This window comes from Raphanus sativus, chromosome 7 (genome assembly GCF_000801105.2).
Source record: "Raphanus sativus cultivar WK10039 chromosome 7, ASM80110v3, whole genome shotgun sequence".
Lineage (NCBI taxonomy): Eukaryota > Viridiplantae > Streptophyta > Magnoliopsida > Brassicales > Brassicaceae > Raphanus > Raphanus sativus.
This window is the reverse complement of record NC_079517.1, coordinates 19,413,090-19,551,924: the sequence shown is the minus strand read 5'-3', so window position 1 is coordinate 19,551,924 and position 138,835 is coordinate 19,413,090. Positions and strand designations below refer to the sequence as shown.

General features: G+C 35.4%; 18 protein-coding genes, 2 long non-coding RNA genes and 1 pseudogene across 42 annotated transcripts; 8 read left to right on the top strand and 13 right to left on the bottom strand.

The window, feature by feature from the left end:
* Positions 1-18,224: 18,224 nt before the first annotated feature.
* LOC108814331 (probable LRR receptor-like serine/threonine-protein kinase At1g63430) lies at positions 18,225-21,889 on the top strand. Its single transcript, XM_018586878.2, has 12 exons — positions 18,225-18,633; positions 18,812-18,950; positions 19,049-19,120; positions 19,201-19,344; positions 19,453-19,584; positions 19,673-19,795; positions 19,872-19,936; positions 20,153-20,556; positions 20,635-20,767; positions 20,862-21,019; positions 21,092-21,286; positions 21,397-21,889. Exons 1-12 carry the CDS (start codon positions 18,558-18,560, stop codon positions 21,694-21,696), a joined length of 1,941 nt encoding a protein of 646 aa, XP_018442380.1. The 5' UTR covers positions 18,225-18,557; the 3' UTR covers positions 21,697-21,889.
* Positions 21,890-29,727: 7,838 nt separating this feature from the next.
* LOC108814332 (probable LRR receptor-like serine/threonine-protein kinase At1g63430) lies at positions 29,728-31,443 on the top strand (annotated as a pseudogene).
* Positions 31,444-32,488: 1,045 nt separating this feature from the next.
* On the top strand, positions 32,489-34,149 carry LOC108816337 (uncharacterized). 6 transcript variants are annotated; one of them, XR_001943841.2, is made up of 6 exons: positions 32,489-32,644; positions 32,748-32,840; positions 32,940-33,015; positions 33,106-33,250; positions 33,326-33,405; positions 33,973-34,149. It is a non-coding gene; the product is annotated as an uncharacterized LOC108816337 (long non-coding RNA). The 6 variants fall into 6 exon arrangements; XR_001943839.2 differs by having other exon boundaries at positions 32,748-32,879; XR_008936430.1 differs by having other exon boundaries at positions 32,492-32,840; positions 33,118-33,250.
* Positions 34,150-37,080: 2,931 nt separating this feature from the next.
* LOC108816264 (uncharacterized) lies at positions 37,081-38,788 on the top strand. Of its 8 annotated transcripts, none has more exons than XR_008936706.1 (5): positions 37,081-37,233; positions 37,337-37,429; positions 37,529-37,839; positions 37,915-37,994; positions 38,562-38,788. XR_008936706.1 is itself a non-coding variant. In XM_018588839.2 (5 exons), exons 2-5 carry the CDS (start codon positions 37,337-37,339, stop codon positions 38,580-38,582), a joined length of 366 nt encoding a protein of 121 aa, XP_018444341.1. In that variant the 5' UTR covers positions 37,092-37,233; the 3' UTR covers positions 38,583-38,788. The 8 variants fall into 8 exon arrangements, 3 of the variants coding, with proteins under 3 accessions (XP_056846689.1, XP_018444341.1, XP_056846690.1); XR_008936708.1 differs by having other exon boundaries at positions 37,092-37,429; positions 37,529-37,592; positions 37,707-37,839; XM_018588839.2 differs by having other exon boundaries at positions 37,092-37,233; positions 37,337-37,468; positions 37,707-37,839.
* Positions 38,789-43,618: 4,830 nt separating this feature from the next.
* LOC130497993 (RNA-binding NOB1-like protein) lies at positions 43,619-46,048 on the bottom strand. Its single transcript, XM_056991312.1, has 5 exons — positions 45,674-46,048; positions 44,498-45,503; positions 44,203-44,371; positions 43,975-44,094; positions 43,619-43,888 (listed from the first exon to the last, which is right to left on the bottom strand). Exons 1-5 carry the CDS (start codon positions 45,990-45,992, stop codon positions 43,736-43,738), a joined length of 1,767 nt encoding a protein of 588 aa, XP_056847292.1. The 5' UTR covers positions 45,993-46,048; the 3' UTR covers positions 43,619-43,735.
* Positions 46,049-46,139: 91 nt separating this feature from the next.
* Positions 46,140-47,800, bottom strand: LOC108817902 (glutathione S-transferase T1). The gene is made up of 7 exons (XM_018590732.2): positions 47,644-47,800; positions 47,453-47,526; positions 47,176-47,236; positions 47,033-47,086; positions 46,884-46,963; positions 46,554-46,759; positions 46,140-46,486 (listed from the first exon to the last, which is right to left on the bottom strand). Exons 1-7 carry the CDS (start codon positions 47,706-47,708, stop codon positions 46,301-46,303), a joined length of 726 nt encoding a protein of 241 aa, XP_018446234.1. The 5' UTR covers positions 47,709-47,800; the 3' UTR covers positions 46,140-46,300.
* Positions 47,801-50,105: 2,305 nt separating this feature from the next.
* On the bottom strand, positions 50,106-50,708 carry LOC108815665 (uncharacterized). The gene has a single exon (XM_056991415.1). It carries the CDS (start codon positions 50,706-50,708, stop codon positions 50,106-50,108), a length of 603 nt encoding a protein of 200 aa, XP_056847395.1.
* A 3,913-nt stretch (positions 50,709-54,621) lies between these two features.
* Positions 54,622-55,533, bottom strand: LOC108815664 (uncharacterized). The gene has a single exon (XM_018588196.1). It carries the CDS (start codon positions 55,531-55,533, stop codon positions 54,622-54,624), a length of 912 nt encoding a protein of 303 aa, XP_018443698.1.
* A 1,371-nt stretch (positions 55,534-56,904) lies between these two features.
* Positions 56,905-58,710, bottom strand: LOC108816875 (probable xyloglucan galactosyltransferase GT20). Its single transcript, XM_018589436.1, has 2 exons — positions 58,341-58,710; positions 56,905-58,247 (listed from the first exon to the last, which is right to left on the bottom strand). The coding sequence occupies exons 1-2, from the start codon at positions 58,708-58,710 to the stop codon at positions 56,905-56,907; spliced, it is 1,713 nt and encodes a 570-aa protein (XP_018444938.1).
* Positions 58,711-63,725: 5,015 nt separating this feature from the next.
* On the top strand, positions 63,726-65,433 carry LOC130494572 (uncharacterized). 8 transcript variants are annotated; one of them, XR_008937032.1, is made up of 5 exons: positions 63,726-63,878; positions 63,982-64,074; positions 64,174-64,484; positions 64,560-64,639; positions 65,207-65,433. XR_008937032.1 is itself a non-coding variant. In XM_056991309.1 (5 exons), the coding sequence occupies exons 2-5, from the start codon at positions 63,982-63,984 to the stop codon at positions 65,225-65,227; spliced, it is 366 nt and encodes a 121-aa protein (XP_056847289.1). In that variant the 5' UTR covers positions 63,737-63,878; the 3' UTR covers positions 65,228-65,433. The 8 variants fall into 8 exon arrangements, 3 of the variants coding, with proteins under 3 accessions (XP_056847290.1, XP_056847289.1, XP_056847291.1); XR_008937034.1 differs by having other exon boundaries at positions 63,737-64,074; positions 64,174-64,237; positions 64,352-64,484; XM_056991309.1 differs by having other exon boundaries at positions 63,737-63,878; positions 63,982-64,113; positions 64,352-64,484.
* Positions 65,434-70,189: 4,756 nt separating this feature from the next.
* LOC108817901 (RNA-binding NOB1-like protein) lies at positions 70,190-72,627 on the bottom strand. The gene is made up of 5 exons (XM_018590731.2): positions 72,226-72,627; positions 71,096-72,095; positions 70,800-70,968; positions 70,580-70,699; positions 70,190-70,493 (listed from the first exon to the last, which is right to left on the bottom strand). The coding sequence occupies exons 1-5, from the start codon at positions 72,542-72,544 to the stop codon at positions 70,341-70,343; spliced, it is 1,761 nt and encodes a 586-aa protein (XP_018446233.2). The 5' UTR covers positions 72,545-72,627; the 3' UTR covers positions 70,190-70,340.
* Positions 72,628-72,685: 58 nt separating this feature from the next.
* LOC130497992 (glutathione S-transferase T1-like) lies at positions 72,686-74,346 on the bottom strand. Its single transcript, XM_056991308.1, has 7 exons — positions 74,192-74,346; positions 74,000-74,073; positions 73,740-73,800; positions 73,597-73,650; positions 73,425-73,504; positions 73,104-73,309; positions 72,686-73,038 (listed from the first exon to the last, which is right to left on the bottom strand). Exons 1-7 carry the CDS (start codon positions 74,254-74,256, stop codon positions 72,853-72,855), a joined length of 726 nt encoding a protein of 241 aa, XP_056847288.1. The 5' UTR covers positions 74,257-74,346; the 3' UTR covers positions 72,686-72,852.
* Positions 74,347-75,099: 753 nt separating this feature from the next.
* On the bottom strand, positions 75,100-76,872 carry LOC130497658 (probable xyloglucan galactosyltransferase GT20). The gene is made up of 2 exons (XM_056990638.1): positions 76,530-76,872; positions 75,100-76,448 (listed from the first exon to the last, which is right to left on the bottom strand). Exons 1-2 carry the CDS (start codon positions 76,870-76,872, stop codon positions 75,100-75,102), a joined length of 1,692 nt encoding a protein of 563 aa, XP_056846618.1.
* A 3,523-nt stretch (positions 76,873-80,395) lies between these two features.
* LOC130497562 (uncharacterized) lies at positions 80,396-83,015 on the bottom strand. Its single transcript, XR_008936540.1, has 3 exons — positions 81,167-83,015; positions 80,782-81,081; positions 80,396-80,657 (listed from the first exon to the last, which is right to left on the bottom strand). It is a non-coding gene; the product is annotated as an uncharacterized LOC130497562 (long non-coding RNA).
* A 1,858-nt stretch (positions 83,016-84,873) lies between these two features.
* LOC108815663 (uncharacterized) lies at positions 84,874-88,105 on the top strand. The gene is made up of 6 exons (XM_018588195.2): positions 84,874-85,737; positions 85,818-86,467; positions 86,557-86,626; positions 86,798-87,247; positions 87,345-87,603; positions 87,675-88,105. The coding sequence occupies exons 1-6, from the start codon at positions 84,874-84,876 to the stop codon at positions 88,103-88,105; spliced, it is 2,724 nt and encodes a 907-aa protein (XP_018443697.2).
* Positions 88,106-88,815: 710 nt separating this feature from the next.
* On the top strand, positions 88,816-89,352 carry LOC108815661 (uncharacterized protein At4g04775-like). Its single transcript, XM_018588194.2, has 2 exons — positions 88,816-88,977; positions 89,068-89,352. Exons 1-2 carry the CDS (start codon positions 88,816-88,818, stop codon positions 89,350-89,352), a joined length of 447 nt encoding a protein of 148 aa, XP_018443696.2.
* Positions 89,353-89,535: 183 nt separating this feature from the next.
* On the bottom strand, positions 89,536-91,919 carry LOC108815660 (uncharacterized). The gene is made up of 2 exons (XM_018588193.1): positions 89,933-91,919; positions 89,536-89,852 (listed from the first exon to the last, which is right to left on the bottom strand). The coding sequence occupies exons 1-2, from the start codon at positions 91,917-91,919 to the stop codon at positions 89,536-89,538; spliced, it is 2,304 nt and encodes a 767-aa protein (XP_018443695.1).
* Positions 91,920-97,930: 6,011 nt separating this feature from the next.
* LOC108818477 (ubiquitin-conjugating enzyme E2 4-like) lies at positions 97,931-99,915 on the bottom strand. The gene is made up of 6 exons (XM_018591461.2): positions 99,548-99,915; positions 99,390-99,469; positions 99,133-99,247; positions 99,004-99,056; positions 98,774-98,902; positions 97,931-98,266 (listed from the first exon to the last, which is right to left on the bottom strand). Exons 1-6 carry the CDS (start codon positions 99,589-99,591, stop codon positions 98,133-98,135), a joined length of 555 nt encoding a protein of 184 aa, XP_018446963.1. The 5' UTR covers positions 99,592-99,915; the 3' UTR covers positions 97,931-98,132.
* A 6,604-nt stretch (positions 99,916-106,519) lies between these two features.
* LOC108818476 (probable E3 ubiquitin-protein ligase RHB1A) lies at positions 106,520-108,257 on the bottom strand. 4 transcript variants are annotated; one of them, XM_056990803.1, is made up of 6 exons: positions 108,142-108,257; positions 107,543-107,665; positions 107,270-107,450; positions 107,045-107,200; positions 106,848-106,957; positions 106,520-106,764 (listed from the first exon to the last, which is right to left on the bottom strand). In XM_056990803.1, exons 2-6 carry the CDS (start codon positions 107,606-107,608, stop codon positions 106,735-106,737), a joined length of 543 nt encoding a protein of 180 aa, XP_056846783.1. In that variant the 5' UTR covers positions 107,609-107,665; positions 108,142-108,257; the 3' UTR covers positions 106,520-106,734. The 4 variants fall into 4 exon arrangements, with proteins under 4 accessions (XP_056846783.1, XP_018446959.1, XP_018446960.1 ...); XM_018591457.2 differs by having other exon boundaries at positions 107,045-107,450; XM_018591458.2 differs by having other exon boundaries at positions 107,045-107,450; positions 108,129-108,187.
* A 5,545-nt stretch (positions 108,258-113,802) lies between these two features.
* On the bottom strand, positions 113,803-115,160 carry LOC130497732 (putative F-box protein At3g20030). Its single transcript, XM_056990802.1, has one exon. It carries the CDS (start codon positions 115,123-115,125, stop codon positions 113,920-113,922), a length of 1,206 nt encoding a protein of 401 aa, XP_056846782.1. The 5' UTR covers positions 115,126-115,160; the 3' UTR covers positions 113,803-113,919.
* An 11,023-nt stretch (positions 115,161-126,183) lies between these two features.
* Positions 126,184-130,380, top strand: LOC108815845 (general transcription and DNA repair factor IIH helicase subunit XPB1-like). Its single transcript, XM_018588362.2, has 17 exons — positions 126,184-126,383; positions 126,463-126,506; positions 126,589-126,646; positions 126,717-126,885; positions 126,963-127,185; positions 127,293-127,349; positions 127,479-127,619; positions 127,687-127,767; positions 127,866-127,953; positions 128,030-128,367; positions 128,439-128,708; positions 128,818-128,981; positions 129,062-129,134; positions 129,216-129,329; positions 129,437-129,517; positions 129,595-129,738; positions 129,834-130,380. Exons 1-17 carry the CDS (start codon positions 126,374-126,376, stop codon positions 130,059-130,061), a joined length of 2,283 nt encoding a protein of 760 aa, XP_018443864.2. The 5' UTR covers positions 126,184-126,373; the 3' UTR covers positions 130,062-130,380.
* The last annotated feature ends 8,455 nt before the right edge of the window (positions 130,381-138,835 follow it).

The following is a 138,835-nucleotide window of genomic DNA, read 5'->3' as shown; positions in this document are numbered from 1 at the left end:
TAAAATGTTAATATTGCTAATTTACTATTTAAATGCTGCTATATTTGATAGTTAACTAGTCATAATCATCTCACAAAAATATTAATTTTAACTATTGTATTAGTCATACAAATTGATTAAAAATGCTTAAAATCACAAACACCATTCGTAAACTTCCGCAACCACATTTGCATCCGCTACTTTTATAACATCCATACGCTAACCTTAAAAAAACGAGTCTCTACCTCCAAGATCTATAAATCTACTATATTATAAAGAAAAGGTTACACCATAAGACAATTTTAATTTTATTATTACACAATGAGGTAGTTTATACTACCAAAACAGTTTGTAACTAGTCAGTTTATAACTAATCCGTTGACTAACTAAAACGAGTGTATTAGTAGGAATTAACCTCCACCACACATCTCTCCGCCATCTCAACGGTCCAGATTAATTATGCATTTTTGACAAGATTTATATCTGTCTCTTTCCCCAACCATTGGATTTGCTTTTGTACTTTTTATATCGACGGTTCAGATTAAATGGATTTGATAAAATCACATTCTTTATCTTCTTTTATATTGTTTTTTACTGTTTTTCTAGAGAGATTTTCACTCAAGGTCACTTTATGACTTTTAACTACATGATAAGTCACTTAGTGTTACTAGAGCACTTTAAAGTGGTTGTTTACTTTTTTGTCTCTAACCATAATAAGTTTCTAGTTTCTTCTTTTTTTTTCTTGCTTTTAATTTAAGTTTAAAAAATTGAAATAAAAAACGTGAAAAACATATTTTCATCTCTGTCCTTTAGTTTTTCTTCCTCTGAATATCTATGGTGACTCATTCATCTTCCAGTAGTTCAAAATTATCCAGATTTGAGATTGATTTCTTTAGCTTTTCAAATATTGCTTCTGAAATCAAAATCTCAAAAAATGTGTTGCTTCTTCTCTGCCGCAACAGCACCACCGCGACCAAGCATCATATGTCCTCCGCTTCGTTCTTTGTAACTCACTTTCCTCACCGCCATGAACTCCTCCTCTTCGTTGCTATATGCTCAGATCGACGCAAATCTTCCTCGCGGTGGTTTTCATGCTCGGGATCGAGAGACCCAGTAGCCAATTTCGTATTTTCACATTTAGTCCTCCTATCTGTATCTCTTCTGTTTTGACCCCATAGTTTATAAATGTACAAAATTAACCTTTTGAATTTGCAACGAAACTTTTATTTGTGTTCTCCAACCCTCAGTTTTATGAAATTATGTATGCAAATGTAATATTAACATCTAAATGCAAATTGAAATGATAAGAAAGCTAAAAGAGATGCAAAAACACTTAAATAATGATATATCAGTGATTTACAAAGGATCAGAAGAATGGCACTTAAAATGCATACAAAATGGCTTAAATAAACAAGATATATATGCTTAAACTCATTACAATGAAGAGATATCAAAATACAAAGTTGATGGATAAGTTTTGATTTTCTTCTGCACGGTGTTGTAGTTATATCCCATATTAACATATTAAATATCCACGTGTACATATGTGTTCATGTACACCTATTCAGTAATAACTTCATATATGTCATTCGACAAAATTTACCAATATTGTTTAATATCAGCCCTATATATGATGTTTCGTGTATATTTATTTATATGTACTTGATCAAATATACTAAATATAGAACGAACGTACATGTACAACACATAATCAAATATACACAAAATATACAACTATACACAAATACAACAATGTACATGTACACTTACTATCCACATGTACAATTACTTATATATATAACATTTATTTCTACCGTAAACATGTACAAACTACAATGTTTCAGAGAAAAACATGTACATTAGTTCAATTGTATATTATACAAATACTGATATGATTTTAATGATTTAGAATATTTTGTTTTAGTTAATCTAAATCATTTTAAGTTTCATTTTGGTGTGTATGTTGCATATATTATATAGTCTATATATTCATCATTTGCATTTGTTAGGGTCTAAAATGTACAACTGAAATTTTGGAGCAAGATCAAGAAAACATTTATGTACAATGGAAAGTTTATGGGCAAACGTGAAAACCATTTAAGATAATGAGGACCATTTGTGCAAATTATTAAGATGTTTGAAATGCAGAATCTGAAATTCTGGGACTGATTTGAAAGATTCTTTTTGCAAATTGAAAAGTTTGGGACGGATTTGTAAATAACCAGAGGCTATGAGGACTAATTGTGCAAATAATTTAAAATCCACCATTTGAGGATCTTTCCAGCTTCTCAATCTGAAGATGGCCGCAACGGGGAGAAGCGACAACTCCAGAGCTTGGGGACAGGCGGTCACGACGAAGAAAGCTCGCCAAGGATGACCCCATACGGTGGGTCCAAATAAGTGCTCTCTGCCAGAGTGAACCCATCATGATTCTCGTTGGAAGAAGGCTGACTTTAAATCACCAGATTTAATGGCTTAGATAAAAGCTTTGTGGTATCCTCTGATGTTTTTGTGAATATTTTTTTAATTGATTTGTAATTTTGTGTGTTTGTTTAAACATCACATTGATCGATGTAGTTTTATTTTGCAGTTATAATCAAACTAGAATAGTTGAAGTAAATGAACTTTATGGTGAATTAAGTTAGGAAAAGTGTGCAAGGAGTAAGAAGTGACTTATTGTACAATATATAAGTCAAAAGTGACTTATAGTGTAAATGTTTCGTTTTTCTATAAAACCAAAAGCTTAATCGCCTTTGATTGCATTTTCCTCGGATTACTGCCGTTAAAAAAGAGGTTTGTGTTTCTAACACCCACTTAACCTAATCAATTATCCATTAACCTAATTTCTTTCCTTATCATTCACCAGACAAACAAAAAGCAATCCAACTCGATGAGAATCCTCAACTTTTCTCAACAACTAACCATCCTATAAAGCCTAACTTCAACTCTTTTCGACCCCCTTCAACCGTTTCCTTGAAAATTCACAGTTTTTCCTTATTTGACAAAGATGAACTCCTACAAGACATGCCCCATCTACCATCCTAACGAGAACAGCCCCCTTCATTCTGCAGACCTATGTTCTTTTACCGAACGTTCAAAAACCAACCGAGTCTCCATTCAAGACCAAACTCTTTCATGCGGAATAAGATGCTTGAACAAATGTTCAAGGAAGACCTTGACAATATCCATGATACTTGGTTACTTGACGATGAAGAGGAGACTGCAACTGAAGAATCACAACTTCAAGACATTTCATCCTTCCCGGTTTGAGGGTACGAACACGACTTTGGGAGCCTTTTTTAGAGGAAACACTTGGTGGGTCAGATGCAGCTGAAATTATGGCGGGATTCATGTCCCAAAAATAGCCCCCGAAACCTACGAGTGCACCACAGGCGATCCTTTGCCCATACTGTTTGTTAGTCCGGCGAAGATGAAACATATTAGAAGAAATACCTTGATTTCCTCGGTGTCAATCAGAAGAAATGTCCACCTGTACACACCAGATCCATGTCTACACGTACACCAAGAGAAGACCCGAACACGCCATACTCACGTGTACACCCTGGATCATTGTCCACACGTACACCCAGGAGAGTACCATCTACACCAGATTATCGTGTACACCATGGATCATCGTCCATTCGTACACCAAGAGGAGACCCGTACACGCGTACTCCGGCAACAGCGCACGGTTTCACTCACCAACCTGCTCCTGCTACACCACCAGCACGGCAAACTAGGCCACTAACTAAAATTAGTGATGAGGAACTTGATATGCCCCGCTTTTTGATGACATCTCTTATGAGGTTGAAGATGTACCAGATCTTAACATAGATGATAACAATGGGGAACCACCTACTGTTGGCAAACTATACGCAACCAAACATGACTGTCAAATTGGCTGACTGGAGCTATCAAGTTAAAGGATTTTTTTGGGTATCCTTACGCCGTCGCCTTGGACAACAAAGTTTGTTCCTGCCAAGTCTTCCAAAAACTCAAAATCCCTTGCGGTCATGCATTGCTTGTGGCTGATTCTCTTGGGTTCCCCATGTCCAACTTGTTGGGAGTGCTACAAAACTCAGACATGGAAAGATACATATGCTAGTGTCATCTACCAAAGACGCTCTTTGGTGAGCTCCCAATTCCTCCAGCAATTGCTACTCTCAACTTACAGCCTCCAAATACTTGTCGTCCTACTAGGCGTCCGAAGGATAAGCGAATCGCTTCCACTGGGAAATTTCAGGTTACAATAAAATACTCACTTTCTATTTTTTATCTCCTTATGTCATATTTTTGTTTTTAAAACTCATCTTGTCAAACAAACTGGCAAACAAACTCATTATGTCATATCCACATGAATGGTCTTTTGGACAATACCTTCACCTCATTGACAACTTCTTTTGTTCTTTTTGGATTATCTGCATGTTAAAATTATTCTAAATATGTATTGGCTTTTTGGCAGACACTCAGTTAATTAATAACTAATCATGTTTCTCAGTCCGGATATGTTTATTATTTACGCTATCAAGTTCATGTGTGCACACGTCAAACGTACACCATCACAACCAACTCAACGAAACATGTACACATGTAAACATGTACAATCGAAATATATACACATATACAAAGATTTTTAACTTGCTCTGTTCCAACATTATTTGCTAATATGTACACATCATTTTTTGTTCTGCCTTTAATCATTTATTTACCGATCATGGTGGTAACGTACATATTCTTTGCTATTATGTACATTTGTCCTCGGATTAAATACACACGCAACAATACTCTCGCTCATCATCATGCACACATGTATAGAACTCCCTTCGTGGTAACATGTAATGCTCATCATCATCATGCACACATGTATACAACTACATCTTCCAGGGTCCCGAAAAAACAGAAGTCTATAGTTGTGGTCTATATCCACAGGAATGGTCTTTGGATAGCGCCTTCACCTCACTAACAGCTTCTTGTGTTCCTTTTTCGGTTTTATGCATGATAAAATTATTCTAAGCATGTATTGGCTGTTTGGCAGACGCTCAATTTATTAACTACTCATGTTTCACAGACTGCGTGTGTTCATTATTTACACTATGAAATTTATGTGCACCATCACAACCAACTCAACGAAACATGTACACATGTTCAATCTAAACATGTACACAAGTTTTTTTTCTTGCTCGATTCCAACATTCTTAGCTAATATGCATCACTTTTCATTCTACCTTTAATCATTTTATTTACCGATCAGGGTGCTAACATGTACACATGTACACAACAACATCTTACCTTAATATACATAAACATACAAAAATACCACAGCAAAATAGGGCGACATGCCTTTCAAAACATACACTGTTTTTTTCCACGCACCATTAACGCAAATATAGAGGTACAACCAAACTCCCGTACAGATCAATCACATACTCGCTACAAGAAAACATACACATTACAACTACCATATTTGTTGTTATTTCATTGTAAATTGTATTTACGAAAAACTAACTTTGAAAACTAAATAGTCGTAAAACTTTGGTCGTAATGCACATTTCGATGTAAAATCGTTGTTGTAAATCTTACGACGAACAATATTTGTCGTAAAATCGAAACAGCATCGGTCGTCGTAAAATCGTACTTATTTTACGAGGAATGGCATCGTCGTAGTATATTCCTAAAGTTTTGAAGTAAATAAGTAGTTGACTAGATGTAAAGTTTATGACTACTTTACATCAATAACTTGTTAAGTAGTCGTAAATATTTACGTCTACTTTACGTCGAAAGAGTTGTTTCTTCCTCGTAAACTTTACGTCAAAATAACAACCATTGTTTTAGTTTTAATCTAATTAATCCCGAAAATATTATAAAACTAAATTTAAATTATGAAATAAAAAATTAAAATTATGAAATTAAAGAATGCATAAAAAAGTCATAATGTTATTATACATAAAAAAGCTAGAGAAAATCAAATGTTATAACATAAAATTAAAAAAAAAACTAGGGAAGCATGTCTTAGAAAAAGTCTCGGACGTTGGTTCGCTCTGAGGAGCCGCCTGATAAACCGGCAGAGGAAAGGCGGGAGGAATCTGAGGAGGACGAGTAGTGGGTCCTCTTGTCTGAGATTCAAGAACAAATTCTGGAGCCGTAGATGGACCCAAAAGAAGAAAAACATACAGGATCTCCTATCCTAAATGTCTGACTATAATGTGGTGCACCATACTTTGTACGAGCCATCTAATTTAAAAAAATAAATAAATCAGAAAAAGTAATAAATTAAAATTACCTATCTATCACAACCTAAACTTTTTAAATTCAAGTTTTATCTATATCATAAAAACCTAAAATATTAAAATTGCAAACCTAAACTAACCACTAATCTAATGACCTAAACTAACCTAAAAACTAAACCAGAAAAAAACAAAGAAAAAGAAACAAACCTGATCGGTAGAGAGAGGAGGTTGAGAGGAAGAGGCCGCGAATGAAGGGAGTGAGGCGAGTTCATATATATATTATATATATATATATATAGAATATATTTAATCGTAAATATGTTGTAAATTTACAAAGAATTGCCAAGATCCCGTGTTTTTACGATGAATTACCGAGATCCCGCGTTTCTCTTGTACGTCGACATTACGACGAATACGCTTTACATCGCATTTACGACGAATACTGTTTACAACACCGAATTAAAGATATCCCGTGTTTTTGGTTTACATCGTCTTTACGAAGAATCTGGTTTACATCTAATTAAAGACATCATGTGTTTTTAGTTTACATCATCTTTACGACGAATCCGGTTTATATCGATTTAAAGACATCCTGTGTTTTTTGCTTTACATTTTTTTTTATGATGAATATGGTTTATATCGAATTAAAGACATCCCGTGTTTTTGGTTTGCGTCGATCTTACACCAACTCCATGCTGAATCTCTAAACTTCAAATCCCTAAACCTCAAACCATATACTTCTTCCCTTCTACTTCAAACATCCTATACTCTTTGGGACTAATTGGTGACCAAGGAATGAAAGAGAATATTGCAATCCTTATTATTCCTAATTTGTTTTACCATTTATAAGGAATAGTTTTTCCTTTCTATTCCTTCTCGTTCCTTTTATTCTAGAGGAATATAAAACAAATTTTTTCCTCGCCAAAATTGATAAGGAATGATCTTCTTTTTCATTCCTATAATTCTATTCGTCTGCGTTTTTTTCCTACTCATTTCTAATATTTCTACGATGGTCAGCGGTTAGACCCTTTTTCTTTTTCTTCTATCATCTTAAACTTCTTTTCTCATTTTTTAAAAACATCTCATACTTCTTATATTTTCTTCTAAAATCTCAAAACCTCAAAACACCCAAGCACATCTTTAAATTAATTTTTATATAAATTTAAAAGTTAGAATTAAATAAGATTTGTTTTTAAAAAGACATGCATTATTATTACTTTCATAAAAACACAAATAGTATACATCATTCAGCTTCATCATTCGAGTTGTCATCGCTACATTGTTCATCACTCTCATAAAACTCGTCTTCATTTCTTTCATAAGGAAGATATTCATAATCAAGGTTTTGCGAGTCAATAAGAAAGATGTCTTCGGTTGGTTGATCTGGTACCTCGACTGTATCGACACACGAATCTTGTTGTAAAGGGGGATCGTCTCCACCAATAATCCGACCTTGAGGTGTAACTTTGATGGCAGTCAAATTTGAAAGGCTCAAATTTGTTGTATCTTTGTTCAGAATGTACATCAACATGCAACTCCAAATTTGTTTAGCCGAACACATCTATTGACGATGGGATCAAATCAATCACATTTGAAGAGAAAAACATTTCAGCTTCAGTAGCCCGGTAAATTCCACTTCGATTATCTCTTGCAAGATCCCGTAGAATATGTTTCACCTTTCACACATATTCCGTAGTTCTTTGTCGCCCGATGTCTTCCATACTCGTAAGTATGAAAAGTAAAACCTCGTGTGAGATACATGGGTGATGTGGTGACCTTTGCAAGCGGACCTTGAACTAATTCGAGAAACCATGTAGGATAATATGGATTGTCATAATAAACCTATAAAAAAAATAACACAGAACATTTTTAACACATTTACAATTACACAATTTACAGATTTTTAACATCTAATTTACAACTATTGTACACCTATTTTATAACGGAAATAATTTGGTATCCAATGAATACGTGTTTTAACCAACCACTTAATCGAGAAGTTTTTAAACCGATGTAAAAGCTTATCGTCGTAAATTCGTCATTCTTATACAACTACTTTACAACGTCAAAGGTTTTCTTCCATATGTAGACGTAAATTTACGTCGATTTTACGACGTAATATATTATTCTGCTTTACGACGAAACAATTTGTTGACGTAAAGATGATGTTAACTTGTCGTAGTTTTATGACACCATATTTTCATCGCTAAAAGTCGTAGTAACTCTAATGTTTTCTTGTAGCGACTATTTCTGGAATATGTCCACCAAATCATCGGTCAACCCTTCTACTGTTGGATTCTGATTCTGATTTGCATATATTTCCATACACACCACCCTCAATCACCACTCCGTTCATTTACGTACACACCACCCAACCTTTCCACTACAAACGGGACTAGCTGATTCTCTCCAACTACTGCCGCGGGGCATATCTTTTTTGCTATGTATGGTATCGTGGTCACCAATGACTCCATCAAAACATTTACTTCTTCCACTATCTTCAGGAGTGGATTTGGATTCAATACCAAAATACTTCAATCAATCATGCTAGGAATAGGTTTACATAATTATGGTTCATCTTATACACATGCCAACCCAGTGGCAACCTCCCCAAATCATAGGGGCGTACAATGTGTCTACATCCGCACCGCACTTATGTCCCTCCTTCATAAGGTACTTAGTTATTTTTACATCTCATGCCCCCACGCGATTTCACCCTTGCCGCCTTAAAAGATCGGACATTTCCTTGCACATGTGTTGTGAACCATGGTGATACAAACATTGCTCTGTTAAGATGAACCATTGGGCCGTGCCTTCACTCATTGAATTCCATCAGCACAGATATATGCTGCCCAGCAATCCACACAAAACAAAAAATTAACCACACACTTTTACATCATACAGTTTCTATCATAAGCGATCTCTACTGTTTTTTTCGCATACCGTACTAGAGACCCATTTGCATGGTGTTGCTAAGTCCAAAAAGAACTCGTTGTCAAGATCAAAACCCCCCCGCATTCAGATGCATCTAACCACCAACACCACCACTTAATAAACAGTCTTCCAACTCGCTCGGGTTAAAACTTACACAGTATGATTAGCCTGCAAGACCCTCTCAAGAAAACGGAAATCGTTGTCTTTGTAAAATGGCACCATGTCTGAAATATGGTAAGGATCCTTCACCACCAACAAGTCCAACAACTTCTCCTTATGCGCTATTGGTTTATGCATCTACGACTGAATTATAGGTGAATCATTAACATCCATTACACCCTTCTCGTCCCGAGTCTGCACTGCTTTTTCATATGTCTGGTCGTCACCAGACCCAATCTCGTCCTCACCATCACCTTCCACAGGCCACAAGGTCACCAAATCAACAAAGTAAATAGAACTGAGCTATCACATGTTAAGGCGTTGAAGGAGAGTTTTGAAAATTGATGTAAAGAATCTTAGGTAATTTTCTAATTGTAAAGCGTTAGTAAGAGGCAAACTAAAAATTGTTTGTTCTTGATTTTATGATCGTATAGTAGGTTTACAATTTGAAGATATAAATAGTTTTGTAATTCAGGTAGACCAAGTTTGATTTTGCAATGTTACTAATTGTTTGATGAAATATCTGAAAGAGTTGAATTTGTTTTAATATTAAAATTTTTACTGCCTTATTTAGAATATGGGAGCTTCCAAAGTTTAGTGTTGGTAGCACTGGATATTGCGTGAATAATAGTATATGTCAAATTGGATATATTGGATGGGTTGTGTAAACCATTGAATGCAAAATGGAGGCATTGTTCACATCTTAAGCAGATGAGTTTGTGGATGGACTATATAGACAGAAGTTGTGGTACAAGCTTCTGTTTGAGGGCCACAAGGGTAAAAAAGAAACTGAGTCATGCGGAGGTGCTGATTTTGGGAGGATGTATGAATTGGGCAAGTGGACAGGAATTGTTAATTTTTCCCTAGTGAACACATATGATCATCCTGAGAAAGAGGAGCTTTATGAACCTCGCGAAAAGAGATCCGATTAGAAAGAAATGTGAATGGCTTTGTTGATGAAGGAGAAGATTTCGACTACCATAACACTCATCCAAATTATGATAGTGAGGAAGATGAGGAAATAATGAGATTTAAACAAGGCAGTGGTCACCTAGAGCTAGGGAAATTGTTTGACAAAATAAAATATTTCAAAACGCATTAGTAGATGTAATCGGGTTTGGTTTGGTTTGGTTTATTCGGGTCTAAATTTTTTTAACTAAAGACAGTCAAAATTAGTTTGGTTTGTATTCGGTTTTAGTTTGGTTTGGTTTGTGTTCGGTTCAGTTTTTTTGTGTTGTTCAGTTCAACCAAATTATTTTTTAAAGTTTTATTCTAATTTGGCTACAAAATATAATTTATAAAAATCAAACAAATCATAACAGGACACTAAATCATTATTTTTCATATTTAAGCGTAAAGCCAACATCAATGTAGAAAAATATAATTTAGTATTTTTATATTATAATCTTTGAAATTAATATAAGTATCATAGGTAATTTCAATTTTAATGTTAATGTATGACATCCATATTCTTCTATTTTGTTTTTAGTTGCGTTTATATATATATATATATATATATATTTAAATATTTAAATTATATGAGTAAATATCTTAAATCTTAATATTAATAATATATTCATATGTATAGTTAATTTAAACTGAAAATTCAACTTCAAGCAAATACCTATGATAGTTTTAGGAAGACAACCGAGAAAACCTAGACAGTTCAGGATGTTAACTCAATGCCTAATTTGGTAATGGTTATGACTTTCTGATTAAGTTCTCGAGATCCAAGCATCTTCCCTCCTGAAATCATAAGGTCATTATTTAGGTTTGGTTACAAATCTATTTGATTCATTTGTAACAATTCATTTATTTTTATTTTGAAATTTATATAAATTATCCTTAAATGTACTTATTTGATTTAAAAACCATTAGATTTATGAAAGATTTATAAATTTAAAAAAGATTTATAAATCTACTAAAATACTTGAATTTTAACTTCTACTTAATGTCTAGAATGTAGTAGAGGCGTAATGTGGTTGGTTAGAGTTTCTCTCCTCTCCTTAGAGAAAAACAACTCTCTCTTTCCTTTCTTTTTTTATCACATCTAAATCTTCCATAGGAAAGAAGATATATGTTTATTTTTTATGTAATATATCATCTTCAATATTATTGATCGATCTTTTGTTTTCCGCTCGCGGATCTTCTATTTGGCATGACGAGATTTTTATTGTGTTTCAACATAAATCGAAGCTGTTCTTTATGGTTTTATTTTTCTATCTCTGATTCAAGTTGTATAATAAAATACAGTTTTAGTCCAGACCAATTTTTCTTCCCTTCTCTTTGCTTATTATTATTCTGATCAATCCTTCAATTTTTTTTTTGAATTTGCTAGTCAAACTCTACCATTTTTTTGAGATAGGAATTAATCTTCGCTCCTCTGACAAGTGAAGTCTTGTTGAAAATGGAGGATGGAGATGATAGATGAAACGATGATGAGTTAGCACAGATTCAAAATAGTTGGAGTCTTCAAGATGTTCAGACTTTGCCAAACCTTCTCACAAGGTTCCGCTTCTAGTGATTCGAAGAAGAACTTTTATGGGTTATCAACGATTAAGAGATTGAGAAACAACAAGACCGGTGGTGATCTGTCTGACATGTTGCTGGAGACGGCATCAGTTCTCTCGTCTTGGTTCCTGAATAGTCGACGGCCTAGCAGAGCAACACATGGTCATCATGCGTAAATTCTTATCTTCAATTTGGCATATGTGGCAATATTTTTGCATCGACTTAAACTTTATGTTATTTTATAATATGATTTGAAGTTGAATTGATTATATTATGTCTGTTGGGTTTTTGATTTCAATAAAATGAATATGTTGACAAAAAAGAGAGGTATATTATATTTTCATATTAAACAAAAAAAGTTCATTTATTGGAAGTAACTAGTTGTGTTGTAAATGTTTCTACCTTTCATTTATACTAGGGGCGTAGCCCCGCGCAAGCGCGGAGACGTTGACAAGTGCAAGTATTGTTGTAGTTTTAAAACGAAGTCGCATGTGAGGTTAAGGAGGGATGACTATGTGAAGGTGTGTTGTTAGTGTTAAAATCGAACTGTAGTATGAAACGGAAGTAGATGAGTAGACTGTGTAATTCAATTGTATTTTTATCGTAAGTTTGTATACAATTTGTTAACTGGAAAGGTCAGGTGTAATGTATCTAAATTTATGATGATGAGTGTAGGGGCAAAAGAGTTGACGTAGGCCTAGAGAAGCTAGAGTATAATAAGAGAGAGTGTGCTCATGTTTTAATTCAAATGTTGAATCAAGTGCTGTGTGTTTTCTTTTGGCTATGAGCTCCCACCTTCAAACCTCTTTCCCCTATGAGTTCTAGAAAGTTCACTTGTGGACATGTAAAAGAACAAGTTGGGGGGAGTTGATATCTTGCATATTTCCATTGTTTTTTCCATTTATCCATGTGCATTTTGATCATTTAGATTAGGATTTAGCCATGTATAGGTTGCATTTTGCATACATAAGTCCTTATCAGGTATTGGAGTATCACATGAAGTTCTTGGAGACATTTGGGTGCATTTGTGGCTCAAAAGAGGTGATAAAAGTGATCAAGGGACGAGCAGCCCCAGAGTGACCTCCCGGAGTGATCCTGCCTGGTCACTGTGACCGCATGACCTGGAGTGACCTGCTTCCAACGACCCTTCCTGGTCACTCGGCTGCCGACGCCATCCTGGAGTGACCTCTTGGAGTAACCCTGCCTGGTCACTCCGTGTTCCGTTTTAGCTCGAAGTTTAACATTAATCAGGGGCATTTTGGTCATTTGTTATGCACGTTTTACTTTTCTAAAACCTAAGTTTAAGTACTTTGTAAGCCATTGGAGGCTAATCTTTATCTTTTACACTTGGTAAACATAAAAAAAACCTATTGAAGAAGTTCATCTTTTGGATCATTGATTCTTGTGTTCTTATTGTTCTTGTTGATTTCTTATTATTATCTCTTTCATGATTAATCTGAAATCCAATATGGGTTTAAGAGGAATCATGGAGATTAGTGAGTAATCCACCATTGAATTCATGGGTTAGGAAGATTAAGGGTGATTAGGCTAGTTCTAGGATGTTTTAGTGTAGATCAAACCTTATTCCTTTCTAGGAGAGTATTCATAATGCGTCTTCTGAGTTGGCCACTCAAAGGTTGATCTTTAGACATCTCCCACCCACAAGGTGTTCGATGATATGTCTGAGTCAACTCTCCTAAGCTCTTAACACACTTTACCAAAGATATTTGTTGGTAAGGGTGTTAAGATAGCCTATAGACTTGTTATTAATGATTGCTTTTATATTATTCAGCCAAAGACATTTGATGTCTGAAATATGTTAGCAAATGAGCATTCATCTAGACATAGAGTTGTTTAGGATTGTGTCTAAGCTTAAGGTTGATTAGTTTGATTGATCATTGCCATCCTTAGTTCTAAACTTGATTACCCAAGGTCTAAATTCCTATACCCATGTGTTCTCCTTTCTCATAAAAGAAAGTTCATTCATTTACAATTTTATTGTTTTATTATTGCATTCTTAGTTCTTAAATCATCAAATCATCGATTGCACTTAGATTAAGAAAGTACTTGCATTCTTGGTGCTTTAAATCCTTTGGAGTTGGTTCGACATTTCACTCATACTACAACATTTGCTTTAGGAGCCTTGAAAACTCCTAACATCAGTTATCAACGATTAAGAGATTGAGAAACAACAAGACCGGTGGTGATCTGTCTAACATGTTGCTGGAGACGGCATCGGTTCTCTCGTCTTGGTTCCTGAATAGTCGACGGCCTAGCAGAGCAACACATGGTCATCATGCGTAAATTCTTATCTTCAATTTGGTATATGTGGCAATATTTTTGCATCAACTTAAACTTTATGTTATTTTATAATATGATTTGAAGTTGAATTGATTATATTATGTCTGTTGGGTTTTTGGTTTCAATAAAATGAATATATTGACAAAAAGAGAGGTATATTATATTTTTATATTAAACAAAAAAAAGTTCATTTATTGGAAGTAACTAGTTGTGTTGTAAATGTTTCTACCTTTCATTTATACTAGGGGCGTGGAGACGTTGACGAGTGCAAGTATTGTTGTAGTTTTTAAAACGAAGTCGCATGTGAGGTTAGGGAGGGATGACTATGTGAAGGTGTGTTGTTAGTGTTAAAATTGAACTGTAGTATGAAACGGAAGTAGATGAGTAGACTGTGTAATTCAATTGTATTTTTATTGTAAGTTTGTATACAATTTATTAACTGCAAAGGCCAGGTGTAATGTATCAAAATTTATGTTGGGGAAAAAGGTTTAGAAGACCATGGAAGCGAACGTGACGTGAAAAATGGGTTACATTTTGTTTGTGAGTGAGACTAATAATGTTAACGCTTATCAATATTAGTTTTTTTTTAAAGTTGTTCTCCGTAGAGGTGCTTAGCTGCTAGTTCACAGTTGAATAAATAATGATGCAACTCGCATTAAGATCATATTAGTTCACGCTCATCCTACTTATAAAAAAAGAAAGAACAGAGTCTTGATGGAAACCGTGGAAGAAAAAATTCACCAGATTGCTCCATGTAATGCCATGAGAAGTCTCATATGGTAATACTTCCTTTTATTGTCGCTGAGCCGGAAGAACATCTTTCTCTCCAAGTGTCTCTTTGTACTCTGCAAATGCAATGAGTTTCACTAATCAGATCAATCTAAGGTAACAGATTCCAAGTTCAAAAGATATAAGATAACTAATGGTTTACTGTTCCCAATGACTATGATCTCCTGGTCATTATAGTTATCTTTGATGTATTTCAAAACTTTTCTTGATCCATCAGCAGACACTGGATATTTGGCAGTAGCCGGTTGACACATCTCATTGACATATTTGGAACATCTTCCATGTGCTTTCTCTCCAGTGTTGTATTCAACAAGGCTAAACGTAATGCTTCGCTCTATCGACATATTCATTGAAAGCAACTTTTGCAAACTCTAGGAAGTCCTCACTATCAATTTTATAAAATGAGTATACAGATCAATGGTCAGTGCATCGGGCAACATAAAACTTAAGATCTGGATGCTTATCAAAAGAAAAAAAATTATATGATGCTTCTCGATACAATACCTTCGCATCAAGGAGTAGTAGGGTGATCCTATGAATTCACATTGCTTCTTCATGTTGTTCGAGTCCCAAAAACGGAGTGAAGCCGACAAAAAATGAACTGGGACGATCTACAGAGGCGGAGAGGTCGAAGGCTGATTGTGCAACAGCAACATCTGAAGCAAACATTATCGAAGAATCTAGAATCTATTGACGCTTGAGAAAGGAGATTAACATAGCATGGTTGTGAAGATTCATCCAACTCTCTACCCTCTCCAATTTATATATTTGACGTGAAGGAAACTGAGAGGTCGACATAGAATTTGAGTTAAATGAGAATAATATTATTTGCTAAATAAAGAGAAATTCGTTCAACAACACGGAAGATTAAGAATTTGGAGAAGAATGTTTAGTGTTTGTAGAGAAAGTTGAGTAAAGCAAGAGTCAGCTAACGAGAAGAAAAAAAACCTAAAAACGACGAATGATATGAAACCCAGAACGCTGAGTTTAATAAAATAACTGAACATTTTATTTCCAACCGAAATCATACCGCCTGCCTGGTTAAGAAAAATTCGAGAACACAATTTCATAACCAAACCAAGTGGGCCCCAATCATTAAAAAATAGTGATGTGGACACTCTCAAAAGAGAGAAACGTGTCCATTATATATATGATTTATGAGAAATTCTTGGGTCCACCCTTAAGGGTTCACCCAACCAATAGAATTTCGTTATTTCATATTCAGTATCTTTAGAAAAAGAAATAAAATATTGTCAAGTTATATTATATTTTTAAACTAAAAAATAAAAAAAAATAAAAAATAATATTAGTTGCAAACAAATACACGTTTTAAAAATACTTTTAATACCGTCAGCCAAATACTAAACCTTAAACCCTGAATCCTAAACCCTAAACTCTTGGGTAAACTCTAAACCCTTGGTAAATCCAAACAATTGGATAAATTCTAAATCCTAAAGTTTAGGATTTATCCAAAGGTTTAGGGTTTATCCAAAGGATTTAGGGTATAGTATTTAGGGTTTATGGTTTAGTATTTAGTGTTTAAGGTTTAGTGTTTTGCTGACTGTGTTAAAATATTTTTAGAAAAATTCCAAAGATTTATGATTTATCCAGGGGTTTAGAGTTTACCAAATGTTTAGGATTTATGATTTAGGGTTTAGGGTTTAATGTTTCTTGATGATATTTTAAATATAAAATCTTTTTTTTGCAACTAATATTATTTTCTATTTATTTTTTATTTTAAAAATATAATAAAACTTGACAATATTTTGTTTCTTCTTTTAAAGATACTGAATATGAAATAACGAAATTCTATTGGTTGGTGAATCTAAATGTTCACTTTAGAGGTGAACCCAAATATTTTTTTATATTTATAACCATAAAAGTAAATAATATTATTTTATTTAGTTTTAAAAGATAAAATAAAAATGAGATATGATTGTGGAAAACTTCTATTCTAAAGGCACGAAAATATACTATATAAATATTTAAATTTAATTTTACGGCTACACTAAATACAACTACGCCAAAACTAGTTTTACAAACTAAATTATATGGTAAATTTTATATAGTTTACACACAACCAAATCACCCATGTTTTCTACCGTCATCTAAGACGTGTACTACACATTAGTCAAACGATCAATTTAACATATAATAAAAAGGTGCAGATAACTTTCCAAAAAGTGACGAGTTATATATTCTATTTTGTGTGCAATCATACATTACTTCCACTAGAACTTATCTTAAGAATATTGTTTAATAATTGGCTAGAAATCTACCAAATTTAAAGGCATAATTAGAAATAACCATAAGAGCAATCTATTGCAAGGAAATATATTTTTTAGTAATGATAATGATTAGAAAATGAAAAAGAAATGCAGATTAGTTGTAGTAGGCCCCCCTTTTGGATGTGAATCCTAATTTACCTTATTATATTGAATGATTAAAAAATAAATAAAGAAGATAACTAGAAAATGTAATCTTATGCAAGTGTGTATACGCAGATTTATTTGCTAAAATTTTTGTAAACTACATTTTGTTAGTACGTACATTCTAATATATGATAAATATTATAACCAAAATATGATAATAACACAAATACAAATCATAAAATGCAAATTCCATTTATAAATTGAAAGAAAATATAATATATTGGTCTTATTGGTAACAGCTGTAACTTTAAAATTTTTACTATAAAAAAATGTAGACTTTTGGCTTTAGCTTTAAACTTTATTGCTGTAGATTTTATGGAAATCTCAAAAAAATTGATTTGAATATTTGACTTTAGAAAGTATTTACATAGCTGTAGATTATTTCTGGAGCTGTGATTTTTATAAAGTCATTAAATCTTGATTGCTGAGAATTTGGTATTTTAAAAATAAATGATGCTCTGAACAGCATCCACCGCCATTACCAATCACACTTATTATATTTGTAAATTTGATTGGTAGCAGGTCTGAGTCATCATATAATTAAACCATTTTGTCCCTCTCTATCAGGTAATATGATGCATGTTCATACATTTGTCTTGGAAAATAAAATAGACTTTATAATTAAATACATTCATCATTTTTGGCTTCCAGTTTAATATATAAGAAATAAATATAAATAATTTTAGAACTGTACATAGATCTGCAATAATTTAAGCAATAAAGGAATTTTAGTTAAAGTTAAAGAACCTAACAATTCTTTTACAAAAAAAAAGGAGCCTAATAATAATTAAGGGAAAATTATATTCCATCTTTCTTTAAAGAAAAAAACGAAAGATTAAAGCACAAATTCTTACCCCTTCCAGAATAAAACAAAAATACAAAATTGTCATTTGATTCCACAGGTCTCTCTCTGTCTTCTTATTGAGTCTCTGTTACTTGTAAACTTAATTTTTCTCTGATGGGTTTTCGCTAACTGTTAGATACAAAGTATTGTTATTTAAAGTTTCCTTCCTTGTTGTTAAATCTCGTTCTTCTCAGTTACAAAGCATTCTCCAATAAATCTCTTTGTCTTTATTGTTAAAATTTTCATGGGGTCTTTGTGGTGATTACTCAGTGAGAACTTCTGGGTTTTGCTTGCTTCAATGAGCTAAGGAAACTTTGAAAAGGTGGATATATAACAAAAAAAAAAAGAAGAAAAAGAGATTTTTACTTGTTTTCTGCAAGTATGGAGCTTTCTCTTGTGAGTATTGTGCTACTAGGGTTCCTCTTTGTTTCCGGTGACGCATTGGCCTCTAAAGAAGGTACATGATTTCTACATTCTGGAACCTGAGAAAGTCTCATAAGTTTTAGTCTCTATGAACAATGCATGTTTAAACTTTCCTCATTAATTAGTAAGCCCTTTCTCAAAAGAAAAAACGTTTCCTCATTAGTATCTGAGTCTAGGAAGGTTAATTTCTAGTGTTATTGTTTTTGTATCAGTGGAAGCTCTTAGGATACTAAAGGAGGCTATGCATAAGGACCCTTTGCTTGTTATGTCTAATTGGAATGTACCCAATTCTGATCCCTGTGATTGGACCGGCATTAAATGTTCTCTATCTAAGGATCACATTATCAAAATGTAAGAAGCTTTCATCTCTCTCTTCATTCCTCTTTATCTGTTAGTTATTCCTCTTTTATAATGATTTAATATCTATTTCATGCCGTTGATTAATGCAGAAATATATCTGATACGTTGATGAGAGGCTTTCTTGTGCCAGAACTTGGTCATATAACCTACTTGCAAGAACTGTACGGTTTTAATGATGGATAAAATTTTGAATTTTTGAGATGTTTTCTTTTTGTTTCATGTGTGTTGAATGCTTCATTAGGATCCTGCGTGGAAACTTTCTAATGGGGACAATACCAAAAGAAATAGGAAAGTTGAAAAAGCTCAAGATCTTAGACTTGGGAAACAATCATCTAACAGGACCTATTCCAGCAGAGATTGGAAATTTGTCTAACATTATGATAATGTATATTAAAAAGCTTTTAAACTTTTGGAAAATCCTTAAAACGCTTGCAGTCATTTAATTTAATCTGATATAACCATTTTTGTGTGTATTTTGTAATTACATTTACAGAAACCTTCAGTTCAATGGTTTAACTGGAGAGTTACCTCCAGAGATAGGAAACTTGAAGTATCTTAGAAAGCTTCGTATTGAAAGGAACAGGCTTCAAGGAAGTATTCCTGTTGCTACAACAACATCAGAAAAGTGAGTTAGTCTATGATGAACACATTTATATTATTGTCTATGATGAAAATGTTAAATATATGTTGTTTTGTTTTGTCTGAATCATCAGGAATGGTTCAAAGCCAAATGCAAATATCGCTGGTTTGTGCAAGTCTCCTCATTTGAAAGTGGCAGATTTCTCCTACAACTTCTTCAAAGGAAAGATCCCGACTTGTTTGGATTACCTTCCAAGGTAAGATAATCCATTTTATCTGTTTCTTGGATGTACGTTTTTTCATCTGATAAAATATCTCTTTGTTGCGTGGTAGAGAGAGGTTTCAAGGAAACTGCATGGAAACAAAGGACGTTAAGCAGAGGCCTTCCTCAGAATGTGGTTTGTATAAATATAATTTTTACTTTGTTGACAACTATAAAGATAAGCAGATTAGCTCAACTGAAAAAAAAACTCTGGCCATTGTGTCAAAGTTCTCCAGTTTGAATGACCGATATGACAAAACTAATACTACATGTTATGGTTTTGGGTTTGGGAGTTAAAAAATAATAATAATAAGCAGAGGCATTCTTTTTACCTTCCTTTTTTTTTGAATAGCTGCGTTTGTGGCGAGTAAGAAGAAACAGAGACATATGTGGCTTCTAAATTTTGAGATAGTCACAGGATCATCGGTTGGTTTGCTCATTCTAGTTGTGACATTTGCTGCATTACGCTTGTGCAACATAAAGCGCACTCTCATCGTTCCTTGGAAGAAATCTGCAAGTGAAAAGGAGGAGCACTTCACGGTCTACGTTGATTCTGAAATGCTCAAGGATGTTTCAAGATTCACAAGACAAGAGCTAGAAGTGGCATGTGAAGACTTCAGCAATATCATCGACTCTTGTGCAAACAGTCAGGTCTATAAAGGAACGATCGAAGGCGGGACTGAGATTGCGGTGATCTCTCTCTGCTTTAAAGAAGAAGATTGGACTGGATACCTTGATCTTTATTTCCAGAGAGAGGTTCTTCTTCATCTTCTTCTTGTGTCATCACTTGCAAGAAAACATCAGTCAGATCCTCTGACTATTCATTGGTTTCAGGTTGCTGATTTGGCTAGATTAGACCATGAAAACGTGGGGAAGTTACTTGGATACTGCAAAGAGAACAAACCGTTTACAAGAATGCTTGTTTTCGAGTATGCATCAAACGGGACACTATACGAGCATCTCCACTGTAAATATAAATGATCAAACTGTCTTCCTTAGAGCTTTGTTTTCAACAAGAGGTAGAGTTAGCTGATGATATGTTTGTTGCTTTTATGGTGCAGATGGAGAAGGCAGTTTAGTCTCGTGGGCAAAGCGCATGAAGATTGTGATAGGCGTCGCGCGTGGTCTCAGTTACCTTCATACTGAACTAGATCCTCCATTTACATTCTCTGAGGTTAGCTCAAATGCTGTGTATCTCACCGAAGATTTTACTCCCAAGGTAACATTGAAACCTATAACAGTTAGCCACTGCTTTGCTTCTTAAATCATTTCTTTTTGTTCTTCTTTGCAGCTGGTTGATTTTGAATTCTGGAAGACGGTTCTTGTGAGGTCAGAGAAGAACTTGAGGGATATCAGTAGTGATCATGCAGGGATATCAATGGAGCATAGAAATCAGAATTTGAAAGGGAATATCTTCTCATTTGGCTTACTCTTGCTGGAAATTGTGAGTGGAAGGCCTTCTGAAAGAGGCTGCTTGGTTAAATGGGTAAAAAATAGCTTTTCTCTATATAAGTCTATGTTTGTGCTTAAGTTTGAAACATTGCATGTGTAAACCAAACGAGTCCATTGGAACATAATAGTGGGTTTGTGGTGTAGGCAAAGGAGTATGTTGCTGGTGGACCAGAAGTGTTGGTGGATTCAGAGCTGGAGCATTTCAACCAAAAGGAACTTGAGGCGGTATGTGAAGTGGCGAGCCAATGCTTGAACTTGGACCAGAATCATGAAGATGAAGACAGTACTTGTTGTTTAGTTAAAGAGCTTTGTGAGACATTAGACCGTAGAATCTGTTTGTCCATTTCAGCAGGGCTCCTCAGGTCGTCTTCTTTGGCTTGGGCCGAACACGCGCTAGCTTCGCCTTCTAATGAAGATAAAGATGAATATGAAAATAGTAAATAAGCAAGCACTCCAACTCTTAAAATAAATTGGGCCTCTTTTTTTTTGGTTATTGACACTAGTTTGTACGATCGAATACAATTTTTTTTGGTTTTGTCCTTTGTGTGTTGCTAAAATTCAGTCACATCTCTTTACTCTTATCTGTAAAAGATTATGATTTTTTTACCAAAAAATATTCTTATTCTTTTGCTAACTATGCTGAATTCTTTTGCTAACAATGCTGAATTCTACAGTACAATTTTATATATTAATTTTAAAAAAAAATTCTATTAAAAATTTCCATTTGTAAAAGGTTTTTAAGAAATTATAAAGAGAGAGTTGGTTGAATGCCCGAAATAGATGCTAAAACTTTCCAGAAGAGTACCAATTTCGATCCTAACTATTTTAATTGTGTCAAATATGACCCAAACAAATGGTCAATATCAAATAAGAGCTTAACTCAATTATAATTAAAAAAACTACATGTATTTCCTAAAATGTGCCTAAAATCTACATTGACTCTAACAGAAGTAAGTCAATCGTTAACAAGATAAAACGTTGTAGTTTTGGTATATGGTGAAAATACCTATTTTGAATTCAACAATTTCATTCGTGCCAAATACAACCCGAACAAATGTTCAGTGCCAATTACGACATCAACTCAATTATAATTAAAAAAACTCAAACTTCTTAACATGAAGAAGAAACGGAGAAGAAACAGAGACGAAACAGAGAAGAAACAGAGACATACATGAACAGAGCGGTCGTGAAGGAGATAAAGCGACGATTCTCATATTCTATTAGTTATATAGAACATAGCGATGGAGAAGGATATAACACATATTGTTTTCTTCCGTCCCAAACAACCTGAAAGTTTCTTGGGTGTGTCTCACATATAACTTGTTTCCTCTAAAAATGATCATTCTCTTTTCTCTGAATCAATATCTCTTGTAGAAACTGTCCGAACTGATCTAAGTTATCTGTTAATAATCTACTACGTTCCTCCTGCGCTTTCAGTTAACACAAATCGTGAATATATATATATATATATATATATATATATATATATATGTAATCTATTCAAAGAATAAACAGAGTAGAAGCTTTTTCAGACATTCTTCAACCTTGTTTGACAAACAAAGAAGAGGGTAGGTGATGCTATGCGTATAACCAGCACATTCCTTGAAGTTTTTGTTTTGGTTATAAAGCTTCCGCGAAGAAGAAACACAGAAGAAACAGAGATATATATGAACATAGAGGTTCAGAAGGAAAACACAGAAGGAGAATACAGTGGCCTCGAACTTAAGTTTTTTTATTTGCTTTCGGACGATTCTGGTTAATGCAGAAATATACCGAATACGTTGATGAGAGGCTTTCTTGTGCCAGAACTTGGCCATATAACCTACTTGCAAGAACTGTATGGTTTTGATGATGGATAGAATTTTGAATTTTTGAGTTGTTTTCTTTTTATTTCATGTCTGTTGAATGCTTCATTAGGATCCTGCGTGGAAACATTCTAATGGGGACAATACCAAAAAAGATAGGAAAGTTGAAAAAGCTCAAGCTCTTAGACTTGGGAAACAATCATCTAACATGACCGATTCCAGTAGAGATTGGAAATTTGTCTAACATTATGATAATAATGTATATTGAAAAGCTTTTAAACTTTTGGCAAATCCTTAAAACGCTTGCAGTGTCATTTAATTTAATCTGATATCACCATTTTTGTGTGTGTTTTGTAATTACATTTACAGAAACCTTCAGTCCAATGGTTTAACTGGAGAGTTACCTCCAGAGATAGGAAACTTGAAGTATCTTAGAAAGCTTCTTATTGAAAGGGACAAGCTTCAAGGAAGTATTCCTGTTGCTACAACAACATAAGAAAAGTGAGTTTAGTCTATGAGGAACACTTATATATTATTGTCTATGATGAAAATGTTAAGTATATGTTGTTTTGTTTTGTCTGAATCATCAGGAATGGTTTAAAGCCAAGTGCAAATATCTCTGGTTTGTGCAAGTCTCCTCATTTGAAAGTGGCAGATTTCTCCTACAACTTCTTCAAAGGAAAGATCCCGACTTGTTTGGATCACCTTCCAAGGTAAGATAATCCATTTTATCTGTGTCTTGAGTGTACGGTTTTTTTAATCTGATTAAGTATCTCTTTGTTGCGTGGTAGAGAGAGGTTTCAAGGAAACTACATGGAAACAAAGGACGTTAAGCATGTGAAGATTGTATTTGATATCTTAAACTCAATGTACAATAGGAGATTATATACAACGATAGTCTTGGAGAATAAGTTTAGATATTAACTAACATTCCTAAAACAGAGGATTCAGTATATATGATAGTTAAGGAGAGATCTTTGTGGTATCTCTCTTACACGCCCCCTCAAGTTGCAGCGTGGGTGCCACACCAAGCTTGTTCCGTAGTTCCAAGAACCGAGCACGAGTGAGTGGTTTCGTCAATGCATCTGCTAACTGATCACGATTGTTAACGTGTAAGACTGATAGAGCTCCTCGTTGTACTTGTCCACGAACAAAGTGATAGTCAATGGCAATATGCTTCATGTGAGAGTGGAACACCGGATTTGCGCACATAAATGTTTCTCTCATATTGTCACATAACACAATTGGAGCTGACTGCAGTGAAACCCCAAGCTCAGACAGGAGACTGCAAATCCATATTATTTCTGACGTTGCATTTGCAACAGCTCTATACTCCGCTTCCGTAGATGATCTTGCAACACCATTTTGTTTCTTTGCTGACCAGGAAATGGGATGTTGACCGAGGTAGATGACAAACGAGTTTGTAGAGACATAGTCATCACGGTCTCCAACCCTGTCGGCATCTGAATAAGCTCGAAGCGTGAGGGAGTTCTTAGCAGTGTAGAAGATACCGTGTGTTGGAGTACCTGCCAGATAAAGTAGTATTCGCTTGGCAGCCTGCCAGTGTTCTTCAGTTGGCCTGTGCATGAATTGTGAGAGGTGGTTAACCGCATATGCAATGTCGAGGCGGGTGAACTGGAGGTATTGGAGACTTCCTATTAAGCGCTGATACTTTGTAGGATCAGAGAGTGTTGTACCGGAGGTGAGGCTGAGTTTTGGAGAAGATGCCATGGGCGTAGTTACTGGCTTTGCATTCATCATATCGTATTTGTGAAGTAGATCCAGGATGTACTTCCGTTGACATAGATGAAGACCAGTTGATGTGCGATGAGCTTCTATGCCGAGAAAGTAGTTTAGATCCTCTGCATCTTTGACTGAAAATCTCTCTGCAAGAAGAGTTAGGATGCGTTGAATACCAGTGTTGGTGTTGCCAGTCACCAAGATGTCATCGACATAAACAAATAGGTAGATACGATGTCCTCCATAGTGTAAAACAAAGAGCGACGTGTCCGCTAGAGAGTTCTTGAATCCCAAGCTCAGAAGGAAGCTACAGAGCTCCATGTACCATGCTCTCGGAGCCTGTTTGAGCCCATAAACCGCCTTATGCAAACGACAAACATAGTCGGGTCTGTCCGTATCTATAAACCCCGGTGGTTGTTCCATATAAACCTCGTCCGTCAGTGTGCCCTGAAGAAAGGCATTATTGACGTCCAATTGTTTCACAGGCCAAGAGTAGCTGACTGCAATATCAAGAACCATCCTGAGTGTTGTTGACTTGATAGCGGGACTGAAGGTGTCAACATAGTCTCATCCAAACTCTTGCTTGTATCCTTTTGCTACAAGTCTCGATTTTGGGCAGCGATGAGTGCCGTCAGAGTTGAATTTGTTTTTGTATAGCCTGCGACAACCAACAACATTGCTTCCCGGCTTGCGTGGAACAAGACTGAAGGTTCCATTTCGCGCAAAGGCATCCATTTCCATCGACATGGAACCCCGCCATATTTTATCTTTGAGCGCTTGAGTGATGGTGTTTGGTTCAGCCGGTATAGCAGACATCTGAGCCGCAGATTAGTTGTATTTTTGATTTGGTTTCGTGATTTGGTTCTTCCAGCGAGTCATCATCGGGTGATTGTTGATAGGTTCCGGAAGAGGTGGTGGCGGTGATGGTGGAGGTGAAGACGAGGATGAAGACCCCGTAGCAGAAGGTGCCGGAGACTGAGATCCAGTAGAGAACTGTGTGTCAGTCGGAGAAGACGGACCCGACGGAGATGATATGTTTGGAGCCGTGTCAGGAGCTGGCGACATAGAACCTGTTGATAATCTGCACCACCATTATCACCATTAGTAACACTTAAAGTATGTGTTGAAGATGTTACCTGAGCTGACGAGTGAGGTTCCGAGCTCGAGGTTCCCATTTGCTTTACGAGTGGTGGTGGCGAAGGTGGGTAAAAAGGAGGTTGTGGTTGTTGAGGTATAGGTATTGTAGTGGCTATGGGAGAGGAAATAGATGGAGGTTCATTTGGTGGAGTCGGTGTGGGGTTAGGCTTGAGTTTTATTTTGAACGGAAAGATTGACTCATCAAAGCGTACATGTCTGGAGACATAGATACGGCCAGTGTTTGGTTCGAGAAATAGATAGGCGCTCTGAGTAGAAGAGTAGCCAATAAAGACGCAAGGCATGGAGCGATCCTCGAGTTTGTGGTGTGTATATGGCCGTAACCATGGAAAACAGAGACAACCATAGACACGAGTTTTTGTATAGTTTGGCTGACTTCCAAACAGTTTGTGAAAGGGTGAATCCATCTGAAGTACATCAGTCGGGAGACGGTTTATGAGGTAGGTGGCTGTGGCGAAAGCATATGACCAGTAAGACTTGGGCATGGAGGCATGCGTGAGGAGTGTGAGCCCTGTTTCGACCACATGTGATAGACCCAAAATAGTGAGGATGGCTTTGGCCGGATGTTGGATATGATCCGAGAAGGCAATGGCACTTCTGGAACTGAGATGGATTGAAGGGATCGTCAAGAGATGCGGAATGGCTCCTGATATACCCAAGATCTAAGGTTAACCACCTAAGAACAGTTGTAGTGCATTAGCTAACCACCAAATAACACACAAAGATGATTGGCTGACCACCAAATCAACAAGCCGGTTCAAACCGATGAACTAGCTAAAGAAATCTCTCTCTCTTACTTAGAGAATAGAAAAGAAAATAAAACCAAAATGAACTGATTTTATTCATGAATGAGACTACATATTTATAGTACTTTGTAGTCAAAGAAATAAATACATTTGTGGGGAAAACAATGCATAGAAAATGAAAACATTGACTAGAATGTGATAAATGAGTCAAAGTGCGGAAACTGATGAAGTCTGGTCAATGTTGGCGAATTTGAAGAAGACTGGTCAAAGTGAATCTTCAGACACTGTCCAGGTTCATTCTGGTCGTGCTGGTCCATGGTGGGAATGATCGGGATGCACGCCGGACGATCCACACAGTCCGAATTCGCGAGAACTGAAGATCACATGATATGTAAATTGCATAACTTCCACATCTGAACTCCGTTTGATCTGATTCTTCGTCGAGGAGCTCCGTAATTGAGTTGAGCACATTCTCCAAGTGATTTCATGCGTAGAGTCCTTCGGAAGATATGAGTCAAACAATGAACATATATCATTACTGCTTCCCATGAACAAACCATGCATGTCTGTTTTGCCCGGTGTGCTATCCAAGGGTGCATCAAAACCAGCTCCTTCTTCAGTGTCACTTAGCTCATCCAGCTCCATATTAGTGTCACGATCTGATGGAAAAATCTCAGTTGGATCAAGCTGATCGACATGATCTCCATCTTGGACCGTGTCCATGAACCAAAAAGGACGGTGCTTGATATTGGTTCTATCAACATGTTTGTGCTTTCTTTCGGAGATTCCATTGTGTTCGGGTGTGTGAGGTGGTGATGTGAGTTGAGAGATGCCGGCTTCAGACAGTAGATGACGGAGAGCGATGAATTCTCTTCCATTATCTGAGTATAATGTGCCGATTTTGGTGGAGAGAAGTTCTTTACTAGTGCTTTGAAGGCTTTGAATGTCTCCTTGACTTGGAACTTCAGTTTCAAAAGATAGAGCCAGGTATAGCGACTGTAGTGGTCTACTAACACAAGGTAGTATTTGTAATTATCTACGGAGACAATTGGTGAACTCCAAAGATCAGTAAATATGTATTGTAGAGGGCGAGTTGAGGTGATAGAGGTTTGATGAAAGGGAAGTTTATGAGATTTATTGATAGCACAATCTGAGCACAGAGTATTTTGGTTTACAGACTGTTTGTAGGGTAAAGAAAAATTTGAGACAATAGTTTTGAGAATATAAGCAGACAGATGTCCTAGGCGGAAATGCCAATCAGACAGACTTATTTTTGGGGAAGAGGAGGTGAAAAAGGCTTTAAGGGTCGATGGGTTGGCTGGCCACTCATAGAGCTCATCCTTGGTCTTGCCTTGGATTAATGGGACCCCCGAGCTGAGATCCTTCGACTGAAAGTGAGCAGGGAAAAATTCAACAGATACTTTATTAGCATTACATAAGCGATAAACTGATATAAGGTTCTTCTTTATATTTGGTACGCATAGAACATTATTCAGAAATAAGTTTCTTGCAGAGGAAGGACGAGTTATTGAACCGGTGTGCGAGATGGATAGGTCAGAGCCATCGCGGATCATCACTGAGTCGTCACCAAGGTATGGCTGTTGCAGAGACATGTTGTGAAGCTCACTGGTTAGATGATGTGTAGCACCGGAGTCCATGAGCCAAGCAGTTGACGGGTGTTGAGCAGCGACAGCTACATTAGCTCGTGGTTGCCACGGACGAAACTGCATGCCGGGAGCGTTGATTTGTTGTTGCTGCATCTGAGGGCATCGCCTGGCACTGTGACCGAAGGTACTGCAGATTTGACACCGGCCTTGATATCCTTTGGATCCCTTGCTCTCTTGCTTATGCGGGTAGGACTGGTTCTGCTTGTAGTTGTTGTTCCAGCTGGGTCCGCGACTTTGATGTTGTTGTTTGGGGCGCGAGGTAGCCATATTCACTGTCATCGGCACTGGAACAGAGGTGGGGGTGGTGACTGCCAAGAGTTTAGCTTCTTTGTTAATGAGCTTCTCGTGGATCTCTATGATCGAAGGGGTGGTGTCACGTCCTTCTACTTGATCAGTAACAGACTTGTACTCCTCAGGAAGTCCATCAATGATGTACTCAATCTTGTCTTCATGATCCAACGGTTTGCCAAGTAGACCCAGTTGATCAAAGCGAGTCGTCAGGCCCCTCATGTACTCGTCGATGCTCTTGTCTCCCTTTGTGAAGTTCTTCAGTTGGAGACGGAGTTGTTGGATGTGTCCTCGGCTGGGAGTGGCGTAGGTAGCACTCAGAGATTTCCATACTTCGTAGGCAGACTTGGAGCCTGTGACAAGCGCTTGGAGGGAGGGAGAGAGAGTGCCTAGAAGCGCACTGTAGATGAGGCGATCTTGACAACGCCATTTTGTGAAGTCGGGGTTTGGAGCGGCGACTTCGTTGACGGTAATTGTTTCTGCAGGTGCAGGGGTTGTGCCGTCTATGTGACCGGCCAAGTCATAACTATCCAGCAAGGCATGGACTTGAAGGCTCCAAGTCATGTAGTTTGTGGATGTGAGTTTGGTGATGTTGACCATATTAATGTTCAACAGTGGTTTGTTGCCATCGACAATCTCATGAGCAGTGTTAGCAGCCATGGTGGTGAAAGAAGATGCAGGTCGGAGAGAGGAAGAGAAGAGATAAAGGAGATGGCGCTAGGAAAAAAAATTCTAGGGTATCGTTAAGCTCTTGATACCATGTGAAGATTGTATTTGATATCTTAAACTCAATTTACAACAGAAGATTATATACAACGATAGTCTTGGAGACTAAGTTTAGATATTAACTAACATTCCTAAAACATGAGAATTCAGTATATACGATAGTTAAGGAGAGATCTTTATGGTATCTCTCTTACAAAGCAGAGGCCTTCTTCAGAATGTGGTTTGTATAAATATAAGTTTTACTTTGTTCACAACTCTATAAATATAAACACAAGGTAGTATTTGGGTTTGGGACTTAAGAAAATATTAATAATAATAGGCAGAGGTATTCTTTTTACCTTCCCTTTTTTCATTTTTGAATAGCTGCGTTTATGGCAAAGAAGAAGAAACAGAGACATATGTGGCTTCTAAATTTTGAGATAGTTACAGGATCATCGGTTGGTTTGCTCATTCTAGTGGTGACACTCGCTGCATTACGCTTCTGCAACATAAAACGCACTCTCATCGTTCCTTGGAAGAAATCTGCAAGTGAAAAGGAGGAGCACTTCACGGTCTACGTTGATTCTGAAATGCTCAAGGATGTTTCAAGATTCACAAGACAAGAGCTAGTAGTGGCATGTGAAGACTTCAGAATATCATCGACTCTTGTGCAAACAGTCAGGTCTATAAAGGAACGATCGAAGGCGGGGCTGAGATTGCGGTGATCTCTCTCTGCTTTAAAGAAGAAGATTGGACTGGATACCTTGAGCTTTATTTCCAGAGATAGGTTCTTCTTCATCTTCTTCTTGTGTCATCACTTGCAATAAAACATCAGTCAGATCCTCTGACTATTCATTGGTTTCAGGTTGCTGATTTGGCTAGATTAGACCATGAAAACATGGGGAAGTTACTTGGATACTGCAAAGAGAACAATCCGTTTACAAGAATGCTTGTTTTCGAGTATGCATCGAACGGGACACTATACGAGCATCTCCACTGTAAATATAATATGATCAAACTGTCTACCTTAGAGCTTTGTTTTCAACAAGAGGTAGAGAGTTAGCTGATGATATGTTTGTTGCTTTTATGGTGCAGATGGAGAAGGCAGTTTAGTCTCGTGGGCAAAGCGCATGAAGATTCTGATAGGCGTCGCGCGTGGTCTCAAGTACCTTCATACTGAACTAGATCCTCCAATTACATTCTCTGAGGTTAGCTCAAACGCTGTGTATCTCACCGAAGATTTTACTCCCAAGGTAACATTGAAACCTATAACAGTTAGCCACAGCTTTGCTTCTTAAATCACTTCTTTTTGTTCTTCTTTGGAGCTGGTTGATTTTGAATGCTGGAAGACGGTTCTTGTGAGGTCAGAGAAGAACTTGAGGGATATCAGTAGTGATCATGCAGGGATATCAATGGAGCATAGAAATCAGAATTTGAAAGGGAATGTCTTCTCATTTGGCTTACTCTTGCTGAAAATTGTGAGTGGAAGGCCTTCTGAAAGAGGCTGCTTGGTTAAATGGGTAAAGAATAGTTTTTCTCTATATATTATATAGTCTATGTTTGTGCTTAAGTTTTTAAATTTGAAATGTTGCATGTGTAAACCAAACGGGTCCATTGGAACATAATAGTGGGTTTGTGGTGTAGGCAAAGGAGTATGTTGCTGGTGGACCAGAAGTGTTGGTGGATCCAGAGCTGGAGCATTTCAACCAAAAGGAACTGGAGGCGGTATGTGAAGTGGCGAGCCAATGCTTGAACTTGGACCAGAATCATGAGAGTACTTGTTGTTTAGTTAAAGAGCTTTGTGAGACATTAGACCGTAGAATCAGTGTGTCCATTTCAGCAGGGCTCAGGTCGTCTTCTTTGGCTTGGGCCGAACTCGCGCTAGCTTCGCCTTCTAATGAAGATAAAAATGAATATGAAAATAGTAAATAAGCAAGCACTCCAACTCTTAAAATAAATTGGGCCTCTTTTTTTGGTTTTTGACACTAGTTTGTACGATCGAATACCATTTTTTTTTGGTTTTGTCCTTTGTGTGTTGCTAAAATTCAGTCACATCTCTTTACTCTTATCTGTAAAAGATTCTGATTTTTTGACCAAAACATACTCCTATTTTTTTGCTAACAATGCTGAATTCTATAGTACAATTTTATATATTAGTATTTTAAAAAAAATTCTATTAAAAGATTCCTTTTGTAAAAGGTTTTTAAGAAATTATAAAGAGAGAATTGGCTGAATGCCCGAAATAGATGCTAAAACTTTCTGGAAGAGTACCAATTTTGATCCTAACCATTTCAATTGTGCCAAATATGATCCAAACAAATGTTCAGCGTCAAATACGAACTTAATTCAATTATAATTAAAAAATACTTGTACTTCCTAAAACGTGCCTAAAATCTACATTGACTCTAACAGAAATAAGTCAATCGCTAACAAGATAAAATGTTGTAGTTTTGGTATACGGCGAAAATACCAATTTTGACTTCAACAATTTCATTTGTGTCAAATACAGTCCGAACAAATGTTCAGTGCCAATTACGACATCAACTCAATTATAATTAAAAAAATACTCAAACTTCTTAAAATGTGCATAAATCTATAGTGAATCTAACAAAACTTAATCAACCGTTGACATGATAAAACTCTAAAACTCGTGCCATGATACCCCTTTAAAGGGGCATACTAACAACTAGATTAAGTAACTTTTTGAAATATTATTACAAATTTGAAATTATATAAGCTATTGTTCTTCTCCATCTTATCCAATTATAAACTTTGGTGTTCGTTTTTATATATTTTAGTTATTGTGTAATATGTCTAATATGTTGAACAAGATATCTTAGTGAAAGAAAGGTAAAAAGCCTCTGAAAATTTTTGAACAAAATATCACAAATATATAATATTAACTTTGACAAAAAATAAAAATTTCCACTTAAGTTTAAAAATTAAAAATAATTTATATAAGAATTGTAACGACCCAAAACCAATAGTTGGTTTATTTATTTATTTCTTGGACCAAATAATTATTTAAACCGATTATGGGTTAGTTCAATTAATTAATTATATGATTATATACCTAGGTATATAAGTGTATGCAGCATCCTATTCTCTTCTCTTCTTAGCTGCCGTCATTTTCAACTTAACAAAATAGAGCTCAGTCATATTTCTCGTCCTTCACTGTTGATGTCTAATCACCATCTAAAAAGACACATTAAAGTTCAGCAGATACGTTTTGGGAGAACAGAAGAACGGTCAATCAAAACAGAGAATTTCGATTTCAAATTTTGAGGTTATGTTCTACACTCATAGATCTATATTTATCAGAAAGCGGATCATCATTTGGAGTTTTCATCTAATAGTTATGGTTATTTCTTTGGGGCTGTTCGTTGTAGATCGGATCCGCCGACAGTCAATTTCATCGGTGTTTTCCCGTCGATCCAGAAGGAACCAGGAAACGAGCGAGATATCATTGGAAAGCTCTTACTGTCAGATTTCTATATCATCTTTTAGATTCTCAAACCAAGGTAAGGTTAGAGAGTTATGGACATTTTATTCTTGGCGTTAATTCAACTGTTATGTTGCAGAGCCAGTTCCGATCAGTCTCGGTGTAAGGGAAAAACGGTCAACCTAAACGAAATATTTAAATCTGTAAATTTGTCAGTAAGTAGATAATTGTTTTATCTGTCTTCTCCAACAAGCGGATTGTCATTTCGAGTTACTTTCTGAGAGTTATTCTTGGTTTCGTGGGAGGTGTTGGTACAGTCTGCGTTTGCAACCAGTGTGGAGATGAAGCTATTTTGGTTAATCAAATGGTGCCCGATCAGAGTAAACTCGGTGGCTACGGACAAAGGACATATAGGAATACATTATGACCGGAGGGATCAAAACGTTAACGGTCAGATCTTGAGTTATTCATCCGTCTTCTCGAGGGTTCAAGTCTGTTCAAATCTTCATATTTGTTTATTTTCAGAAAGTTCGAGAATTGCTATCTTAGAGGTGTTAAGGTCCATTCGGCGTTTTCTCAAGTTTTCTTCAGAACCCGTGGCAAAGGTGAGGGCTATTCTCGTAATTTCTCGTACACGACTTAGGACCTCGAATAAGTATACTTTATTTCTAATATGTTCCGTCTGTGTGAAATCGAGTCTGTCATTGCTTGTTTAGTTTTAGGTTTTTTGATTAATTTTAGGTTTCTTGATTAAACCTGAACTAGGATGCTAGATGATTCAATATTGATTGCTTCACTTACTGTAAATTCTTAGTTAGAATTGTTTGATACGGATACAGAGACGGACTTCTGTATGCCGGATTGTTTGCGGGGTTACGGACAGCTACAGTCGACCGGTTGGGCCGTAACCTAGTGTGCGTCGATAAATCGTCTATGGGCGGTGTGCCGAGCACTATCTCGGGGTGTGTTGGCCTGTTAGTGGGCAGCGGTGTGTATCTCGCTAGGACCATTGTATGTTCTTTGGGTACTTTAGGTATCGTGTTTGTTACATGTTAGGATTAAATTATATTTATTCGGAGTGCTATGTCCAAGTCAATGAACTTTGGGTTTAGCATCCCATACCTCACTGAGTGACTCCCCTGTTGCTCATCCCTCTTTCTTCCCCATTTCAGGTGAGACAGACGAGTATATGATATTTGGACGGATTGGTGCTATTGGACTTTTTATTCGGATTTTTATTTGGGCTTTGGGTGAGTGGAGTTGTGTATATGGGCTTTTATGTTGTGAGATATTGTTGGTGGCGTGTTATTCTCCGGATATAAGGTGACGGGTGTCACAATTTGGTATCAGAGCAGGGTTCCGTCCCGGTTCCGTCCCGGGATGGCGATTAGGGGATTTGGTTTTCAATGTTTTCAAAAAGTATATATAATAAATAGTAATTATGAAAAGAGATTTTATGGAAATTCTTTTAGACCTACTACGTCCAGTAAATACTAACTCAATTGTCTCTTTTTATGCCGATGAGTAAAATCATCGTCATTCACCCTTCGGATAACAGAGTTCTAGCCAGATGGGTGATGTCAGTTTGTCAGATTGCTCAGAGGTTTATCAATTTCTTCAGTAATTATTTTGAGGTTTTCAAGAGTGGATATGTGACGTTTCAGCCACCACCCATTTTCAAGCCATCGCTCCACGAATTTCTGATGTATGAGTAATGTGATTTGAGGTATGAGCCATTGGCTGGCATGTGGTTTTGTGTACGAGGATGTTGGTTTCTTTGGATGTACGCTTTGTTTGAAACTCGTGGAGATCGCTTTTAGATTGGGGGGTGCGTCTGTTGCGTTGTGTTGATATTGGAGTTACACTTGGCATGTTTGCCATGTTTTGATTATATTGATCGTTTCAGAGTTATGTTAGTGTGGACAGCTGCCACAGGACGTTGGGAGCTATTTTTATTTATTTTAATCACCGAGTTGTACTTGGAGAGGTCAAGTTATTCAGATATTCGTCAGAGATGGAGCTGAGTTTTTACGATGTCATTCTTGAGATGGATTCATCGTCATGACATCAGATGGTGATTATTTTCCTGAAAACAAAAGTTCATATTCCTGGAGCTGAGTAGAGTTTTACTGCATTTATTCTGAAGAGTTATTGGATAGAGGAGAAAATGCATTTTTGTGACCATTTCGATGGTTGAGGATGATGGACAGAATGGGCTGCAGGATTCTCAAGTTATTGCAGAGTATGAGGACATATTTGAGGGCTTAAAAGGGTCATTACTAGCCAGAGGAGATGCTCTTACGATTGAGTTGGAACCATGGACAACACCAATTACACGAGCTCCATACCGTCTAGCACCAGCAATTGGAGGACCTATCTGATAAGGGTTTCAGAAGACCTATTACTTCACCATAAGGAGCATAAGTATTATTTGTGACGAAGAAAGATGAGAGTTTTAGAGTTTGCATCGTCTGCAGAGACTTGAACAAGGATACCATCAGGTTGCTAATTGCTATAGCTGAGGAGCATGTACAGAGGACGGTTTTCCGTATACGCTATGGACATTTTGAGTTTGTGGTGATACCATTTGGGTCGACAAATGAACAGGTAGCATTCAAGAAACTTATGAACGATGTCTTTTGTCAGCACTTGGATAAGTGTGCCATTGCCTTCATCGACGATATCGTGATTTATGCTTTGAGCAGAGAAGAGCATGCGGAGCATTTACAGATTGTGTTGGTTAAGCTGGAGAGCATCAATTAGTTGCTAGCTTGGTAAGTTTTCTTTTGGCTAGAGAAGGAAAACAAAAAAAATTAGATTTTGGATTATGTGGTTTCAGAAGCAGGAGTTACCAAGATTTGGAATATACCACTACGATTTCAGCGCGGCCTACATCTAAGAGTTACATAAATAAGAAGTTATGTTTTTATTGGCCTGGTATGAAGAACAATGTTGCTACAATGTATCGCAGTGTCAAACATGTCAGATGGTTAAGGTTGAGAATCTGGTGCTTAGCGGGTTATTGCATGATCTGCCATTACCATAGTGGAAATGGTATTTGGTGACTATGGATTTGTAATTGTGTTACAAAAAAAAAGCTTCATGTGGAAAGAATCCTATTTAGGTTATTGAGGATACATTCACCAAGTGTGCTCATTTTCTAGCAATTACGAAAACAAATGGAGCTAATCAGTTGGCGGAGATGTACATCAAAGAGATTGTGAGGTTGCATGGAGTTCCTGTTAGCATTGTATCAGATTGGTATACTAAGTTCACATATGCTTCTTGGAGAGCCTTTCTTAAAGCATTTGGGACAAAGGTCCACATGAGTACAGCCTACCAACCACAGACATATGGAAGTTAGGGAGGACTATTCAGACATTGGATGATATGCTCAGAGCTTGCGTTTATATTGGGAAGGAAACTGGGGGGGAAGTATCTACATCTAGCAGAGTTTTCCTACAACAACACCTATCATTCGAGTATGAGATGACACCATATGAGGCATTTTATGGTAGGTCTTGTCATACACCACTTAGTTGGACATAAGTGAGGAAGAGACAAGAGTTAGAACCTTCAATGGTTCTAGAGACGGTATAGCAAATGGACATGCTCAAGGTCGGCTTAAGAAAGCCATGACCGTCACAGAAGTTATGCAGCTAAGCGTTGTAAGGATTTGAAGTTTCTTATCGGCGGTCGAGTAAACTTTAAAATAAGGACAATTCAAGGAGGATCTGAGACTCAAAATTTAACAAGATTAAAGCGAAATATATGGGACCCTATTACATTTTGCAGCAGACTAGAGCAGTTGCTTACAAACTGGATTTATCGGGAGAGTTATCAGACTTTCAAGTCGTGTTTCATCTATTATTTTGAAGATAGTCGTAAGAGAGACAGTGCTCATTTTTCAGTAGCCACCATATGATCTCAAAAGATTGTATGCATCTTGTCAGGCAGTGGAGATCATGGACCGACAAGTGAAAATGGTTCAGGGAATGATGACTATGTTGGTCAAAGTTTATTGGACGATTCAGAACTCTTTTCAGTATGGTAATGGACAGCCGACTCAGGATTTGAATTCAGGGACGAATTCCAATTAAGTGGGGAAGAATTGTAACGACCCAAAACCAATAGTTGGTTTATTTATTTATTTCTTGGACCAAATAATTATTTAAACCGATTATGGGTTAGTTCAATTAATTAATTATATGATTATATACATAGGTATATAAGTGTATGCATCATCCTATTCTCTTCTCTTCTTAGCTGCCGTCATTTTCAACTTAAAAAAATAGAGCTCAGTCATATTTCTCGTCCTTCACTGTTGATATCTAATCACCATCTAAAAAGACACATTAAAGTTCAGCAGATACGTTTTGGGAGAACAGAAGAACGGTCAATCAAAACAGAGAATTTCGATTTCAAATTTTGAGGTTATGTTCTACACTCATAGATCTATATTTATCAGAAAGCGGATCATCATTTGGAGTTTTCATCTAATAGTTATGGTTATTTCTTTGGGGCTGTTCGTTGTAGATGGGATCCGCCAACAGTCAACTTCATCGGTGTTTTCCCGTCGATCCAGAAGGAACCAGGAAACGAGCGAGATATCATTGGAAAGCTCTTACTGTCAGATTTCTATATCATCTTTTAGATTCTCAAACCGAGGTACGGTTAGAGAGTTATGGACGTTTTATTCTTGGCGTTAATTCAACTGTTATGTTGCAGAGCCAGTTCCGATCAGTCTCGGTGTAAGGGAGAAACGATCAATCTAAACGAAAGATTTAAATCTGTAAATTTGTCATTAAGTAGATAATTCTTTTATCTGTCTTCTCCAACAAGCGGATTGTCATTTCGAGTTATTTTCTGAGAGTTATTCTTGGTTTCGTGGGAGGTGTTGGTACAGTCTGCGTTTGCAACCAGTGTGGAGATGAAGCTATTTTGGTTAATCAAATGGTGCCCGATCAGAGTAAACTCGGTGGCTACGGACAAAGGACATATAGGAATACATTATGACCGGAGGGATCAAAACGTTAACGGTCAGATCTTGAGTTATTCATCCGTCTTCTCGAGGGTTCAAGTCTGTTCAAATCTTCATATTTGTTTATTTTCAGAAAGTTCGAGAATTGCTATCTTAGAGGTGTTAAGGTCCATTCGGCGTTTTCTCAAGTTTTCTTCAGAACCCGTGGCAAAGGTGAGGGCTATTCTCGTAATTTCTCGTACACGACTTAGGACCTCGAATAAGTATACTTTATTTCTAATATGTTCCGTCTGTGTGAAATCGAGTCTGTCATTGCTTGTTTAGTTTTAGGTTTTTTGATTAATTTTAGGTTTCTTGATTAAACCTGAACTAGGATGCTAGATGATTCAATATTGATTGCTTCACTTACTGTAAATTCTTAGTTAGAATTGTTTGATACGGATACAGAGACGGACTTCTGTATGCCGGATTGTTTGCGGGGTTACGGACAGCTACAGTCGACCGGTTGGGCCGTAACCTAGTGTGCGTCGATAAATCGTCTACGGGCGGTGTGCCGAGCACTATCTCGGGGTGTGTTGGCCTGTTAGTGGGCAGCGGTGTGTATCTCGCTAGGACCATTGTATGTTCTTTGGGTATTTTAGGTATCGTGTTTGTTACATGTTAGGATTAAATTATATTTATTCGGAGTGCTATGTCCAAGTCAATGAACTTCGGGTTTAGCATCTCATACCTCACTGAGTGACTCCCCTGTTGCTCATCCCTCTTTCTTCCCCATTTCAGGTGAGACAGACGAGTATATGATATTTGGACGGATTGGTGCTATTGGACTTTTTATTCGGATTTTTATTTGGGCTTTGGGTGAGTGGAGTTGTGTATATGGGCTTTTATGTTGTGAGATATTGTTGGTGGCGTGTTATTCTCCGGATATGAGGTGACGGGTGTCACAAGAATATTTTTTAAATAGCTTCAAAGTTTTAAGTATATTTAATATTATATAATTATTAATATTTTATTATTTATATTTAAGTAAAATATAAGTGTATTAAAGATATGATAAGTAAAAAACATGTTAACGTATTTATATAAATTGGAAACAGTTATCACCAAAGTTTTAAATTGGATAAGATGAAGAAGAATATTAGTTTATATAATTTCAAATGTGTAATAATATTTCAAAACGTTATTTTAGTCTAGTTTTTAGTGTGCTCCTTTAGTTGTTGTTCTTATGAAAAGAATTCAGATATGTTCAATACAATTTTTAGTTCAAATATTTAAAATTTGGATGAAAATAATTTATTAGAATTCATTTTCCACTTTTTACATGTGTAGATATTTATCTTTTCGATGTTGAATTGTGAACAGAAGATAAATTTTGAAGTATCAAATATATTTATCCCGATACAAGTCTCATCTAACAGCTAAAAAGGATACATATGTTTTATCCAATGTCCCAAAAGGTCTGATATCTATCTTATTAAAGTTGAAGTACAATTTCGGTGTGTTTGGAAACTTTGATAAGAGTATTAAAAAAATTTGGTGTGTTTGGTTACTTGGATAGCATTTATAAAGAATAAGTTTGTTTGGAAACTTGAATTATAGTTAAAGAAATTGTTTGGAAACTTGAATTGTATCTATCTTATTAAAACAGAAACATTCTGTTGGACCTAACATTTATTTTGTAAGTTTTTAAATTAAATACACATTTATACTTTATAGTTAAACCCACATTAAATCACTAATGTTCCTTTCTTTATACTATTATCCATGTTTCCAAACAATATACTTATTTCTTTATACTACTATCAATGTTTCCAAACAATATATTTTATATACTACTATCAATGTTTTCAAACAATACAATAATTAATCTTAGTTATTTTATATCCATCATTTTCTATTTAAAATTTTGTAGAAACGTCATAATTTTAGAAATTACAAAATAATGAATTTTAAAATTTGGATTATAAGATTACAAATTATGAAACTGTTACAATTTCAATCAAATTAGATTACATATCGGTCATCCATCAGTTCAATCGATTAGTTTCGGGTTTTAGTGACTTTTTAATATGAATATTTTAAAAAACTAAATTGAATTGTTAGATCTCCGGATTAACCGGTATAATCACAATCGGGTTGAATTTAAAAACACTGATTTAAATACAAAAATATTTTAAATACACACTCTTTAAAAGTTAACAAAATATATGTTAAGTTATTAGTGAAAATTTTCATCGTAAAATATTCCGAGCTTCCAAAGCGCGGGTCAAGATCTAGTTTTTATTAAAAAAATATCTCTATCCAAATAAAATCAGCAAATCCGTTTAAATTTCCTACATTTTAGGAAATCACTAATTGATCATATATGTTTTCGTGATACACAATATTTTTCCACTAGATTTTTAAATTAAATAAATATCATTCGAATATTATAGGAGGTTCGAGTTGGATCATTTTCGGTCCGGGTTGGTTTGTAGCAACCTAAAAATATATCAACAAACTTTCATTTTGAATATGGCAGTAATAAATAATTTATATATTAAAGTGAATTAATATATAAATATGTTATATTGCTATGTAAATAATTGTTTATAGATTCTTTAGTTGACTAATTTTTGATATAGCTTATATTAAAAGAAATTTATTTAAAAAAATTATATTAACTGCAGAAAAAACAATATAAAAGTACTGTACATTTGAATTCAAAATTAGTGTTTGGTTACTTGAATAGCATTTATAAAGAATAAGTTTGTTTGGAAACTTGGATTGTAGTTAAAAAATTGTTTGGAAACTTGAATTGTATTTTTATAAAAAAAAATATCTCTATCCAAATAAAATCAGCAAATCCATTTAAACTTCCTACATTTTAGGAAATCACTAATTTATCATATATGTTTTCGTGATACACAATATTTTTCCCCTAGATTTTTAAATTAAATAAATATCATTCGAATATTATAAATACGTAGAAGGTTCGAGTTGGATCATTTTCGGTCCGGGTTTGTTTGTAGCAACTTAAAAATATATCAATAAACTTTCATTTTAAATATGGCAGTAATAAATAATTTATATATTAAACTGAATTAATATATAAATATGTTATATTGCTAAGTAAATAATTATTTATAGATTCTTAGTTGACTAATTTTTGATATAGCTTATATTGAAAGAAATTTATTTTAAAAAATATATGAACTGAAGAAAAAACAATATAAAAGTACTGTACATTTGAATTCAAAATCATTTCTTTTAACAACAAACTAGACAAATATGTTGAATTATATACAAATTACAATGTAAATATTTAATTAATATAGAAATATGTCACATTGTTTAAACAAAATATCAATGTAAAAGTATTGTACATTTATATTCTAAAATCATTTATTTTAACAATAAGCCAAATAAATATATTGATTGAAAATGGAATAAAATAAAGTCAGAGAAACACATAGTTTACCAGAGGCACTCTAATATGTCGAATTTATTATAAAGAAATTTTTAATAAGATAAATACATTCAATAATTACAAACAAATAATATTTTTCATAAAAGTGAAAATAATACCCGCGCTTCGGAAGCGCGGGTCAAAATCTAGTACTAGTTATACTAGCCTGCCATTCCGAGAATCTTACTACACATACTAGCATGACATACCTAGTTTCATATCTTCAAGTTGAAATTGAAGTTTCTGATACTAGTGGCACATTGTATATATGTTCTGGAAGCCAACCTCTAAACCTAAAGCATTTATTATCCAAAATAAAAGCGAAAAAGAGGAAAGTTACTGACAGCTACATTCAAGATCAATTATATCATGTTCTTTGTTGAGTGTATGGGTGATGGTAATTTATTGTTGGCGCTGCACGGCTGGGAGAAGGATTTTATGGCATTGTGTCTAAGATACTTATGGACAAGGTTCGTTTATACCTAGATGGAATAAAATTACATAGATGCAAATTTAAATAATTCTAATGTCCATAGTTGCTATGGTATTACTTTGAAAATGGATTTGCATAAGTAGAAGATGCTGGCATACCCAAAGAGAAACATGCAACATTTAACTACAATATTTGAAAATAGCAACAATAAAGATATTTGGGATTTCCGGATAATCTTTGTTTCTTTAGAGGTAATGCTGATAAATGCTGGTAAGGATGACCATAGAGTTGGAGTTGCCTATAGATGAAATTTGATTCCTTTTGATCGTTGTCTATGAGTAGTTCTGAGAAATATAGGTTGATGGAAGTAAGAATTGTTAAGCTGGAATGATTGGCCAGTAATTTGTTTGTGTTCATTGCTAAATTGCAAGCTTAAAAGTCAGCTTCAGACTGAACATGATCAATCCTGATAGAGACTTGAGTTACAATATATAACCTTAGTTTATACTTGTATTACATCATTTCATCTAAATATCTTTGAATGATTAATTGTGTTTTGAGTATCTTAAATGTTTTGCTTTGTGATATAAGGGTTTTTGAATTAATCATTCATTTATTAAGCCTCTCCATAGTGTATTTAGCAAGGCTCCAGAAGACATAACGATTCTTGACAGCAAAGATGTGGAAAGAGACGAGTTACTAAAATCACATATCAAGAGTAGAAAGATTGTTACCCTAAAAGGCTACGAGCAAAGTCATCACCAAGCCTCCTAAACAACAACAATATTCCCTTGTTTTCTTTTCTGGATCATCCTTTCATGAGGTCAAACTTCGTGTATGTTTTCATCTCTTTCCAACAATTGTTTGTCAAGAATGATAGTGTATGAATTGCAACTTGGATTGATCTACGATATTCGCTTATTCATTTTGGTTTCGTGTTCTATGAGGAAAGCTTGTGTCGTAAAACAAAAGATGGGCGCTTTGAATGACTTTGTCACAGGATAAACTGGTCAGCATTTCTGGTTTAGCTTTTTGGTTTAATAAAACATTGTCGTCACTATATATGTACTGGCTCTAGCCCGTTTTGAGAAATCAATCAAACATTACAACAATCCTCCCTTATCCTTTTATCACTCTGTTCATCATCCATCACTTTCCACCATTAAAATCCTTGTTCTAGGGATGATCCTTCTTCTTCAGTGATCTTCTTCTTTCTCACAGACAGCTTCAGGAGTCAGCTTGCAGTGGTTTGGGTTTTGTAACGTAGAGAACAATGCTTTTTATCGAACTGGTCATCTGAAACTTGGAATCAGCAGCCACTCAAAAGTTAAGACACGAAGACAAAGAGAGTTGACACCAAATATTAGTCAAAAGGGGTTACTAACTCTATGTGTACACTCTGGCACTTCAAATTCAGTGACGGCTTTTTGTTTTTTACTCATGATTAACAACTAATGGTGATTGATATATGTTTTCTTGCAGGTGAAGAAATCAGACCTGCAAGAGAATGAAGACTGGATTCATCCCTACTTGGAAATTTAAGTTACCACAGACTAATAGGAGTAGCAACCTTGAGAATCATCTTCTGTCCAACTTGAAGATTCTCAAAGTAGCTATATACTAGTGGTACCCAAGAGGGATTCTTTTTTGTTTTGTTTTTTTTTTTGCAATTGTCTACAAAAGGTACAAGGACTCCTGAAGCTCGAGTTGGTAAGGATGAGGGCATGGGATGCTTCAGTCTAGTGGGCCAGAGTCGAGTTCAGAATCATTAATACCAAAAGAGGGTAAGAAGAAACTTTTGTTTTGCCCGGGCCTTGGCTTGTCTCATGTTGTCAATGAGAATACGAAATGGTACAATGATCTCGTGGCTCAATTGCGATTTAGTGTTCTCTAAGCCAATTTTTCAGTTTGGAGAAATTAATTAAATTAAACTGACCTCAAATTCGCAGGTGATAGTGTGACAAAACTCGCAGGTTAAATTAAACATTTTCAAACCTAGTTTTGAAACTATCAAAAAGAAGATAAGTGTAGAGACGAAAAAAAAAAAAATTGGCAACAATATAGCAGAAGAGATCAACAGTGCATAGAACGAGAGTAATGGTTGTCATTAGGGTTCCGTTTCTGACTGAAAACGGCCATAGCTTTTCTCACAGGAGGCTGCAATGGTGCTTTTCTATCACTGTGATGGTTCATGAACACATCGTCTGATATAAAATACTCATCTCCCTGAAAAAAAAACACACACAGCAATAAAATCAAATCAAAATGTTCTCTTCCGACCTCGATTAGAGTTTTCTATAATAATTACTAACCGGTTTGCTTGCTTTCTTCTTGGTCTTGGGATGGAGATACTTTTGAGGAAGTTGATCTTCCCTTAAAACTAGATTCTTGGTGATTGCGTCTCTTCCGCTTTTAGGCATTGGTATCGAAAACTGCACAACAAAAGAAGAAGAAGACAAAGGGGTTTCTTGTTTAATTACAGACTCAAACAGCAAAACATGGTGGTTTTCTTTAGCTTTTCCTTGTAACTGAGTACATACTTTGGTCCCTCGAAGTGTAACACGTGGTTTACGTGCAGCTATGATGGTGCCATTCTCGCCTATTGTAACCGCTACCTTTCGCAAAGTGCCCCCATTACCGCACTTGGGACAGAAGATTCTTCCAATTATAGGAGTTACTGTGTAGCAAGCATGGCACTTCAACACCCACCTGAACATCCAAGTAAAAGTATAATACATCTCTCTCCTCCGCTAATGAACAGCATGCTAAACATCTATCTCAGCTAATGAGAACTGTGTAAGAATAAAAGGAAGATCTGATTATAAAGAGGTGTACCTGTTTAGTTGGCGAATTTGCATACCTCCGGGTGCAAGCAAACGCAAACCCATTTGAATAATAACATTTTGCATTGCATAGTCACCGGTTATACAAGCTACACTTGACTCAGATAAGGCTCTCAACGACCAACTCTGCTCGCTGCTACCATCATCTCCCATCGATGATGCCTCAAAGGTATCACCAGCCTCACTACCAACATCGATCCCCTCAGCCTCCACTTCAACATCATCCTCGCCATTGCTCAAATTCATCTCTTCTTCTTCAGTCCCTTCTTGGAGAGCCTTTAATGAATCTTCCTCCAACCTCATATCTTTTAGGATGGACGAAAGCTTCTCATCATTCTTTTCGCTACACTTGTCCTCAGCGTCATTAGACATCTGATGATTGGTGTCCTGGGCAAAGTTACCAGCTTTGTCAGCTTCTTGATCTTTCTGAATTTCTTGCTCAGCCAAGGCATTGTAATGTTCCCACTTGGCCTTCCTCCTAAGGAACTTCCTGTGAGTACTGCTACTAACCGCAGGTCTCCACTCACCACCATCTTCATCATCATTTCCTCCCTGTGATGCATCTATCCCTTCCACTACCATCTTACCCTCAATCTTCACCTCTGTTTTCTTCAGCGGGTACCTCTTCTCCCTTCTTCCACCTTCTTCCTCATCCTCAGTATGAGACACAACAGAACCAACCTCAGAGCTGTTGTCTGAAGGAATGATGTTCATGTTAAGGTCTTTAAGCGGAAGGATCTTGGAATTGGAGTTGGATATCTCCTCGGTCTCGTTCTCAAGCGCCTCCCACTCCTCCAAGTTAGCCACATTAGAGCCCCAGCCAGGTAACTCCTTCTCAGGTAATCTCTTCACCCTAACAGTCTGAATAGGCGGAGGAACGTCTCTAAGATTCTTGGTCCCATGAACCTCAGCCTCGAGCGTGTATGTCAAAGCAATAAGCTTGAGATCAACATCAGAGAGTGTATGCATATCACCAGTAGCTTTAGCAAACTTAATAACTGCACAAAACAACAACTGCTTCACATATATATATATAAGGATGTAAACCGGAAATGACATAAACCAATTACATCATTAAACCAGATCATTAAACCAATTACAACACTAAACCGGATCACTAAACCACTAATCTTATAACGAAGGAAGCTCAAAAAACTTCGATGTGTACCTTTACTGAGAGATTCAGGAGAAGGCTCCATGGTTTCGATCGTGAAAGGGATGAACTCGAGACGGCGGCGAGAATCAGCGTCACGAATCTCCGAGAGTACTTCAGGGACCGTTACGAATTTGTCGGCGAAGTCGGTTAAGCTCTGGCGTCCGTCAATGACGGCGTTGGCGTCGACAACCGCCATAGATATTCCCTTTGTGGATTTGCAGTTCCCGACCATGCGGAGAATCGCCGACGGAGCTACGTCGGTGGTCGGAGGCTTTGAAGGAGGATCTTTCTTCACTATGGAGCTCCACATCGACGCTGGACTCGACTCCATGATTGCTCGCGTTAGAGTTGCCCAACGAAGACTCAGAGATGGGGAGAGACGATGAAGAAGAGATGTAAAACCCTAGTGCTGCTGAACACGACATCGTTTTGTTTCTCTTATTTTAATGGGCCTCGCTTGGGCCCAAATAAAGGGGTATTGATTGATGTCTCATTTATTAAAAGCCCTGATAAAGGGAGTATGATTACATACTTTGGTTTCGGTTACAACAATGTGAATGTTGAACCGAGTTATTACAGTAATCCCTTAGACCGGTTTTGCACAAACCGTCCCCAATACAAGTTTTTTTCTTCTTCTTCTTACATCTTAGATTGAAAACCCGGTTTAGACATCTTCAGCTGCTTGTCAAATTTGTCTTTGGCTCCGTAAAGGACTTTGTGAACCACATCAAAGTGAGGCAGTGTCGCCTTTCTCGTATTCTCAATCCATTCTTCAACTTTCTTGTAAGGACTAAACAACCTGAGACGATCTTTCTCATCCAAAACCTGCAGAAGCCACTTTGTATTAGTATTCTTAATGAATTACAAAGTCTTAAGAGGATGTTTTGTGTACCTGGAGCTGCATAAGCTCGCATACAAGGCTGAGATCAGCTATAGATGGTTGGTTGCTTCCCAGCAAGAATTTACCATTGCCCTTAAGCCAAAAAGTCTCCAGAGTGGACAGAGACTTGGTTAGTAGCTTCTCAGCTTCAGCAGCTGCTTTCGAATCCAGAGAACGGCCAAGAAATGGAGCTAGAACACTATTCATTACATATCCAGCTGAAATAGTTAAATTAAATAGAAAAAAAAACTGTGAGTCAGAAACATGAAGCTGGTCATTCTGTTTGACTCTATAACTTCTTAACATCATTATCGACTATGAATATATTAGTGTATAACATACCTGCACCAGGGCGTAAGTTGGTGTGATGCCAATCCAAGACAGAGTGAATCTTGGCTCTCTTGGAAAGATCATTGGGGTACCTAAAAGTAAGTATTTAAATGAACATACTTTGGTATTCAAGAACATGTGTCAAAACAAAAAGCACTTACCAATGATCAGCTACACTTGGGAATGCTGAGGCAAGATAAATCAAGATGGCGTGACTGCGAGATGAATTACCACTTAATTCATTAAAAAAAAAGGAAGAAGCAAGAATGCAAAAGAGAATGAAGTTTTTTTTTTTGTGTGTAACCTCTCGAAGAGCTTAAATCTGCCGTCAACAATAGCTGGAACCTTCCCCAATGGGTTAATCTCTGAGAAACAAAGCACTATTTAGATTCATGTTCTTGTGTACAAAAGTCTGTCACTTGGATAAAAAAACAAATTAGCCAATAACAAGAAACAGATTGAAGATTTTTGTCAGCCTTATTCTACTCTTTACACACAGAACAACATCTACTGAAACCAAATTACAGATAATGTGAAAATTAAAACGAAGAATGAACCTTTGTCTGATTATTTATACGAACCTTTGAATTCAGGGGATAATTGCTGACGCTTCGCCAAGTTAATCAAAACCTCATCGAATTGGATTCCATTAACCCTTAAAATCAAAGTATAATCCAAAAAAAAACAGAAAAAAGAGTCATCAAGTATATGAATATGATTACTAAAAAAAGGGCGAATCTCCATAATTAAGAAGGAAGGATGAAGAAATTACTTGCAGAATATGATTACAGCACGAGATGGCTGTGACATACGATCCGCATACACTTTCAGCTTCATCTTCTTTTCTTCTTCTTCTTGTGGTCTGTGGATCAGAATGTTTCACAAGGTGTGATTAGTTTTGGGAAGAAGTGCCCCACGAAGAAAATTCCCTTGTTGTTTCTGCTTTACATTATAAAACATTGTGCCGTTTTGCTTGGTAAAAAACGGCAAAGAGTAATTTGTTTGAATTAATGGTATTACTAGATTTTGACCCGCGCTTTCAAAACGCGGGTTTATGGTTGGTGAAAATTTTATATAATCACATTTATATAATCTATCTTGTATATGTATTTATATAATCCGTCTCATATATGTATTTTATATCCAGATTTATGTTTGGTAAAACTATATTATACATGTATTTTTAGGTTTTTAATTTTGAATTAGATAATTTAAATATAAATCAATATAACAGTTTTATAGTTTTGATCGGTGTTTTGAAATTCGATTGAGACCTGCGGTTGAACGGATTACCGGTTGATCAAAGATAAATTCAGTTCGGGTTTGAAAAAAAAAACAAAACTTAAAAATCCAATAAAAACTACTAAAATCGAAATCCAGTTACCGATTGAACCACTGGTTGAACCAATAAACAATTTTTATTTTTTTATAAATAATTTTTTGTTAGATAGTTGGAATTATATTTAGGAAAAAACGGTTTAAAACCAAACCATTAAATAGTTTGAAAAAAACGATGCAGTTTCAAACATGTCCGGCTGGAAAAATATTAAAATGATGCAGTATCAAATATGGAATAATCACATACCAAAATTGAATTAGGAAACCGGTGGTTAATGACAAACCAAAAACAATTAAAAAAGAACCCAATGCAAAATGTCCAAAATGTCTTAATGAATACAAAAGAAAGCCTCTTTAATAGGGGTAAAGAGAGTAAAAATCCAAATGTGCTTGTACTTTAATAGTATAGATGGTAACACAAACTAATGAATTACGGTTCGGCCTTTACAGTATGTAACAAACCAATATACCTAATTTGTTTCTTTCTTACATATAAAAATTGAAAAATATCATCAAATACTATCTCTAAATAATTCACTAGTTTGATTGATTTTAAGAAGTTATAAATGTAGATAACAATATACAAATGCTATCTATAAATAATTCATTAGTGTGTTTATTCTAAGAAGTTATAAATGTATGGAGATCATTTAAATAGATAAACTGACGTTCATATGTTAGTTACTGTCCATAAAAAAAATTGTAGAGAAAAAACTATCAAATAAGTAGGGATAGGCATTTCGATTTAAATTTGGGTATGGTTTGGTTTATTTGGATTTAAAAAAAAATAACTGAAATTAATTCAAGTTAGTTTAGTTTGTTTGTGGTGGTTCTCACCGTCATCTGGAGCGGCTAAGATTTTAAGGAAAGAAGCTTTTAAAGTTTTTTACCGCCGGCTTTTTATCTCCGGGAAGGGATGATTCCTCTAGCATTTCTATCGCCGACTTTGTGTCTCTAGGAAAGATGGTTTTTCTAGCATCTCGATCACCGGAACTTATGTTCTTGTGTGGTGAATTAATATTAGTTTAAAGTCGTGGGAATACTGCTTTTGTTTGGTTCTTGCTGTTTCAGTCACTTCGTCGCATCCTAAGTTGGCTTTTTGGGTTTGTTTTTTGTGATTTATGTTCGCTGTGGAAGTATCTACTAGACCTTATCTTTGACCTTTGTGGTTTTGGGAGATGGTTTCTAGACGAAGCAGTTAACTTGACCTTCAGTTTTTCTCTTGCGAGGAGGTGGGCAGCTTTTATTCTGTAGGCCACTTGGCTGCCTTGCGAGTGTCCGCGTGTAAGAGCTGGTGGTGTTTTTTGATGTTTTCCCAAGTAGCGTTTCAAAGTCTTTTATCCTTGTATCTTAGTTTTAGTGGTGGTTTCTGGTCATGCAAGTTTCACATGGATAGTAGCTGCTGGAGTAGGTGTAGATTTGACCTCTCGATTGTTTCTGATGTTGCTGGTTCTAGTATGGCTTGGTGAGATTCCCTTAAGGGTTGGGACTGCTCAAGACATTTGTTCTTTAGGTCAGCTCCATTGATATTGAATTCTTCTCGAAAGGTGGAAGGAATAGACTTGTGGACATATATGGGTTTTATTCTCTGTTTATGTCTTTGTTTTATTTTGTTTGGTTTATGTTCTCTGTCTTTGGTTTCTTATCGACACTATGTATCTCAACTTTATTCGAGTTAAAAAAACAGTTTAGTTTGTTCGTGTTTTTTTCCGTTAAGATAATTTCATTAAAGAAACCATGGTCCTAACACCACAAAGATCAACATCCACATTTACAACATTTTCGCCCCAGAACAGGTAACCTAAAAAACAGAGGCCACAACAGAACAAAGAGTATGTGACACACACGCAAATACAATCGAAGCTTGTAACATCTACTACCATCAGAGACAACTCTTCAGAGGTTCCTACTTTCATTAACAAAGAGTTCGAACAACCATTCGGGATGACCCCTAGCGATATACGAATTCACCAATCCAAGATTAGTAACACTTTGAGCAATGAAAAAAGCACCTCTGTTAGTTTCTCTAGAAACTACCATAAGCTTCCACTCCGCAATCCCCTTTAATTCATTTAGCATGGCAGTACTTTGGAATTGGAAGGATGTCCAGGCTTCAGGTCTCGATGTAGCCCCAAATAAATCTCCACATTCCCCTGCAAAGATAACTTTGGTCTGGCGTTGGGTCCGCATACTTTCCATATCCCACATCACCACCACAAACCTTGCATCTTCTCTCGACTTACACCCTGAGAAGGCGCGTCTACTATGGCATAGCACAACTCCTCTCTCATTCCTGAGTACCCATCCTCCTCCCACTAAGCCACTGTTTTTGTCAAACTCCACTCCAATGTTACACATGTTCCACCCTGCCTCCAGAGGACTCCATTTACGCTTAGCTGGTGCTTGGTTTATTCTCTCCTCTTTTAACCATTCTTCCTCCACCACCTGCGCCGCAAACCATTCGTCTGCCTCATACTCAGCTTTCTGAACCAGCTCCATTGGTTCTAAGCATCTTACTTCAAATATCATCTCATTCCTTTTTTTCCAAAGAAGCCATAAAATCAAGGCCAGATTCTTCTTTGTTCCGAGCTTAATCTTTTGTTGTTTTTTTTAACTCCAATAAGGTGTTAATGTTAACAAAGACAGAGTTGATAGAGAACCCCCCCCCCTCTAGGATTTGGAATGGTTGATGAGGTCCAAACCTCTCTCGCAAACGTACACGCAAACAACATGTGATTGATCGTTTCTGGTTCCTCTCCACAAGTTTGGCATCTTTTATCCACTTTCATTCCCTTGGAAGTAATCAAGTCTGCTGTCGGAAGAGCATTACTGATAGATTTCCAAAGGAAAACCTTTATTTTCGAAGCTGTCAAGACTTTCCAGACTTGCTCTTTCAACGGGTTAATAGACGGCCCATCAATTACCTCCGGAAAATTCTTTTCAATTTTCTTAGAAGATGCCAGCCAATATGCAGATTTAACCGTCATTTGCCCACTCTTGTTGTACTTCCATGAGTAGAAGTCCTCTTTATCCGTTACCGGCTGGTTCCTTAGCAATAACTCAACATCACCTTTCACAAAAACCTCTGAGATACTATACATATTCCACCTCTTGTTCTCGAAGTCAATGAGTGAGTTTGCTTTGAGGTTAACATCAAAAGTGATGTTTTTATCTATGGCGCTCTTAGTCCTTCCACAGGATCATCAATCCATTTGTCAGTCCACACATTAGTGTTAGCTCCATTGCCAACTCTATGGCGCAACCCTTTTTGCGACAAATCTCTTCCAAACATCAAGCTTCTCCAAGCATACGAAGGACGGACCCCCACAGATGCCTCCATGACCCCCCGCCCCCCCCCCATCGTTGTAGTACCTGCTCTTGAGAAATCGAGAAATAAGGCTTGAGGTTGATGAATCAGTTTCCATGCTTGTTTAGCAAGTAACGCTTGGTTAAAGCATTCGAGATCCCTAAACCCCATTCCGCCTAGGCTTTTTGGTAGGCACATCTTTTCCCATGAAACCCAATGTATTTTCTTTTTGTGCGAGTCTGCTCCCCACCAGAAGTTTGAGTTCAAACTGTTTAGATTCGAAATCAGGGACTTGGGGAGACGAAAGCATGTCATCAGGAACACTGGAATCCCACCCGGAGATGATTTTAAAAGCACTTCTTTGCCACCTTGAGATAGATGTCGAAGATACCAACCCTCAAGTCGTCCTTGTGTTCTCACCTTGATGTAAGAGAGAAGTTCAGCCTTTGATCCCGAAAAACACTCCGGCAGTCCCAGGTACTTGCTTGCTCCGCCTTGATTGGTTATTTCTAGAGTGTTTTGGATCAACTTTTTCTCTGTTTTGCTGATGCCCACCCCAAATGATATATACGACTTCTGCAGGTTAATATTCTGACATGTTGCCTCTCCATAGAATTGCATAATGTGATTTAAAATCCGAGCTTGGTCTTGTGTTGCTTTACACATGAAGAGACTGTCATCAGCAAACAATAGATGATGGATGGCTGGTCCCCCCATTGAAAATTGTAAACCATTGACAGTCGGTTCCTCTCCACAACATTCAAAAGGTGAGTTAGCTCTTCAGTGCACAACACACAAAAAATGGTGACAATGGGTTTCCTTGTCTGAGTCCATGTTGAGGAGTTATCAATCCAAAAGGCTGATCGTTTATCAGTGCAGCAAAGGTAACCAAGGTTATACACATCATGACCAATTCGATCCATTTCAGATCAAAACCCAACGCTTTCATCAGACTTCTCAGGTAGCTCCACTCCACTCTATCGCACGCCTTTGACATGTCCGTTTTGATTGTCATGTACTCTTTAGAGATAGAAGGATGAACTCTCAACGCATGTACAGCTTCGTGCGCTATGGTGATGTTATCTGAGATGTTTCTTCCACTCACAAAGGCGGATTGATTAACTGATACCAACAATTTGAGGAAAGGCTGCACTCTTTTAATTAGAATCTTTGAAACCGTCTTGTATAGAACCGAGCATAGACTGATAGGTCTCAAATCCGACATGATCTCAGGATTCGGAACCTTTGGCAACAAACATAGATATGTGAGGTTCCAGTCAGTCGACATCACTCCAGTTTCAAACACCTCTTGAATTTCCTTGGTAACCTGATCACCCACTATACCCCAATACTTCTGAAAGAAAGCTCTAGTCATGCCGTCGGGCCCTGGTGCACTGTCTCCATTGATAGAGAAGATTGCTTCCCTGACTTCTTCCTTCGATACACTTTTCACCAGCGATAAGTTCATAGTAGAGGTTACTTTTGGGGGAAAACTCTCAAACGCAGGATCGTATGGTCTTGGATTAGAAGATTTAAAGAGCTTGGTGAAGTAGTCGACAACCACTTCAGCTTTAGCCCCATCAGACCATTGATCCTGATTGTTCTTATCTTTGAGCTTTGAGATATGATTCCTGGATCTATTGGTCTTCACAGAGCCATAAAAAATTTAGAGCTTTTGTCACCAAAGACTAATCATTTGTCACGACTTTTCTGTCTCCAAAAGTAGTTTTCTTCTTTATACGCATGAAGCAACTCGTTTCGAATCCTTTCCACCATAAAACGGCATGGGAAATATCTTGACTGAAACCATTCTAGCCTTTGTTGAAGCAGAGTAATCTTGTCTTTGGCATTGAAATTTCTTTTCCTCTTCCACCGACTAAGAACAGCTCTGCATTTGCTAATCATGAGACCCACTTTGCCATTTTCGTTCTGATTCCTTCCACACCACGCTTTCTCAATTTCTTTTAAAACCTCAGCCTGTCTTAGAAATCTCTTGTCAAATTGGAATTGGCCTTTGAAAGTTTTCTTTGAGGCATAGAATCTGAGATGGACAGGCCTGTGATCAGAGCCTCTTTTTTCCATAAAAGTTTGGTTGGATCCCGGAAACTGAGCGGACCAGGCTTTATTCCCGAAGCTTCTGTCTAAATAGCACTGAATCCACTTCTTCCAACGCCAACCACCCCAAGTGAATCTATCTCCTTTACTGGTGAATTCATCCATTCCACAACTTCGAAACATTTCAGAAAACGGTTTGAAAGAGACCTCTGCTCGCCTAGGACCACCAGATTTCTCTACATTGCTTAATATCTCATTAAAATCTCCAATGAGACACCACGGTTCTTTTCGGTTACTTCCCCATCTACTGATTCTCTCCCAAATTACTTCACGCCCCTGATCAGATGGTTATCCATGTATACAGGAAAGGAAAAAAGTGAATTCTCCAAACTGGACCAAACTATCAATAGCATTCTTATCCACAAATTTTACATCCATTTTTATGTTTTCTTTTCCAAGAAAGAGTAAGACCACCACTCAACCCGACAGGATCGACGGTAAAAATAGACTCATAACATCAACCAAACTTGCAGATCAACTAAAACATTCCGAACATTTTTTGTTTCCATCAAAAAAAGAATCTCCGGAAAAAGGTTTTGACGCATCTCCTGCAACCGTTGAATTGTCAAGCCTTGAAACCGCCCCAAGCCTTGGCAATTCCAGCTCACTATGCTCATTGAGAAGGGGGTGATCCCTCCCTTGGGATCACCTGAAGGCATTGCACCTTGTTGAGCGAACACGACTCTGTTCCTTGCTCTGTTTTCTTCCTCTTCCTTGCACCAACTTCCTGCTTACCCTCTCTTTTCTCAGTGTTCTGATTACTGAGTGCTGGGATCAACGTCAATTGATTGTTCTGTCTTTGCTCTCTTTGAGATCTTCTTCTGACGCTGACCTTTTTCTTCCTTGTACCGGAAAGGCACGGCTCCAAAGAATCTGCCCGAAACACCGTTGGACAAGAAGGCAAAGCATCAAAGATACCACCTTCAGAATCATATTTTGTCTCAGCTTCCGATCTCCTTATTTCCCCCAAGGGAAAGTATATGTTGGCTTTCATCGAAGATCCCAGCTAGCTCGATCCACCTCCTTGTTTCCATAGTAGAAAACTGGACATTTCCCTTTATCAAGCACATGAGTGATTATTGCAACAGACTCTAATCTTAGGATAGTCTTCTGCGAAATTAGATTGCTCTCTGCTTTTTTGACTGTCATCTTCACTTTATCAATCTTGATCGTTATATCTTCACTAGTGTCCGACACGAGAAACCACCGCATTTCTTCTAGCACCTCCTTAGCAATCTTTGGTCTACCCGTCAGAGGGTCCGTTCCCACTTGATCTTCTTCCAGCACTCCAAACAGAGGGTCATTATGCGCTAGCATTCTGTACTCTCTGGCTAAGTCAGCCATTATGTTATCCCTTCTAGTTTGAGCCTCTGTTTGTCTCTTCCGAACCAAGATAGGACAAACGCTCTGTTCATGATTCAATCTCTTGCAGAAGAAGCACCGCTTTTGTAGTTTCTCATAATCAAAATGGATCGTGTGGGTTCTGCCTTGCTTCATATCCAGCACCCTTACCATTTTTAGAGGCTTCGCAACATTGAAACGAACCTGGACTCTGATGAAATCTTGAGTGACTGGCTTAGTCGGATCAAAAGCCAGCACTTTGACCTCTCCAATCATTTCTCCAAGCGTCATCAGAGCCGACTGTGTGTAATAGTTAACCGGAATCTTTCTAATCCTTACCCACAGCGGTATATACTGTAGATAGTCCTCCGGTGGGTTCTCAACCCAGCGCTCCAGCACCATAGCCCATTCGTTGTAAGTCTGAACTCCTTTCTCAAGAACATCGAGAAAGTCATGCTCATTTTGGAAGATGAACTGGAACCTTTCTTGTGAAAGCGCAACCCCCCTTACTCTGCCTTCCTTTTGCCATTTCCTAGGTATGGTGAAGATTAAACCAGACATCTTTTGGCATTCCGGGTTGAGAAGTCTCCCATGATGCTTAAAGCGTTCTCTTCCACCGAGCTAAAACCAGGAAACTCCGGCATGGTGAAAGGATGCTCGTCTTCTTCTTCGTCTTCAAGTGACAAGGCCATTAAAGCTCTATCCATAGCAACCGACATCTTGAATTTCTAATACAATCTCACCAGATCTCAAATTCAAAGTGAATGCTCAACCACCACCTTTAATGCTCAAGAACAGTTCGATAAAAATACTAAAGATATCGTGTTACTGAAGTAGAATATAGTAAAGTAAGAGGAAAGTACTGAACTTTTAGTTGAAGAAACGTGTGAAAACCACTTTGCCCAATCGAAAAGTCAAACAAATGCACTGCTCAATGAAACACAAATAGAGCCCACTAGGAGTTACTTGAGAGCAAGTTTCTCGCCCCTCAGTTTGTTCGTGTTTAGTTTGGTTTGTTTTGGTTGCTTTGTTTTATTTTATTTGTGTTTGTTCAGTTTTTGATTTTTTAGTTTTATTCTAATTCAGTTATGAAATATAATTTGTAAAATGAAAAATAAATCATCTGACACTAATTTATTAATATTTTCCTATTTAAACGTAAAACCAAAAATCACATATTGTCAAATAATTTTATATTTATTATCTTCAAATCAAATTAATATAGGTATTTTTTGGTTTGGATGATAATGTATGAGATTCATATTTTTTTATTCTATTATTATTTGTGTTTCTTTTATTCATATAGAACTAAAATGTTAGAACTATATATATTTTTATTTAGATTAGATGGTTAAAAGTTAAAACTATCTTTAATTTTAATATTTGTCGATATATTCTAATTTTAAAACATTTCAGTTTTTTGGTTGGTCCTGATTTAAAGCAAACCAAACTGAACCACTTGGATCAATAAATCCTTTAAGCGAATGACTGGAACATATATATTTTGGTATGATCAATTGATGTGAGTTTCGATGGATTTTTTCCCACCCCTAAAAGTAAGTTGACCAAGATAGACTTTTTAATAATGGTGGGAAACTAAAGCATATTATCAGAAAGTTCAAAGTTGACTGGTGAATAAACGCATTACAAATTTAAATAACTAAAATTTTGAACAGAACTTCTAGCTTGTTTGGAGAAAAACACCCAGAAGAACAAATTACAAAACAATTACACACATCAACGGGTTAGACAAGTTCTTAAATAATAAAAATTGTATCAAGTTAGTAAAATCGGTTAGCAAAACATATATGATATTATTCAACCGAATGTAGTAAAACAACATATTAATTGCAATGTGTCCTTTATCAAATATCAACAAACATATGAGACTGGTAATCACATGATGTTGCTGAGAGCACATATTACAAAAATCTATACCAACTTGTTGATTTTCTCAATTAAATTATCAAAAGTAATATCAAAAGCATCTCGAAACCTATCAAATTTAGCATTCGAGTCTCCATAGACCAAGCCAGGCAAAAGATGATGAACAATGTAACTTCTCATAACCTCTCTTTCCCTTATAGTCTTTGCCATCAGTTTCTCAACTACATTTACTCTCTTTTCCTTCACATCTTCTTGGTTTACGTACACAGAGTATCTCTTGTGATCTTCCGGAAGATGCCATGAGTACTGATAATATGCAGTGTATGGATCAAAGATCACTGGGATGCAACCGGAGATTAGTGAATCGAAAACTGATTTCCTCGTTGGACTATCACCTGGTGGTTGCATACAGAACTCAGAGTCTTGAAAAAGCTTTATGACATTCTCAGGCTGATCACAACTTCCATCAGAACAGTTTAGGAACCGGCACTGGTCGGAAAACAGTGTGCATTGTTCGATTAACGTTGAGCGGATACTATTGGGGTTACCGGGTCTTGCACCTCCGGCGAAACTAATTAGATTCCGTCTAGGTTTGCTAATCATTTTATTCTGCCAGCTGGTGATATCGTAGTCCGTTTTAGGGTGGAAATAGGTGGGATGTGGGATCGCGATGTCGTTGACTTCCCATGGATGTCTTTCAATGAGAAGCTTTGTAGGGTTTTGCATTTCTTGTAAGTCAAGGAACCTTGAGCCCCACTGAAACTTATTTCTTCTAAAATCCCAAGAAATCTTTCCGAGGACGAAGACATGATCTTTGCCGGCGTTTCTCTTCCATGATTCCTTCGATCCAAGCCATTCCAAAATTTCAATAGCCAACCGGTCTTTCACATCATTAGAAACATTCTTGAAATGCCATCTCAAAACATCAAAACCGCCATAGAAAGGGACATAGAAAATCTTAGCTTGGCTTTCCTTGTAAACCCTACAAGGATGCTTCAAAACCCTAGAGTGTAATATCGGTTCAAGAGCATATTGATGTGTCCTAAACCAGCCTTGACCAAGATTCTCTATCGGTTCTCCAAAACCGTCATTCTTGAAAAACTTACACATGTTAGTCCAAGGGACCATATCGATGCAATCTACCAACAAATCTCTGTTGAATTTGGACGGTAAATCATAAACATAAACTCCTTTTCCTTCACAGGATCTTGGATTTTCGACTTTTCTCCTAGTCGATATCCAAGATCTTTGTATATGGATATACTTTGTCACTTCTCTTAACGCGTATACCTCTTCTTCACTCTTAGGTTTGGTGTAATTGTCTTGGTCTTCCTTTGATTTGTTCTTGGCTTTACTATCAGAATCAGAAATAACATTCACACCATAAACTCTATCTCTGGAGGTCTCTGTGCCGAACGTAGAACTTTGTAGAGAACCCACGTCTCCATCTTTATTATCATCAATTAACTTTTTATCTCTACTCTTGGTCTGATCACCGAAAGCTTTATCTCCATCTTCATTCTCTTTAGAGCCACTTGCTTCATCTTTACCAAAAACTTCACTTCTAGTAGTAAGATTGGTCGAGGTTTGAAAAACACGTTTAGAACCATCTGTAAGACAGTATGGATGGTTGAGTTTCCAAGACAACACACAGATAGGGAGAACGTTGTCGGAGATTAAGGTGGTAAAAGATAACCAAAGACATATAAGAAAAAAGAAGATAACAGTGATAAGTGTTAGATAGACAATGGATCTGAAAAACACATAACAAAGATTGTTAAGGAAGAAGATACGAGGATCGTCTGTCTTCTTTGAAGATCTTAACTTTCTCTTTGAGACCGATACTCCCATTTTTCTCACTCAGTCCTGATTTTCTTATGTTTGGATTTATTATAAATTGATAGATTTTCATATCGGGTTTTGGTTTATGCACGCTATCTTTATATAGGTAAATCTTGCATATATAATTAATTTTAAATATATTTACCCAAATTAGCAAATAAAATGAATATCTTGACTTTCTCTTTGAGATGAAGATCGTCACTTCGTCAGTCTTCTGTCTTTGGAGGTCTTGACTTTTTCTTTAATTAGTAAAACTAGATTCTGATCCGCCCTTAAAAGGACGGATATATTTTTGTTCTATATTTTTTAAGAAAATTAATTTTTATATTTGTGTTTTTGATTATATTTGTGTTTTTATTGTATAATATTTCTCTTAAATGATTAATAAAAGGTTTTAATAATTATATTAAAATAGTTGGACCACACTTATATAATAAGTCATGTTTCTGTTTTAATAGTATTGATTTTTATATTTGTGTTTTTGATTATATTTGTTTTTTATTTATATAATATTTTTCTTAAATGATTTGAATAATTATATTAAAATATTTAGACCATATTTATATCAATATGTCATGTTTCTGTTTTAAGTATTTATTTAGCATGTCGCAAGATTTGGTTTCAACTTTCCAATCTTTATTACTTCAAAGTTATTTTTTTGTAAATCGTCTTTTTAAAAAAGTTTTTTGTAATTTTTTTTTTTAGATTTCTAACTTAAATCTTACTATTGATTAATGAATCCTCTGTATATAAAATATTAGTCAACTTTTGATGTTAAACCATCTCATTGATCCATCTCGAATCAAATTTGTAATAGATATTTTAGTTTATTAAAATATTGTGCGCTTTCAACCTAAATCAATTGATAATATTTAATTAGATCAAATCTTTTATAAATATATTATTTGTTAGTTTTATGAAATTTTCAATTTGAGATCTTAGCACTGACTTCTAAATGAGAAATTATTGGGTTCACCCCTAGAGTGAACATTTAGGTTCACCCAACCAATAGGATTTCGTTATTTCATAATCAGTATCTCTTAAAAAAGGAAATAAAATATTGTCAAATTATATTAATATTTTTAAACTAAAAAATAAAACTAATAAAATTAATATTAATTGCAAACAAAAATACGTTTTAGAAAAATATATTTTTAATACCATCAGCCAAACACTAAACCCTGAATCTTGAACCCTAAATCCCTGGATAAACCCTAAACCCTTGGATAAATCATAAACCCAAGGGTTTAGGGTTTACCCAGGGGTTTAGGGTTTAAGATTTAGGGTTTAGGGTTTACCCACGGGTTTAGGATTTAGTATTTATGATTTATCCAAGGGTTTATGATTTACCCAAGCGTTTAGGGTTTAGTATTTAGGGTTTAGTGTTTTGCTGATTTTGTTAAAAATATTTTTAAAAAAAATACAAAGATTTAAGATTTATCGAAGGGTTTACCATGGATTTAAGGTTTATGATCTAGGGTTTAGTGTTTTGCTGACTGTATTTTAAATATAAAATCTTTTTTTTGCGACTACTATTATTTTCTATTTATTTTTTATTTTAAAAACATAATAAAACTTGACAATATTTGTTTCCTTTTTTAAAAGATATTGAATATGAAATAACGAAATTCTATTGGTTGGGTGAACCTAAAGATTCACTCTAGGGGTGAACCCAAGTATTTCTCCTTCTAAATCACTTGGATTTTTATTACGTAGATATACTAAATTTAATATGTTTTAAATTTAATCTTATAATATTTTTTTCTAAACTCCTCTAATATTTTTGACAGACAATCTTTTTTACAATTTATATCTTTTCTTCATGAGCTAGACATAAAAATAGGAGATTTGAGTAATACTTTTTATCAAATATATTGAAACAAACTTGTGTTCACCCCTCTGGTGAACTCTCAAATTCACCTCAAATTTTAGTATCAATCAAAATCCCATGTAAGATTGGTAGAAAAAAGAAACAAAATTGAAAAAAAAAGTGAAAAAAATGTCGACTAATTTTTTTTAACAGTATCCATAGTTTCTTCTTCATCACCCACATAAGATATTGGAACCTCTGTTTGTCAAATTGGTGTCTATCTACAATCTTCTGCCCCTATACTCTAAATATAAATCTTATATTCTAAATCATAAACCCAAAACACTAAACCCTAAATCCTTAGATAAACCCTAAACACTAAACCCTAAACCCTTGGGTAAATCATAAACCCTTGAGTAAACTCTAAATCCTTGGGTAAACACTAAACTCTTTACCCAAGAATTAGGATTTACCCAAAGGTTCCAGGTTTAGTGTTTTTAGTTTAGATTTAGGGTATATGGGCAGAGGATTGTACTCACCAATTTGACAAACAAAGCTTTCAATCTTCTGTGTGGGTGATGAAAAAGCTTTCAATATTATGTGTTGGTGATGAAGAAGAAGCCATCAATGACGTTTAAAGAAATAGTAAACGTCTTTTTCACTTTTTTTTTAATTTTGTTTCTTTTTTACTAATCATATATGGTACTTTGATTGCTGCTAACACTTGAGGTGAATTTAAGAGTTCACCACATGGGTGAACCCAAGTCTTATTCGAATATATATTAACAATCAAACCTCTATAAAAATTATTATATAACATATTAATCTCATAAAGATTTGGTGGTTATACACCTCTCTCGTTATAAAACAAAATAACAATAAATAATAAAGATCTTACCAATATATTTTTTATGTTTTCGAAAATCAACTTCCATTTATTCAATTAAAGTTAGATAGAGGATATAATAGGTTCATTTTTTTAACGTCGGTTAATTATATTATTATAGCGATGAAAAATATTATATAAACGATTCTCTAGCCGATAATTATATTTCCTTATGAGAATACATGTTTAACTGGGACATTCTGAACTGCTCTATGAAATCCATGTTGGATGGTATATCATGCACTATTCTGAAGATCTCTTGTAATTTTTTCTCCATAATCCATAAAATTTGCATTTTCTGAGGTTTGAACTCTAGATTTCCAAGTGTAGAAACATTAATGAATCACTAGATTTTGACCCGCGTTTTTAAGCGCGGGTTTATTTTCCTTTATATTTTTTTAAATTGACAAATATTTAAAAAATGTCATATTTTCATATATTTGTTTTTTATAAAAGACTTAAGCTTTTTATCTTTCTTTATCGTGTTTCATTTTAAATGAGTATAGGCCTGATCACAATATCCGGACCCGAAGAACCAACCCAAAACCGACCCAAAAATCAGGGTCCTGAACCCGATCAGACTCGGGGTAAATATCCGAATGAATTCTAAATTGCTATATCCGGGGTGATACCATTTGGGTCGACAAATGAACAGGTAGCATTCAAGAAACTTATGAACGATGTCTTTTGTCAGCACTTGGATAAGTGTGCCATTGCCTTCATCGACGATATCGTGATTTATGCTTTGAGCAGAGAAGAGCATGCGGAGCATTTACAGATTGTGTTGGTTAAGCTGGAGAGCATCAATTAGTTGCTAGCTTGGTAAGTTTTCTTTTGGCTAGAGAAGGAAAACAAAAAAAATTAGATTTTGGATTATGTGGTTTCAGAAGCAGGAGTTACCAAGATTTGGAATATACCACTACGATTTCAGCGCGGCCTACATCTAAGAGTTACATAAATAAGAAGTTATGTTTTTATTGGCCTGGTATGAAGAACAATGTTGCTACAATGTATCGCAGTGTCAAACATGTCAGATGGTTAAGGTTGAGAATCTGGTGCTTAGCGGGTTATTGCATGATCTGCCATTACCATAGTGGAAATGGTATTTGGTGACTATGGATTTGTAATTGTGTTACAAAAAAAAAGCTTCATGTGGAAAGAATCCTATTTAGGTTATTGAGGATACATTCACCAAGTGTGCTCATTTTCTAGCAATTACGAAAACAAATGGAGCTAATCAGTTGGCGGAGATGTACATCAAAGAGATTGTGAGGTTGCATGGAGTTCCTGTTAGCATTGTATCAGATTGGTATACTAAGTTCACATATGCTTCTTGGAGAGCCTTTCTTAAAGCATTTGGGACAAAGGTCCACATGAGTACAGCCTACCAACCACAGACATATGGAAGTTAGGGAGGACTATTCAGACATTGGATGATATGCTCAGAGCTTGCGTTTATATTGGGAAGGAAACTGGGGGGGAAGTATCTACATCTAGCAGAGTTTTCCTACAACAACACCTATCATTCGAGTATGAGATGACACCATATGAGGCATTTTATGGTAGGTCTTGTCATACACCACTTAGTTGGACATAAGTGAGGAAGAGACAAGAGTTAGAACCTTCAATGGTTCTAGAGACGGTATAGCAAATGGACATGCTCAAGGTCGGCTTAAGAAAGCCATGACCGTCACAGAAGTTATGCAGCTAAGCGTTGTAAGGATTTGAAGTTTCTTATCGGCGGTCGAGTAAACTTTAAAATAAGGACAATTCAAGGAGGATCTGAGACTCAAAATTTAACAAGATTAAAGCGAAATATATGGGACCCTATTACATTTTGCAGCAGACTAGAGCAGTTGCTTACAAACTGGATTTATCGGGAGAGTTATCAGACTTTCAAGTCGTGTTTCATCTATTATTTTGAAGATAGTCGTAAGAGAGACAGTGCTCATTTTTCAGTAGCCACCATATGATCTCAAAAGATTGTATGCATCTTGTCAGGCAGTGGAGATCATGGACCGACAAGTGAAAATGGTTCAGGGAATGATGACTATGTTGGTCAAAGTTTATTGGACGATTCAGAACTCTTTTCAGTATGGTAATGGACAGCCGACTCAGGATTTGAATTCAGGGACGAATTCCAATTAAGTGGGGAAGAATTGTAACGACCCAAAACCAATAGTTGGTTTATTTATTTATTTCTTGGACCAAATAATTATTTAAACCGATTATGGGTTAGTTCAATTAATTAATTATATGATTATATACATAGGTATATAAGTGTATGCATCATCCTATTCTCTTCTCTTCTTAGCTGCCGTCATTTTCAACTTAAAAAAATAGAGCTCAGTCATATTTCTCGTCCTTCACTGTTGATATCTAATCACCATCTAAAAAGACACATTAAAGTTCAGCAGATACGTTTTGGGAGAACAGAAGAACGGTCAATCAAAACAGAGAATTTCGATTTCAAATTTTGAGGTTATGTTCTACACTCATAGATCTATATTTATCAGAAAGCGGATCATCATTTGGAGTTTTCATCTAATAGTTATGGTTATTTCTTTGGGGCTGTTCGTTGTAGATGGGATCCGCCAACAGTCAACTTCATCGGTGTTTTCCCGTCGATCCAGAAGGAACCAGGAAACGAGCGAGATATCATTGGAAAGCTCTTACTGTCAGATTTCTATATCATCTTTTAGATTCTCAAACCGAGGTACGGTTAGAGAGTTATGGACGTTTTATTCTTGGCGTTAATTCAACTGTTATGTTGCAGAGCCAGTTCCGATCAGTCTCGGTGTAAGGGAGAAACGATCAATCTAAACGAAAGATTTAAATCTGTAAATTTGTCATTAAGTAGATAATTCTTTTATCTGTCTTCTCCAACAAGCGGATTGTCATTTCGAGTTATTTTCTGAGAGTTATTCTTGGTTTCGTGGGAGGTGTTGGTACAGTCTGCGTTTGCAACCAGTGTGGAGATGAAGCTATTTTGGTTAATCAAATGGTGCCCGATCAGAGTAAACTCGGTGGCTACGGACAAAGGACATATAGGAATACATTATGACCGGAGGGATCAAAACGTTAACGGTCAGATCTTGAGTTATTCATCCGTCTTCTCGAGGGTTCAAGTCTGTTCAAATCTTCATATTTGTTTATTTTCAGAAAGTTCGAGAATTGCTATCTTAGAGGTGTTAAGGTCCATTCGGCGTTTTCTCAAGTTTTCTTCAGAACCCGTGGCAAAGGTGAGGGCTATTCTCGTAATTTCTCGTACACGACTTAGGACCTCGAATAAGTATACTTTATTTCTAATATGTTCCGTCTGTGTGAAATCGAGTCTGTCATTGCTTGTTTAGTTTTAGGTTTTTTGATTAATTTTAGGTTTCTTGATTAAACCTGAACTAGGATGCTAGATGATTCAATATTGATTGCTTCACTTACTGTAAATTCTTAGTTAGAATTGTTTGATACGGATACAGAGACGGACTTCTGTATGCCGGATTGTTTGCGGGGTTACGGACAGCTACAGTCGACCGGTTGGGCCGTAACCTAGTGTGCGTCGATAAATCGTCTACGGGCGGTGTGCCGAGCACTATCTCGGGGTGTGTTGGCCTGTTAGTGGGCAGCGGTGTGTATCTCGCTAGGACCATTGTATGTTCTTTGGGTATTTTAGGTATCGTGTTTGTTACATGTTAGGATTAAATTATATTTATTCGGAGTGCTATGTCCAAGTCAATGAACTTCGGGTTTAGCATCTCATACCTCACTGAGTGACTCCCCTGTTGCTCATCCCTCTTTCTTCCCCATTTCAGGTGAGACAGACGAGTATATGATATTTGGACGGATTGGTGCTATTGGACTTTTTATTCGGATTTTTATTTGGGCTTTGGGTGAGTGGAGTTGTGTATATGGGCTTTTATGTTGTGAGATATTGTTGGTGGCGTGTTATTCTCCGGATATGAGGTGACGGGTGTCACAAGAATATTTTTTAAATAGCTTCAAAGTTTTAAGTATATTTAATATTATATAATTATTAATATTTTATTATTTATATTTAAGTAAAATATAAGTGTATTAAAGATATGATAAGTAAAAAACATGTTAACGTATTTATATAAATTGGAAACAGTTATCACCAAAGTTTTAAATTGGATAAGATGAAGAAGAATATTAGTTTATATAATTTCAAATGTGTAATAATATTTCAAAACGTTATTTTAGTCTAGTTTTTAGTGTGCTCCTTTAGTTGTTGTTCTTATGAAAAGAATTCAGATATGTTCAATACAATTTTTAGTTCAAATATTTAAAATTTGGATGAAAATAATTTATTAGAATTCATTTTCCACTTTTTACATGTGTAGATATTTATCTTTTCGATGTTGAATTGTGAACAGAAGATAAATTTTGAAGTATCAAATATATTTATCCCGATACAAGTCTCATCTAACAGCTAAAAAGGATACATATGTTTTATCCAATGTCCCAAAAGGTCTGATATCTATCTTATTAAAGTTGAAGTACAATTTCGGTGTGTTTGGAAACTTTGATAAGAGTATTAAAAAAATTTGGTGTGTTTGGTTACTTGGATAGCATTTATAAAGAATAAGTTTGTTTGGAAACTTGAATTATAGTTAAAGAAATTGTTTGGAAACTTGAATTGTATCTATCTTATTAAAACAGAAACATTCTGTTGGACCTAACATTTATTTTGTAAGTTTTTAAATTAAATACACATTTATACTTTATAGTTAAACCCACATTAAATCACTAATGTTCCTTTCTTTATACTATTATCCATGTTTCCAAACAATATACTTATTTCTTTATACTACTATCAATGTTTCCAAACAATATATTTTATATACTACTATCAATGTTTTCAAACAATACAATAATTAATCTTAGTTATTTTATATCCATCATTTTCTATTTAAAATTTTGTAGAAACGTCATAATTTTAGAAATTACAAAATAATGAATTTTAAAATTTGGATTATAAGATTACAAATTATGAAACTGTTACAATTTCAATCAAATTAGATTACATATCGGTCATCCATCAGTTCAATCGATTAGTTTCGGGTTTTAGTGACTTTTTAATATGAATATTTTAAAAAACTAAATTGAATTGTTAGATCTCCGGATTAACCGGTATAATCACAATCGGGTTGAATTTAAAAACACTGATTTAAATACAAAAATATTTTAAATACACACTCTTTAAAAGTTAACAAAATATATGTTAAGTTATTAGTGAAAATTTTCATCGTAAAATATTCCGAGCTTCCAAAGCGCGGGTCAAGATCTAGTTTTTATTAAAAAAATATCTCTATCCAAATAAAATCAGCAAATCCGTTTAAATTTCCTACATTTTAGGAAATCACTAATTGATCATATATGTTTTCGTGATACACAATATTTTTCCACTAGATTTTTAAATTAAATAAATATCATTCGAATATTATAGGAGGTTCGAGTTGGATCATTTTCGGTCCGGGTTGGTTTGTAGCAACCTAAAAATATATCAACAAACTTTCATTTTGAATATGGCAGTAATAAATAATTTATATATTAAAGTGAATTAATATATAAATATGTTATATTGCTATGTAAATAATTGTTTATAGATTCTTTAGTTGACTAATTTTTGATATAGCTTATATTAAAAGAAATTTATTTAAAAAAATTATATTAACTGCAGAAAAAACAATATAAAAGTACTGTACATTTGAATTCAAAATTAGTGTTTGGTTACTTGAATAGCATTTATAAAGAATAAGTTTGTTTGGAAACTTGGATTGTAGTTAAAAAAATTGTTTGGAAACTTGAATTGTATTTTTATAAAAAAAAATATCTCTATCCAAATAAAATCAGCAAATCCATTTAAACTTCCTACATTTTAGGAAATCACTAATTTATCATATATGTTTTCGTGATACACAATATTTTTCCCCTAGATTTTTAAATTAAATAAATATCATTCGAATATTATAAATACGTAGAAGGTTCGAGTTGGATCATTTTCGGTCCGGGTTTGTTTGTAGCAACTTAAAAATATATCAATAAACTTTCATTTTAAATATGGCAGTAATAAATAATTTATATATTAAACTGAATTAATATATAAATATGTTATATTGCTAAGTAAATAATTATTTATAGATTCTTAGTTGACTAATTTTTGATATAGCTTATATTGAAAGAAATTTATTTTAAAAAATATATGAACTGAAGAAAAAACAATATAAAAGTACTGTACATTTGAATTCAAAATCATTTCTTTTAACAACAAACTAGACAAATATGTTGAATTATATACAAATTACAATGTAAATATTTAATTAATATAGAAATATGTCACATTGTTTAAACAAAATATCAATGTAAAAGTATTGTACATTTATATTCTAAAATCATTTATTTTAACAATAAGCCAAATAAATATATTGATTGAAAATGGAATAAAATAAAGTCAGAGAAACACATAGTTTACCAGAGGCACTCTAATATGTCGAATTTATTATAAAGAAATTTTTAATAAGATAAATACATTCAATAATTACAAACAAATAATATTTTTCATAAAAGTGAAAATAATACCCGCGCTTCGGAAGCGCGGGTCAAAATCTAGTACTAGTTATACTAGCCTGCCATTCCGAGAATCTTACTACACATACTAGCATGACATACCTAGTTTCATATCTTCAAGTTGAAATTGAAGTTTCTGATACTAGTGGCACATTGTATATATGTTCTGGAAGCCAACCTCTAAACCTAAAGCATTTATTATCCAAAATAAAAGCGAAAAAGAGGAAAGTTACTGACAGCTACATTCAAGATCAATTATATCATGTTCTTTGTTGAGTGTATGGGTGATGGTAATTTATTGTTGGCGCTGCACGGCTGGGAGAAGGATTTTATGGCATTGTGTCTAAGATACTTATGGACAAGGTTCGTTTATACCTAGATGGAATAAAATTACATAGATGCAAATTTAAATAATTCTAATGTCCATAGTTGCTATGGTATTACTTTGAAAATGGATTTGCATAAGTAGAAGATGCTGGCATACCCAAAGAGAAACATGCAACATTTAACTACAATATTTGAAAATAGCAACAATAAAGATATTTGGGATTTCCGGATAATCTTTGTTTCTTTAGAGGTAATGCTGATAAATGCTGGTAAGGATGACCATAGAGTTGGAGTTGCCTATAGATGAAATTTGATTCCTTTTGATCGTTGTCTATGAGTAGTTCTGAGAAATATAGGTTGATGGAAGTAAGAATTGTTAAGCTGGAATGATTGGCCAGTAATTTGTTTGTGTTCATTGCTAAATTGCAAGCTTAAAAGTCAGCTTCAGACTGAACATGATCAATCCTGATAGAGACTTGAGTTACAATATATAACCTTAGTTTATACTTGTATTACATCATTTCATCTAAATATCTTTGAATGATTAATTGTGTTTTGAGTATCTTAAATGTTTTGCTTTGTGATATAAGGGTTTTTGAATTAATCATTCATTTATTAAGCCTCTCCATAGTGTATTTAGCAAGGCTCCAGAAGACATAACGATTCTTGACAGCAAAGATGTGGAAAGAGACGAGTTACTAAAATCACATATCAAGAGTAGAAAGATTGTTACCCTAAAAGGCTACGAGCAAAGTCATCACCAAGCCTCCTAAACAACAACAATATTCCCTTGTTTTCTTTTCTGGATCATCCTTTCATGAGGTCAAACTTCGTGTATGTTTTCATCTCTTTCCAACAATTGTTTGTCAAGAATGATAGTGTATGAATTGCAACTTGGATTGATCTACGATATTCGCTTATTCATTTTGGTTTCGTGTTCTATGAGGAAAGCTTGTGTCGTAAAACAAAAGATGGGCGCTTTGAATGACTTTGTCACAGGATAAACTGGTCATCATTTCTGGTTTAGCTTTTTGGTTTAATAAAACATTGTCGTCACTATATGTACTGGCTCTAGCCCGTTTTGAGAAATCAATCAAACATTACAACAATCCTCCCCGATCCTTTTATCACTCTGTTCATCATTCATCACTTTCCACCATTAAAATCCTTGTTCTAGGGATGATCCTTCTTCTTCAGTGATCTTCTTCTTTCTCACTGACAGCTTCAGGAGTCAGCTTGCAGTGGTTTGGGTTTTGTAACGTAGAGAACAATGCTTTTTATCGAACTGGTCATCTGAAACTTGGAATCAGCAGCCACTCAAACGTTAAGACACGAAGACAAAGAGAGTTGACACCAAATATAAGTCAAAAGGGGTTACTAACTCTATGTGTACACTCTGGCGCTTCAAAACTCAGTGACGGCTTTTTGTTTTTTACTCATGATTAACAACTAATGGTGATTGATATATGTTTTCTTGCAGGTGAAGAAATCAGACCTGCAAGAGAATGAAGACAGGATTCATCCCTACTTGGAAATTTAAGTTACCACAGACTAATAGGAGTAGCAACCTTGAGAATTATATACTAGTGGTACCCAAGAGGGATTCTTTTTTTTTTTTTTTTTTTGCAATTGTCTACAAAAGGTACAAGGACTCCTGAAGCTCGAGTTGGTAAGGATGAGGGCATGGGATGCTTCAGTCTAGTGGGCCAGAGTCGAGTTCAGAATCATTAATACCAAAAGAGGGTAAGAAGAAACTTTTGTTTTGCCCGGGCCTTGGCTTGTCTCATGTTGTCAATGAGAATACGAAATGGTACAATGATCTCGTGGCTCAGTTGCGATTTAGTGTTCTCTAAGCCAATTTTTCAGTTTGGAGAAACGAATTAAATTAAACTGACCTCAAATTCGCAGGTGATAGTGTGACAAAACTCGCAGGTTAAATTAAACATTTTCAAACCTAGTTTTGAAACTATCAAAAAGAAGATAAGTGTAGAGACGAAAAAAAAAAAATTGGCAACAATATAGCAGAAGAGATCAACAGTGCATAGAACGAGAGTAATGGTTGTCATTAGGGTTCCGTTTCTGACTGAAAACGGCCATAGCTTTTCTCACAGGAGGCTGCAATGGTGCTTTTCTATCACTGTGATGGTTCATGAACACATCGTCTGATATAAAATACTCATCTCCCTGTAGAAAAAACCCACACAACAATATAATCAAATCAAAAATGTCTTCTTCATCTATCGATTAGAGTTTCTATAATAATTACTAACCGGTTTGCTTGCTTTCTTCTTGGTCTTGGGATGGAGATACTTTTGTGGAAGTTGATCTTCCCTTAAAACTAGATTCTTGGTGATTGCGTCTCTTCCGCTTTTAGGCATTGGTATCGAAAACTGCACAACAAAAGAAGAAGAAGACAAAGGGGTTTCTTGCTTAATTACAGACTCAAACAGCAAAACATTGTTTAGCTTCTTCTTATAACTGACTACATACTTTGGTCCCTCGAAGTGTAACACGTGGTTTACGTGCAGCTATGATGGTGCCATTCTCGCCTATTGTAACCGCTACCTTTCGCAAAGTGCCCCCATTACCGCACTTGGGACAGAAGATTCTTCCAATTTCAGGAGTTACCGTGTAGCAAGCATGGCACTTCAACACCCACCTGAACATCCAAGTAAAAGTATAATACATCTCTCTCCTCCGCTAACGAACAGCATGCTAAACATCTCTCTCAGCTAATGAGAACTGTGTAGGAATAAAAGGAAGATCTGATTCATAAAGAGGTGTACCTGTTTAGTTGGCGAATTTGCATACCTCCGGGTGCAAGCAAACGCAAACCCATTTGAATAATAACATTTTGCATTGCATAGTCACCGGTTATACAAGCTACACTTGACTCAGATAAGGCTCTCAACGACCAACTCTGCTCGCTGCTACCATCATCTCCCATCGATGATGCCTCAAAGGTATCCCCAGCCTCACTAGCAACATCGATCCCCTCAACATCATCCTCGCCATAGCTCAAATTCGTTTCTTCTTCAGTCCCTTCTTGGAGAGCCTTTAATGAATCTTCCTCCAACCTCATATCTTTTAAGATGGACGAAAGCTCCTCATCATTCTTTCCGCTATACTTTGCACAGTTCTCCTCAGCGTCATTAGACATCTGATCATTGGTGTCCTGGGCAAAGTTACCAGCTTTGTCAGCTTCTTGATCTTTCTGAATTTCTTGCTCAGCCAAGGCATTGTAATGTTCCCACTTGGCCTTCCTCCTAAGGAACTTCCTGTGAGTACTGCTACTAACCGCAGGTCTCCACTCACCACCATCTTCATCATCATTTCCTCCCTGTGATGCATCTATTCCTTCCACTACCATCTTACCCTCAAGCTTCACCTCTGTTTTCTTAGGCGGGTACCTCTTCTCCCTTCTTCCACCTTCTTCCTCATCCTCAGTATGAGACACAACAGAACCAACCTCAGAGCTGTTGTCTGAAGGAAGGATGTTCATGTTAAGGTCTTTAAGCGGAAGGATTTTGGAAGTAGTGTTTGATATCTCCTCGGTCTCGTTCTCAAGCGCCTCCCACTCCTCCAAGTTAGCCACATTAGAGCCCCAGCCAGGTAACTCCTTCTCAGGTAATCTCTTCACCCTAACAGTTTGAATAGGCGGAGGAACGTCTCTAAGATTCTTCGTCCCATGAACCTCAGCCTCGAGCGTGTATGTCAAAGCAATAAGCTTGAGATCAACATCAGAGAGTGTATGCATATCACCAGTAGCTTTAGCAAACTTAATAACTGCACAAAACAACAACTGCTTCACATATATATATATAAGGATGTAAACCGGAAATGACATAAACCAATTACATCACTAAACCGGATCACTAAACCACTAATCTTATAACGAAGGAAGCTTGTTGTGTACCTTTACTGAGATATTCAGGAGAAGGCTCCATGGTTTCGATCGTGAAAGGGATGAACTCGAGACGGCGGCGAGAATCAGCGTCACGAATCTCCGAGAGTACTTCAGGGACCGTTACGAATTTGTCGGCGAAGTCGGTTAAGCTCTGGCGTCCGTCGATGACGGCGTTGGCGTCGACAACCGCCATTGATATCCCCTTTGTTGATTTGCAGGTTCCGACCATACCGAGAATCGCCGACGGAGCTACGTCGGTGGTCGGAGGCTTTGGAGGAGGATCTTTCTTCACTATGGAGCTCCACATCGACGCTGGACTCGACTCCATGATTGCTCGTGTTAGAGTTGCCCAACGAAGACTCAGAGATGGAGAGAGACGATGAAGAAGATATGTAAAACCCTAGTGCTGCTGAACACGACATCGTTTTGTTTCCCTTATGTTAATGGGCCTCGCTTGGGCCCAAATAAATGGGTATTGATTGATGTCTCATTAATTAAAAGCCCTGATAAAGTGAGTATGATTACATACTTTGGTTTCGGTTACAACAATGTGAATGTTGAACCGAGTTATTACAGTAATCCCTTAGACAGGTTTTGCACAAACCGTCCCCAATACAAGCTTTTTTCTTCTTCTTCTTACATCTTAGATTGAAAACCCGGTTTAGACATCTTCAGCTGCTTGTCAAATTTGTCTTTGGCTCCGTAAAGGATTTTGTGAACCACATCAAAGTGAGGCAGTGTCGCCTTCCTCGTATTCTCAATCCATTCTTCAACTTTCTTGTAAGGACTAAACAACCTAAGACGATCTTTCTCATCCAAAATCTGCACAAGCCACATTGGATTAGTATTTTCATGAATTAAAAAATCTTAAGAGGATGTTTGTGTACCTGGAGCTGCATAAGCTCGCATACAAGGTTGAGATCAGCTATGGATGGTTGGTTGCTTCCCAGCAAGAATTTACCATTGCCCTTAAGCCAGAAAGTCTCCAGAGTGGACAGAGACTTGGTTAGTAGCTTCTCAGCTTCAGCAGCTGCTTTCGAATCCAGAGAACGGCCAAGAAATGGAGCTAGAACACTATTCATTACATATCCAGCTGAAATAGTTAAATAAAAAACAACTGTAAGTCAGAAACATGAAGCTGGTCATTCGGTTTGACTCTGAACTTCTTTACATCAACATCGAATATGAATAAGATAAAGTGTTTTTACCTGCACCAGGGCGTAAATTGGTGTGATGCCAGTCCAAGACAGAGTGAATCTTGGCTCTCTTCGAAAGATCATTTGGGTACCTAACGAAAGAGAATAGTAAGTATTTAAAACGAACATACATTGGTATTCAAGAACATGTGTTAAAACAAAAACAAAAACAAAAAGCACTTACCAATGATCCGCTACACTTGGGAATGCTGAGGCAAGATAAATCAAGATGGCGTGACTGCGAGATGAATTACCACTTATTCATTATTAAAAAAAAAAAGGAAGAAGCAAGAATGCAAAAGAGAAGGAAGTTTTTTTTAGTGTAACCTCTCGAAAAGCTTGAATCTGCCGTCAACAATAGCTGGAACCTTCCCCAATGGGTTAATCTCTGAGAAACAACGCACTATTTAGATTCATGTTCTTGTGTACAAAAGTTAGTCACTTGAATAAAAAACAAATTAGTCAATAACAAGAAACAGATTGCTATGTATTTCTTTACACACAGAACAACATCTACTGAAACCAAATTACAGATAATGTGAAAATTGAAACGAACAATGAACCTTTGTCTGATTATTTATACGAACCTATGAAATCAGGGGATAATTGCTGACGCTTCGCCAAGTTAATCAAAACCTCATCGAATTGGATTCCATTAACCCTTAAAATCAAATTATAATCCAAAAAAAACAAAAAAAAAAGAGTCATCAAGTATATGAATATGATCACTAAAAAAAGGGCGAATCTCCATAATTAAGAAGGAAAGATGAAGAAATTACTTGCAGAATATGATTACAGCACGAGATGGCTGTGACATACGATCCGCATACACTTTCAGCTTCATCTTCTTCTTCTTGTGATCTGTGGATCAGAATGTTTCAGAAGGTGTGATTAGTTTTGGGAAGAAGTGTCCCACGAAGAAAATTCCCTCGTTGTTTCTGCTTTACATTATAAAACATTGTGCCGTTTTGTTTGGTAAAAAACGGCAAAGAGTAATTTGTTTGAATTAATGGTAACACAAACTAATGAATTACAGTTCGGCCTTTACAGTATGTACCAAACCAATATACCTAATTTGTTTCTTTCTTACATATAAAAATTGAAAAATATCATCAAATACTATCTCTAAATAATTCACTAGTTTGATTTATTTTAAGAAGTTATAAATGTACGATAACAATATACAAATAATAAATCCTTTAAGCGAATGACTGGAACATATATATTTTGGTATGATCAATTGATGTGAGTTTCGATGGATTTTTTCCCACCAAAGTATGTTGACCAAGATAGACTTTTTAATAATGGTGGGAAACTAAAGCATATTATCAGAAAGTTCAAAGTTGACTGGTGAATAAACGCATTACAAATTTAAATAACTAAAATTTTGAACAGAACTTCTAGCTTGTTTGGAGAAAAACACCCAGAAGGACAAATTACAAAACAATTACACACATCAACGGGTTAGACAAGTTCTTAAATAATAAAAATTGTAGCAAGTTAGTAAAATCTGTTAGCAAAACATATATGACAGTGACAAAAAAAAGAAGAAGCAAAACATATATGATATTATTCAACCGACTGTAGTAAAACAACATATTAGTTGCAATGTATCCTTTATCAAATATCAACAAACACATGAGACTGGTAATCACATGGTGTTGCTGAGAGCACATATTACAAAAATCTATACCAACTTGTTGATTTTCTCAATTAAATTATCAAAAGTAATATCAAAAGCATCACGAAACCTATCAAATTTAGCATTCGAGTCTCTATAGACCAAGCCAGGCAAAAGATGATGAACAATGTAACTTCTCATATCCTCTCTTTCCCTTAGAGTCTTTGCCATCAGTTTCTCAACTACATTTACTCTCTTTTCCTTCACATCTTCTTGGTTTACGTACACAGAGTATCTCTTGTGATCTTCCGGAAGATGCCATGAGTACTGATAATATGCAGTGTATGGATCAAAGATCACTGGGATGCAACCGGAGATTAGTGAATCGAAAACTGATTTCCTCGTTGGACTATCACCTGGTGGTTGCATACAGAACTCAGAGTCTTGAAAAAGCTTTATGACATTCTCAGGCTGATCACAACTACCATCAGAACAGTTTAGGAACCGGCATTGGTCGGAAAACAGTGTGCATTGTTCGATTAACGTTGACCGGATGCTATTGGGGTTACCGGGTCTTGCACCTCCGGCGAAACTAATTAGATTCCGGCGAGGTTTGCTAATCATTTTATTCTGCCAGCTGGTGATATCGTAGTCCGTTTTAGGGTGGAAATAGGTGGGATGTGGGATCGCGATGTCGTTGACTTCCCATGGATGTCTTTCAATGAGAAGCTTTGTAGGGTTTTGCATTTCTTGTAAGTCAAGGAACCTTGAGCCCCACTGAAACTTATTTCTTCTAAAATCCCAAGAAATCTTTCCGAGGACGAAGACATGATCTTTGCCGGCGTTTCTCTTCCAAGACTCCTTCGATCCAAGCCATTCCAAAATTTCAATCGCCAACCGGTCTTTCACATCGTTAGAAACATTCTTGAAATGCCATCTCAAAACATCAAAACCGCCATAAAAAGGGACATAGAAAATCTTAGCTTGGCTTTCCTTGTAAACCCTACAAGGATGCTTCAAAACCCTAGAGTGTAATATCGGTTCAAGAGCATATTGATGTGTCCTAAACCAGCCTTGACCAAGATTCTCTATTGGTTCTCCAAAACCGTCATTCTTGAAAAACTTACACATGTTAGTCCAAGGGACCATACCGATGCAATCTACCAACAAATCTCTGTTGAATTTGGACGGTAAATCATAAACATAAACTCCTTTTCCTTCACAGGATCTTGAATTTCCGACTTTTCTCCTAGTCGATATCCAAGATCTTTGTATATGGATATACTTTGTCACTTCTCTTAACGCGTATACCTCTTCTTCACTCTTAGGTTTGGTGTAATTGTCTTCGTCTTCCTTTGATTTGTTCTTGGTTTTACTATCAGAATCAGAAGGAACATTCACACCATAAACTCTATCTCTGGAGGTCTCTGTGCCGAACGTAGAACTTTGTAGAGAACCCATGTCTCCATCTTTATTATCTGTGCCGAAAGCTTTACCTCCATCTTCATTCTCTTCAGAGCCACTTGCTTCATCTTTACCAAAAACATCACTTTTAGTAGTAAGATTGGTCGAGGTTTGAAAAACACGCTTAGAACCATCTGTAAGACAGTATGGATGGTTGAGTTTCCGAGACAACACACAGATATGGGGGACGTTGTCGGAGATTAAGGTGGTAAAAGATAACCAAAGATATATAAGAAAAAAGAAGATAACAGTGATAAGTGTTAGATAGACAATGGATCTGAAAAACACATAACAAAGATTGTTACGGAAGAAGATACGAGGATCGTATGTCTTCTTTGAAGATCTTAACTTTCTCTTTGAGACCGATACTCTCATTTTTCTCACTCAGTCCTGATTTTCTTATGTTTGGATTTATTATAAATTGATAGATTTTCATATCGGGTTTGGTTTATGCACGCTATCTTTATATAGGTAATCTTGCATATATAATTAATTTTAAATATATTTACCCAAATTAGCAAATAAAATGAATATCTTGACTTTCTCTTTGAGATGAAGATCGTCACTTCGTCAGTCTTCTGTCTTTGGAGATCTTGACTTTTTCTTCAATTAGTAAAACTAGATTCTGATCCGCCCTTAAAGGACGGATATATTTTTGTTCTATATTTTTTAAGAAAATTAATTTTTATATTTGTGTTTTTGATTATATTTGTGTTTTTATTGTATAATATTTCTCTTAAATGATTAATAAAAAGTTTTAATAATTATATTAAAATAGTTGGACCACACTTATATCAATAAGTCATGTTTCTGTTTTAATAGTATTGATTTTTATATTTGTGTTTTTTATTGTATTTGTTTTTTATTTATATAATATTTTCTTAAATGATTAATAAATGATTTTAATAATTATATTAAAATATTTAGACCACATTTATATCAATATGTCATGTTTCTGTTTTAATAGTAATAGGGTCGGCCCGTCCTACGGACGGGATTTGATTTTTGGTTTGTATAATTGTTATTTGATCTTGTTGTTTGTGTGTCAAGATGGTGAGTCAAAGTGGTAAGTATGAAAATGATTTATGTTTTTAAGTATGGGTGAGGTCAATGGTTTGATTGGATAGGGATTATATGCGGGTTGAGTTATTTAGTTTACTCATGGAGTCATGGTAGTTTTATTTTAGGCTTCAATTGGTGACTGTTGAACTGAACGTAAAAATGAATAAAGGATGAACGGATATTCAACCCGAAGAAATGAAAAAACCAGAAATATATGAATTTGTGTTCATTTCATTCCTCATAGAAATTAGAGAAGGAATTTTTGCTTCATAATTTTTTTTTCATTCATAAAGAAATGAGAGGAATAGAGTGGATCCCATAAATCTATAATATGACAAAAAATTCAATATGAATGGTATAAAATTTGAGGAATGAACAATTTATCATCATTTTCTCCCTAAATTATGGTCACTAATTAAAGCTTAGTTTCGGTTAATTTTTTTTAAAGGAAATTAAATCATAATTGGAGAAATAACTTGTTGTTTATTTTGTTTTGGGAAATGATTGGTTTATCTGTTCTTTTAAATATATTTTCATGTTATGATGTTAACACAACTCAATACGAATTTGAGGCCGTTTGGAATTGAGTTGGTTTGACGTTTTTTTTTTGTAGATTTGGTTTCGTTGAATGCTACATCAGCCCTATTTTTTATGTATATCGTTGTTATCTTAATTTGAACATCATGGATGCACGGGGATTTAGATTTGTTTTTATTTTTTTGTTTGGCGTTTGATAGTTTTTTTTATTTTAATTTGTTTTAACATTTGTTTTAGAAAAAATTAGTTTTGTGTTACATAATTGTTACTTTGCTTGTATTTTATCATTTTTCTTCCATTGATTTTATTTGTTATAAAAATATTTGTCTTCAGTTTCGTCGCAGTTGACCAATTTTGATAACTAATGCAATCGTTGCAATTATTTGAATAAGACTATATTTTTCTTTGTGAATCTCTTAATATGTTTGTTTTAGTTTAAATTATCTTGTTTCACTTTTGTTTACTTTGTATTTTGTCGAGTTATTTAATATTGTAGCTTTTATTAAACTGTTGACAAATATACTTCTTATTTTTCATATCTATGCATTTTTAATAATTAGTAACATTAGCTTTCACTACTTTTTACAATGGCTTTGATTACTTCTTTTGTTTTTCTATAAAACATATACTTTTCACTATTAAAATAACTAAAAAGGTGATTATTTTTTTCCAACTTTCACTTAAATAAAAAATATAATAAATTTTCAAAATTATAGTTGATTAGATTTAACACGAAAACATGAATCATTCGCAAGCGCGGGGGTTTGTGTTTGTTGTGTTACTGTCGTTATGATTGCAACTGGAAGTTAACTGTAAATTAGTGGTTAATTTGTGTACATTCTGAGCAACGACTGATGTATTCATATCTATAGTGTTATTGTTTTTCTGTTCTTTATTCAGGTCCGTTAGTTATTCTTCTCTCCTAAGAAATTTATGTTCTGTGTATTGATTTTCATCAAGCATTATAGCTAGATTGCTTCTCTACTGTCATCTTTCTGCTTTTTATTAGTCTAGACAATCTTCTTCCTCAAGAGTTTGTGTTAAAACCACTATGTTGTGCACTTGTGCGTTAAAGCTCAGCCATTTGCAAACAACAAAACAAAATTCTGTACAAATATTGTGACAACCCGTCCCGTGGAACCTGGGGTCCATGGGCAGGTGTTCCACGGGACGGGTTGTCACAAAAAAAATCAATTGGTGACAGCTTGTCCTGTGGGAATGCTGTTAAAGGGTGAGGACCTGGGTTCGACTCTCACCAACAACCTAATTATGGAGATACTGAGATCTCATAATAGAGGGGTTGGGGTCGGTGCGCTGCAGCGCTGTGAGCCTGGGGTCTATTGGCATGTGTTCCACGGGACGGATTGTCACAAATATATTATATATGTATATAACACATTCTGTTGTCATTTAGTTAACAAACAAAAAGCACAAACTAATAATCCAGTATATTAAGCAGTACAGAGGAAAAGTTCCATCATGCAGAATTATCAATCACAGTGGGTGACTTATAAGACCATGCTCAACACAACTTTTTAACAAAGGGGTGTGGTTATTCTTATATTCTTCTGATCTTTAGAAGATCATTTTCTTTGTACTTACCAGTAGAACGTGGACTCTTCACTTCCATGCTAGTGTTATATTTTTTGGCCCACTCGATGACCTGCTATGGCAAATAAAGAGTCGATAATGCATCCAAGTGAAGAGGGTTGAAAAGAGAGAGAGAGGGAGACAGAGAAGAGAATGCAACATAAGGCTTACCACATGGCGTCCGTAGGGATGGGTGATCGACCATGCATTTTTGCATTTGAAGTCTCTTGCTTTGGCATGAAATCAACAAAACCGTAACCAGAGTACTGCTCGATATTCCTCTTTGGAAGCTCTGCACAAACAAAGAAAAATGAATGATTGTGGTTGATGTTTTTAAGAATAGTTAATCTAACACAACTGCTAATTAACGACAGAGACTAATGGCACATGGCCTTAATGACTTGCAAGGAACATAATCTTAACCCGAACGACGCGTAATATCTAAACTTCAGCGATTGCATTATTATCTGTTCATTGTGCTGAAAAGTTATCTTAGCTCATTCGGTTGCCTCAACAGCTACAACTTTCACATTTAACTTTCAGGAAACCTCAAATGATCCCAACACAACTTTCACATTTAACTTTCAGGAAACCTCAAATGATCCCAACCGTGTCCCTCTGCTTGTGTTCAGAAAACCTCAACTTGATAGCAAGCCCATCCATTAAAGTTCTGTGAAATTAAACAGAAATGTGTCACTGCTTCCTCAAATCCAATCAACTCGAAGTTTCAAAGAAACACAGTCACAATTCTACAAAACCATAACCTCTTGAAACATTCTTCACATTCTTTTACATGCTTTGTTGTATGTTTACAATGGATTAAAATAAAAGAATATATAAACAGACGCCTGGTTAAATGTAAAACATTCGTTGAAGAAAAATTTATGTACACTCTCAGATTATTTCCACGCTTCACCATGTCTTTCAAATGCTTCTTCAAACTCTAATCAGTTATAGTGAAGGACATTTGACTGAAATATAATGGACCGAGGAAAAAGTTACAAACATAATAATTCAAAGAAGCATATGTAAAGTTTTCAAATGAAAAAAGGATCAGAAATAAGGGTGAGAGTATAAAGAAAACCCCATAGCTACCTTGGACGCCAACTCAGGTGATGTGATGCAAGTAAATCTACCAATGGCCAACCTCTTCAAACTTTGCTACCGAATCAAGAGTCGTGAACGCTCCGGTGACCCCTAATATTTACATTTCAAATATTTATACGACGGCTTTGGAAATATGAGAAACGACTGTATTGGAGATCTGATCAAGAGCGCAGAAGGTCGTGCATCTCACGCACACACTTTTTTCTCTCAATCTTCCACGATTTCTGCCTGTAGGGAAGCAATGCCGCGATACCAGCTGTAGCGACCGGTATAACTACTCATCTTATCCTGTACCAGAAAAAAAGAATTGACACACCACTGCAAAAGAGGAGCAACAGCACTGAGTATAGAAAGAGAGAGAGAGAAAACTTACAGCAAACATAAGAAGCAAGCAGATCTATCAACACCAGAATCACCAATTAGCAAAAGCTTGAACAAATAGTCCTTGCAATAGAAGCATGTAAAAACAGAGGAACAATTCGATAATTCTCTAAAATCCAACAACTATTATTTTATATAATCAAAAATCATTTGTGAACTCAAGAAAAAACAACATGTCTGAACCAAATTTCATAGATCTAATAAAAATACGATTAAACATAATAACAAAGCCAGAGTTGGTAAGATTATCATTCTGCCAAGACATGATCCAAATAGAAGCATAATTCAAAGACACTAAACGGTCTCATGGCTATGATGAGAAACATTCTTACTATTAAGGATTCCTGGTATCGAGTGACGGTAACAATAAAGATGAGATTCCACTGATCTTTTGTCTGTGAGAACAGTTATTAAGTCGGGGAGAGAGAGAAGGAAACAACGGATATATGCCGACGACGTGTTTAAATACATCTTTGAACATATTTATAGTCGTTGCAATGAACGTTTACCTTGGTGGGATGATAAGGTCGAGTTAATGAGGAAGAGTGGGAAGAATGGTGTCGTTAATGCTTGGATAAATGTATCTCCTAGCCGAGATCTTAAGACGTTACAGAGGCGATAGTCGGAGGATTCAAGATCCCAAGAGTCACGATGATTGAGTGAAGCTACTGTTTCATACATGTGAAGGGAACTCAAGCGTCATGCGTCGCCGTCGAAGGAAAGGGAGGAATGCAGAGCAAATCGTCGTTCGTGAAATTATGGTTAGATGGCGAGTCACATTGTCTCGGGCCAGAGAGATCGATCAAACGTAGAGCCCAACAGGATATTAACGAAGAAAGCCCATCATGTCATGCATTTAAATGAAACGCTGAGTTTCATTAGTACATGACATGTGTCGACACGAGAACAAACGAATTTCTAGGCTGGATGACGACGTGGCTCAACCTGGAGAGAGTAAACTCTCTTTTATATAAATAGATAGATTTATTTAGCATGTCGCAAGATTTGGTTTCAACTTTCCAATCTTTATTACTTCAAAGTTACTTTTTTGTAAATCGTCTTTTTAAAAAAGTTTTTTGTAAATTTTTTTTTTAGATTTCTAACTTAAATCTTACTATTGATTAATGAATCCTCTGTATATAAAATATTAGTCAACTTTTGATGTTAAACCATCTCATTGATCCATCTCGAATCAAATTTACGACATGTAATAGATATTTTTGTTTATTAAAATATTGTGCGCTTTCAACCTAAATCAATTGATAATATTTAATTAGATCAAATCTTTTATAAATATATTATTTGTTAGTTTTATCAAAATTTTCAATTTGAGATCTTAGCACCGACTTCTAAATCACTTGGATTTTTATTACGTAGATATACTAAATTTAATATGTTTTAAATTTAATCTTATAATATTTTTTTGCTAAACTCTTCTAATATTTTTGACAGACAATCTTTTTTACAATTTATATCTTTTCTTCATGAGCTAGACATAAAAATAGGAGATTTGAGTAATACTTTTTATCAAATATATTGAAACAAACTTGTGTTCACCCCTCTGGTGAACTCTCAAATTCACCTCAAATTTTAGCATCAATCAAAATCCCATATAGGATTAGTATAAAAAAGAAACAAAATTGAAAAGAAAAAAAAAAGAAAGAAGTGAAAAAGATGTCGACTAATTTTTGTTAACGCCATCCATGGTTTCTTCTTCATCACCCACATAGAATATTGAAACCTTTGTTTGTCAAATTGGTGTCTATCTACAATCTTCTGCCCCTATACTCTAAATATAAATCCTATATTCTAAATCATAAACCCAAAACACTAAACCCTAAATCTTTAGATAAACCCTAAACACTAAACCCTAAACCCTAAACATTAAACCCTAAACCCTTGGGTAAATCTTAAACCCTTGAGTAAACTCTAAACCCTTGGGTAAACACTAAACTCTTTACCCAAGAGTTAGGATTTACCCAAGGGTTTCGGGTTTAGTGTTTTAAGTTTAGATTTAGGGTATAAGGGCAGAGGATTGTAGTCACCAATTGACAAACAAAGCTTTCAATCTTCTGTGTGGGTGATGAAAAAGCTTTCAATATTACGTGTTGTGATGAAGAAGAAGCTATCAATGACGTTTAAGAAAATAGTAAACGTCTTTTTCACTTCTTTCTTTTTTTTTTAATTTTGTTTCTTTTTTTACTAATCATATAGTATTTGGATTGGTGCTAACACTTGAGGTGAATTTGAGAGTTCACCACATGGGTGAACCCAAGTCTTGTTCGAATATATATTAACAACTCAAACCTCTATAAAAATTATTATATAACATATTAATCTCATAAAGATTTGGTGGTTATATACCTCTCTCGATATAAAACAAAATAACAATAAATAATAAAGATCTTACCAATATATTTTTTTATGTTTTTGAAAATCAACTTCCATTTATTCAATTAAAGTTAGATAGAGGATATAATAGGTTCATTTTTTAACGTCTGGTTAATTGTATTATTATAGCTATGAAAAATATTATATAAACGATTCTCCAGCCGATAATTATATGGGAAAATTAGATTTTTAGGACACTTTGAACTAGGATTTGTCACACTAGGATTTTTGCAAGATGTTTTGTCAAATTAGGATTTTAATTCTTGTTAATACTATAATGCCCTTAAAATCTCATTTTAGTTATTTAATTTTGATTATAAATAATAATTTCGTAATAGATTTAATATATAAAACATTTAAGAAGTTAAAAAAAGAAATAAAAAAAAGAATTAAAAATTAGATTAAAGAAAAGATGGGTTTATCGGGTTAAAGGGATCGATCCTTTTCACCTTTTACTTCTTCTCCGCCAAGCTCCCATGGCGATTTAGGGTTCTCCCGTCGTCTTCCTCTTCCATTCTCCGTCGTCCTCTTCCTCTTCCATCCGTCGTCGTCTTCCTCTTCTATTCTCCGGCGTCGTCATCCTCTTCCATCCGACTCCCCCAAATCGTCGTCTTCCTCTTCCAATCTTCATCATCTAGGTTTGTCGGCTAGTTGTTCTCCTAATCGAACTGTTCTTCCATCAATTTCGTCCAAATCTCACGGTTATTAACAGTAGGTTATCGATTACTTCGATTGATTTCATTAACCTAGTTTTTTTTTTTAACCCATTTGTCATTTTTCTTAAAGCTATTGCGTTTTACAGGTTTGGTTAATCATCTTATACAGCACTTTTAAATCATGCATGTTAATTTTTGTCATCTCTAGTTGTAGAAAATCGATTGAGGTTTTTGGAAAAGGGGAAAATCGAGTATTGAAATCTTAGTGTTGTCCGGCCTTAGTGTTGACTAGTTGTTGTTATATTGTGTTTGAAGCGAGTGATTAGTTGTAGACAAGTGTTCCAAAATATGTTCTTTCTTTGTTTCTATTCTCATTACAATATGTTTTCTTCGATTGTATACTTTATAGTTTTGATTCATCGATTGAACAACTTCTTGTCTATTAGATGGAAACATATTATAGATGTTGTCTGATTGTAATGTAGGCTAGTTGTTCTCCTCAAGTTTACTCTTACAGTAGTAGTTGTCCTATTGGAACATGTTTGTGCTCTCGTTATAATTTTTTTTGCTTTGATTCTATTGTTGTTGCTTTCATTATTTGTGTGCTTATATTGATACTTTTGAACTCACAAATTTTTCATATTTTATAGATATGTCTCAAGAGTTACCGAAGAGGATTTTTAAGGAGGGCGAGGAGACCCAAGTGACTCAGATCAACAACAACTGCAGGATCGACTTCATTATCAAAAAGTTGGAGGAGTGGCTGCCAAATGAGTTGAGAGAAGTGAAGAAAGATCCGGTTTTTAGTCAGATTTTTAAGCTGCATGAGAATGGTCTTGGGTTCTCCGCGAGAGTGATACACAGCTTCTTGTGTAGGGAGCTGGTGACTTACAAACAGCACGAGCTCTGGTTTGTCTTTGCGAGGAGAGCACTTCGGTTTTCACTGCAAGAGTTCCACGCAGTAACCGGGCTTCAGTGCGATACTAGTATATCGCTTCAGGAGTTCAGTGACTGGGATGATGATGATGGGTTCTGGAGCAGGGTATTGAAGAAGAAAGAAGGGATTACAATCTACAATCTGTGGATTAAGCACAAGAATGCGGTGAAGAAGTGGCGTAATGCAGATCGCATCAGATTGGTCTACCTTTGCATCATTATGTATGTGGTTTTAGCGAGAGATGAGAAGGCTAATATCCCCCTCAAATACATCAAGGTGGTCATGGATCTTGAGAAGCTTCGTAGGTATCCTTGGGGAGTTGCTGCTTATGATTTCCTCTGCGAGTCAGTAGTAAAAACGCGTGACTTCTTATCTGAGAAGACTACTAGTTACGTGTTCGATGGCTTCTCCTACGCCTTGCAAATTTGGGCAATGGAAGCTGTACCAAAGATTGGAAAGCTCTGTGGTAAAAAGCTGGTCAAGGGTTTTAAGGATGGTCCTAGATGCGTTAACTGGATGGGAGCTGCGAAGGTGTCATATGACGAGATCATTCACTTGGAGAGCATCTTCACAAACGAGGTAATTATTTCTATTTACCTTGCCTTAATCTACTTTCAAATGAGATTTTAGGATTAACTTTCTTTACCTTTCTTCTGTAGGATGTCACTTTTCCATACATCTCATGGACAGGGAATATGGATGTTGTCGAGGATGACCAATTTCGCAGAGCTGGTGATGTGAGGGATGATAGAATCATCGTTCTGAAGGAGATGATAAGTAAGAAGTATGACTTCAGTGAGCACATCTGGGAGTATGAAAACACTCCGGAGATTTTTTTAGATCTTAATGACGAAGCTGTGCATGTTGGAGAAGCTGGTAATGGTGAAGGAAATGGGAATGAGAGTGATGAAGACTTTCAGACTCCAAGAGGATCAACGAGTGATGTGTCGTCTAGAAAGGGAAAGGGAAAGAAGAGGCTTCCGGATCGTGGTATGGAGAAAAGGAAGCATAAGGTTCTCTCTAGTGGACCAAAGCAAGCACCTTTTAGTGAAGACATGAAAGCTTTTATGACCCAGTTGTTTGAGGCGAATTTCTCTGGAATGGAGCATAGGCTACAGAAACAGATGGATGAGAAATTTGAGCAGATGAAGGCAGAGCTTAGAGATTCACGTAAGGAAGCAACGGTTGAAGTTGACCATGGAGACCTATCACCGAGCAAGCCATCACCGAGCAAGCCATCACCGAGCAAGCCATCACCGAGGAAGCCATCACCGAGGAAGCCCTCGACTTCACAGTCATCGTTGAGGAGGTCCAAACGCGGGGTAAAGAAAAACTAGTCTGCCCCACTCTCTAAAATGTTAATCTTGGCTTGTTTAGTTTACCTGTCTCTTGTGCTAGTTTCATCTACGGTATCGGACAACAAGTAGATGTAATGCTTGTGTTTGTTAGTGTCTTGTCTTCATCTACGGTATCTACTTGGTTGGTTTGTTAGTGTCTTGTTTTCACAACTATGTAAGATATTAATGTAATGCTTGTGTGTTGGTGTATGAAATACTTTGAACTATTTGTAAAATGTTCATGTAATGGATTTAATGCTCAATATTATGCTGTTAATTGATTATTTATTGTGACATAACAGGAACCATCAGAGAGTGCATTTGATGTGCATTTTAGTCAAGAAGATATCATTCACGGGATGGGTACGCAAGGTGTTAATGGGCTTTCTCAGGCGTCGTATGTGACAGACTTTGACCCATCTCAGACCCAAAATGAAGATGACTGGTGGACTCCCATGAGTTCAGTCCGAGGTTCAAAAGTTAAACCAATAAAGAAAGAAAAAGATACAGCTACAGCTCCACCGCCGTCACAGTGGAAGAAATGGTACAGAGGTAAAACACTCCAGCTAAGCGATTCACCATTGCCCCTAGATGGTTCTCCACAGTCGTCACTGTATAACTTTTCCGAGGAATCATGGAAAGGATTCACGGATTGGGCTTTGAATCCTATTTCTTTACCGCTTGGGCCTACAATCCTAAATTTGTTTCTCGCTACAAGGGTAGTAAGTCCTGGGAAATGGCTTGGAAACGAGGTAAACAAGATCTTCTCCTAATTTGGTGAATTTAAATTTCTAAAACATCTTGTTTGCTTGTTTGCTACCTGTTCTTATTTTCATTGTGAATATTCAGGAAATGGATGCATTTATGTTTATGTGGCGAGTGAAGACAACATTGAACCTTTGGGCCCCAAAACGTGTTGCTTTCATGAGTGCTATGTTCTGCCTCCAAGTCCATTCTGCATTCATCAAGTTTTCGCCGAACAGAAAAGCCTATAAATTGACCGATTTTCTTCTTGGGTACGGCAGAGGAGAGCTTCCATCTCATGGGCGGACTGATCAAGTTTGGGGTGTCGATGTTGATCGGCTCTACTTTCCTCTGTTTGTAAATGGTAATCATTCACTCTTATACACGTTTTTGTTTACATTTCTTCATTTACAAATTTTGTAATGTCCAACGCAGGTAATCACTGGGTTGCTGTCTGTGTCAACATCATTGAAAAAAAAGTGGAAGTCTATGATTGCGGTGGGGGAAAGAATAGACAACACGTTGAAAAGTTTGCTGCTCTGATTCCTAGGATAGTGAAGGCGGTTGCACCACCTGAAAGACAGAAGCCGCTACTCCTCTCTGCATATACTATTGTGGATGTGCCTATGAAGAAGAGGTTGAACAAGAGTTGTTGTGATTGTGGTGTATACGCGCTGAAGCACTTGGAATGCCTTCTGCTTGGTCTCGACATCGGTTTGGTGGATGATGAAATCATCATGGGTTGCAGACAGAAGCTTGGTGTGGACTTATGGGAGGGTGCACATGAACCCATCTACGCTGAGGCTATGACACGATATGTGCCTTCACCATGGGAGAGGTCTGAAGCATATGACCTAGAAGATTGATTTGTGTCTAATTAGTGATTTGCTTTTTCTAGAAATTATGTGGAAAAACTCTAACTTATGTTGTTATTGAATGATGTAAGTACTCTTGGTTAGTTTTCTATGAATTATCTTTGGTTTTTATAGGATTTTTTAAACAAGCCCAACCTAAACCCTAAACAAGCCCTAAACATACCCTATATAAACCCCTAAACAAACCCTAAGAAGCCCTAAAGAAGCTTCGTACACGGGTACTAGTAAGACCCTAAACAAACTGTAAAATAATAATTTTTTTTTCTAAAAATGGTATTTCACATTTAAAATATAATTAATTATATAAATTATATTATATTTTAAATACGAAAGATTATTTTAAAAATAGATATTTTAATGGTAAATAAAATAAAAATGTAAAGTTTTTTTTTAAATAGATTATTTAAAAAAATATACATTTATTTTATAAATAATAATATTTCACATTTAAAATTTAATTTAATTTATGTTATTAATTAAGATTCATTCATTTTAAATATATTATTAATTTAATATATATTATTTTAAAAAATATATATTATAATTTGGTCTTTTTTCCTGATCTGCCTTTGTACAATACAAGTTATAGGAGATAAAACGACGTAGTTTTGTTTTTTTTTTTTTGACCGAGTCCCTTTTCTTCCTCATTCTTCCTCGACAGAAAGAAATTTGACGGCGAAATTTGGGAGATCGACTCAATCATGTCTTCTGTCAATTCTTCATCCGTTTCAAGAGATCGAGTCGCCAAACAACGTGGAATTCCCAGAAGATGCAATTGCGGTAAGGCAGTGTCGTGTTTCACTTCAAGAACAGTTGAAAATCCGGGAAGATTATTCCATTCTTGTCCGTTGGGATCCAAGCAGGTTAGTCGATTATGTAATTAGCACTCATGGAGATCCACTATATTATGTCTTCGTTTGAATCTAACTGGTTATTGGCTGTTAATGATGAAGGACAAAACCCACTTGTTCAAATGGACTGATAAGTCAGTTGTTGAGGAAATTGAAGACTTCCAGGACCTCTTTGACGTGCTGCTCGTTGACAACTCCGAGTTTCAGAAATCAATGGGAGCTGCTGAGAGCATGATGAAATGCAATAACAGTAAAATTGAAGAGATGGAAAATGCAATTGCACAATGTGAAGAGAAGACCACAAAATGCATTAGGGAATTAAGGATCATAAAAGCTTTGTTCTTGTGTTGTTTGGTGGTGGTGTTCATGTACCTTATCTTTGCATGATCTTGAAGTTTAAGACTATGTTTTTGTTCTTGTGTTGTTTGTTGATTATCATCTACTAGAACCAAATTGTCACTAACATAGATCGATTTGTCTCAAGAGTTTAGCAAACACCAAATTGCAAAATATGTTGTTCCACAGAATATTAATAAGAAAAAAACACAGAAACATAACAAGTCAATGTGTTTATACTTCCATTCCAATGGGTAAATCGCATGTCCCTCTCTTGTGTCCTTTGTTACCACAACGGCTGCACTTGTGCTTTTTATTCTTTCTTGATCCTTGAGAAGATTTTATCTTGTCTTCTACTGATTCATGCCTTCTCTTTACTGGTCGACCAGCACTCTTTCTTGTTTCTGGTGGTAAAATCTTGGCAAGTTTAACCTCAGCTGGGACCTTCCATTCAGATTGTGGAACTGCTATTGGGTTAATGCTTTCCTCATATGCGGTTCTCCACGCTGTAGTGCTGTAGAAGGCGTCGGTAAATCTGTGTACTTCCAAACCTGTGTGAACAAAAATGTGAATTATTGGAATCTATATACAGATAAATAGGTCCCAAGTTAATGTGTTTATACTTCCATACCTCGTGAATAAATTGCTGGAATGGCGTGTCGGCAAGGAATTTTTCCTATATCGTACTTCCCACATGTGCATGTTCTTCTTTCCAAATCAACATGACAATCATATATGTCTCCTTTCACCACCGATTTGACGTTGTCAGTCTTGTAAACCTTAAACCCTTTTGCCTTCACAATTCTCCTATCTATCTTTTTCTCCACCTCAGCGGTTAAAGGATCAAGATGCTTAGAGCTTACCAGACGACGCTCATAGAACCATCGAGTCAACAGTTCTCTTATACTATCTAGCAAAGGAATAACCGGATATTCTCTAGGTACTCTCAAGACTGAATTTATTGACTCTGCAGGGTTTGTGGTTCTAATGTCGTACCTGGATCCAGGGAACAGAGAACGAGCCCATTTGCGCACATCAGCCTCCTGTAGATATCTTCCAAGCTCAGGACTCATATCAAAAATTTGGGTCATATGTTCCTCAAATTCAGTGAACCTATATGCCCGTGAAGCCTTTTCAACCAAGGCAGTAAACCCTTTTGTCTTGAAAAATGCAACCACATTGGTCAACAAGTGATGAATGCATATTCCATGTGCTGATCGCGGGTAGACAGTCCCAATCGCTTTAGCAATAGATGAATTTCTATCTGAGACAAAAGCCAAGTCTTGACAGTCAGCAATAACCACTTTCAACTGTCTGAAGAACCAACCCCATGAATCGTCATTCTCTGAATCAACAACTCCAAATGCAATCGGATACAAGTTAGAGTTACCATCTACAGCAGTAGCAACAAGTAGAACTCCTCTGTATTTATTTTTCAGAAAAGTTCCATCAACAACAATCACCCTTCGCATTGCATTGTAGTATCCTCTAACTGATTGCCCAAATGCCATAAATAGATACATGAATCTCCCCTTGTCATTAATTTCATAGTCAGTATGCGTACCAGGATTAGCTTCTTTAAGCATATGCAAATACGATGGTATTTTAGCATAACTGCGATCTGGTATACCTCTAGCAGCTGCAATAGCAAACTCCCGAGCTTCCCAAGCGTGCCCATAAGTAGTCTCACAACTATGGTCCAATCTCATAAAGTCAATGATGTCATTTGGTTTTGGACCATCGTTGGCATCACCGTATCGATGTTGTATTAGTGTCCCAATTGTTCTTGCCGATGCTGTTTTTCCGAAATTGCTTTTCTTTGAAGGTGCACATGAATGTCGTTCCTCACACCGGTTGATCATGAAATATGCAGACCCGTCCAGACCTTCTGCACGCACACTCCAATTGCATAATGCATCCTTACATCGGCAATACCACCATTTTCTCGTGGATTTGATAACAGTGTAATCGAAATTATTCTTCATCGCCAAAATTTCCATTGTTGCCTTCAGAACCTCTTTACTCTTGAAAAGTTGATTCTTCTTCACGAAATCTCCTCTCCACTCTCGACCAGACTTTTCACTATCTCCATTATTTTGAGAATCTCCAATTTTTTGACTCCTTAAACCAGCATCACGGCAACCATCAGCGGCGACATGATCCTTTTTTCTACCACAAGACTCCTTTGACGGCTTCACAAACGCGGCTCCATTTATCTCCGGAACTTCTTCATCCTCAATATTACTTGAATCACACGGCTCCTTATTCAAATCAATATTGATCCGTTCGTTTTTGTTTACGCCAGAAGCAGAGAACGTGACGCACAAGGTAGTAGATGAATCCCTCTTCGCATAAGCCACAAAATTAGATGATTGGCGATCATTGGTGATAAAAATTGGAGGATTCCCTCTTTGATTCACTATCGAGTAATTGAACTCGGCATTAACAACATTATGGTCCACCCCATAATCCTCACACACGATCCTCTTGACCACCACCAATGGAGTAGTAGTTTCTAATGTTACCATTCGACCACCCCTTGCTTTCTCTACCACGAAACTCCACTCTTCACTGAAATCAGACACCCATTCTCCGGATTTAACATAGATTAGAACCATGATGTATGATGTATTGATGGAGAGAAGAGATGATTTTGTGGATGAAGAAGAGAGAAAGCAAACTATGAGAAAGAAAGATCGTGGGAGGAGAAGAAGAACGTGATTTTAGGAGAAAATATTTTTTGAAAGATTTAGGGTAGATTTAGTTTAGATTTAGGAAACTTCTGTAACCGAAAATGGAAGTTTCCATATTTTCACGATTTGCCTAGAATACGTATACTACCTACCCAGAACACCGTATAATAGGTGCGAACTGTATTCTACCTTTAGGCGTCATATAAGGTAAAAGGTATAACAGATTATGACACGTAATGTAACCGAGCTCTGTGATTGAGTTGTGGTTATATCTCGTTTTCTAGCTGAAGGTACACCAAAGACATCTTTCTTGATTATAGCGTAGCTGATTCTATCTTTGCCACGGTATAGAAGAAATGTTATACTACGATATATAGCCTGGGTATATCAGTGTCTTAAATTTAGAATCCGTACTATAAACTAAGTAGACTGCCAGAATGAGAATTCTAACTGTAGCCAGAAGATAAAATAAAATATGATTCGAATTTTTTTTAAAAAAAATTTAAACTTATATATTGTCATACTTATGTTTTCTACAGTTTTAATATTTTTTTATATTTTTAAAACTCTATTTACTATTTTTCCCATAAAACAAGGGTAAAATATGTCCAAAATTGTCAAAAGTATGAAAAGTCTTATTGTGACAAACAAAAGTTCAAAGTGTCCCATTTTTCCAATTCTCCCTAATTATATTTTCTTATGAGAATACATGTCTAACTGGGACATTCCGAACTGCTCTATGAAATCCATGTTGGATGGTATATCATGCACTATTCTGAAGATCTCTTGTAATTTTTTCTCCATAATCCATAAAATTTGCATTTTCTGAGGTTTGAACTCTAGATTTCCAAGTGTAGAAACATTAATGAATTCCACTAAAAACTTCCAGAAATTTTCTTGTTAATAAATTTGCAACTCTGTTCTTCTCTTTTGAGATCTTAACAAAACAAATGAATCGAAACTCAACGCAATAAGTATAAAATATCAGTCACGAATCCATACAACTCAGGTACTAAATTACCCTAGTTGATGCTATTAATCAGAATCTTGGAATCAGCTTCACAGGACAACTCTCTGATCCTCATCTTTCTGTATTTAAGCAAAAATTCTCTCAACACCAACCCTTCCGCTACAAGAGAGGAAAACACATAACGTTCTATAGTCGAGATGGTTTCTTCATCACAGGATATTAACATGTTATTACTGTAGACGCTGGCAGCGTCCGGAGTTAAAGAAAATACAAAGGAAACATTTTTTTACGGCATATTCATTTAATTGATGTTACTGCATTTTGTAAATAACCACTGCATCCTCCATCTTTTCTGACGCTGGATTTTACAGCATCACAAATCCCCGAATTTTAAGTGGCCATGCTATTAGCGTCTTAATCTATAAACGATGAAAGAAATGATTCATTCACGATCAAGTGTATTTTTTAAGACGCAGAACGCTGCCGCCGTGTCTACAAAAAGAACAGGGCTATCGTCCATCCTAGACCTGCAAAAGGAGAATCAATCTTCCACCGCCCGTCGGGATTGCATGTGAATGATTTGCAAGATGGTGGGATTTGCCTTCTGATTTCTGTACATCTTACCATTCTATTTCGTTTGCGATGGCTTTTGACATAGAGTCCTTCGAGGGGATGGTGTGAATGTTGAAGTCAAGCTTATTGTATGCTGTCTAGGTCTCCCATGTATCTAGGTGCTAAATGAACTGTTTAAATACCAGCGGGAGGTAAACAATGACGTATTTATAACATTTTTTCAAAGACTACCTATAGCATTTCACTATTATCATGTCAGTTGCACAGTGGGCAGAAATCTACAACTGTGCAAAAAAATGACACTGAAAAAGATGATTGATAGATTCAGGATTTCATATCTCTTACATCACTCATGAACACGTAATTGTTAAGAGTCTTACATTTAAAACATTGTGATTAATTATTTAAATTTCTTTTATAACAAGATACAAATGATAATAAAACTATATCTGAATAGAAGTTCTCATTTAATTGATATTTATATTAAAACTATATATATTGTAATAGTGTTTAAATTAAATTATATACCATATAAAAGTAAATATTTTAGTTCTTAAATTTGCATTGAATAAATATTGAAAACTTAATATTTTAATATTGCAATTTCCATTGAAATTTTACATAAGATTATAAATTACTAAAATTATTACAAATCCACATTGAAATTTTATTTTCAGCAATTTAAAATTTTGGTCATAAAAGAGAACATAAAATCATATGAGTATGAAGTCTTATTAAATTGATAAAATATTAAAAACTATAGTATATATGTATGTTAATATAATTTAAATTTAGCTATATACCAAGGAAATATACATATATCAATATAATTGTTTTAATTTATTTATCACAAAAAAATTATAAATAAAAAGTGATTATTCTGATTTATGTGTCCCAATTTAGTTATATGTAATAGTTACCTGCTTTTCAATGATTAAATAAATATTTATTATTTTGTAATATGTTAAAAATGCAAAATAAATAATAGTCTTAAGTAAAAAGATTTGTATAACGCGGACTTTAACCTAGTATGTGTTAAATTGCACTGATGTAGATATTCGAATTAGAGGTGTCAAATGGGCGGGTCGTCCAATGGTCGCTCGTGTCCATATACAAATGGGTTTAATATGGACAAACCCATTTCTATATTGTTTTTTTCTGGTCAAAATTCAGAAGACCGTTAAGAAAGTGGGTTTTATGGGTTTTGAGCTTTATGGATGTGGACTGTCCAATGGTCACAAAATTTATGGTTTCTAAAATTTAATTTTTTTTGCTAAAATCGTAAAATCAATTTTTCGCTAAAACTTTAATATCAAGTTTTCCGGTCATAATCGGAAAATCAAGTTTTCCCGTCAGAATCGCAAATCGAGTTTTTTCGTCAAAACCGTAAAATCGAGTTTCCCGTCTGAACCGGAAAATCGAGTTTTTCCGTTGAAACTGGAAAGTCGAGTTTTCCCGCCAAAACTATAAAATCGAGTTTTTTTCCCGCCAAAACTGGAAAACTGAGGTTTTCGCCAAAGCCATAAAATCAAGTTTTCCCGCCAAAATCGCAAAATCTGATTTTCCCGCAAAAATTGGAAAATCGAGTTTCCCTCCCAAAACCGCAAAATCAAATTTTCCGCCAAAAACGCAAAATCGGGTTGTCCCGGCAAAACCGTAAAATTAGGGTTTTCCGCCAAAATTGCAAAATCGGTGTTTTCCACCAAAACCGCAAAATCGGGGTTTTCCGCCAAAACCGCAAAATCGGGGGTTTCCGCCAAAACCGCAAAATCAGGTATTCTCGCCAAAACGCGAAATCGGGTTTTCCGCCAAAATTGCAAAATCGGGTTTTTCCACCAAAACTGCAAAAATCGGATTTTCCCGTCAAAACTGCAAAATCGGGGTTTCCCGTCAAAATTGCAAAATCGGGTTTTCCCCTCAAAATTGCAAAATCGGGTTTTCCCGTCAAAACTGAGATTATTGTACTTATGAATTTATCGATAAGTTTTAATTTTATGAATTTATCGATAAATTTTAATTTTATGAATTTGTATAAATTTAAATTTAAAATTTTTTATATGATCATTATGGGCTGCCATTTAAATTTTTTTTTTATATGATCATTATGGCAGGCCATGAAAATATGGGTATTAGTGGGTATGGTCTTTAGTAGACATGGTTCCTAATGAACATGACATTATTTGTTCACAAATGATAAATGGACAAATGGTTATGGGCTAATGGACATGGATTCACCCAATTTATAGCTCTAATTCGAATTATGATTGATAGTTTGAAATTGTGTTTGGATTTTGATTAGGTATCTTTGAGTTCTAATCTGGCAATCCTACCTTTGATTTCTTTTTGAGAGTAAAATATCATCAAAAGAGAGAAAATGTTGAAACTCTTTATATAGTAAGCTCTAATCTTTGGAAAGGTCAAAGGTCAAGATAAGATTATTGAACCAATAAACAGTCTAAACTGGTATCTATACTATTAAAATAGAAACATTCTGAAAAAATCTAGTTATGAAAAGTCATTGAATCTATTCACTAGAATTTATTTAGACTCAATATTTAATTTCTAATCATAGCATATCCTAAATAATATACAATTAGTTATAAATGTAACAAATCGTTTAGGCCCACTAACCTACACATTAGGAAAGTTCAGTTAATTACAATAGAGAAAACCACTAAAATAACCTCCAACTTTCGAAAAAAAAAACCAAAAAAAACTCAAACTTGAATTTGAGCAATTTAAATCATCAACTTCTTAACTTTGGGCAATTTAATCTCACATTTATGTTGACTAGGTCGTTTTAAACTACTCCAAAGTCAACAGTTAATTATCATTAACCTCCGTTAACTTAAACTACAACGTTTAACTTAATACATGACAAAAAAACTTCACGAGCCCTATTTACCTTTTTGCTAAACTTGTAAATACTGAGCCGTAATTACTGAGACCCCAATCATCGTTCTTTCTCTTGGTGACTACGAAGCTTGAACAACAAGGATGGCTAAGACTAAGCGTTTTGGTCGTGTTTATCACACTGCTCAATCAGGTGATATTCAACTGGGAGATGGGGAAGAGGGTGTTTTTGAAGGTGTAAGACAAAATAGTAGAGAATATGCTGGAATTGAAGAGCAGAATAATGATTCTTGTTATTTTCTCATATTAAAGTGTTCCTTTTTAATATTGTTGACTTATAAGTACTCTGCTTACGTTAAAGGCATCTGAGACTCGTACTAAATCAAGAGCAGTGACAGGATTTTTGAACAATTGAACATGTACTTTTCTCCTAAGCTTGCATTATGCCTTCCGGTGGTAGACTATTCAGTGTTATTAGTCCATGGGAATCAAGTCTCAAAACCATAACTAACAGCATAACATATTTATTAATAAGATCAATTTCATGATACTTTATACAAAAATAACAATTTAAATACAGTCCAATACAAATATATTTAAAGAAATTATTTTATCACCCAACGTTAAAATTCTTATGTAGTAACATTATGCACTATTTTTATACTCAATAATGGATCTATAATATTTAGAATTTAATTATCAAAATGAACTAAGTTTATATCATATACCGTGCCATCTTACAAATATAGTTTTAAATGCTTACAAAATCAAATTTGATAAAGAAGAGCAACCAATATGTTTAAAACTAAATTACGTATCACGTTAAATTAATTTTATAAAAAATCTTTATGATAAAAATTTGTTATCTAAGATATATGTACATTTTTAATAACAATACATATCTACACTATTAAATTAGCCAAAAATCTATCATATACATCTTACGTCTTACTAACTTAACAAATATGACTTATAAAATTCACATAAAATATAATAAAAAAAAAGGAAAGTATGGGCATTTGAGTCCTCAAATCGGGCAAGGATCTGTTCCTTGCTGGTCCAGATCTTTTAGATCCTAGATATTTGAATCTAAGTAAGAATTAAAAAAGTTTAATTTAGATTTAGAACGATTATTTCTGATTAAAAGTCGGTTGGGGTATATAATTCACACATGTTAAATACCTGTATTTTTGGGTATATAATAGGTTTGGATTAGTTCAAGTATTTAAAACCCAAAAAAAGACTAGAAATATCTGAAAACCCAAAATATATAAAACACGAAAAAACTCAAAAACAAAATAAAACCCAAAAAAATCCAAATATCAAAATTTTACTTGAAATCAGACTGAGAAACCGAAAATACCCTAAATTTTATCCTAATACTTCAAATATATTTTTAAAATTTTGATATTTTACCTAAAATCCAAATCAAAACCCAAAAAAGAAATAACTCAAACGCGAAACTTAAAAAAAATATCTTTAAATCGGGAAACTATTTATAATTTAAAAAAAAAATCTGCGCTTTTGAAGCGCGGATCAATATCTAGTGATCTGTTTATTTGAAATCGGGAAGATTTGAGAATCCGGTTCGGTCTAATAATGTACACAAACGTCCGGACCGGTAAATCTAAACAGGTGGAACAAACATAAAAGGGAGAAACAGCAGATTTCACAGTTCGGTTAACTTATAAGCATACATAAAATTGATGATCAAACATCATATAGCTCTACCAAATCTTGGTTTAAGGATCTGGTTGGCCTGCAATTGCATCATCATCTTCATCCTCACCGGAACCATATTCCTCTTCACTTAATTCTTCATCGCTAGACTCATCTTCTGAACCTTCCCCTGCTTTTGCATACTTCTCACAGTATTCTGAAACATTAAACCAAAACATCACACAACCAAAATGACCACCCACCCATCAAACTTCCTTCAATTTTTGCGTTGACTAAGCCTGCCTATGGTTAAGTCTTTACCATCATATGTTATCACCTCTTCAGTTAATAACTAGAACATAACGATCCTAAACTTTAATATGACCAGAAACAATATCTTCATCATGAGATTTCTAACGAGCAAATAAAAGACGGATTTACATAGTGCAAATTATCACATAAGCTGCGAGAGTTACTAAATTTCAGTTCACATAAACTAAGCAAAAGCTTCCATTAGAATAAAGAAACACAAATGATTCTAGAGTAGCATTTAGCTTAAAGAATGGTAAATCTCAAACAAGTTCAAGATATTTATGAAAGTAATCTTAAATACTTGACCTCACATCAAATAAAAGAAAAAAAAATCATCCAAGAAAATAACAGTTTTGTTTTAGAATTTAGACTTGATCTCCTAACAACAGTAGAAGAATATGGTTGGATTTACCTTTAACTCGTAGTTCATAAGTAGGACGGTCACGCATCATCAAAGCAGCAGCTTCCCCATTCAAAGGATCAGATGGGTTTGGATACAAAAGAAGCTGAGGAAGAAATGTCTCAAACACATTCACAAGGTCTAAAGGAAAACAACAAAACCAAAACATTTTAAAAAAAAAGTTAAGTAAAAAACAAATCTTCAAAACAACAATAATTGGAACTTTTAAAATTGGCACTGACCAAACATAGGACTCCAAGTCTGGTTGATCACATCTAAACAAACAGAACCGGACCTGCAATAACAAAAAAAAAGAGACTCTCAAGATGAGGAGGCAGTGTCCAATAATAATGGAAAAGAATGAAACTGACAGTTCATCAACGTTAGGATGATAAATCTTGGTGATGAAACCAACGGAAGGAGATTTGTAAGGATAAGCATCTGGTAGCTCAACCCTTATCTTCCACACTCCTCCTTCATACAGACCTATCAACATCAACACCAGATCAGAGCAACAAAAATCATGGACGTATTAAAAACCCCATCATCAATAATAATCAGCAGAAGCACCAGTGATTGATTAAAAGATCATTCAAAGATACAGAAAAAAAAGGTGATGAAATCTTACTGTCTTTGGGACCGTTGAATTCAACAAAGAACTCCTGCATGCCATCGTTGATCGTCTCCACTTTATAATCGCTCATCATCCTTCCAACAATATCAACATCAAATCAAAACTAACTCTTTTTTTTTTAATATATATATAAGAAGAAGAAGTGAAAGTACAGCTTCATCATATCCATTTCTCTGCGTTTGCTCGGCGAAGACATCTCTTTTTCTCTTATTCTGGGTGTCTTTCTTCTTCTTCCGGATTCGAGTGGAGATGATGAAAAAATTAAGAGAGAAAACTGAACTTTTTTGTATACTTTTTTTTTCACGAACGCCGATGATAAAGTGAAGCGAAGACCCTACCCTTCCTTTATATAAGATCCGTAGATCGAACCCTTCTCTCTCAGTTAAAAATGTTGTGATTCAGTTTCAGTCCATAGTTTTTAGCTTTCTCCCAAAGTAAAAGTACAAGATTTCATTCATTAATGTTTCAGCTCAATATTAATCAAAACTTTACATATTCAATAAATAGTATTCATGACACAATCTAACCATAGATGACACAATCTAACCATAGGACACGTACGTGTAGGACAAAATATGTTAACTACTAATTTAATTGATTTGGTTATTTCTTTTTTTTTTAATATTAAGAGAGCATCATCGCATTAAACAAATTCAAACAATCAAATTATGCATGTTTACGGAATCTAAACAAGATAACATTTTTTAAGAAAACACATACACACTATTATACATTTTATCCTATTATTACATCTCACATAAGAATTAAAAAAAAAAGCAAATAAACACGAATCTAAACCCAATCTGTTATAAACCATTGGATGGACGGACATAACCGAACCGTACCGGACAGTACCAGGCGGACGTACCGGACAGACAATACCGAACCGGACCAGACGCATGAGGAAGAAAGGAAGACTTAGACTTTACCATATTTATGTTTTGTATTAGGATAATACTATTTCCATGTATTTCCTAGGAAATAGGATCTTTCCATTTATCTATTCCTGGTAACATGTATATATATATAGATGCCTATTGGCACATCAATAATAAGGAGAAATACAAGTTTTACAACACGTTATCAGCACGAGAGCTTTGAGAAAACTCTGAGTGAATTTTGAAACCCTTTTTCCCATCAACCACCATAAACCCTAGAAATCAGACGAAAATTCAAAACACCGTATCTCCTCAACCCGACGGATCCAGACGACGAGCCACCTATCCAATTCAAGATCTCGACGAGACGAATCCAACGCCGTCAACCTCATCGCAATCCGATACCGGACGCGTTCTCACGAGCTATTACAAGAAGCGCCGTCAACTTGATTCAAAACCCTAATTCGGACGCAACTTCAAATCGACGTATCTCTCAAACCATAAGGATTTAGCCGACGTTCCATATATCAAATTGAAGCTCTCGACGAGAAGAATCCAGCGCCGCAAACCTCGTCTCAATCCGACATCAGACGCGTTCTCCACCTCCGTTTCAATCCGCGTTGACAATTTCCTTTTTACTAAAGGAAACCCTAGCTGTCTTTCCATTCTCATCCGACCAGCACACATACTGACCATCCGACGAATTGATCAGCACCCGATAAGCCACCAGACGATCCGAAAGTTCATCCAACAGCCGGTAGAGGTTCCGGACGATCCGATCAGCCCGTTCCTTGCTCGCGATAGACGTTCAAGCCGTTCGCGGTTTTCTCTCCTCTCTCTAGGTGGTCCAGTTTCAGATTCTCTCCAATCTAAAGGTAAATAAAATCTGAAACACCCTTTGGATCGGAACCATATCAAAACAAATTTGGTTGTTTGTTAAAGGATTGAACATTAAAATTTGATGAACCTAAAAACCTAGGACAATTGAATCCTTAAATAAATTTGAGGAATTATGATTTGGTTTAGTTCTCCCGTTAAGTTGCTAGATCAAACGGTCATTAGGTTGTTAGAAGCACAAATATTCCTTATTCAATAAGAGATTGATTAAATCAATTAAAACCAAAACACTAAGTGTTCTTGGATCTCGAAAACCTTATGATCTGAATGATCAATCGGAGCCAATAGAAATCGATCACCCCTTAAACCCATCTTGGTCGATTTCATAAACTATAAATTCTATAAACTGAAATCTGAATTATTTTCTTGATTGCTTGATTGATTGATTTGTTGAAATTTTCTTTATTCTAAAATAGAAAATTTCATTTTCTGAAAAAAATAGAAAGTTTTCTTTTCTGAAAAAATAGAAAGTTTCCTTTTATAAAAAATTTCCTTTTCTGAAAAGTTTTCAGCTTATGTTAAATTGCATATTCCATACTGAATCTGAAATAGGAATATTGCTAGAATGCTCACCATTGATCATTGATTGCTTAAATGGATATTTCATGTTGATTGATTAAATAATTGTTAGAAATTTTTGTTTTGGTTGGTGTGAACCATTGATATATTGAGTGATAAAATTTCTAAAAGTATTTTCATGTTTGATTGATTATTTGAATGCATGAATTGATTGATTGATTGATATGATTCAGATGTCAACCTTGGATTATGATACCCTAGAAATTTCTGGAGAAAATTATCTAGGATGGGCAATGAATATCTCATATATACTATGGACATAGGGTCTTGGGAAATGTATCATCAAGGATGATCATGGAACCAAGAACGAAATGGCATTAACAGTAATGAGCCATCATCTCATTGAGGAACTGAGAAATCAGTACCGAGATATAGAGAGCCCCCGATGCCTCTGGACAGAATTAATGTCCAGATACACTAAGGTGTTATTACCAAAGATAAGGCATGAGTGGATGAGCCTCAGATTCCGGGACTATGGGTCCGTGGAAGAATATAATTATACCCTGTCCGAAATAGCTCATAACCTGATATTATGTGGTGAAAAGTTAACAGATGAGGAATTACTTGAAAAGACATTCTCTACAGCAGATCCAAGAGATCTATTTTTACATCATAGAGAGAAATGTTTCACCACATACAATGATCTGTTTTCATACTTATTACAAAGAGAGTGGATGAATCAAATAAAGAATGAGATGAGTGGTTATGAAGCAGATTGTGATGAAAGAGATAATAAATCCGAGGAAGCCACATCCAAAGTGACAGTTGGAGTGACCGGCTTGACCATAGGCTAAAAGGCCATTTGACATCCTGAAATTTTGCTTTGTTTGTTTGTTTTACTTTAAATCTTATTATGTTATATGATTTGGTGTTTTTATGAAAACCTTTATTGAATGATTTTTATTTATCTTAGAATTACAAAGCATAAAAATATCCACGAAAAATAAAAATAAAATTCTCCCAATAAATCTTGTTCTAGAAGGATAGTTAGACCACAGCCAAGGCATTGCCTGAAGGGCATTATATACACCCAATTTCGTGGCCCATTGAGTACTAACAATAAATGGTTTCCATATATAAACAATGGGCAAAAGAGAACAAAAGGTTCCTACAGATTATGAAAGAAAAATCGCCTAAGGCCTTATAAGAAAGTGGTCAAGACTATACCTATATACTCTACTGATTAATACTATGCTAAGATCAGTATGATGAGAGGCAAAAGAGCCATGGTAACCAGTTGGTTAACCATACGAAATTACACTTAATGGCATGACCGGACTAGCCATCCGGATCGATCCAAACTTGATGCAAATAATTGAAAGGCACAAAAGAGTTATCCCATAGAATCTCACGTTGTGAAACATGTACACAAGGGAAGCTCATGAGGCTTAACTGTCCCAAGTATCATGAAATGGCATAATGGTTTATAGCATGTTCATGAGGGGGAGAATACACACCCGTGTGGTACATGACCATAGTATAAAAACATGAACATGATCCGTGGGACATGGTCTATGACCATGGTAAATTAATACAAAGACAAGCCACGTCCATCATGATAAACCATCCGGTCGAGACCGGGATGGATGGACAGGACGTGGACGCGGTCAACAAAGTTCATACGACCGTACCACGGACGATGAAACCGACCGGGTCGAGAACAGAACCATGGACAATCATTTGGCTGATTTCTTATAATACAAAGGCCACGACCTAATGCTTGGGAACACACTGATATACATGTGTAAAGACAATATGCATCAGGCCATATAAGTGAGCATAGATATTCCCATCTCAGATTGAATACGGGTCACGACCAGACATATGAAATCTTAAAGAGATTTAACCACCACATTCATATGTGATTTCTAAGATAGAAACTGAGATAAGAATTGGGAATATATGTTGGATAGGAGTATGACTTTCTCCCACGAATTTATATGAAACCTTGAGCCAAATATGGGTGATAAAATTAAATGGCCAGGTTCACGGATTGCATGAGTAATCCGACTGTCCAACATCAAAAGTGAGAAAGCTATAAGCTGGATAAAGAGTAAGAGATTGGTATTAACCATCATTGTCTTGGCAAGATCCTCGGACTAGAAATATAATCTAAGACGTCCAAAGAATGTGATCAAATAATGCAAAAGCTAGCAGAACTAGATGCCAGACACATTGACCCGAAAGAAAAGAAAAGAATGACTAAATGTCATACCAGCTTATGCACCACGAAATTTGATGTCCTAAGAGACACAATCAAGTTGCTACAGAGTCTATACAAGATAGACCAAAGTGTTCCATAAGATAAAGGAACCTCGGATAGAAAGAAATGAAAAGGTGCACAGAATGATATAAATCCGAGTTCAAAAGGGAACCAGTCCGGACATGGAGATAAGGCTGGCCAGCTAACCATCTAAGGTACCAGACCATGTAGTTTGGGACGCCAAACTGCAAGGAAATAAAGGTCCTAGATAATGAAATCTCAGATCGATTTGGACATGTCTGGAACACAATGGAACCATACATAAGAGTGTTAACACCACTGATGTATTTACATATAAGAGATCTCATAAAAGAAAGTAGCACTTGAGTATAAGATATAATGCGAGGATCATAAACCCACGAGAGTACTCACAAAGAATAAAATGGACGTGGGGTTTAAAGTAAAGAAAGATGGACGTATTGGCCATAAAACGCCATCAAGTGATAAAACCAGTGAATGGGTCATGTGAGGAAAGTTAACCGTGAGATAAGGACATGGTCACGTGGTCTAAGACGTGCATGTGCCTATTTACAGCATTTGAACACAGCTGATTACACAAGGTTACTCACAGAGACCGAAAAACAGTTTATAAGGAGATATACTCCTATGTGGTGGATGCTACTACTCAGATTTGAAATTGACAAAGGTCTGGTCATAAGTAAGAGATAAAAACGTAGTAAGCAAGCATATGGATCACTGGATCAAATATTATAAAGGTACCACAAAGATGAGAAAAGAAATTCTCAATGAACATCATTGTTCCTAAGCTGTTCATGGACTGAATCATTAAGCAGCTGTATAAGTAAATGATCTGTCTAAGAACAATCCAATTCAGTCCATACATACTTATAAGAAGTACAAAATCCCTTGTGTTTGGAACCAGCCTAAAGAGAGGTTGATACAGTTTATTTCTAGATCTCAAAAGATCAGCTATCATGTAGCAGTCCATAGGCACGCCTAGCAAAGGTCCATACAAATTAAGGACATGGGACTGCATATACAGATATAGCCGTATGAGAGAAGTACCAATCACCATGTGATTGGTCGTGGTCTATCACCCAATGGTCTACGGCAAAGGCTTGATAGCAACACACCAACAACATCTTAGACATCCATCAAAGGTTGTGTGTGTGTATAAACAAGATTGATTCTTAAAACTATGTATATAAGGACTGCAATAACTCATAGCAGAGACCATAGTCGTGGGTATGTGTATGAGATCAGCACGCCCTAAGTAAGATATAAGATGGTCACAGCAAAAAGCGAAGAGAACCATTATGGTTCACGCCAAAGACCATACCAAATCAAAGACTATGTCCGGCTTCTTTCCAGCCGAATCATCCATGAGAGATGACTAATTTTGTTAACCCAAAACGTGGTTTGACTTTTGAGGTATCAACTATCAGTATGGATAGTACATATGGCAAGAAAGATTGATTGCCAAGAATAAGGTCCGATGAGTGTACTTGGTTATAGAACCAAAGTCTAATGAGTATGTAAAACTCATTGTAGTAATGATCACTGATCAAGTCATGATCTAAGACACTCATGAGAAAATTATGGATGTGTATAGACAAGGTCTATGACACAATATGGATCGACCAGTTCAGTACATTTTTCGATAGTACTTAAGAGAAATATCTCACTGTCCATAAACGACCAGGTCATACTATAGGACGATCCATAAACACTTATGGATGAGATCCGACCAAGTAAAGTGGTTAGTAGTCTAAGAGACATACGTTTTTGGTCAAGGACCATAATGGTCGACCATATTATAAGTTGGACGACATAAGGCACAGTACGTCCAAGTGTTCTTCTGCGAAATTCTAAGAGAAAGAAACACAAACACTCCAAGCTCACTGAATCAATATTTACAAGTCCTTACACGGACATCTTCAGTGATGCATTCATCAGGGGGAGTAGTGTGTGTTGTACTCTTTTTCCTTCACCAAGGTTTTGTCCCATTGGGTTTTCCTGGTAAGGTTTTAATGAGGCAACATGAAGCACACTATGAACTCTGAAACGGTTATGGTGTCCAAGGGGGAGTGTTATAAACCATTGGATGGACGGACATAACCGAACCGTACCGGACAGTACCGGGCGGACGTACCGGACAGACAATACCGAACCGGACCAGACGCATGAGGAAGAAAGGAAGACTTAGACTTTACCATATTTATGTTTTGTATTAGGATAATACTATTTCCATGTATTTCCTAGGAAATAGGATCTTTCCATTTATCTATTCCTGGTAACATGTATATATATATAGATGCCTATTGGCACATCAATAATAAGGAGAAATACAAGTTTTACAACACAATCCATAATAAACTCAATTTCAGAGCTTGATTACTTTTTTCTTAAACCCAAGAACAAAAAAAAACCCAAAATTGAAACCACGGCTTATAAAAGAACCTATGAGAAAACAAGAACAAAATCCACGATACGAGAGCTTCGTTTTGTTGTTGTTGTTATTCACAGAAGCGGATCTTAAAGCATAATTAACCCCTAAATTCTTATCTTAATAGTCTTTTTTCTTTTTGTAGTCGACTTCAAATGTCTCTGTACAAGCATCTATGTATATGAACACTGATTTGATTTGTAATATGCGACTTGTGAATCAAGAACGTTACTCTAGTGTATTCTCTTACCATCTTTCCTTTTAAGCTTCTTCTCCTTTTCTCCGTTTTCTTTCTGCTGTGGCACTTGCAGGTTGCTAGTCAAGGGGAGAGTCAAACACCATTTCCTGCAAAACAAACGGATCCACATTAAGACACTTCCCGGGAAGTAAAACGAGTATGTCGGGGGGCAGACAGCACCAAAACATACCTTGTTGCAAACGGGGCAGGTTTCACTTCTCTCAATCCATTCTAGAATGCATGCCAGGTGAAAATGGTGCTCACATTTGGCTACAAGTTTCGGGTTCTCCATATCATATTCTGAATCAATAAAACAAGACAAGATATATATATAAGGCTACGTTAATATCTTTGAGATGTACACAAAGTCAGAAAAAAAAAAACTACCTTCCAAACAAATGGGACAATCCTCCTCTTCCTCCACTGGTACAAAGACATCTTTTGATAGCTTCTTGGGGTCTATATCTTCAATCTCTGTCTGTAGTTTGCTTTCTGTTTCTTTACAAGGGCATGTAGTTGGAACCCCGAGAGTGATACCATCGACTGTTCCATGAGCTAAGACTGTATTAGCGGTTTCCACTGAAACCTCTCTAATATCAAAACAAGCAGTACCTTCAGCGTTTCCTGGGGTCTGAGGAACACCGATGGCCACATCGAAAGGAGTAGGCAGTGGTGGTGGTATATAAGCATCGGGGGATGAAGTCTCTAAATTTGTGTCGACCACAACAACAACACCAGAGGAGATTGTATGAGCGGAAGATAAAGGAACTCGCTCTTCTGTTGCTCTCGGATACTGCAGAGACAAAGACCAAAAAAAAAAAACTTGTTATTTAGCAAAACCATTCTATCTTGGGGAAGTAGGAAGAAGCATATGATGAGACTAACGTAATAGTAGGGAGGAGCATTATGAAGATCAGCTCTTCGTGAAGAACAACAGCAGCAACCTCCCATTTTTATTCTTTCTTTATCACAACTGTATAACCCGAAGACTCTTCATCTATGCTTAACCTACAAGCAGTGTGAAGAGACAGGAGACAAAATTACATCCTGACGAATATATTCTATCAACTTGCAAAAAGACTGAAACAAGTTCAAGCAAGCTATAATCCAACATCAGTCTCAGCTCTCACTACTACACAGGTCTTATCAGATTTATCAACACTAAGTACATTAACATCTTCAAGCAGAGCAAGCTATAATCCAACATCAAAAGCAACCAGCAATTCAGCTCAACCAGAAACCGTAAAACCCTAAACCACAACCTTATCAAAATCATCAGAGAATCTAAGCATAAGTAAAAAAGAGAAAAAAAAAACGGATCTAAACAGTCAAAAAAACCTCAAACAAACGAACGAACGAACGATCAGAAGATCAAATAGCAAACAAGAACCCCGATGATCATCTTCTCGGAGAGATTGGAATCAGGAAGTGGAATTGAAAAATCTCGAAATCAAAATAGAGGAATTTTAACTTTTTCCGCACACCTCTTCTCGACAGAAAACCTTTTTCGTCCCCCCTCTGCTTCTACGCTACAGTTGTTTATTTTTTATTTTTTATTTTTTTTTGATAAAAAACTTTCTATTTTACAGTTGTTTATTGTTCGCTCCAACCAAATGACTTTTTTTTTGGTAAAATGACTTCCTTTCGAAATTACATCTCTCTTTAAAATATTAATTGCCCCCACTTAATAAATTAATAGGCAATTCTTTAAGTTTTTCTCTCGAAAAAATTTACCAAAATGTTTTATCAAAGAGTGCCATTGAGAATTATAAGGTAATGAATCATAAAAGGTAAAAAAAAGGATTATATGTTTCAAATTCCAACTTTCTTTTTGAAGTTTCTTTTATTTTCTTTTTAAAATTCAAAAATAATTTTTGAAACTATTTAAAAAAATATTATTTTTAAACTTTTAATATTTATTTTTTATTTTTAAAAATCTTAAACTCTACCCTAAATCTCACCTCTTGACTCTAAACCTTAAAAACTAAATTAGTTAACCTTTGAAGGATAAGTGTATATTTACCTTTTTAATAAAATATTTTGGTCATTCTGATTATTAGAGATTATATTTGTTACAAAAACTTTTTTATAGCTTTCTAAAGATATTTCTCTCAAAAAACTCAGCACAGTTTTTCTTTTCTTTTTTTGGGAGAGAAAACCCTAGTCGTCAAGAGAAAAAAAGAGAGATTTTTTATAGTTTCAATCCGATGATCGGAGACTTCTCCAGCTCCGATATCGGCTTCTTTAATTCGATTTACTTTTCTTTCTTTGATCTGTTTTGTTTCCAATCAATGTTTTATTGCTAATTTATTTCAATCTGACAAGGTTTTTTAATTGTTTTTTGTATGATTCTTCCAATTGGTTTGAAAAGACAAAATTTTCGGTTCAGTTAAACTTTTTAGAAAAGGTAATTGACAGATCTACTATGGATGGTGGCGACGGATCTTACCGGCTTCAATATTTGATGGTTCTTCATTCGATAGTAATGGAGTTCTTATTGCAAACTATGGTTACTTCGAAAGGCATCCTGGAATTCTATGGAACGGAGATTGACTCTGCTAATAGAGCAAAATAGAAAGTTGTTTTATCTTGTTGGCTCCTACTGGAATAATAAACAGAGAATGACGACCATTTTCAACTTACTCTGAAGTGTGATGCTTTTGGATTAATATGAAGATTATCTCTTTTGAGATTCATCTATTCCAAAAGCAAATATGAAGCTTTTATATGAAAAATCTTTAGTCATCCATACGCAAAGTAGATGTGTTAGTCTATTTTGAATTCCTACTGGTGTATCTATTTTCTATGTTGTTTTGTTAGTTCTCGTAAGAACTCTTTGCTTTGAAAGTTTAATAATACAATCAAGCAACAAAAAAAAGATATTTCTCTAAATTAATTTAACATATAGTTTTTTGTCAACTAACCAAATGCTTTATCTTATGAACAGATGTACAAATAAACATATTTCATTCAAATATACTCCATTCGATCTTATAATATGAATTTTATAGATTTTATATGCATGTTAAAAATATAACTATAATTAATTTATTATTTATTTATACTATACGTTTTTAATAACTAGCAATCAATAGTATTTACCTATTTCAAATATTTTTAAATAATACTTTTATAAAATTTACAATTTATTTATATCAGTTAATAAAATAAATTCAAATCCACTACATGGAAACAAGATCAAATTTTGTAATCAGAAAAGCCAAAGTCAATGCAAGTTTCTATCAAAAGGATCTAGATACATAAACGTTTGTATCTTGACGAAAATTCATAATTTCATATAGAAGATTTGTTTCTTTTTTTTCTTAATTTTGTGTGCTATTATGAATTTATATAGCCAAAAATTGATAGTAAAACACACAATTTGAATCAGAGAAATATCAAACACATAGAAAGAAATAATTGATTGAATATTCTATACATGAATAAGGCTATTCTTCGGAAATCATTGTCAAATTCACTTTTTATATCGTGCTTTCTCAATATATAGCGTATGTATTTGTTTATGTAATAACTAGATATGAGCCCGTTGCGTTGCAACGGTTTTGTTTGATGTTATAATTTAATAGAAAACCGAAACTAATATTTTTTTATAGTTTTATGATTGATTTGCATATGTTGTGTGAGATTTATTTTATAACTAAAAAAATAATTTTCATACATAAGTTCAAGTTAAAATTTGTATTTTATAATAATGGTAAATAGATAAATTGTTATCAACTTTCTATTTGGATTAGAAAAAACATTATACCTAAATTTTTGAATTGAACCAAATCCAAAATAAAAAATTGAATAAAAAATAAGAAAAATTGAAAGTCGAATAACACCAATCAAGTAAATAATAACATTATGTATTTTCTTATGTACTAATCTAATGTTTTATTAAATAAGTTTTTAAATTTTACAATAAAAAAATAAAAGTAATATTAAATACTCCTTTACATTTTTGATTAGGATATTAGAAATAGAAAATTACTGTTATATAACCTTATACTATTAACTTCTCTTTAGAATTTTAGAAATAAATAAATTGCTATAAAATAATTATTTCTAGTTACTAATAAATAATTTTAAAATTACTCTTTTTACAATTTCTATCAATAATAAATTTTACACTTCTTTTTAAAAATTAATAATTTTTAGTATCATGTTCATCATCAAATTCTCTATTAAAATTTTTATCAAATAAGCTTTTACAGTTCTCTTTTGGTTAGGACTTAAAAAAATGATACAAATCTCTTTTGTTTAGGATTTTGTTTTAAGAAAAAAGGAAAACAACTATCAAATATTCATTTACAGTGTTTTAGGGTTTTAGAAAAAGAAATTAATATTACATAATAATTTACAATTATTTTGTCTAGATTTAGAAAAATAAAAATTACTATGAAATAATTATTTCAAGTTAATATTAACTATTTTGCCATTTTTAAAAGTTGCCATTTTAAAAATTTGTTTTTTCAATATCACTAATATTTGAAGTTATTTTTGGTTTATAAATTTTTTAACACAAAATTATTAAAAATGAAAGTTAGTTAGTTATGATAAAATAAAAATTAATTTTTCATTTTTATTTTATTTATAATTTTAGAAAATGAAAATTAATTATTATATAATTATTTTTTAAAGATTTTTAAACACATAAGTTGGTTTTTATAAAAAATTATGTTTGGTTAATTATATATTTGTCTTATATGTATAAACACATATTCATCATATTCACACAATACTCCTGTACAACAACAATCTCATAATTAAAAAAAATATGTTAGCATCATAAGATGTAATAACGATGATAAGAAAAATTGAGTTGTATAAAGAAATTTTTAGAAAATACTAATGTAATACATTCCTCATAAATACTATTGTGTTTTGTAAAAATAATATGTGGAAATTAAACTTAAATGTAGATGTGAAATATTTGTAGCTTTTTTGTTATAATTTCTAACACACAATTATATATTAAAAAGGAAAGTTAGTTAATTATAAGAAATTAATAAGAGTACTTTTACAATTTTATTTAGTTTAGACTTTAAAAAGGAATATTATTTATTTAATAGCTAGTTTTTATTAAATCACTTATTGTACTTGTTGGATTTTATAATTCAGTTTTTTTAACATCTTTAAAAACAAAATAATAAAAAAACTTTTTTAAAAAATAATTATTTTCAAATAGATTTTTACAATTATTATGTTTTGTTTAGGCTTTAAAAAAAGAAATTACGAACAGTTTTTTTAACAATATGTAATTGTAAAAAACAATATAATATTAATTTTTATAAAAATCCTAAAAATAACCATAAAAGACTATTTTAGTAATGAATTTTGTTTTCTAAACCTCTTTTAAATCATAAAGAAAAGAGAAGTGTATCGTTTTTACACATGTCACAATTTTTTTTAAAAAAAATATTAACAAAGAAATAATTACTTTAAAATAGATTTTTACAATTATTTTCATGTTTAGAATTAAAAAAAATGAAAATTACTATCAGTTATATTTAAAAATATATAATGTAAAATACTAAAAATGGTAATTTTGTAACTTTCCTGTTTTTTTAAATATGAAATCCAAAAATCCTCTAGACTATATTTGCGAAGTGATTTTGTCATGTGTCTTCTCTACAATCAGTTTCACAAAATATATATGACATGACTACTTAAATTGATGACATGGTTTCCGAAAAATATGACATGAATATTCATTTAATATTGATTTATATTTTTGGCAAACTTATTAGAATGGTAATAATGCATATATTACATTTAATATTGATATTTATTTTTGGTAAACTTTTTTAAAATATGGTAATAGCTCATACATCATCTCTAAAATAAATATATTCATATATAAAATTTTGAATTTCGAAATATTATTATTTTGTATAATTATACAATTTGTATTACTAAAACTTTCAAAAAATTCTATAATTTTAAAAAAATTAAATATCTAATTGTAAGATTATTAGTTTCTTATATTTCAAATTTTATATAAATATTGTTTAGGCTAATTTTTTATAATTATACAATTTATATCATTTTATTAGTTTTATACAAAATTGATTTAATATATATCAAATATATATTAAATATTAGTAAGAAAATAGCAAAATCTATAGTATTTAATAAAATTTATTTTTAAATATAAGTTAGAAACATATATAACATTTCAAATTCGAAATATTATTATTTTATATAATTATAAAATTTATATTACTAAAAATTTCAAAATTTTCTACAATTTTTTAAAAATTTAAATATCTAATCGTAAGATTATTAGCTTCTTTAATATCAAGAAATTTTATAAATATTTTTAGGCTAATTTTTTATAATTATACAATTTTATATCATTTTATTAGTTTTATACAAATTGATTTAATATATATCAAATATATATTAAATATTAGTAAGAAAATAGTAAAATCTATAATATTTAATAAAATTTCCTGCAGTGATACTCTGTTCATTCTCATTCATATGGCTGACCTGTTATTATTACATTCTTTTTGAACGTCCTGGATGCAGTTCTGACAGTAAAGATGACAAATCAGCGGGGACTCTATCAAGGGATCTTTTTATGCTACTCTGTCAAAATATTAGATCTGGGGTGGCGATAGTATTTTTATGCTTGCTTTACTTCTGATTTACCACAATGTAAGGGGACCAGACCACATACGTTACTACATGGTTCTTGTGATAACATGCAAGTAAACAGTTAATTGAATATAACCTTAAGCACAGCTACAAAAAAAAAATCTTAAGTAAGCTATAGAGAAGGCTGCAGAGCCGGTCCTAGGTTTAAGAAGGCTAGAAGCAAAAAAAAAAATTGTGGCCACTTATCAAAACAAAAAAAGAGAAGAAAATATGTACTACAGTAGTTTCGAACCCAGGTTGCCCGAATTAAACTTAATTGCTGCGTCTTAAACCACTAGACTAAGGAAATATTTGGTAAAAATGTGGCCGGAATGTTTTCTTAAAACTGGCGGCCGGCAGCATAGGCTTCATTGGCTTGGCCCAAGGGCCAGCTCTGGAAGGCTGGCTACTATATCGTTTCATTAATCCAGTGAAGGATAGAGAGCAATCCGACAATTAAGTTTCTGATCATCTAAAACTTGTTAACTAAATAGTAGAAATTACCAATGGTATATCCAAAATAGATTTAAAAAAAGAAATATTAAAACAAAAAAGAGATGAAAAAAAACAAATAAGTGAGTATTATCATAGTTCTTCTTTTGCTTCCTCTTTGCTTTTTAAGTTTGGCTTCCTGTAAATTCGTTGTTGATATGCACTAAACTTGGAACAAAGGAACAAGAGCACACAAGTGGGCAATATTCTCCCACGTTATAAGCGGAGGACTGGTGTTTCTCAGCTTCTCCAAGACCTATTTTTTCAAAGTATCCATTCTCTCCAATGAGGTAAGCTGTATCATAGCAGGGCATCTCAGATTCCTCAACTTGAAAAACTACAGCGACTTTCTTCTCCTCATCAATGAAGAAACTGGAACCATCATGGTGAAACTGGAATCCGAAACCTGTGAATGGTTCCAAGTCAATTTTTAAAAAGGGAACCCAGGACACTGCATTGGGCTCAATCTTAGTAGTCACCCAAATCTCCACGTCAGACATACTTGTGGGCTGATATAAGGCTGCCAGTTTCTCGTGTCTAATAGAAGAGAGTGTCCCAGTATCGTCAACATAGTGCTCAACCGGTAGAGGCAAAGGCGGTCCAAATCTCTCTTTTGTAAAATCAAAACAAAGTAAGATAGCATGGGGCTCGGCTATTTGTACCTGTCCATCTTCGAATAGCAATTTTTTTTTAGCAAAAAAATAAGTATTTCCCTTCAAAGACACACCACGATGATACACCATTATGTCCCATTCCTGAGTGATATCAAGAACTCTCCAGGAATCAGAACTAATATCGTAGATTTCGTACAGAGCAACCTTGTAAGACAGGTCAGCATCAAAGAACCTCAAGATTTTGTGTTTGCGATTATTGCTGTCGTATCCGAGTGCATAAACGTCTAACCTGTTGTAGTAATTTCTGGCTTGAATCCATCTGGTTTGTCCTAAATATGGGTTCCAGACCACGAGGGTAGTTTTGTTCTCCTCTTTGTCCTTGGTAACGCACAACAATAAGCCATCGCAATGAAATATATTGGTTACCTTGACGAGATTAAGTGAATCAACGACTGTGATCTCCTTTATAGAAGGATCCACGAATTCTTCTCCGTCGAGGATTCCGTGGAGATCGAATCTCATTGAACAAAGCCTATAGTTCTTCACCATAAAGCGTAGAAACTGATGCCTCCTTGCTTCTGCTTTACACAAAACCCGATCTTTGGATAAACGGTTCCATTGTTTGCAAGTGGATCTCACCGCTCCTAAAGAAATTATGGGAACCCTAGAGAGTATCTTCTCTACCAAATCCAAGGAAAGGTCGGAGATAATAGTCATGTTTTGTGTTTCTTGACAGAGAAATTGAGGATTTCTAACTTACCAACGTTATATATAGACATACAAGTTAGGTTACAAATATATAAAATAATTATTTTCGGTTTCTAAATTTATGGTTATCTTATTTTTATTTATCTATAAATATGACCATGGTTTATAACTCTACAGTATCTCTCCATATTGTTTAAAAAGAAAAACTATCGATTGTTTTTAGAAAAACTAATAAACTCTCCATATATATCAATTTTTTAGCTTTTAAAAAATTCTGTTAAATAAATTTTTTTGATAATTACCACTTCGATATTGTTTAAAAAAAAATTATACTTATCGCTATATAAAAATCAGTTTTTAGTTTTTAATAAAGTCTGTTAAATAATCTTTTTTGATAATTACCACTTCACCTATCATCAGGTCCCCTACATCTAAGTAAAGAATATTCTAAAAATACGGCTTCATGCATCGCTGCTTGGGACACACACAACGAAGCTGGACTTTCTTTGTTTATGGCTATGGCAATGATGGAAAAAACAGATTTATTTTCTTTTGAGGGTAAAACAGATTTATGTTTCTTTTGAGGGTAAAACTATTCACCAGTGCTGAACGGGCCTTGTGGTCAAGTGGCAGTGGACGGGCCTGAGACGCCAACACGTTTCAGGTTCGATCATCCTGCTATGCGAAACTAAGTCACATTATTCTGTTCACCTAACGCGGATATGAGTCTATACTTTAGGACCCATTTGAATGCCCAGGAGAAGGAGTCCATCCGCGGGCTTGCGACTCCCCCGGGGATTAGGTCTGGTTCCAATAGTGACCCGGTTTTAACTTTTTTTGTCAAAAAAAAAAAACTATTCACCAGTGCCGGTTACTCTTCTCTTTACTCATAAATCTAAATCCAAGAGTCAAACAAATTAAGTGAACCAAACTCATGTCTGTTTTTCTTGAGAGAACATATTTCACATCCTTTTGTTGAATTTAAGGATGTTCTTGCTGTCATGGAATATTTTTCTCCTGATGACCTTAGTGCCCAGATTAAATAGTATGGGATCACTGTTCCAGACACCAAGAATCCACTTTATGATCCTTATCTGTCATGATATTTCAAACATCCATTGGTCTATCTGGTTTTGATTAATGGGTGAGTATTCTATATTTATGATTGCTCATGAAATATTTTCAATCAAATAGTTTGTCTGGAATTTAGTTGTAGTTTCCTGTTCAGTGTTTTTAACAAACATTTCCTGTTTCCGTGTTTATAATTCTTGATTTCAGGTGTAGTTTCAGTGTTTATGTTAAATCTTATAAACGGAGAGGAAGATTTCAGTGTGCCTTGAGCTCAGCCATGTATACATTCCGGTCTTCAAAGATCTGTAATAATTAGACATGTCGAGTTTTTCTTTATTGTTTACCACATTGGAACTGCCTCTTCATCCGCCCTTGGCATCCATTTCGTGACTACCATTGGGACACCTGCGATATTCCACATTTCCCTTCTAAGTATCTTCTCCCTTGATTTCGGGTTGGGCACCCGGAATCTCATATTGGTTGCATTGACCTCAAAGACATCAACTTTTGCCGCTGTATCACCATATTTCCAGATTTTGTTGAGTACCATGTGAACTTTGGCAATATGAGGTGCCAAATCAGGGAACTTCCCCACTACAAAGTCTTCCCAAAGCGGAGTCACACTGGTAAGAACCTCGTCTGGAATCACAACCTTGTGTAGCCCATCAATCGTTGATATCTCGACATCGTACTTCTTCAAACTCTTCTTATCTTGCGCCACAGTCACCCAACTCGGAGTCCCTTTCCTAACTTCTGTACCCAATACAGAACCAACCGCCTGTTGAGATAAGCTTGAAGAGGATAAACAGAGCCTAAGAAGTCGCTGCAGTCCAAGCTAAAAGATATCCTAGTATATTCGATTTTAAGAGATAAAGATGGTGAATTATTTTAGGAGTTATCTACAAACAATAAGTAGATCATTATCTCTAATATTAGGTTTACGTTTAGCTTATGATATATAAACACAACAAACGAGTTATGCATGTGTTGTGGGAGTTTGTAAGCCTTTGAGGTTTTGAGTAAGTTTTTCCTTGAAGTAATATAAAGAGAGTTATTCTTGCTTGCAATCTATACACAAAGTAATCGTATTAAGCCTAGTTTTAACATTTTGGTATCAGAGCTTTCAGGTTGAAAACGATGGGAGATCTTACGGTTACTACGGCTAAACCTAAAGATATAGGATCTTCGTCTATAAAATGCCCCATACTGAGTTCAACAAACTATACAGTGTGGGCAATTAAGATGAAGATTCTATTAAAAGTTCACAAGTCATGGGATATCATAGAAACGGAAGCGATAGATGACGAGAAGAATAACATGGCTATGGCGTTGTTGGTGCAGTACATACCGGAGTCGCTTGTTCTGCAAGTAGGAGAGTTGGACACCGCAAAGAAGGTGTGGGATGCCATCAAGACCAGGCATATGGGTGCTGATAGAGTGAAGGAAGCACGCCTGCAAACACTTATGGCAGAGTTTGATCGATTGAAAATGAAAGACAACGAGTCCATTGATGAGTTCTCAGGAAGAATCTTTGAAATATCCTCGAAGTCTGCTGCACTCGGAGAGGAAATAGAAGAACCAAAACTCGTCAAGAAGTTTCTGAAAAAGTCTTCCTCACAGAAAGTACATACATATCGTAGCTGCATTGGAACAAGTTCTGGACTTGAAGACAACTAGTTTCGAGGATATCATAGGACGCTTAAAGGCCTATGAAGAACGTGTAGAAGAGGAAGTAGAGACGATGGATGAGCAGAACAAACTGATGTATGCTAACACTGATCAGCAGCAGACACAGAGTTTCAATGGAACAAACAGAGGTCATGGTCGTGGTGGAAGATACTTTAACATAGGAAGGGGTCGTGGATGATCTAACGGAGCAAGAGATGCATCAGGAATCACATGTTACCGCTGTGACAAAGTGGGGCATTACGCGAGTGACTGCCCTGATCGTCTGCTTAAGTTGGTTCAAGAAACACAAGAGGTTAAAGAAGATGACAAAACTCATGAAGCCGATGAGTTGATGCTGAATGAAGTTGTGTTTCTTAATGAAGAGAAGCTGAATATCAATGCTTTGGAGATGAGTCAGGACAAGAGCAATGTGTGGTACTTGGACAATGGAGCCAGTAACCACATGACAGGAGATCGTTCATACTTTAACCAACTGGATGAGACAATCACAGGAAAGGTCAAGTTTGGTGATGATTCACGGATTGACATCAAGGGAAAGGGTTCCATAACGTTTGTCTTTAAAGGAGGAGTAAAGAAGAAGATGTCAAACGTGTACTTCATTCCTGCTCTTAAGAGCAACATCATCAGTTTGGGACAAGCAACTGAGGCTGGGTGTGAAGTTAGAATGAAGAATGATCGTCTGACTGTGTTTGACAGAGTAGGAAGACAGCTAGTGGAAACAAGTAGAGGGAGAAACAGACTGTACAAGGTGGTCTTGGAAGCTGAATCCGCATCATGTCTTCAGGTAGCAGCATTCAGTACCTCTAACCAATGGCACGCGAGACTAGGACATGTCAATTTTGACAACATAAAGATGATGGTTGACAAAGGTCTTGTCTCAGGAATGCCAAAGTTTGCAGTTGAGAAGAAGACATGCGCCTCTTGTCTTCTTGGGAAGTAATCAAGAAGGCCTTTTCCACAAGCGACAGCGTTTAGAGCATCACGGAAACTCGAACTGTTGCACGGTGATCTCTGCGGGCCAATCTCTCCTCCTACACCGGGAAGGAACAGATATGTGTTTGTGATCATTGATGATCACACACGTTATGTGTGGTCAATATTGATGAAAGAGAAGGGTGAGGCCTTTGACAGATTCAGGAAGTTCAAGGCGATAATAGAGCAAGAGACAGGTATGTCTATCAAAACGTTTCGAACAGACAGAGGTGGGGAGTTCACTTCGACTGAGTTCAATGCATATTGCGAGAAGAGTAGGATTCAGAGACATTTTACCGCACCATACTCTCCCCAACAGAATGGGGTAGTAGAGAGAAGGAACAGAACCATCTTGGAGATGACAAGAAGTGTTCTTAAGCACATGAGGGTTTCGAACTATATGTGGGGAGAGGCGGTACGACATGCTACCTATCTGATCAATAGAACCGCTACACAAACTCTGTCAACAATGACTCCTTATGAGGCTTTCAAAGGAAACAAACCAAACTTGTCTCATCTGCGTGTGTTCGGTTGTGTCGTGTATGCTAGAGTTGAGTCTCCTCATAGGAAGAAGCTTGATGATAGGTCTCGTGCGTTAGTACATCTTGGAACCGAGCCTGGAACTAAAGCGTACCGTCTGTATGATCCCACAAGCAGGAAGATCATAGTGAGTCGAGATGTGACATTCATGGAAGAAGAAGGGTGGAAATGGAACAAGCAAGATGACGACTCAATCTCCGGTACGTTTAGTATCAGTCTCGAGAAGTTTGGAAACAGAGGTTTGAGAGAAATTGGAACCATCGAAGAAACAGAGGAAGAGGCTGTTAATAAAGAAACAGAGGAGAGAACAGAGTTGAAAACAGAGGATGGTGATAAAGAAGTTGTGGAACTCTCTGACGATGAAGATGCTCAACCTCAGCTAAGATGCTCTACAAGAGTCAAATCTACACCAGAGTACATATCAGACTATGTTCTACTATCTGAGACCGAATGTGAGTGGCTCTTGATGACAATTAACGACGAACCGTGGGATTTTGCCGAAGCAAAAGATATGAAGGAATGGTTGGATGCTTGCAAAGATGAGATAGCCTCCATCGAGAAGAACCACACCTGGTCACTGGTTGACTTACCTACAGGAGCTAAGGCTATTAGACTCAAGTGGGTCTTCAAGGTTAAGAGAAACCCGAATGGAAGTGTAAACAAGTACAAAGCTAGGCTGGTTGCGAAAGGATATGTACAGAGACATGAGATTGACTATTATGAGGCGTTTGCCCCTGTCGCAAGGATGGAGACTATAAGGCTTATCATTGCTCTAGCAGCGTCAAACAGCTGGGAAGTTCATCATTTGGACGTTAAGACCGCGTTTCTTCACGGCGATCTAAAGGAAGAGGTCTACGTTGCTCAACCAGAGGGGTTCGTAACAAAAGGAAGTGAGGGAAAGGTCTACAAGCTCTCTAAGGCACTCTATGGGTTGAAGCAGGCTCCCAGAGCCTGGAATGACAAGTTGAATGAGATTCTTAAGGGGCTTGAGTTCAAACGATGTTCAAAGGAACCTTCTCTTTATCAACGACAAAGGAGAGAGCATATTCTTATTGTGGCTGTCTATTTTGATGATTTACTTGTCACTGGATCAGACTTATCGATGATCAATGAGTTCAAGATAGAGATAGAAGCAAAGTTTGAAATGAGTGACTTGGGAAGGTTGACCTACTATCTGGGTATTGAAGTGATGCAACATGAGAATGGTATCACACTGAAGCAGGAGAGATATATGCTGAGAATTCTCACTGAGACCGGGATGTTTGACTGCAATCCAGCAGGCGTACCAATGGAGACAAACTTGAAGCTTTCAAAAGCGACTGAAGAAAGGTATGTTGAAGAGAAAAGGTATCGAAGAACTATTGGATGCTTGCGTTACTTGGTTCACACGCGACCTGACATGGCTTACAGTATTGGAGTACTCAGCAGATACATGATCGATCCAAAGGAGTCGCATGACTCTGCTTTGAAGCACGTATTGAGATACCTGCAGGGTACTTCCGGTTATGGTCTTACCTACTGGCGTTCAGAGAAGAAGGCAGAGCTAATAGGGTACAATGACAGTTCGCTAACGGTGGATGCTGATGACAGTAAGAGTGTAACTGGGCACATGTTCTATCTTGGAGAAAGTATTATCAGTTGGTGCTCTCAGAAGCAAGAGATTGTTGCTCTGTCCTCGTGTGAAGCCGAATTTATGGCTGCTACAGAGGCAGCAAAACAGTCTATATGGCTTCAAGACATCTTGAGGGAGATCACAGGAGGAGTGTGCGACAGAGTTACGATTCGGGTTGACAACAAATCGGCAATATCATTCACAAAGAACCCTGTGTTTCACGGACGGAGCAAACACATTCATAGGCGGCATCACTTTATACGAGAGTGTGTGGAGAATGGGTTAGTTGCAGTTGAGCATGTGTCTAGTAGTCAGCAGAAGGCAGACATTTTGACTAAAGCTCTTGGTCGGATCAAGTTTGCAGAAATGAGGGAGTTCATTGGTGTTCAAGACTTGGCTCAAGACAAGTTTAAGCTTAAAGGAGGGATTGTTGAGATAAGCTTGAAGAGGATAAACAAAGCCTAAGAAGTCGCTGCAGTCCAAGCTAAAAGATATCTTAGTATATTCGGTTTTAAGAGATAAAGATGGTGAATTGTTTTAAAAGTTATCTACAAACAATAAGTAAATCATTATCTCTAATATTAGGTTTACGTTTAGCTTGTGATATATAAACACAACAAACAAGTTATGTATGTGTTGTGGGAGTTTGTAAACTTTTGAGGTTTTGAGTAAGTTTTTCTTTAAAGTAATATAAAGAGAGTTATTCTTGCTTGCAATCTATACACAAAGTAATCGTATTAAGCCTGGTTTCAACACCGCCTTCAACTCTTCGTGGCTTATCTCTGGCCCCCTCTTATCACTCTCCGGAGAGTCCGGCGAATCCGACGTGCCTGCCGAATCCATCGTCGAAACCCTAGTCGTACCTCAAAAGTCGCCTCAGAGCTATTTCTCAAAACGGTGCGTTTTGTCTACCGAAGGTTATTATATTTTATCTTTTTGTATCTTCTTTCTTTGAGAGAGATTTTGTTTGTTCATTGGTTCCGTTGTTTTTGTTGATTAATAACAATATTATCTTTTTGTAATTCTTTTTCTTTTTGCAGTGAGGCTTGTCACTAATGATGGAAATTATTGTCGTATTGGTGTCATCATCATCAGAGTCTGAAAGAGTTTTCAGCTACAGGTGATTGCAGTTGTGTCATCTCTGCCTCTTCACAAGACTAATTTTGTTGGAGAGAGAGCATCAGTTTTCTTGGAGACTTTTTCTACAAACTCAAAGATCTTCTTCACAAGTGAACACGAAACTATAGATGAGCTTGTGCCTGTTTCCATGGCAGCCCATTCTTTCTAAAGCTCACTCATCAGCTGCTTCAATTATGTGGATTTGAAAATATTTGGATATGTTGTGGCCGATAAATTTAAATGATGATCATGGATGAAGAGGAGATAGTTGCCTTCATTAGACAAATATAATATTTTACACAAAAATATTCTTTTAAAGTTATATTTTTTAAAATACGAAATCCAAAATATAACTTTAAAAAAATATTTTTGTAATGAAATTTTTTCTTTTTATTAATCTCTTTTAAATCCTAAAAAAGTATTATATGATATTTTGACACATTTCACAATCTTAAAAATTTATTAACACATGTCGCAATCAAAAAGTTAAAATTACTATATGTGGAAATTAAATTTAAATGTAGATATGAAATATTTGTAGCTTTTTTTTCATAATTTTTAACATACAATTATATATTAAAAGGAAAGTTAGTTAATTATAAGAAATTAATAAGAGTTTACAATTTTATTTAGTTTAGACTTTAAAAAGGAATATTATTTATTTAATAGTTAGTTTTTATTAAATCACTTATTGTACTTGTTGGATTTTATAATTACGGTTTGTTTAATATCTTTAAAACAAAATTATAAAAAACTTTTTAAAAAAATAATTATTTTCAAATAGCTTTTTACAACTATTATGTTTTGTTTAGGCTTTAAAAAAGAAATTACGATCATCTTTTTTAACAATATGTAATTGTAAAAAACAATATAATATTAATTTTTATGAAATCCTAAAAAGAATTATAAAAGACTATTTTTGTAATGAATTTTGTTTTCTAAAACTCTTTTAAATCATAAAGAAACGAGAATTGTATCTTTCTTACACATGTCACAATTGTTTTTAAACTATTAACAAAGAAATAATTACTTTAAAATAGATTTTTACAATTATTTTCTTGTTTAGAATTTTTTTAAAAATATGAAAATTACTATCAATTATATTTAAAAATATATAATGTAAAATACCAAAAATGGTAATTTTGTAACTTTCCTTTTTAAAAAAAACAATACACTATCTTAAAATATAACTTTAAAAGACTATTTTTGTAATGAAAATTTTTCTTTTTATTAATCTCTTTTAAATCCTTAAAAAGTATTGTATGATATTTTGACTCATTTCACAATCTTAAAAATTTATTGACACATGTCGCAATCAAAAAATTAAAATTACTATCAAATATCTTTAACAATATATAATATAGAAATGGTAGTTTTTTAAATTTTTCTTTTCTAAAATACTAATTCATAAATTGAACTTTAAAAGACTATTTTGTAATGAGAATTGTTTTTCTTAATCTCTTTTTAAATCCTTTAAAAAAGAATTATAATATATTTTTGACACATCTAACAATCTTAAAAAAAGTTTGACACATGTCACAATCATATTAATTAGTAACTTTGAAGAACCAAGCTTTATATTATAAGATTTGTTTTTTTTTTTGGAAGTTTTAGATATTGACTATGATTTTCAATTTTTATTAATGAAAATTGCTTGTTTGTCGTTAAAATAATCTAAATTTAATTTTTGTGGAATATTTTTTTCTTCAAAATTGACCTTTCAGAAACAGAACATTGTAATATAGTTATTTTTAAACAATTAGAAGTTTGTTGTAAACCTTTTATTATATCAGATTATTATCTTATGTTTAAATTCACACCTGTTTAAAATAATGTTTGTCAATATGCACTAGTATTCTTTTCATGCAATTTAACACTATGGAGTCAATCACTATCACTTTCATTAAATTCAACCACATTATGGTGACACAATTGAACCAAACCGTGGGTGGGGGGGAAGGGGGGGGGGGGGGGCTCCATTTTTATTTAGGAATTTATAGAGTTTTGGAGTGTTTTAATTTTACTGGCATCTAAGTGAATTTTTGAAATTGTTGAGTGATTTTAGTTAGAGTTTAAAAATTATGTAAGATGCTTTAAAAAAGAGTTGTTTAGATGATTTGCTTATGGGTGTATTATTACTGAGGAATTTATAGAGTTTTGTAGTGTTTTAATTTTAGTGGCATTTAAGTGAATTTTGAAATTGCTGAGTGATTTTAGTTAAAGTTTAAAAATTATGTAAGATGGTTTAAAAAAAGAGTTGTTTAGATGATTTCCTTATGGGTGTATTATTACTGAGGAATTTATAGAGTTTTGTAGTGTTTTAATTTTATTGGCATTTAACTGAATTTTAAAATTGTTGAGTGATTTTAGTTAGAGTTTAAAAATTATGTAAGATGCTTTGAAAAAAGAGTTGTTTAGATGATTTGCTTGTGGGTGTATTATTACTGAGGAATTTATAGAGTTTTGTAGTGTTTTAACTTTAGTGGCATTTAAGTGAATTTTGAAATTGTTGAGTGATTTTAGTTTAAGTTTAAAAATTATGTAAGATGCTTTTAAAAAAAAGTTGTTTAGATGATTTGCTTAGATATTTGCTTATGGGTGAATGAATAAATAAAGTTAATGTTTTATCATATTTTTGAATCTATGTTTGCAGCTGATAAATGGGCTCAAAAGGTGAGCCAGCACCCACAGAGTTATGCGGTCAAGATTCTCAGTGATGTGAAGGTGCTTCAAGGTACAAGCTGAAGAGAAATGTAGCAGAAAATTAGTTGCTCTAGAAAGAAGACTTGATTCGATCAATGTGCCTTTCATCATTCTATACATACAACAAATGGAGTAAGATCATTTAGAATTGTTTTAACTAGGTAATCAGATGGATGTGCTTGTTTGAAGAAAGGGTGCTTTAAAAACTTTGTGAGGTTGAACGATTCTTTGGGTTTTTCACTAGACATGTATCCACTATTTTTCTAAAGACATGTTAAGGCCACACAACCGTTAATGTTGAAGGAAAACATAAGAAACTAGAATGATGCCAACAAATTATCACAAGTTTCACACTTTTGAGTATCTTTGTCTCTGTTTTAGTCAAATTCAGGAAGTGCATTTTATAAGAACATCAGTAAACGTTACCAGTGATGATTGTGAGGAATAAAGAATACATAGACTCGATACTAGAGAACAATAAGTTTTCTCACAAGACTTCTTTGAATAACTTCTTTATATTTCTCACTCTGCATTTCAAATATCACAAGAGTTTAAAATTTGATATCGTTTCTCTATGGCTTCCTCTATTTTGCAGCCGGAGATATGATATATTCCCGAGCTGTAGCGGCAAAAATGTCCACAAATCATTAACCTTACAATCACTGTAATTTCTTTAGGAATGCTCTCACACCATCACCGATAGAAACACAGTTCTAGATTCTCCGTGTCAATTAATTATGACTCAACCAACAATAAAGTTTTAAAAAGTCAATTATAATATTTCATCAGGTTTGGACAAGACCGGCTATGTCTACCATATTAAATGACGTAAACGAGAATGATTTCAAATGCATTCAATATTGTGAATCAGGTATGGAAGCGTGAGACAAACTAAAAAGATATTATGCAAGAAGAGTCGATATAATTATTACAAGGTCGATAACCATGTGAAAGAAGAAATATAGTCTTTTGAAAATTTTAGTGTCATAACTCAGTGCTATCGCAAATAAAGCTTAAAACATCGAGCATCAATATTTTTGAAAACATACATTTTGGAGTTTAAAACTGAATAAGAGAAAAAATGTTGGAAAAGAAACTCAGCAGCTTATACACTTCAGATAAGCTCAACATGTTTCTACATTTTAATATTTTACGTGGCATCTTGACTTGTGTTGTACGATTGTATCAATTCTTTTTCATTAATGATCACACTTTAAAATAATAAAAGTTGGTTCCGTTATACAAAATGGTAGGTGGCCCAATGTGGTAATATAAAGGCCCATATTAAAGCCCATACTCGATTCGTTACTATAAATTCTGCAAAGTTTGTATCGTCGGCTAACCATCTCTTCATCGTTCTCATCAAAACCAGTCACCGACTCTCTCGTTTCGAACAGAAGCCAACCCAAATCCAAATCAGAATCTTCACCGGCGTTTCGGCTTTCTTCGCCGTACAAACATTCAACGCCGCCGCGGTTTTCCTTTTGTAATTATAGGCTTGACGGATTGATAATAGAAAAGACATAGCGAGAGATATTCTGAGAATCGAATATGGGAAACGGTAGTCTTCTGAATTTTAGGTGAATTATGGGGGCAGAAACAGAATAATGGAAACAAAAATTGTTTTAATTAATGTTCAGGTGAAAGAGGAGAATCTAGTAAAAAGATGAAATACGGTGGCAAGGTTCGTTATTCACTTGGAATCAAATTTTATTAGGCTCTTACTCATTGTTAATTAGGTCACTGTATATTTTTTTGTAAAAAAGAGGAAGCACATCCAAAACGAAGAATACTACATGGGTGATGATGAGGATTCTCGTGATGGTAAGTAAAGTTTACTACTATGTATAACGTGTATAGTTAGATTTGGAACAGAGTTTTGAATTGAATGTAGGTGAAGGAGAGAAGATGAATAGGGATTTTAGGGAATTGGAGTTGAAGGCAGATCATGTGAACAGACCTTTGTGGGCTTGTGCTGATGGCAGGATTTTCTTGGAAACTTCCTCTCCTCTCTACAAACAAGCTTATGATTTTCTTATCGCCATTGCTGAACCCGTTTGCAGGTCCTCACTCTCTCTCTCTATATATATACTTGATTAGACACTTTCTCTTCGTTTTCTTGATGTGTTGTTTTCTTCAGGCCAGAATCAATGCACGAGTATAGCTTAACACCTCACTCTCTGTACGCTGCTGTTTCGGTTGGGCTTGAGACAGAGACTATAATTTCTGTTTTGAATAAGCTGTCTAAAACTAATCTACCCAAGGATATGATTGATTTCATCAATGCTTCTACTGCCAACTACGGAAAAGTCAAGCTGGTCTTGAAAAAGAATCGGTATTTTATTGAATCACCATTCCCTGAGGTAAGTTCACAAGTCTTATCCTCCCTTTTCTTTGGTCTTGTGTATTGGAATATTGGTTTCATTTTCCCATTGCACATTTATTTTGTTTATTTATAATCGATTTGCAGGTGCTGAAAAAGCTTGGCAATGATGATCTTATAAGCAAAGCTAGATTGTATTCTGATGTATGTTGAACTCTTCTATTGAATGCACCTTTTGTCACCTATGTGTGTGTGGCAGAGATATACATATACTTTTTAAGTTCTTTGGAACTATAAATAATGTCGAACTAACATAAGATCAACCTTTGGTAGCCATTTGGTGGTGATGGATTCACGATCGGAAAAACAAGCGGTGAACTTGAAGCAGGAGCTGGGGAGCTGTTGAATGCAGCAGAACTGGCAGCAGCTTCAGAAGAGAAAGAAACTCACTCATTTGAGATAGACCCTGCACAGGTAAACTTCCCCCCAACTGGGTCTGAAATGGTGTGTGAAAAACTAATCGTTAGTCTTCATGTGTTAGGTGGAGATTGTGAAGCAGCGTTGCTTGCCAAGCGAACTGAATTACCCTATGCTAGAGGAATATGACTTTAAGAACGACAACGTTAGTTAAAAATACAGTTCAAGCCTATTTTTTTCTTAAAAAATATAATATGCACTTTCATGTTCATGATTGTTAAATAACTTGATGGTGTCTATCAGGTTAATCCTGATCTTGAGATTGAACTCAAGCCCCATGCACAACCGAGGCCATACCAGGAAAAAAGTTTGAGCAAAATGTTTGGGAACGGTATTAACTAACTGCCTACGTCCTCTTTGTTACCTTCTTAGTTTATTGACTGATCTAGAATCTTGATATTTTGCAGGACGGGCAAGATCTGGGATTATTGTGTTGCCTTGTGGTGCAGGTAAATCTCTGGTTGGTGTCTCTGCAGCGGCTCGTATTAAAAAGAGTTGTCTATGTTTGGCGACGAATGCTGTCTCGGTGGATCAGTGGGCCTTCCAGTTCAAGTTGTGGTCTAATCTAAGAGATGACCAAATATGCCGTTTCACTTCTGATAGTAAAGAACGATTCCGTGGAAATGCTGGTGTTGTTGTGACAACCTATAATATGGTTGCCTTTGGTGGTAAACGATCCGAGGAGTCAGAGAAGATCATTGAAGAAATGAGAAACAGGGAGTGGGGGTTGCTGCTCATGGACGAGGTGATCAAATAGCTTTATGATTAGCCCATTAATGCATTCAAGCGGGGTTATGTTTTTTTTTTTTTGTATAGGTGCATGTGGTTCCGGCCCAAATGTTTAGGAAAGTTATCAGCATCACAAAATCTCACTGCAAGCTAGGACTAACAGCCACTCTTGTGAGAGAAGACGAAAAGATTACAGATTTGAACTTCCTTATTGGCCCGAAACTATATGAAGCCAATTGGCTAGATTTAGTTAAAGGAGGCTTCATTGCAAATGTTCAGTGTGCTGAAGTATGGTGTCCTATGACCAAAGAGTTCTTTGCAGAGTATCTGAAGAAAGAGAACTCCAAGAAAAAACAGGTTCATGAATATAATAAAATCAGCACCTGGGAATATCTTATGGCATATGAGCCACTTCAGTTGGTCTGGTCTGACATGTGCATATATCTTGTCTTTGTGGTATCTGCAGGCACTTTATGTCATGAACCCTAACAAGTTCAGAGCCTGTGAGTTTCTTATACGTTTCCATGAACAACAACGTGGGGATAAAATCATTGTCTTCGCAGACAATCTTTTTGCACTTACAGAGTATGCAATGAAACTCAGGAAACCGATGATTTACGGTGCAACCAGGTTCGTTAAAGAACTATACACTTTTAATCGTTTAAAATTTAATAAGCGCTGATAGTTATTCCTTTTTGTTTAATCTGTAGCCATATCGAACGAACCAAAATTCTAGAGGCGTTTAAAACCAGTAAACACGTGAACACAGTCTTCTTGTCAAAGGTGTGTGTGTTAGCATTTGTTTGTTCAATGTTCACTGAGGAAATTAATAATTAATGGGGTTTTTGTTTCTTTTGTGTACAGGTTGGTGATAACTCCATAGATATCCCCGAAGCTAATGTGATAATCCAGATTTCGTCGCATGCTGGTTCTAGACGTCAAGAGGCTCAGCGTTTGGGTCGTATTCTTAGAGCCAAGGTTTGACTTTTTAGATATTATTATTACTCTTTACGTTGTGTCTCTCCTAATTGGTTGAATCCAAGATATATAGTTTCTAATTTGTCCATGATGTGAATAAAAAACAGGGTAAAATTGAAGATAGAATGGCTGGTGGAAAAGAAGAGTACAATGCATTCTTCTACTCACTTGTTTCTACAGATACGCAGGTATATGAACAAAACAAAAGTCACTTCTGTAGTGTTGTTTGGGTTTTTATGATCCATTTTCTAAAAAAAAATTGCAGGAAATGTATTATTCAACGAAAAGACAGCAGTTCTTGATCGACCAAGGTTACAGCTTCAAAGTTATAACAAGTCTTCCACCACCTGATGCTGGTTCAAGCTTAAGCTACCACACTCGAGAAGAACAGTTTTCCCTTTTGGCAAAGGTTTGTCCCCACTGCTCACATTCCATATTTAAAAGCATCTCTATAGTAAATTACTGTATGTTGTTAGTTGTCTTTTCCCCTTTTTTTTAACACAGGTGTTGAACGCTGGAGACGATTTGGTTGGTTTAGAGCAACTGGAAGAAGACATAGACGGAAAGGCCCTGCAAGCGGCGAGAAGAAACAAGGGAGTGATGAGTGTAATGTCAGGTGCGAAAGGATTAGTGTACCAGGAATTCAACTCTGGCCGTCACAAATCATCTGGTCAACAATTCAAGAAACCTAAAGACCCTACAAAACGACACCCCCTCTTCAAGACACGTTAACGGTTACGTTTCGTGTAGGGGCGCGCACACACAAGATTAGAAAGAAAAAACAAGGTTTCAGAGCTCTCTTGCAACTTTGTGCAGTATTTATTTTTTCTCAATAGAAACTGTAGTGGTCTTTTTTTTCTTTTTTTTGCACTCAGTTTCTTTTTTTTTTTTTTGAAACCCCCAGTTTCTTTCATCTTCTTAACTTTGTAAAGAAGAAAATAATTTTTGGTTTTAAATGACAAATGGGAACTCGAGGATTAGCAAACGAGGATTTTTCTAATCCTCGTAGAGTCGTAGAAGATATAATTGTAAATTTTTCTAATCCTTGTAGAGGATATAATTGAGATACACAGAAACATAAAACAGAGAGGTAACGTAGATGGATTGCTATAATAATGTTTAGCAAAAGCATCTGCATCTTTATTTTTTTTTTTCAAATCTGTCTTTCCAACTTTGTATATAACATATCCAATTGTGAACCTGAAAATTTATCTTATGTCCATTGATTAGATCATGAAGCTGTTTGTTGTCACCTTCAAATATGATTTCCCTGTATCCCCTTGACCAAGCATTTTGCATTGCCATTATAAGAGCTTAAAGCTCCACCTCCAATCTTTCACCATGGTTGAATTTTTTGCTCTGACTTCTTCCCAAACAAATTCTATTTGCATCTCTTATCATCCAACCTGCAATCGACACCCGTCCTTGTCTTTTGCTTCAATCATAGTTAACCTTGAAAATCCTTTTATTGGTCTTGTCCAATGGGAATTTGAGACATGTTTAGTATTGTACAACAACTTGTTATCCTATCTTTGTAGAGACACGTATATCTATTCTTTTGCTTCTTTTTTTGACTTATGATAATCAGTGTTGCCATAGTAAGATTTCTATCCATAAATGACAGAAGATCCAGTGAAACATTTATCTGTTTAGTGACGATAGTTTTTTTGTACTTATTTTAAATATAGTTGATATCAAATTATTCTAAGTGGCTTTTACTCTTTTAAATAAGAAGTTTAGTTGTAGTATTTATGGATCAAACCCACAAGTAGCAAATGCATACAATAGATCTTAATCAGTGATGATTAAGTTAGGTAAACAGTATGAAAGCAGTAAATAAATCAAAGCGAACAAGTTGTTCAGTTGATTTATTGATTGTAAACAATAATGAGAAAGCGTTAAATATAGGGTTTAAGGTAATCCGGATTATAAAAATATAGAAGCCAAAGATGTGTGTAGGATATTATAGAACTTGAATTTTCTAATGTATAGATATCCAGTTGTCGCATGCGATTCTAATAATTATCCAAATCCAGTATTCCATCTTTCGTTATTTGAACATGGAATGACCGATCGATCGTTGCTATATCGATGGTACCTGGAATCGGTTTTAAGGTGATATCTGAATAGTTCCCTAAGCTTCCTAGATCCACTGTCGTTTGTTTTTAGGAATCCTAGCTCAAAGGCATTAATTCTGGTGAAGAACCTACTGTCATAGTTGTCTACAATCCTAATATCATATTTCTAGTTAGCTACACTAGAACACAAGCAATAAGAGTAATTTAATTGATGGATATCTCTAAGATCTTAGGAATTCTATAGTTTTGGCTAATTCTTCGTAATCCTGTATAAACCATAAATCTAACAAGTGAATTATTCAGACATAACAAAGCAAAATATAACAATAATCTGAATAAACTACATAGAATATAATAAGGTAGAAAAACTAAAGTTCCAATACAAAGTTTTGAAGGAGTCTTAGAAATTCTCTCCAAACTACTAAAAACCCTAAATTGTTTGCTGTGAATATTTGAAAAGTGTAGAAAGCGTGTGTTGCCCAATACAATGGCAGAGCACATAATTATTAGGTTAAAGTTGGTCAGGGGTATTTATGTAATTGTGTGGAACTTGGACTATAAGTCGGCTGGGAACCAAATTGGGCCTTGCGCGCTTCGCTGTCGATCGATGACATATGATGTTTGTCGACCGTTTGATTCTGATGTCGACTTCAGACGAGTTCGATGGTCAGCTACAAGTTTTTTCTATTTTTATCTCCAAAATGCTCCAAAATTACCACATTACTCCAAAACATACATGAACCTGTAAATATTCTAAAAAGACTCCAAAACATATTAAATATATCCTAAAACACTTATATACCACGGCTAAAAACTAGTAAAATCCATGCTATATCAACTCGCCCAGACTTACTCTTTTGGCTGTCTTCAAACAAAACACATAGTAGTCTCATGAAAGAGGTTTGAAAATAGCAGAGACTCACTTACACTTCTACAAATATGATAGGTAAAGTGATTCATTACTAACCTTAGAATGTTTCAATGTACTACACTCTAGCTTAGTCACCATACCATACAACACATAACTCCAATGATAGCGCATGACATACATAAAATATATTAGATATGTAGGATACATCTTGGGAGTATCGATCAAGGGATGCATGAATTCAAATCAAGCAAGTATCTGGTCCAACATGTAGTCTTCTAACTATTTCCCTCACGTTTCTCTCTTCTCTGAATCCTATTATCACAATCCCAATGAATAGTTTTGTTCATCTTATTGAATTTGTAACTTTCTCTTCTTTTTGACAAAGTGTAGACGAATAATAAGATCATAGGTAAGTTTCCTATCACTCGCTTCCAATAATGTGTGATTATTCCTTTCCGGATTATAATAATGGGTTCATAGGTAATTTACCTAACCCTCTACATCTTCCAAGAAATCATCTCAATCTTTTATATTTGTAGATGCTGAAGAGAGGTGAAAGAGGAATCAGAAACACATACTCTAATACCTTTCAGACTCACATGAAGATTTCGATCCAATGTATACCAAGCCCTAAAAGAAGCGATTAAAGTTGATTAAGGTTGGAAATCAGCTTTGGTTCTTCAAAATATTCTCAGTAGGTGTTGATGTGAGTATTACGTGATACACTGCAGTGTTTCCATCTAATACATCATGCAGTCAATAAATCTAGATGGTGCTAGAGAGTGGTTAGAGTAGCAATTAAATTGAATTTGATCAATAATCCCTTTCTTGACTTAATAAAACTTTTATTAAATTTTATTTTACCAAAATAAACTCAATATCAATAAACCTCCCCCGAACCTAAATAACACTGTCGCCAGTGTTTATTTAGTCGAAGTTTGGTGAGAACATAAATTAAAAGTACAAAATTTAACAAGGAAAAACGATATACCGGCTCGCTGATGTCAGTATCGATTGACATAATAATGTGGCAATTGATCGTCGCTGGTGTTGATCCATGTCGGCATGATCTCATCGGTCATGCTAAAGGCATTCGTCTCCTCGGATCTGTTTTTTTACCTGCAATAAAATAAAAACAAAAAATCACTAGAAATATAAAATAAAACTAAGTAAAACATACCAATGGGTTGCTTCCTATTAAACACTTTGTTATAGTCATTTAACTTGACTTTTTGGAGGTTTTATGTAGTATAACATACTGCTTCGTGTGCACAATAACATACTGCTATGAATCATGGATCATCTCCAATCTCCATGTAGGACGTTTGTGGTCTGACAACTCGCACATTAGGGGTGGGCATAATAACCGATACCCGAACCCGAACCCGAACCCGATCCGAAGTAAGTGGTTCGGTTCGGGTTCGGTTAGTGTCAAATACCCGATCGGTTTTCATTCTGTCTCTTTTCGGTTAACCGAACCCGATCGGTTATTACCCGATACCCGAACTTAACCGAACATAACCGAAACTAAATAACCCTACCCATTACCTAACATAGACCTTACCATTTATGATTTTTCCCTTTCCTAAAATCTAGCCTAAAAATCTTCTGCGTCGTTTAGAGTTCCCCAAAATTATCGATTTCCAAATCCTTCATCTATTAAAATTTAATTTCATAAATTGTCAAACTGGAAACCCTTAATATTCTTCCATCTTCTCCGTCTCACTCGGTGACATCCACATCGAGAAAAAAATCTGAGGTGATTTTCTATTTTTTTATTGATTTTGTATGTATGATGATTAGTGGTATGATTTCCTTTGACTGTGTTTGTCTGCTGCTTGTAATGATTGTCTGATGACTAAAGCCTTTGAGTCTTATTCAGTTTGTATCACATGCGTAAGATTCTGTTCGAACTTATACGGTTTGATTTAATTAACTTGTTTCTTGTTTTGTATTTTAGTATATTTCAGTTAATGGATTTAAACTTAAATAATTTGTTTTGTTCGTTTGTTTGTTTTGTGTAGAATGAATCATATGCACGACTGATTTTGACTTTTAAAAAATCTTGGCAAGTTGAGTTCTTAATTTCTCTGTGTTTTAATATTAACAGATGGGTTCATCGTCATCTCCCTTTCAAAATAACCAAGGTTTAGATGGAGATGAAGATGGAAATGAGTTCATGACTCAAGATACTGATCATAGAGGAAAAAGGAAGCAATCTGATTCAAATGAAAATAGTGGTGAAGCAGAAGCAAGTAGAGCTAAACGTGTACTTCCTACAAGGTCAGACGTGTGGAGTCATTTCAAAAGACATGAAGATAATAGGAACAAATGCACGTGCAATTACTGTATGAAGCATTTCGCATGTCCAACAAAGTCTGGAACAACAAACTTGCGCAATCATCTTCAGAGTTGTAAGCAGTTTAAGGCATGGGAAGATGGTCAAAAACTTGGGCAAAGCCAACAAGCTATAGATAAAGAAGGTGGTCTGAAGAGTGCCAAAGTTTCAGAGGCTGTTTTTTGGGAAGCAACAAATGAGTTGATTGTACTTTCAGAGTTGCCACTCTCTTTTTCAGAGAGTGTAGGATGGAAACACTTCTGCAATAAGGTATGAAATTAACAAAAAAAATTATAATGCAATTTTTTATTCAATGTGCGAATAAATATATATATGTCATTTGTGTTTAGATGAACTTGGATGACCCTCAATCAAGAAGAACAGTGACAAGAAAAATTGTGGAGATGTATAAGAACAGAAAGGCTGCTCTTAAACAATGGTTCAAATCTAATAAGCAGAGAGTGTCACTGACCACAGACATTTGGACAGCAAAAGTGACAGGTAATGTTTCTCAGTCACCAAAAACAATGGTTATATGTTTCTTATTTTTACTATTGGTTTTTCAGGTTGTAGCTATATGGTTATAACAGCTCACTACGTTGATCCTCACTGGCGCTTAAAGAAAATGATCATCGGGTTTAAGTATGTCACAGATCACAAAGGTAAAACCATCTCATCTACCCTTTTAGACTGCCTAGCTGAGTGGGGAATAGATAAGGTTTTCTGTGTGACAGTCGACAATGCTACAGCCAACAGCAATGGTTTGATGCATTTTGAACATAGTTTCTCTGCTCTCTCGGATGAGGCACTGGTCATGAAAGGAGAGTTTATGCATATGAGGTGTGCTGGTCACATAATTAATTTGATCGTGAAGGATGGATTAGCTGAAGTAGATGAAAGTATTGTTGCAATCCGCAATGCTATTGCCTATGTGAGATCAGGACCAATTAGGCAGCAGACTTTTGAAGTAAAGGTGGACTCTGGTAAGATGAGAAGAGGAAGCTTGCCACTAGATGTTCTTACTAGGTGGAATTCCACATACTTGATGCTGCAAAGGGCACTTAAGTTTAAGGTTGCATTTGATAAGATGGGTTTTGAGGATAAACCATACAATGATCATTTCTTGGAGTTTGATAAAGGCAAAAAGAGAGTTGGACCTCCTTCCATGGATGATTGGCGCGCAGTTGAAAGGTTAGAGAAGTTTCTCATGATTTTCTACAACTCCACCTTAGTAGTCTCAGCTTCTACAACTCTAAATGCCCACAAGTGTTATAGTGAGATAGTTAACATCGCATCAAGCTTGAAGATGCTTTGTAGTAGCTATGATACTCAGCTAAAGGTCAAAGCTGAAGAGATGAGTATGAAGTTTGAGAAGTATTGGGATGGGGTGAAAAATATAAACAAGATGTTGATCGTGGCTAGTATCTTTGATCCTTCTAGGAAGATGAAATTTACAAAGTTGTGTTTTGAGGAGCTTTATGGGGAAGATAGTGTTGAGGCTAAGCTGCTCCACGATTCAGTTCTGACCCTTATGAGTGACTTATTCACTGAGTATAGCGAGAGGAATCGTAAGCAAGCAGAAGCAAGAAGAGGACCATCTCCTTCTCAGTCTCAGTCTTATCAATCTTCACAGTCTTCTGAAGAGCAGTCTACAGACCTTGTTGAAGATGAAATCGGCTTTAATAGAATAGAGAGAAGGTACAACAATATGTTAAAGGAGATCAGAGTGAGAAACATAAACGAGTTAGATGCTTATCTTAAAGCTGATGTTGAGGTACCTAATCTGATGGTGGGAACAGATTATGATGTGCTTTCTTGGTGGAAAGTCAACAGTGGCAAGTATCCAATTCTTTCACAGATTGCTCGAGATGTATTTGCTATGCAAGTTTCAACAGTTGCATCTGAAAGTGCATTCAGCACTAGTGGCAGGATAATCGAACCATATAGGAGTTGTTTGACTCATTTCATGGTGGAGGTTTTGATGTGTATGGAGCAGTGGCTGAAACAGGACCTTAAACTGGATTCAAAGATTCTAACAATTACTCAAATACTTGCGGATGTTGAAGCAGAAGATAAGCTTCAGAGAGGTTTGTGTATTTACTATTTTGTGCTTTGTTTTCCCTTGTTGTATAAGTTAATAACTCTTTGTTTTAATAAAATATTGCAGAGTATGAATCTGCAACACATCAGGATGATTAGAAGAACAAAGCAAATTGTTGCTCGTTTTGTAGGTATTACAAAAGTTACTTGAGTTTGCTACTAATTTATGCTTATTGTTCAGTTTTATAATTTGACAAATATGATTTTTTCTACTTACAGTGTGAAGGATACAAGAAAGCTTTGGGGTTGGAGTCGTCATCTATGTTTGGAATTAGAAACTCTTTTAATTTGTTTCAGTTTGTTTGCTTAATCTATGAACTTTATTGATGTTTTCACTATGTTTTTGGACGGATTATGTTGCTTTGTTTCCATTTCATGTGGTTTTAGAGTATTATATTATCAGGAAGGAGTTAAAGACAAAACAGAACATGTATTTCAAATTTTTTTTTTTAATATATGGAGTTCGGATATATCCGAAATTAACCGAACCCGAAGTAAAAATACCCGAACCCGACCCGAAATTAGAAAATACCCGAACGGGTTTTATACTCCTATACCGAAATACCCGAACATCCGAAATACCCGATCCGAACCCGAACGGGTACCCGAACGCCCACCCCTATCGCACATGATCATAATAGACGTAGGGTCTATGAGTGTCAGGTACAACTGGTTAAGTCTGCATGTAACAAACTTCTCTTACAGTAGGCATGAAGGCTCTCCCATGTAGTATAGAAGAATTCCAATTCAGTTTGATGTCCATAACATGAATGTCCACCAAGACTAGGGCATTACCAATCTGCACTTCAAGGTTTCTGATGATTCCTCTTGAATTCCTCCTAGAACAGTCCACAAAAGTGAATGACTCCTCTAAAGGATCTATTTGTAAGTTCAGATGATCTGCCATCACCTTAGGAATGATGCTGACTAAAGAACATGTATATCATTGAGAGCACAAGAGTAGTCAATGCCTCCAATCAAGTAGGGTACTAAAAAATTTCTAGAATCACTCTTCTTCTTCGGGGTAATCCTCTGCTTCATCTTCTCTCTGTTCTGATGGAACATCCTCTCAATGTCCTTTTCATTTTCTTTGGTCTCACTGAAGAACATCCATAATCAGTGGATAAAAGTAAGACTCCTAGAATGGCTTATCCATGGGAATCCTTAGAACCCTTTTAGTAAAGATATCCATCTCTTTCTCAATAGCTCTTCTCTTAAGATGTTTGGGAATCCTCATTCCCTTCTCCTCAAAGGATTTTCCCTCATTAGACTATTCAACCATCATATGCTCATGTGCATCGTCAAAATGCTGATTATTGTTGTCTGTTGATGTCTTTGAAGGTTTATATGGGTTTCTGAGTGCATTCAGTCTGGCCACATAAATTCTGGGTAGCCGCCCTCGAAATGTGAAAAGTGGGTGTCGATTGGTGCTGGAGTACTCATTTCGATCATCGCATGGCTCTTCATGTCGATCAGTGATTGGCTTATGGTGCCAATCATTGTCTGCCATGGTAAAACGGTAGGGCTTGGGTGGATGAGGGTGTCGAGCTGCGAACTCCTCGTGAGTCATAATCTTCACTGACTCACATGATCCAATTGACTTCATGGATGGTATCGATCAATGCTGGAATGGATGTGTTGGTTGGTGATCGTATGACTTCGTCAATCGATGTTCCTCTCTGGGTGTCGATCGACACCAATGCGAACTGCTGAAACTCAGAGAAACTGCTGAAACTCAGAGCTCTATAATTCGAAATCGCTCTCTTGAAGCTTCTGTTTCTTAACCACCTGCCAGAAATCACCATTTATAATGCCACTCACGTGGTGTTTCTGCATCTTGCCTCTTAACAACTTCTCTTGTATGAACCACCTGCATATCCAACTTCTTCACATGTGTGCACAAAACTTCAACCTTGTGTTCAGGTTTGTGTAAACATCATCTATCTTCCCATCCACTGTCATCTTCTACTAGCCCTCAAGAACCTGATTAAACATTGCTTCTATTTTGTTCCACTGATTCCGTGGTGGTTGATTCCGGTAAGAAGAATTTCCATAAGCTATGTTGTTGTTGTTGTTGTTGTTGTAGGTGTTGCTATAGGGTTTCTAGTACTGTGTAACT

What these genes read in the sequence shown, in the direction of transcription:
- LOC108814331 (XM_018586878.2), top strand. Translation starts at nt 18,558, where the DNA reads ATGGAGCTTTCTCTTGTGAGTATTGTGCTACTAGGGTTCCTCTTTGTT. An exon ending in TGTTTGGATTACCTTCCAAG is followed by an intron (nt 19,796 to 19,871) that starts GTAAGATAATCC and finishes GTTGCGTGGTAG; the next exon opens with AGAGAGGTTTCAAGGAAACT. An exon ending in CCGAAGATTTTACTCCCAAG is followed by an intron (nt 21,020 to 21,091) that starts GTAACATTGAAA and finishes TCTTCTTTGCAG; the next exon opens with CTGGTTGATTTTGAATTCTG.
- LOC108816264 (XM_056990709.1), top strand. Translation starts at nt 37,337, where the DNA reads ATGGGATCCGCCAACAGTCAACTTCATCGGTGTTTTCCCGTCGATCCA. An exon ending in TTTTAGATTCTCAAACCGAG is followed by an intron (nt 37,469 to 37,706) that starts GTACGGTTAGAG and finishes GTGTTGGTACAG; the next exon opens with TCTGCGTTTGCAACCAGTGT. An exon ending in GAGGGATCAAAACGTTAACG is followed by an intron (nt 37,840 to 37,914) that starts GTCAGATCTTGA and finishes GTTTATTTTCAG; the next exon opens with AAAGTTCGAGAATTGCTATC.
- LOC130497993 (XM_056991312.1), bottom strand. Translation starts at nt 45,992, where the DNA reads ATGGAGTCGAGTCCAGCGTCGATGTGGAGCTCCATAGTGAAGAAAGAT. An exon ending in TCCTGAATCTCTCAGTAAAG is followed by an intron (nt 45,504 to 45,673) that starts GTACACATCGAA and finishes TGTTTTGTGCAG; the next exon opens with TTATTAAGTTTGCTAAAGCT. An exon ending in AGAAGAAAGCAAGCAAACCG is followed by an intron (nt 43,889 to 43,974) that starts GTTAGTAATTAT and finishes TTTTTTTTTCAG; the next exon opens with GGAGATGAGTATTTTATATC.
- LOC108817902 (XM_018590732.2), bottom strand. Translation starts at nt 47,708, where the DNA reads ATGAAGCTGAAAGTGTATGCGGATCGTATGTCACAGCCATCTCGTGCT. An exon ending in GCTGTAATCATATTCTGCAA is followed by an intron (nt 47,527 to 47,643) that starts GTAATTTCTTCA and finishes TTTGATTTTAAG; the next exon opens with GGTTAATGGAATCCAATTCG. An exon ending in CCAAGTGTAGCTGATCATTG is followed by an intron (nt 46,964 to 47,032) that starts GTAAGTGCTTTT and finishes ACTTACTTTTAG; the next exon opens with GTACCCCAATGATCTTTCCA.
- LOC108815665 (XM_056991415.1), bottom strand. Translation starts at nt 50,708, where the DNA reads ATGGAGCTGGTTCAGAAAGCTGAGTATGAGGCAGACGAATGGTTTGCG.
- LOC108815664 (XM_018588196.1), bottom strand. Translation starts at nt 55,533, where the DNA reads ATGTCTGGTTTAATCTTCACCATACCTAGGAAATGGCAAAAGGAAGGC.
- LOC108816875 (XM_018589436.1), bottom strand. Translation starts at nt 58,710, where the DNA reads ATGGGAGTATCGGTCTCAAAGAGAAAGTTAAGATCTTCAAAGAAGACA. An exon ending in TTTCGGTGATCAGACCAAGA is followed by an intron (nt 58,248 to 58,340) that starts GTAGAGATAAAA and finishes CCAGAGATAGAG; the next exon opens with TTTATGGTGTGAATGTTATT.
- LOC130494572 (XM_056991310.1), top strand. Translation starts at nt 63,982, where the DNA reads ATGGGATCCGCCAACAGTCAACTTCATCGGTGTTTTCCCGTCGATCCA. An exon ending in GAGGGATCAAAACGTTAACG is followed by an intron (nt 64,485 to 64,559) that starts GTCAGATCTTGA and finishes GTTTATTTTCAG; the next exon opens with AAAGTTCGAGAATTGCTATC. An exon ending in CTTCAGAACCCGTGGCAAAG is followed by an intron (nt 64,640 to 65,206) that starts GTGAGGGCTATT and finishes TCCCCATTTCAG; the next exon opens with GTGAGACAGACGAGTATATG.
- LOC108817901 (XM_018590731.2), bottom strand. Translation starts at nt 72,544, where the DNA reads ATGGAGTCGAGTCCAGCGTCGATGTGGAGCTCCATAGTGAAGAAAGAT. An exon ending in CAAATTCGCCAACTAAACAG is followed by an intron (nt 70,969 to 71,095) that starts GTACACCTCTTT and finishes TTGGATGTTCAG; the next exon opens with GTGGGTGTTGAAGTGCCATG. An exon ending in TTACACTTCGAGGGACCAAA is followed by an intron (nt 70,700 to 70,799) that starts GTATGTAGTCAG and finishes TTTGTTGTGCAG; the next exon opens with TTTTCGATACCAATGCCTAA.
- LOC130497992 (XM_056991308.1), bottom strand. Translation starts at nt 74,256, where the DNA reads ATGAAGCTGAAAGTGTATGCGGATCGTATGTCACAGCCATCTCGTGCT. An exon ending in ATTATCCCCTGATTTCATAG is followed by an intron (nt 73,801 to 73,999) that starts GTTCGTATAAAT and finishes GTTGTTTCTCAG; the next exon opens with AGATTAACCCATTGGGGAAG. An exon ending in AGATTCAAGCTTTTCGAGAG is followed by an intron (nt 73,651 to 73,739) that starts GTTACACTAAAA and finishes TTCATCTCGCAG; the next exon opens with TCACGCCATCTTGATTTATC.
- LOC130497658 (XM_056990638.1), bottom strand. Translation starts at nt 76,872, where the DNA reads ATGAGAGTATCGGTCTCAAAGAGAAAGTTAAGATCTTCAAAGAAGACA. An exon ending in TGAAGAGAATGAAGATGGAG is followed by an intron (nt 76,449 to 76,529) that starts GTAAAGCTTTCG and finishes AGACCTCCAGAG; the next exon opens with ATAGAGTTTATGGTGTGAAT.
- LOC108815663 (XM_018588195.2), top strand. Translation starts at nt 84,874, where the DNA reads ATGTCTCAAGAGTTACCGAAGAGGATTTTTAAGGAGGGCGAGGAGACC. An exon ending in AGAGCATCTTCACAAACGAG is followed by an intron (nt 85,738 to 85,817) that starts GTAATTATTTCT and finishes TTTCTTCTGTAG; the next exon opens with GATGTCACTTTTCCATACAT. An exon ending in GTGTCTTGTCTTCATCTACG is followed by an intron (nt 86,627 to 86,797) that starts GTATCTACTTGG and finishes GTGACATAACAG; the next exon opens with GAACCATCAGAGAGTGCATT.
- LOC108815661 (XM_018588194.2), top strand. Translation starts at nt 88,816, where the DNA reads ATGTCTTCTGTCAATTCTTCATCCGTTTCAAGAGATCGAGTCGCCAAA. An exon ending in GTCCGTTGGGATCCAAGCAG is followed by an intron (nt 88,978 to 89,067) that starts GTTAGTCGATTA and finishes TTAATGATGAAG; the next exon opens with GACAAAACCCACTTGTTCAA.
- LOC108815660 (XM_018588193.1), bottom strand. Translation starts at nt 91,919, where the DNA reads ATGGTTCTAATCTATGTTAAATCCGGAGAATGGGTGTCTGATTTCAGT. An exon ending in TCCAGCAATTTATTCACGAG is followed by an intron (nt 89,853 to 89,932) that starts GTATGGAAGTAT and finishes TTGTTCACACAG; the next exon opens with GTTTGGAAGTACACAGATTT.
- LOC108818477 (XM_018591461.2), bottom strand. Translation starts at nt 99,591, where the DNA reads ATGTCTTCGCCGAGCAAACGCAGAGAAATGGATATGATGAAGCT. An exon ending in ATTCAACGGTCCCAAAGACA is followed by an intron (nt 99,248 to 99,389) that starts GTAAGATTTCAT and finishes TGATGTTGATAG; the next exon opens with GTCTGTATGAAGGAGGAGTG. An exon ending in GACTTGGAGTCCTATGTTTG is followed by an intron (nt 98,903 to 99,003) that starts GTCAGTGCCAAT and finishes GTTTTCCTTTAG; the next exon opens with ACCTTGTGAATGTGTTTGAG.
- LOC108818476 (XM_018591457.2), bottom strand. Translation starts at nt 107,608, where the DNA reads ATGGGAGGTTGCTGCTGTTGTTCTTCACGAAGAGCTGATCTTCATAAT. An exon ending in TTGTCCCATTTGTTTGGAAG is followed by an intron (nt 106,958 to 107,044) that starts GTAGTTTTTTTT and finishes TTATTGATTCAG; the next exon opens with AATATGATATGGAGAACCCG. An exon ending in CCTGCCCCGTTTGCAACAAG is followed by an intron (nt 106,765 to 106,847) that starts GTATGTTTTGGT and finishes TTTGTTTTGCAG; the next exon opens with GAAATGGTGTTTGACTCTCC.
- LOC130497732 (XM_056990802.1), bottom strand. Translation starts at nt 115,125, where the DNA reads ATGACTATTATCTCCGACCTTTCCTTGGATTTGGTAGAGAAGATACTC.
- LOC108815845 (XM_018588362.2), top strand. An exon ending in TTGAATCACCATTCCCTGAG is followed by an intron (nt 127,186 to 127,292) that starts GTAAGTTCACAA and finishes ATCGATTTGCAG; the next exon opens with GTGCTGAAAAAGCTTGGCAA. An exon ending in AGTTTTCCCTTTTGGCAAAG is followed by an intron (nt 129,739 to 129,833) that starts GTTTGTCCCCAC and finishes TTTTTAACACAG; the next exon opens with GTGTTGAACGCTGGAGACGA.